The sequence below is a fragment of the Manacus candei genome, unplaced genomic scaffold (genome assembly GCF_025592945.1).
Source record: "Manacus candei isolate 608988 ecotype Guabito, Panama unplaced genomic scaffold, ASM2559294v1 h1tg000008l, whole genome shotgun sequence".
NCBI lineage: Eukaryota > Metazoa > Chordata > Aves > Passeriformes > Pipridae > Manacus > Manacus candei.
Window position 1 is genome coordinate 16485434 of NW_026138056.1, and position 144179 is coordinate 16629612.

The 144179-nt window shown below is 37.7% G+C and overlaps 2 protein-coding genes and 1 long non-coding RNA gene across 5 annotated transcripts; 2 read left to right on the forward strand and 1 right to left on the reverse strand.

Annotated features, from left to right (window-relative positions):
* Positions 1-16850: 16850 nt before the first annotated feature.
* Positions 16851-19649, reverse strand: SNAI2 (snail family transcriptional repressor 2). Its single transcript, XM_051770088.1, has 3 exons — positions 19271-19649; positions 18167-18712; positions 16851-17218 (listed from the first exon to the last, which is right to left on the reverse strand). Exons 1-3 carry the CDS (start codon positions 19347-19349, stop codon positions 17037-17039), a joined length of 807 nt encoding a protein of 268 aa, XP_051626048.1. The 5' UTR covers positions 19350-19649; the 3' UTR covers positions 16851-17036.
* Positions 19650-41026: 21377 nt separating this feature from the next.
* On the forward strand, positions 41027-109118 carry LOC127461990 (uncharacterized). Its single transcript, XR_007900270.1, has 3 exons — positions 41027-41063; positions 46759-46842; positions 109106-109118. It is a non-coding gene; the product is annotated as an uncharacterized LOC127461990 (long non-coding RNA).
* On the forward strand, positions 80432-87175 carry PPDPFL (pancreatic progenitor cell differentiation and proliferation factor like). Of its 3 annotated transcripts, none has more exons than XM_051770146.1 (5): positions 80432-80452; positions 83788-84191; positions 85020-85105; positions 85196-85295; positions 85699-87175. In XM_051770146.1, exons 1-5 carry the CDS (start codon positions 80444-80446, stop codon positions 85742-85744), a joined length of 645 nt encoding a protein of 214 aa, XP_051626106.1. In that variant the 5' UTR covers positions 80432-80443; the 3' UTR covers positions 85745-87175. The 3 variants fall into 3 exon arrangements, with proteins under 3 accessions (XP_051626106.1, XP_051626115.1, XP_051626124.1); XM_051770155.1 differs by having other exon boundaries at positions 85719-87175; XM_051770164.1 differs by lacking the exon at positions 80432-80452 and having other exon boundaries at positions 84029-84191; positions 85016-85105.
* Positions 109119-144179: the final 35061 nt, after the last annotated feature.

The following is a 144179-nucleotide window of genomic DNA, read 5'->3' on the forward strand; positions in this document are numbered from 1 at the left end:
CTTCTTCAGCGATCTGTAATTCTAAGGGGAAAAACAGCAGCAAAGCATTTGCTTTACCAGTAGAACCTGCCACAAGCGATTGGGCAGAGACGGATATGAAATCCAAGCTAGCAGAAATAATGTGTGTGACTGTGTGTGTGAGGGAATTGGGCAGGAGAGTTGTCCAGGATAGGCTGAAATTGTTCCATTAGGCTTAGATGAAATTCATTAAACGACTCACATTTCATTTGGATTGAGGTATGGGAAGAAAGGAAGTGGCATTTCATCCTCTTAATGATAATACTACTGTTATGATCTCAGAAACAGGGGAGGTTATTCTCAGGCTTGAGCTCTGTTTTGTATGTGACATTTCAGGCTTAAAACATCTCAAGTGTATATTTCCTGTCAGAAATATTATGCTGTGAGAGCTATTCAATTTCTGAAGGATTCACTGGAGAGTTAAGATCCATGCTTTAATTTTTTTTGGCTAGTATCATGCCAGCTTGCAGTTTCTGGAAAACATCTCAAGAATCTCAGAACCAAGACATAGATGTATTATTATGATTAATAGTGGTGCAAATTCATCCAGAGCCTGTTCTTGAGAGACAGAAATGATCAGTGGGACTCTAAACTCTGATGTCTTACTCTGAAGAACTGTATCCAATGACCTCTTAAGCTTAATATAAATGTCAGGCTATTTGAATTTGCAGAAGAGATTGAAATGAAGTGGAATGAAACAAAATGTATATAATCAGGGTCTTACTCTTTAATCATTCTACTTTTAGGAGTAATTTTTTCTTCATCAGCAGTAGGAGGTTATAAGAAAACTTTGAATGTGACAAATCCTGCAACTAACTTTTTCAGATCAAGGAGGATCTGAAAAATGCTGATGCATTGCTTTCTTGGGAAGTGATGTCCCAGGGAAATCCAAGGCAGGAAGTTTTTCTCATCCTCTCAATTCCTCCAGCACCATTTATATGACACAAACACTGGAAAAGTCTCACAATGGAAAGTCCTCATGTTATGGCTGTATCTAACCACGTGTTTGGGCATCAAAAGTGGAACAAAGCCCAACTCAATCTATTGTAAATCAGGTACATTTTACGTTGCAGTGATTTGAACACCAGCAGAAAGTTAAACACATACTTGCTTAAGCTGCTTTGCTAAGCTCTGGTCACTGTGAATGTGCACTTGTTACAGATTTTTAGTGAATAGACGGTACACGAGACTTCATCAAAAAAATTAAGAAAATCTTATTAATTAAGATTTTATTAATTATCTTCTTAAGAGCCTGGAAATATTTTTATTTGAAAGTTCAGAATATGAAATAGACCTTAGGGGAAAGGTGAGAATCAGTCTTTTTCAGCTGGGTTCAGCTTCTTGAACTACACACTTGGTTCTCCTGCACAGTTGGCAATTAACCCCTGCATGATATATGCAGAGTCAATAAGTCTATACCATTCAGAGATAGTCCTATGCTAAGCTGCATCTAAAACAATAGGCTGCTGCCTATCTGACAACCTTGGATTACATACCAGGAGAGATGGTAGACAAAGAACAAACTGCGATGAAGAAAGATCTCTGGGAGGAGGAAAACTGTGAGGAAACATATAGTTTCTCCTTCCAGTGCCATTAATAAAATACTGAATAAAAATACAAACTTTTCGTTCTTCAGACTAGTGAAAAAAGTGACATTGATAAGAACAATGTAATTTTGTTGGTTTAATTGAATACACTGTTTCATTAAGTATGTATGGTTAGCATCTCATGTTTTAGAGATGATCATCAGTGACATTACAGAGCTTGTTGTGTTTTGGATGCCCTGAAAAAATAAGGTTTAATTAATTGTAAATAATCAAGTTCATGGCAAATAATTTCCACTTTGGTTGAGGAAGCTGTCTTTATGAGACAAAAGATCTGAAGGAATAAATTATACATATGGCAAATTTGTAAATCAATAAAAGAAGGAACTGGAATTTCTTACTGCTTGGAAACATTTTCTGCTTCTCTGAAACAGGCTTAAATAGATTGTATACCAAATTAAAAGAGAAAACGAATGGTGAATTTGACTAATTTACTGAAATCAGGATAAGAAACATCATTCATCTCTTTTAAAGATTTTTTACCATAAATAAATAAATCATAATCCTAAATTAATAATACGTGGGAATATATTTTTATGATATAAACCTGTATTTCAACATCCTACTTGCTGTATTAAATGCTTCTTTAAATTTGCATGAAAGATTCTCTAAGATTTTATCATTTGCTTCACCAAAATTAAATAGCATCTCTTGTAATTAAATACACTAGGAACAATTCAGTGAATCTTGAAGGTATGTTTCAGAAATATCTGTTCAAAAGTAATTTTTTTTTTTAAATGATCTACTGTACAAATTATTAGGGCAAAATCTGTCACGCAGAAGATATTCCAGTCCCTAGTTATACTCATGAATATGCAGAAATGACCTCGGATGTGGAAAGCCTCAGCAATTTGTTGTAAACCTGTGTCCTTGTGTATGGATCTTCATGTATGCACCAGTATAGATTGATAAAGATCTATTGAACTAAATGCTTCAAGGGAAAACAATTCAGGACTTTTGGAAACTTCAATAAATCTCAGTTGGAAGACTTATTTCTGAGACTTCTTGAAATCATGTTGATAACACAAGGAATTAGTCCATATCCTACACATCTCATACAAATCTGCACCCCCATTAAATGTCACTTTTTAGGGACTTCACCACTATACAATAAAAAGAATAGAAAATCTTGCCTTGCAAATAAAAACCTCTGTGAATAGCTGCCAAAGGAGAAAATACATGATTAGTCATTGCTGAAATGCCTCTTCATGTGAGGGGAAAGCACATGATTTCACATCCCAGTCACACTGCTGCCACACACATCCATCAATTCTGTTGTACCTCAACAGAGTGAAAACAAGGCCAGAATTTAGAAGGGTTCAGTAACTGGCATTAAGACCATAACCGAATTTGCTGTTCCATGGTTAAAAAAATAAATGCGTTTCATCAGTCTTATCCAAAAGAATTTATTTTTTCTCTAGGGATTTTTGTTCACATGAAAATATAAAATCCTCTTATTTTCCTTTTTTTTTTTTTTAATTTTCTTTTAACTATAGAATTGCAGAATTCTTATGATTGGAAGGCATATCTGGAGACTGTCTCATTGAACCCCCTCACTCATGCATGGTCAGCTGAAGTATGTTGCCCGGGATTGTATCCAATGAGGTTTTGAATATCTCCAAAGATGGAGACTCCACAGCCTCTCTGAGCAACCTGTTCCAGTGCCAGTGTTGCTTTTAAATTATATCTTCAGAGCTGCCTGAAATAAAAGGTAAGGAGATGTAAGACAATATTCATAGGAGTTTAGAAAGAAGCCATCCTCTTGCACTGATTCATGCCCTGCTGCAAGTATATGTATCTGGTTAGGGAACTGCCTGGATTAGACATCACCCTATCTGGTAGGATTTGAATCAATTTTCCACCTCCAAGAAGTCCAACCACCAGTTTGCAAGGTATTCAGGTGTAAAAAGGAAAAAGAGGAGGACAGACTATGACTCATAGCACATCAGTCCAGGCACAGTCCACGGACATGGATTCAAGCCTGTATTCTACTTGATAGGGGGGTTTAGAGCTGAATTTAGAACATGACCTTCCTGATGACACTTTCCAAACTTGCTACTCAAGTCAGTATGCACAAGGTTGGATTTTATATAGGCCAGAATTTAAGTGGTTTTTTTCCTGAATGCTCCCGAAACCCTGTCCCTTTTTAAAATAGCAGTACAGGGGTGGAAAACTTTTGCTATTGAGTCACTGGGTGCAATTCTGTTCAGCTCAGCTGTTCTGTGGGTATTCCATGTAAGCTTTGCAGCACAACAGTTACCTGTGGAATAGAGCAGAAGGACAAGCCACAGGGACAGGCACAGGTCTTCTACTGTTCTTTCCTTCACTGAAACACATGCAACATGTTGCAAACTGCACCATTTCCACAGTGCCTTTGGAAAGCACTGTCTTGACAGAAGCATTTTTGACCTTTGGCCTAGAGAAAGTAGATATAACATTAATAAAATCTGGAATACAATGGCTCCAGCCAGATTCTGGAGCACATTCACATATTACAGAGTTGGTTGTCCCCTACCATAGAATAGGAAACCTTCTGAAATGTCTATATGTCTGAGCTTCCCTCTGTAGGAAAGTGAGGTTGCTCACTAATGTTTTGCCCTGACATACAATGAGAATGTAACCAGATGTGCACCTAGAGACTATGACTGTGGGGCATACTGGGAAATGCATCCACCCTATCCTGTGGATAGAGCCATGAGAACCAACTTTCCTGTTAGCCATTACCCCCTGACCTTTCTAGCATTTGTCTGACATGTTCTTCAGGCATTACTTAGTGGGGAGCCAAAAAAGAGAAGACTGTGGCTATTCACTGGAACCTGGTGATTTGAAAACTCCAGCATAAAACTAGCTCTGCGCTTGGGAGCTGAACGCTGATTCTGTGCAGTATGGGGTGAAAGGTTATAATCCACAGCTCCTGGGCTGAAGTGTGGATGAAGGAGAATTGGATTTGTGATGTATACACATTGGATGTATAGGCAGAGCCTTATCTCTCACAGTCATCTCTTAAAAAGGGGACTTCTCTGCTGCACCGCATGGCTCATACAGATTCCCCTTTTTCAGAGCATCTATGTAGAAGTAGGATTGTTATATTGTTCTTGTTTTTCCAGAAGGTTTCTGAATGTATAGAAAATATAAAACTTTGCAGTTTCACGTGACTTCTCGCTTAGGTGCAAATTCAGCAGTTGTGTTTATGGAATAGGTCTGATGTGATGCTGTGAGTGCTCTGCACACTCTATTACTCACAACTGGTAAGGCCAGTGTTTCCTGCACTGGAATGCATCAGATTTCCTGAACACACAGGATGTGTTAACATGCACATGAATGTACCTGGCTCTTTATTTTGCTCTGCTGAGTTTGTTGAACATATAGGAGAAATCCAAACCCAAAGTCTCAGTTGTGTCCCAACCTATTTTCTGCCAGAGAAAAAGGATGATGCAGGTGTGCGGTAAACCTGCACAGGGACATTGCACTCAAGTGCTGCCAATAAAGAGTCAAGGAGAAGTCTGAATTCAAGGACACAAACTGTCTGTATTCCGTAAGCATAAAGAAGATTTCTTGACTAATTTGGGAACTATATGCTAGTGTATTGGCTATTGGGCTCTGTAAGCTTATCTGCAAATTGGTTTATTGTTCCATGCATTTTATGCAGCTCAAAAGCAGGAATTAAATGGAAAGGGAAGGTGGCAACAATAGCAAGTTTCTAGTGTTGAGAATCTCAGAAATCTTCCTAGGAGATGCCACTCCCTGTTTAATTTTTGTGTTTTTTCAAATGTAATCCAATAGGATCCAAAAGGTTGTTGCTGCTTGCAACACCAAAATAAAAGGTCATTCAGCAAATGGCGAAGAGGTTCACTGCGATGTTCTCCCATGCTTTCTTTCCATGCTTTGGTCAGCCACAGAACTGGTTCCTCTGCTAACATTCATTGTCTCCTTGAGGACTGTCCCCACTGAAGCCTTCCTGAGTGAAGCAGTGCCAAGCATATCTCTTTGAGACTTGTCTGCCTTTCCAGTCTGTTGTTGCGCTGCTTAAAGGTGACTACAAGTCTACTGGTTACACTTGATTGCTGTCACACCTCTGTTTTTTCTGGGTAACTATAGACATAAGAAGCTCACTGTAGGGATTTTTTTTTTAATGAAAGTTAAGATTTTAGAATAGAGAAGAAAATGGGAATGTAACACATAATAATAGTACTGCTCAAAAAGAGAAAAGTATCATTAGAGTGTCATTTTACTCTAATTCTATCTCTACTTACCTGCAGAAAATGTTTTCATGTATATATTTGTATATTAATACTCACATTTGTATCCATCCATCCATATATATGTTTAAAAAGACTTGTTTAAATATAAAAAAATGGGAAATGTAACATAGCTGGAACAGATTAAAACAGAATAATTTTATTGGACCAGAAAACATATTGCACTGATAAGGATTTTTTGTTTTTAATTCAGTCGTACCATAAAGTAATTTATTACCAATTGCTTGTTTTTCTAGAAAGGCCAGTGCAGCACCATTTGCTGGCTGATTGACAATGTAACTCTCTTTTTACAACTTGTAATTTAAAACAGGAAAGCTGCCATTCACATCAGTTAAAAAGTCTAAATTTTAGATTACCTGGAAAGGCTCATCTTTGGCATAAGTAAATGGGAGGTTCAAATGGTTAGAACCAAAATGCAGCATTCCTAGCTCAGGATAGTTCATGTATATGTAGTTATCTACAAAATCTTAATCCGAAGGAGTAATTAAAGAATGCATTTCACTTCAACTCTACATTTCCACCAACTTATTAGTTTGCCCCCCAAAGAGCAATGTTCATTCTACATTCCCCAACAGCAACTGCAATGGTTCAGACTCTTCAAGCCTGGCTTGTTAGCTGATCATACATTGAAATCTGCAGCTAATCTGTACTGGTCCAACCAGGAAAGGTAACAGCAAATCTGCTGAACTGTTACCAAGGTATTACAAGTCGTAGACATTATTCATCCTCACTAAAAACAGGCCAGGACAAAATAAAATGAAAGGAAAAGGATTAACTCTAGTATATTTGCTGTAGTACCATCATAAGAAGGACTGTTTCTGGCTCTTCTTCTGCCACCAAGCAAACATTTTCCCACCCTAACTCCCATCACAAGTCACCTCAAAATACTGTCATTTAAGCATTAATGTCTGGCCTATACTTTAGGGTCAATCCTGGGAGCAAGCTGTACTGTCCTGAGTCTCAGATCAGGTCTGTGTCAGGATCTTTTTTCAAGAGTGTAGCACTGATGTTTTTGTGCTTTTTTGTCTCTCCCCTTTTTTTCTTTTCCCAATTCCAACACTTCTGTACTGACCAAAGCTATAGTCTAGTGGTAGCGATATTGGATTGCAAATTGCTCTTGTGCTTGGGCAACCAGGAGAAACACTGCTGGCAAAGCACATCTTGTCAATATGAATTGTGTATATGCCAGTAGTTCGCTGCACAATCACATCAGCAAAATTTCCTGGAGGGAAGGATCATTCTTGGATACCTGAATGAAATCCTGGCCAGCTGCACCAGATCAGAGCGTGATGGCTCCTAGCAGCTCGTTAGGCACTACTACCAGGGCACTAAAGACGGTGAGAACAAGGCAAAAGGACAAGTCATTCACAAGAGTGGCTCTGGCTCAAGGAAGGAAACAGCCCTGCTCCTCAAGAGTTTGACTGGGTCATAACCTGTCAGTAAAGGAGCAATACAAATGCATGGTTTGACTTTGCATGGCACCTCTTCAAAATATTACCTCCTCCTTTCGAAATGAAGCACTGCATGGATACTGAGCTATAGTGTTCATCTATAGGTAATATATGTTGCAATTTTAGCCATGGGCCCCTAAGAAAAGTGCTGTGCCAGATTCTAAGGTCTTTCCCAGACAAAAAACTTTCTTTATATTTAGGAACAAAGTAATGTGAGTAAGAGAAGACTATTTGGACTAAAAGACCTAAAAACTGTTTCCTGTTTAAAGTGGGGGACCAAAATCACACATGTGATGGCAATATATTTTTGTTTTTTTACAAATGCTGCAGAACAGTCTTCCTCTCCCTTAGTGATTGCATCCTAAGATGCAAACAGACATTTATTTTCCTTAAGAACTTCTTCTCAAGTGTCAACACACAGCAGTGAGCATTGTATATGCAGCATTTTCCCTCTCAAACTTATCAACCAAAAGTGCGAAGAGAAGATCCATAATTTCAGGTTGTCTTCAAGAGACTTCTTGTGAAACTTTTACTTTCTGTTCTAAGCAGAGAGATATAAACAAGGTGGAAAGTCATTTACCAAAGTATCATGGTTTATTCCTGGTCAGTACCACACAAGCCATTTTCTCATTGTCCCCCATCGCTGGTGGGATGGGGAAGAGAGTCAGAAAAAGGTAATACCTGTGGGTTAAGAACAGCTTAATGATTAAAACAGAGTAAAAAAAAATGGTGAAAAGGAGAGAGAGAGAGAGAGAAGAGAGAGATAAAACCCAAAAGAAACAAGTGATACACAAAACAATTGCTCACCACCCCCTGAGTGATGTCCGGCAGTCCCTAAGCCATGATCAGCACCTCCCAGCCAACTCCTCCCCTTTATATACTGGGCATGATGTTGTATGGTAAGGAATATACTTTTGGCCAGTTCAGGTTAAGTTGTCCTGGCTGTGCTCCCTCACATCTTGTGTGTCTGCTTGCTGGTAGAGCATGGGAAATGGAAAAATCCTTGATTTAGGTTAAGCACCACTTAGCGACAACAACAGTGTGTTATCAACATTACTCTCATAATAAATGCAAAACAGAACAGTTTACGAACTGCAAAGACGAAAATTAACTCCATCCTATCTGAAACTAGGACACAAAGATGGATAGAAAAAGCTTCTCAAACATATCAGGAGCCTAGATTTAATATCACATCTGCAGTTATCTGGAAAACTATGAATAATTATGTTTTCAAAAAACACTTGTACTTGGCCTAAATAATAAGTCCATATTGAGCATTATTTCCATAAGTGCAAAGCAAAAAAGAAGGAAAAATACGTTAAAAATACTATAAACTTACCACTTAAGCTCAGAATTGCACCCTCATCATCGTTAGCACAGCAGTCTGACATACAAACTGTAGCAGTGCAGGAAAAGGAAAGAGCTCATCACAGATAATTCTGATTCCTCTTCAGCCTGAGCAATTATAGAACAAGAAAAAACAGTTTACTAGAAGAGAGGAGCCGTAGAGCTCCAAATAGGTCAGTGTTTTAGAAAGAACAAGATGCCTGGGCTTACAGACTTCTGGCTATGCTTCCTTAGCTCTATGAACCTAACCAAATACATGAGATATATAACCAAATACATGACACTAAACTGCAGCAAAGGATTGTTAAAAATTGCCTTTTCTGCTAGCATATATCCATATAGATTCAAAACTTTTTGACACGGACAAATGCAAAATTCACTGTGAGAAAATCACAGTATGGGACAATCCCAGGACATCCTCTACATAGAATAACTCTGCCAGAATTCCATACATAGACATAAAAACTGTAGGATCATACTATTGTGATTTTCAAAATAACTGAGTTTTCTTCAGTGCCCTCTGGGTTCTATGTAAGTTTGGTAAAAAGGAAGCATACTCTTTTTTTTTTTTTCTTAAACTGGAAAAGAATGATTTATCTGAGATAAATTATGAATATTCCTGTTTTTAAAAGCTGAAAAACAGTGAAAATGTATTTTTTAGCTAAAAGCTTTAGATTTAAACAAAAATTAATGAACATTGTAGCAGAGCTGTTTCTTAAAATGCTTCCCAACTTTAATTCTGCATTTTTAATTTTACATGATTTTATATATATATATATATATATATATATACATAGTTTATCATGATACTGAATGTTCCTGTTATGGTTTCTGTATGTGTAATTAAGAAAAACCCTACTACCGCCTTTATTCTGGCTATATTTTGTGGCAACAAGAAGAGTAATCAGGCATACCTGTTTTATTAGCTCAGTTGCTTAGAGCATGGCGCAAATAACACCAAGGTTGTGGGTTTGATCCCACTATGGGCCATTCATTTAAGAGCTGGACTCCATGGCCTGCCCTTGTGCGTCCCTTCCAACTCAGAATGTTCTGGGATGTCAGTTTCAGTCTTAACTTCTTAACTGAAGTCAGAATTTCTTCTGACCGAAGTGCTGAACTTCTGAGGTTTTCCTTGTGCAGAAAACTGCCCTGGAAGGTAATTTATAATTGATATTTACTGCCTGTAAATGTCTATTCACTACCATGTCCTCCTATTGAAGAAGGTTGACATTTCAGCAGTCCTCAAGACCTCTCTTTTTTTTATCTCTGTTCCCAGAATCCCTGTTGTCCTGCCAGTGTGACACACTGACACGTTTGTCTTTGGACAGACAAAGCATTTGGGTTCAGATATTCAGAAGCAGCCCTCAGTCATGGCTCTCTGCTGTGACCACCAAACCCAGTGATGATTTTCAAACCTGTGAGAAAAGATTGCTCAGGAACAACAGTATCAGTAATAACAAGTAATTTTTTTCTGTCAATGGTGGGAAAAGTAGGGGTAGAAAAAACTGGTGGAGCAATTTCTCAAAACAACCTAGAAGCCGAAAGCCATTTTCCAAATAAAAAGTGATTTTTCTGTCAGTAAGTGAGGACTGTCAAAAAATCCTGACTGTTTTTGAGTGTTGGCCTTTCCAGTCAGAACTAGTTAGGATCTGGGCTGAGATGCCAAACTGTTTTACAAACACCACGAAAATGTCCATCACAAGTCACAAGATTCTTTTTTTAATTTCCTTGGGACATAGCAACCTGGCCTGGTTTCATGTATTACAGATGAATAATGAATACTTTGCTATAAATCTTGATGAACTGTCTTACAAAATATTTTTATAACATTTAAAAATTAATGAATGAATGCCAAATATGATGCAGCTTTTACTGAGATGGGGAGGATTTTTATTAGTCTTTAATGCATAATATTATTACTTTGAACTGCTGATTGTTTCTCATTCAATTTTTACTGGAGTTACTTATAATTGTCACTTTTCATTCTTCTATCTCTTTATTCATTGTCAGCTGTGGATGATCTGCCAGCCCACATGAGAGGGCAGGTTACATTCAAAGGAATTTACTTTGTTTTCAGGACATGTGCAAAATCTGAGCTAATTGCAGTGCAACTTTAACTGCTTCTTAGCGACTTAGCAGATGTCTGTGTCTTGGTACTCTGATGTGGGAGCCACAGGACTCAGTGAGACATAGGCCCTTCTCTGAGAGGGATGTGTTAGACCGAGCTCCTGCATTCCCGGGTCACGCCTTTGAAAAGATGTGAAAAGGTGATTGTTGGGAGCTGCTGCCATTTGATAGCCCAGCATGTAACATGTAATTGTTGCTCATAGCCACGTCTAGCGCTGCTTAGAGGCCACAGCAATGCCACATCTTTCTAGTATTAAAAGGTCCATGATCCCCTGACTCTGATCAACTGTCAACCACATCTGGAAAAGAGACAATTCCTGTGTAAGGCAGAGAAAGCAGTAACAGAGGTGGTTAAAACACGGGAAGTAAGAAGAATGTAAAGGAGGGATCTCTCTGAGGAATTTTCTGAAGCAGATCCCCCAAATCAGAGTTGCAGTGAAAGGATTTGTCTGTTTGAATGTGCAGGATGGCCAGCTATATGTGTGAAAAAATTGTGTGAATGTCTGCATGTACCTCAGTTGCTCTTCCAAGCTTACAAAGTGAAGACCATTAAGAATGTTGGAAAGCATGTGAATTTGAGCTAGGATTCATGTGATTCTTGTTTTCCATGTCTTCTTTTGACAAAATGAAGTAAGAATATGTTTGTATAACTGAAAGATATAAAAGAGCATTTATTCCTTCTTAGCTAGGGCTGCCAAACTGTGGTCTTCATTCTTGCAGCTATTTTGTGCACACACTGGACAATAGAACAGACAGGAACACAAACAAGAGATGGGAATATTCAATGCCCAAATAAAAGGGAGAGAGGAGACAGATGTAACAGAAACCCTCTGTCCCATAACTTTTGTCTTGAAGAGACATGGGGAAAACAAAAAAGGGCCATGAATGAGTGCATACTTATGTTTTTGTACGCCAAACCATGTGAACCAGAAGAAGGAAAAAACCACGAAAAAGCACTCGTTTTGATGGCATTCTTGAAGTATTGGAAGGATAAGTGTAGATGAACAAGGTGACCAAACTCCCAAACATGTAAAAACAGCACCACTGTGCACTTGTTAATCCTTTTTTTTTTTCAATCTCTCGTATGGTTTGGCTGAGGCACCCTTTATGTTGCACTATGCAACAAGACAGGGCAACTCTTGCTCTCCCAGGAAAACACAGTCCCATACTCCACATCCTTTAAGGTTCTTGATGACTTTGCATATATTTAGAAAGACTGGAAATCTTGGAGAAGGAGGAACAGAGAATGCAAGAATCATTTTTGTTTGTACTCTACTGTTATGGCTGTTTCTACAAAATGTATGAACCCTGTCAGCATCCCATCAGAAACTGAATGGTATTTCCACCTCTACTCAGCACTTGTGAAGCCCATCTGCAGCACTAGCCACAGTTCTGGCCTCAACAGTGCAAGGTTGACACGAGAATATCGAAGTCCAGTGAAGGACCACAAAGATAATTGAGACATTGGACTCTCATATTGGAGTCATTGAGAGAGCTTGAGAAGAAAAAAAATTAAGGAAGATCTTATTAATGTGTATAAATACCTGATGAAATGGAGTAAAGAATACAGTCAGACTCTAAATACCCAGTGACAGGACAAGAGACAGTGTGCAACACCCGGAATACAGAAAATTCCATTTAAATGTAGAAAACCCCACTTTAATACTGTAAGTGTGAACACTGGCACAGGTTGCCCAGAGAGGTCACAAGGGTCTCCATTCCTTGAAATATCAAAACTCCATCTGAACACAGTCTTGGGTAAACTACTCTACTGACCCTGCTTTGAGAAGGAGAGTTGGACTAATCAATCTCCAGGGGTGCCTTCCCACCTCAGCCATTCCTTGACTCTGTGATTTTACTTGCACAGTTTGTTCTTATTTCTCACGGCTATCACTTGATATAATATATGCAGGATGGAGTGGTCTTCTCACCTTCCACTCCTCATACTTCTGTGAACCAGAATTATAATTCATATAATTTAACTGTTAAAACACCTGCTTTAAAGAGACAAAACCAAATGTTTGGGACAGCTAGTAAAATCAACTATTTCTAAAGCAGTAATACTCATAACTGCAAATGTCTTATTCAAAAAGAAAAATATGTTTTCAAATTAAATTTTGATTTATTTTGTGACAGGGCAAATCATCTGTAGCACAAGATATCAGAATTAAATTATCAGATTTCCCATTTTCCTTTTTTTAAAAATTGAAATCATGGGATCTTTACAGTGCTTTGTTTTTATTTGATTTTATGGAGCTTAGTGTAATAGGCCCTGAGTTTGCATAATGACAACAGGAACTATAATAATTCAAATAATAGGGCAAAATATAGAAGCCAGATTTCATGGTGCTTTAATCTGAGAGGCATTTCTTTTAACCCTTTGGTGAGTATATAACATGCTTTTCTGAACTCTGAATTACACGGGAGGATAATTGCAGTGCTTTGAGCCTAGAAGTGTTCTGTCTTCATTTTATGCACATCTTACTTCATTCTGCAGCCTCTGAGGTGAAAAGCACGCTTAAACAGAAGAAGGGAAGAGAGATGTGGAAACCAAAGTGAATCAATTATTGCCTTCAGCCTTGAGAAATTAATGTATTTGACTTGTAACTGCACAAATGCTGAGATGGTTCTGCTCTTCTCCACAAACTGAAAGAACATTCAAAGTAAGTGGACAACACATCCTAAAGGAAAGATGTGGCCCTCATTCTGTGTAATGGACAATCATATAACCAAACAGGTCTGGATTTATAGATTTGGAGTAACCTCTGGGCAAAAATCCCTTCCCTGGATCTTCTGACTTTAAACAACTCATTAGTGAATAGTTAAAAAAACTATGAATCATGTATGTAGTCTGTTGTCATTCAGGTGCCTTTAGAGGAGAAACTGGTCTTATGATAGCTTAACTTCACTTAAAAGAATTATATTTAGCACTGGTGTCAAAAACTAAAAATAAAGAAAGTGACTGATTTCAGAAAAGATCAGTGAAGATATTCAGAGTGTGGGGGCCATATTTTCCTGAGAAAGATTTAAAAAGTTAGCTATTTGGATATAGAATAAAAGATGTTTTGTGAGAAATATTGCAGTGGCTGAACAGATTCAATGGGTAGATTCGGAGGGAGCTTTTCCCTCGTGTTGGGAAAAAGTCATAGGAGTCATTGATCAGCAGCTCAGAACAGAATTCAATTTACATTGATAAACAGCTTGTGAAGGTGCAGAAGGGCATTTCTAAGGTAAAGAGTTAAAACTATTATATTTTGGAGAAATGTCCTGACAGGGAATAAAAAGCAGTCACACAGGAAAAGCAGAGAAATTCAGCTGCCTGGGAAGTTTATGCTGCAAGTGGACGAAGAGCTAGGGTTCTGTGATAGAGTACTCTGTTTCAATTAAAGATATGAGCCAGAAGAGCTTCTAGCCTTTCCCATCTTTGTGTTTTATGAGTACAGGTGTTACAGGCATGCAAAGTAGCATATCTTAATTGTCATCTCCAAATCAGACCAGTTCCACTTGTGTTTGGTTTAGCATACTGTATTTTGATGAAGTTTTCATCTGATTTCCCTTAAGGACAACACTAGCATTTGCACTCATTCAGAAGTTAAGCTCTTATGCTATTTCATTTACTATGCACGTAGAGAATTTAGAGCGCGAATTAAAACAATGAAAAAGTCCTTGTGGCACAACACAGGAGAGAAAACCTAGAACTTTGACAGTGCAAATAGCTGTTGACTGCCAGAGCTTTACTTATACTCCAGTAAACTTTGCTCTGGGAAGAGAAAGCTGCACAAAGAGCTGCTGGAGCCTAAGAACTTCAAAGCGAATGACATGGAAGTGCAAATCAATAGAGTAACCACATGAAACTTTTCAAGGGTATTTGATGCCTTCATGTGTTCATTTTAAAATGTTACCTTGCAAATTCCCACTAACCCTATCTTGCTTGAACTCTCTAGCTATTTCCTGAAGAAAAATCTAGCAGCTCCTAGGGAATCATTGTTATAACCCTGAGATTTTGTCAGAAGATGCTTGGAGAATATGAAAGCTTCATTGGAGCTGATCTTTTTTTCAATATCACACTTTCAGTGGAGAAAAGGTGTAAAACTTTTGTCTATTGCCTATGCTATTCCAGTGCAGTCCTGCTGAAGCCCTACTCTGCAGAACTCAACTGGAGGAGAGAGACGACACAATTTATTGCATTATTTTTCTGAAACATACTCTTTTTCAAGAAATGTGCACCATATCTTTATACATCAGTAGCATTCTTGTTAAATTGCTGGAATTTTATTTTTGCTATTACTTGTTCCTACTGGTACCCTAGTGTAGACATAGAGGTCTTTAGGCTGGATAACAACTGGTGCTTGTCTGTTCTCTAGCTTTGTCTTTTGTTAAAAGTTGAAAATGATGTTGTTTCACACCAGTCAGTAATTATGAGACAGGATTTGTTGATATTGTAATGCTTTATTGTAGTTCAGATCTTGGAGTCCTTGGAATCCTCAGTCAAATCATCTGGAGAAAATGATTTCTACTTTTTATTATGGATTACTTCTTTCCTGTGATATATTAGCTGATGTACAATTGTAATGCATTCACTTGAAAGACCTGATATGTAACATATTTTAGTAAAATATCTTTAATTGTCTTGAAATTACCATAAAAAGTGTTTTATTTCGACTTTACTACTACTTTAAAAGAGCATCATGCAAACATTGTTGAACTCCTATAAGGCTCCACTGACTTTAATAAACTTTGGGTCAGACCCAGAATTCCCATATCAGAGTTTCAGGGAGAGTGTTATAATAATGCTGCTCTACTACTACTCTCCTTTCATTGCTTAAAATGAAAGAAAGAAGTTGCTCTTAAATGTTTTTGATAAATTATATTTCACAATGTTGTCATACTCTTGTAAGAAGCAGGAAAACAAGTGCTTTAGAGCTGCAACTCTAGGAAAATGCACTGTGGGGTTTTAAATCTTCTACAGTGCAATGGATATATTCCTTTCTAATGTTCAGAACTTGTGCATTAAATATTTGCATCTGAAATTCACTTTTGTCTTCATTTGGTCATGTAGAGACATTCACATTTTTCTATGTTTGAAAACAGACAGATGTTTTCTTTAATTAGAACAAACAACAGACATCTTACTTAAAAATGTTTATTGTAAAAAAGTGGCTAGAAAACAACATAAATTTCACTTCACACTTTCTTCAAGTTATCTATAGATGCTGCTATAGGCAACAATTTGCTTTCATTCATAACACATTCAATCATATAAAAATAAAAATATTTACATTATGTCCACATACTTTACAAAATCATCAATAAAAAAAGGCACTTGGAGGGGTAATGCTGAAAATATTGCATTTCCTTTGTGCATTTAAAAAAATAATTGTAAAGCTCCCATGGATCCCCTCTCTTGCACTTATTCCCGTTTTTTTAAAAAAATGAAGTTTAGAGGAACTATTCCATATCAAAAGATGATCAAGCATGCACCAGGAATGTTTGAAGCTACAGTATTACCTTTTCTTGTCCTTTTTTTTCTTTTAAAGGCACATGCGGTTAAATTGTGGTTTTCAATTTTTTCGTACATTCTCTTATACTTTTTTTCTCTCTCTTAATTATGCAGTTTTAAAGCATTTTAGATCATTAATGAAGGCCTTGGCTTCTAATAAAATAAAATAAAAACACAGCAATGAATAATATTAAACATTTACTAAGGTAAACTTGGAATACTTTTTAAGGCACCTGAGAAAAATGGTGTCTAGCAAAATTCACTTGGGTAGTATTTTTATTAAAATTTTTATTTAAAATACTGTGTCTTTGGTTGAAATGACTTGGCAGGAATGTATTGATAATTTTACAGCCTTTTCTAAGCAAGAAAAGACAACGTACATTTGGCTTCATCTATAAGAAAGCTGATAATGCTTCTTCCTTTAGATTACTTGAAATGTCATGCATGGCATATTTCCCCATATTTCAGAATTCACACTTAAGAATGTAAATGTATGGCTGAACAGAAACTACTTAAAGCTCATTTCTACTGACATTCTAAGTTCTTCCACTAGTTTATTTGTTTGCTTGTTTGGTGGTGTTTTGGTTTGTTGGGTTTTTTTCGTTGTTTGGTTTTTTTGGTTTTTTTTTTGGCTGAAGAGTAGATGAGAAAATGCCTTTGGATTTCTACTTATCATTTGGAACAGGAGTGGAGAAATGCATCGAGTCCAGGTAAACATTGACTGCATGACTCAGTGTGCTACACAGCAGCCAGACTCCTCATGTTTGTGCAGAAGAGACATTCTGGAGAAAGTTTTGGAGCAATTTTTACACTGGTATTTCTTCACATCCGAGTGGGTCTGCAGATGAGCCCTCAGATTGGATCTGTCTGCAAAAGCCCTGTTGCAGTGAGGACAGGAAAACGGCTTCTCTCCTGCAAAGGGAACATCAAGAGAAAATAGGATAAATCTTTTTTAGAAAAACACATGTTTAGGACAGGTAAAACCTGCTTTTATCCTAAGAAACAAATGAGAAACAAAATTGACTTGTTATAATAAAAAAATGTGTAATAAAAGGTTAATCAGGCCACAGATACAGCAGCTTTCTGTACTGCTGGCTGTACTTGCAGAACTCTAGTCTACTCAGAATATGCTGCTAAGTGCAGCCTCTGAAGACAAGCTGCTGACACCTTCTGCATCTACAGGTGCAGTACTTTTAGACTGGGTTCCTCCCAACATTTTCAAATATTTTCATAGAACTTTTTCTGCTTAGTGCTGTATGGATTACTAGGGAACAAGGCCTTTGACTGAAAAGCAGCAAACAGCTGTACAGACATTACATTGTACCCAGTGTTACATTCAAAACCCAGTTTTTGCCTCAATAGAAAAAAATCAACCACTTGGCTGATGATGTGTTTCTAATTCTTAAGGACTTAAGACAGTGCATGCAAAACTTGCCAGCTGCTTAAGGAGTCGGAAAGCAGCCCCTCATGCATTGCCATTCTGTTTTTTGCTGCCTGATTTCAGAGTCAGCTGGAACCTTCTTAAAGTTAGTAATTTCCAAAGCCTGAAAGTTAACATAAAATTCTTAAAGCAAAACCTTCAGCTGGTGGAAATGGGCTAAACCATCCTAAAATTGTCAGGACAGCAATGCTGATTTATGCCAGTATCTGGGCCTCAGTTATGAGACCATGCTACACTCCCCTCCCACCCTTCCTCCAAGAGGGAGAAGTTAGCCTTTTAATGAATTAGTTGAAATTCAGTGGATGCATTTCAAGGTTGATTAAGAAACACTGCTGGTTTTACCACCTGTGGAGAAAAACAGGAAAAGGCATCCTGATGTTATAGCGACAAGAAACTACAAATGTAATGCTTGTTCTTACCAGTGTGAGTTCTAATGTGTCCTTGAAGTAGCCAGGGTCTAGAGAAAGCCTTCCCACAGATCTTGCAGACACAAGGTAGTGTGTGGGTCCTGATGTGCATCTTAAGCGCTCCCAGGCTGACATACTCCTTGTCACAGTACTTGCAGCTGAATGATTTCCTAGACTGGGCATCACAGTGCAGTTGCTTATGTTTGGCCAACCCAGAGAAAGTTGAATAGGTCTTGTTGCATAAACTGCACTGAAACTTTTCAGCTTCAATTGCATGAGGGTCTGAAAGCTTTGACTGGATTCTCTCTTCTTCATCGCTAATGGGACTTTCTGAACCGCTGTGATCTTTGGAGGAGGTGTCAGAAGGTGGAGGTGGGCTGACTCTTCCCAAAGATGAGGGGTATCCAGAAAGTGGAGACAGGTCATTGGGTAATGGAGACGGTAGCAGCCCAGTTGTAGTCCACACGGTAATGGGATTGTAAGCTACTGAGCTCAGGATCTCTGGCTGTGGTATGATAGGGACTGGATAGCTTTCGTACAGGTAGGGGGATATAATCACTGGAGAAATAAGAACATTTTAAGGTAAGAGAACTAAAAAGTACTTCAAAAGGCAGCAAAATTAACATTCAGGGGATTAAAAACTGGATAAATTAAACAGGATAATCTGAATATAACAATTAAGAAAATACTCTTTCATACCCATATTCTGATGGGTAGAGACAGTGCCCTTGAAGAGGCAAATTGCAGTTGGAGAGTCTCTCCAAGGCAGCATGCTGCTTCTAAATCCATGCAGCCTGACACAATGAAGCAGTGAAACTTCCTGAAGGATTTGTGTAAAATTTCAATTCCACCACCAGCAGATATAGAACAGGAAAACTCCAAATCCTCTTTAAGTAACTTGAGTTCAACTGGATGGGCAAACTTTCATGATTCATTCTGGTCAGCACTGACATATTTCTCACAGATATTTCTCCTTGTAAGCAGGAGAAAATAGAGCAAGCAGTGAACTAACCCGTCCCCTGCAGGCTGCAAAGCAATCCCACCCCTCCTCAGAACTGCCACGCAACGACCGCAGCCTCAGAAGAGATGCGGTGGAACTAGATTTCGTTTTGTTACCTGTGTGTGTGTCCAGCTCGCTGTAATTCGGCTTCTTGGATGAATTGAAATGTTTCTTGACCAGGAAGGAGCGTGGCATTTTGGACGTGGGGTTTCTGCTTCTTCCAGACTCTCTTTCCGTGCGGGTGGGAGTAGCGGTCCCGGATGGCGCCCAGCACACAGGCACACGCTATATCACTGCGGGCGCATTGGTCCTGGTCCCAGTCCTGGTCCCTACGGCGCTGCCGGCCCCACGCAGCCCATCCACTCCCGGTTGTGCAGTGGCAGTGCCGAGGCGCCTTGAAAAGTGCTGTAAATACTCACGAGTCAGGTGCAGGGGGGAAGGGTTTTCCGCTCCTCCAATCGCTTCGGGATGTTCTCAAGCACTTTTCCAAAGAGGCTGTTTTTCTGGGAGGGCTCTGGGGCTGCTGGCTGAAGGATCCAATCTCACTCGGAGGGTTTGGTTCAGGTTTCAGCTCCTCCCGCTGGAGACAGCTGTGAACGAGGGAGCGAGCTCTAGCAGAGCGCGTTACCCTGCTCCGAAGCGGAGGCATGTGGCTCTGTAGAACTGCAGACTAGAAAAATGTGTTGGTTAAAGTGCTTGAAAATAAAGGTCAGTTTACTGATTCAGCTGAATTCTTTTTTTTTTTCTGTCTGATGGAGACCTGGATAAGTCACAGGCACTAAAACTCTACCCCCTTATTTTTCTCCCCCCCCCCTTTCTTTTTTTCTACCCCCTTTTTTCTTTTCTTTTTCTTTTCTTTTTTCTTTTCTTTTTCTTTCTCCCCCACCTTTCCCCAGCCTTTCTTTTTTTCTCTTTTTTTCTTTTTCTCTCTTTCTTTCTTTCTTTCTCTGTCTTTCCTTTCTTTTTTCCTTTTTATTCTTCTTATTTTTTTCTTTTTTTTTTTTTTTTTAAAACAAGTCTGGTTTCCAGATGTTTGATACAAAAATTACGATGGAACAAACTAATCGTTAGGGGCAGAACAGGGACATACACACACACATACAACACATTACAAGATAACAAGTTGGCTGGCAGAGCTAATGGAAGCCTTTGAACTGACTGGGTGCCTGCTCCATTTGGGAGCTTCCTTTGATGGCTGCACTTAGGAAAGGCTGGAGATGATCAGCCATCCTCCCTAACCTGCACCCTTCCAGGCAGGAGGACCAGACAGATACTGTAAGGGACCAAGCAGAGGGAGAAGCCCTGTAAAGGATTACATTTCAGAGCAGGGTGATAGGTTTTATACAATATGCATACTGCTTCAGACTGTTCATATGAAGAATACTTTCTCTTTTTCTTTAAAAATCTGTAGAATGCAAAACCTCGACCTTTCCTTCCTTGGGAGTAGTTATGTCACTCTTTTGCCTATCCTCTTAGGACATACAAGGAAATTTTCCTAATTATCCAAAGCAGTTAAAAGATGCACAGATAAGCAAACCCCCTAAAATTATAGACTGTGTAATTTAATGTCTCTTAAATGTCCTTCTCCATTAGTATATTTAGGACCTCTTGATTTCCTATGAAGGTGTAATCTGTGTTGTGTATTTCATTTAAGATGAAAGCCTCTTAAATGTGCCACAGAGTTTTCTGGTTATCTAGATTGATTTAGAGGAGATATTTAGTCACAGATAGGTTTTTTAATTTTAAAATATTTGCATTTTGGAAATATGGACAGCTGAATGCTGGTAAATTTCTAACACAAATTACACTCTGATTGACTCTTGGTCTGCCTTCCCCACCCCTTCCCCCCTCCTTGTGTATTAACTACACCTGCCTGGGCACATACTGGTATGCCGTGCTGGTGTGACACTAGGGCTCTCTTCTCTTGGGAGGAGGCAAGGAGGGGTGTTTTACAGAGACCACCCCCGCCCATTTTTGCAGCAGGTGTTGGAATAGATGTGAAGGAAAAAAAAGCCCCGTGGGTCTTTTAAGACATGCAAGAACAAAGTGCTTTGTCAAGCTGCATGACTTCTTAATCTTGAGGAATGCCAAAACAAGTGCAGAGAAAGTTAGCCATTTGCAAGAACTGATTAAAAAAATAATCTGTTCAGCATCTAGCTCTGGTGTCTGTTAATGAAAGGTGTCATATGGATTTCTAAATGGTGAGGAATGTACCCAGGCTATGGGAAGAAAGGGAGAGTGGCAAGGAAAGGGACTTCCCAGGTATCTCCTTTGCAGCTGGGGCAAAAGGAACAGAGGTGGCTTTTCTCAGAAGGGAAAGCAGTCCTTGCAGAGACACAAGCTGTTATTTTCCTTAACTCCACAGAAATGAAGAAATCCACAAAGCATTTTTAGAAGGTTGCATTTGTGGTCCTGCTTCCCTCTCAGCTCTGTTCCATCTGAGAAGTCCCTGTCCTCTGCCAACTCTGGGACAGCATTGCATTTCAGGATGTGAGGCATTAGTCTGTATCTAAATAGTCTGTTACATGAGCTGTGATTCAGACCTTGAGCTGGTTTGTGTGTTGAAATGAATGGAGCCATGCAGATTTTCACTGGCTCAAGATCTGTTCTTTTGTATGTTTTTTAAAAGTAAAGGGTCTGATTCACCAGTGAGGTACTCCCTCTCAGGGTATTTTCACCAGCATTACACTGGAGTGATGCAGTTTAAATTAATTGCACTTATATAAATTACAGGAGTGTAAGCAGTTAGCCCACTGGCTGAGCTGATTGAAGGATGTTAGGAATTGGATAGAAGGCATGTTATTACATGGTCCTGAAAGGATATTAGCAGCACATACTACCTGAGTGAGGTCTGCTGTCAAAAAAAGGGAGAGTCTGCGTGAGGAGTGGGTGAGTCAGAGTAAACAGGTGTTCTGGGTGTTTACAGCAAATGTGGATGAGAGGGCACTTGGAGATGTGTGGCATCAATCCCCATTCAGGGAAAGCAATACAAAGGTCGAACGCAGAAGTCAGGAGGTTTCCCCTCCTTGAAGCAGTCAGAGAGGTGTAGAAGGTGGCAGGTGGCTCTGATAGTCATGCTGCCTGCAATAAAAGCCTTGCACCTACCTCCAAAAAATCAGGTCTAGAGCTTCCCTCTCACATTTTACAAGTAGTTGGTCTTGCAGGGATTCTTTTTGATTTTACTTCGAAAGCTTGTGAGCTTGTGTAAAGCTGTCTTGTTAATGCCATTGCGCTGCTAATTGCCACTCTGCAAAGTGTGTAGGAAATGATAGAAGCAATTCTGCTGCCTGAAACCTTTGCATGTGCTTTGCAGCAACTAAATGATTAGGACCAGAGTTTCAACCATGCAACAGAAATGACTTTTTTTTTTTATTTTTTTATTTTTTTTTAACATCAGACCACTTGTTCATGTGCATAGATAACAAGTTGTGAGCCTCACTTTAATCTTCCCATTTCTGACAGCTCTACCAGATCCCTTTCCTTGTCAGGTTTTTTGAGAAGGGCAGCAACTTCATTACTTGGCCTTCTGGAAATGGCAAGGTGCCAGAACTATGTTTATTATCAAAGAGGGAAGAAGAACCCAAGCTAAGCAATCAGCAGCTTAGTTCTTCTCATGACAACATTTATGTCCTTACCAAGCATCAATAAGCAAGCAAGCGAGTGGATCAGAAAATGTTAAATATCTGGATAAACCACAGCAGAATCAAGAAAAATAGTTTCAGAACAGTAAATGAGTTGTGTTGGATCACTGTTCCCATATTTCTCAGGCAGCACACTTAATCTCATTTTGACTGCTATGGAGTCCACAGAAGGCAGCACAGTGAGGTTTGGAAGAACCCCCAGGAGGCACTGAGCCCAGCGGACCATACCAAAAATAGCACTGGAGGTTTATTGATGAAGGTGACGACTGTATCCTGGAAGAGGTAAAAGCACAAGTAACTCTCACCTACAGTGTAGCTCTTGCAATTCATAAGGCTCCTACATTTCAAAAGAAAGTGTGAAATGGTTAATATGAGAAAAAAAAAAGGTGAGTTTTCAGTAGCCAGTTGAATGTAGAACATATCAACTCAGCTTCAACGTTACCATTATGCTTTCATATTTCCCTCTTAGTGCCACTGATATATCCTGGAAAGTATATACGTAGTGTAGCTTTCAGTAGCGCTAGAAGCTGAGGAGTACCTCAAATGTGATTAGATTGGATGTCAGAGAGAAATAAGCCCAAAATTAAAAGAGTAGAAGGAAACAATTAGGCAATGGTATTAATTTCTATTGCCCCAGTATATATGCCTTAATTAATTTTGAAACACACTTTTAGAATACCTTTTCTTTCGTGTTTTGCTCATCCTTCCAAATGCTCACCTGAATTATCAGCATAAATGGCAGCAAATTTAAAGAAGGACTACTACGAAATCATGTCAAGCTCCAGACTTGCAGGCTCTAAGTTCAATGGGTCATGATGAACGTATACAGTTTGGAAAGTTTTTCCCAGTCAAGCAAGAAATCTCCGCATTTTGAATGTTTTGCACTAATAGAAACATTTTCTTCTAAAATCAGTAATTTTGCAGAGTTTGTACCTCTTTAAGAGACGGTCTTTGAACAGGAAAAGTCTGGTTCAGTCTGAACTTTCCAATAAGTCAAGGCTCTTTGAAGTGGGTCTCTTAGAGATCTAAGCCCATCTCTATTTTATATATATCTATATGAAAATAATTTTTCTTACAAATAAAGTTGCATTTGTTAATAGATGCAAAATGGTTCCTTTTGGATCAAGCAGTTCAAATAGTCCTGGCTTCTGTGTGCTCTCTCTTTCACACCTGTCTAGCTTCACTGACTTAAGAGAGGTCAATTTAGAGTCAAATTAGCCAATAATAAAAGAACCTGGTCACAGTTCAATTTTCCTACGTTGTTTCTACATTAAGATATTTCAACAATGGGCCAAATTCCCCTGTCATTCCCATTTGTAACATCTCCACTGGCTCCAGCTGAGCTATTTCAGATTTACTCAAGCAGAACTGAGATGCAATTCTAGTCCAATAAATACAACTCTGTTTATGTGTGTAGTGCTGTGACAAGTATTCGTTAAACAAAAGTGTGTTACATCCCAGCTCAAGCTATTGCACTCTGGAAAGCAATGCTGATCTTCCAGTATGCCACTGCATTATTTATACGAGGAAGAAAAGATTTGAAAATGCTGACCTTGGGATCCAGGGACTGAAGCGAGGGCTCACACAGCGTTATGCGGTTGGAAAGAGCCACCTGCTGGGCACAGCTGCCGCCGAGAGTGGGATGCTCCGCGGAGCCAGCACCGGGCCGGCCACCCCACCGTGTGGCCAGCCCGGGAAATGGGGAGGCTGCCGGCATCGGGGTGGACCACCGCCACCCTGCTTATTGCGGGGGGCTCTGGGGAAGAGAAAGACGGAGGGGCCAGCACTGGCAACGAAAGGGCTAAATCGCTTTCTGAATTTTGTAACAGGGCTAAGACCTATCGCTTGTGCACATTTTTCATCATTACTTTTCGTTGCCTAGAGCAGTGAGACGTGAAAGCATCATAGGAGATTTCCTCTTCTGGGAAATGCGTATCTACGTGTGTGTGTGTGTGTGTGTACATGCCCAATTGAGATCAAAGAATGGTTTGTGTTGGAAGGGACCTTAAAGATCATCTAGTTCCAACCCCCCTGCCATAGGAGGGACACCTTTCACTAGATCAAGTTGCTCAGAACCCTATCCAGCCTGATCTTGAGCACTTCCAGGGAAGGACCATCCACAACTTCTGGTTCATACTAAGAATTTCTTCCTAACACCTAATCTAAACCTACACTCTTTCAGTTTGAGGCCATCTTCTCCCTTGTCTTATCACTACACGTCCCAGTAAAAACTCCCTGTCTTTCCTATGGGCTCTCTTTAGGCACTGAAAGGCTAAGGTCTGCCCTATATACTTATTTGCCTGATATTGTACAAACCACATTACAGTCTATAACTTCCTCATGTGGGGAAGCAGAGGGGCAGGATTTTATCTCTTCTCTCTAGGGGCTAGCGACAGGCCCAAAGAGAATGGTATAAAACTGTGTTACAGGAGGTTTAGGTTAGATATTATGAAAAAGTTCTTCACCTGGTGGGTAGTTTGGCACTTCAACAGGCTCCTCAGGGAAGTGGTCACAGCCCCAAACCTGCCAGAGTTCAAGAAGGGTTTGGACAATGCTCTTAGGCACATGTTGTGATTCTTGAGGCTGTCCTGTGCAACACAGTTAATATTTCTGTTTCAGTGTAAAGTCGTCATTTTGCTGTGTCCAGAGAAGGTGAGAGCTGCTGGATTTTCTTCAGTGTCATTCCCCTGTTTCATCCTGAGGCCTAAGGACCTTCCCTAATCCTTGGTGCTCAAAATGACAGTAGTGCCACAAGGCTGGTTCACCACCTGTATTGCCTATTCTTCATTCCCTCATTTAATTTTATGTATTACATGTACACCGGATCCCAGGTAAATACTGTACTTGACTTTTCTTATAACTTCATAGATTGACTTCAAGAAGTGGGTCTTTCTCAAGGTCTGTTTGGAAGTTCCCAGAACCCCAGAGATTTCTGATGGTGAAGATCTGTCTTCTCCTGAGAACTAGCTTCTTTGCATTCAGACTAGCACTCTGCTTCTGGCTCTGTTAAGCTTGATAAAGGCATCCTACTGTATCTTCTGCTATCGCTTTAGACAATAACTATTGCCAGCTGCAGGCCTGATGTCTGAAAGTCCTGTTTTGTCTTTATCTGTTATCGCTGGAATAGCTTTGAGGGCAGGCTGATGTCTGGAGCCTTTGTTTTTCCTTCAGCAGTACCTGGCAAAAGGCACAGTGCAGACTGTAAGGGACTGGGTGATTCAGCATGCCAGAATGTATTTTTGACATTGCAACCAGAGATCTTTTTAGTCCCAGACAAATCAAGCAGTATATCTTCAGGATTACCACACAGTGACTCCTTTGCAGGGCTCTGTTCCCTGATGGGAGGTTTCCCAAAAAACCAAGACATTTTTGAGGGCTTTTCACCACTGTAAAAATGCTAAAGGCTGCAAAAATGAAAAGACACAAATGCCAACTCTGGTTTCCATGAGTATGAGGATGTCTGGGCTTTCTGCTTTCCCCACTTCCTTCCTCAGCAACTCCACCAGACCTGAGGGATGTCTGCACTTTGAGTTTCTAACTAGCTTTTATGGGAGCCTTCATCTGACTACAGCATGTGCTGCAGGAGTTGATTTCCTTACAGTACATCTCTGTTAGGCTGCTAGAGAGGGCACTGAGTGACCATAATCTTTTTCTTTCATGATGTGGACAGTCTGACACACTATTTCAACCAAACTGCTGGTTTGCTTTAGTAATGTTCTCTGGCAATCATACGGTGTTTGCATCAACTATTGTACATTTCAAGTAATACTAACTTTGTTTGTTTGTTTGTTCGTTTAATTTCTGTGTTAACATCTGGCTTCAAAACTGTTTTACTGCATACTGCCAGCACTTGGCCACATTTCTTCACCTTCATGTTGTACTGCCTCTCTGTACTGGTGGGAATGCGCTGCATCTGTCTCTGCACGTTGGCTAGAACTGGATACATCATTGATCTCAAAGTCCATTTGTAGCTCTGTTGGTATGGCTGATTTTTGGATCAGCTGAATTTTTGCTGATCTGTCTCTCCAGCATTTTTTTCCATGGTCCTGAACATTTCCTCTGCAATGTCGGTGCTCACGTACTTTTCCTGTTCTTCTTTTTTTAGAAACACTTATGCAGGATTAGTGTTTCTTCAGTAGTCGGCTCTGCAAGGTGGTATGAAGTACACAGTGAATGACTGCCTCTAGGCAGATCATTTGTATGCCTCCAATACTACATGAAGGTGTCTTAATTTTTTGATACAAGTATCTAATTTTTTTCCTTTTGGGGGACATGAAACCTGTGTTTCTCTGTAGTCCTGTTCTGTTTAATACTGCTCATTCTACCAAGGAACTGTGACCTGGAGATGTGGTCTCACCAGCATCTCAGCAGCCTTCCCCACAGAGGCTGCTGAGGATTTACCCTCATCCCTGCTCCAACTGCATTTTAATTTGTGGAGTGTCTGTGCTTGTAGATAGTGTATACCAAGAAGCCTTGTTTCATGTTGTACTGCCTTTTCCTCTAGTTCTTACCAATGCTTTAGTTCTCAGTGAATTGTATCTTTTAACTCCACTGTTATAAGAAACAGAGAGACAGATCTTTTCTGAACTCACCAGTGCCAGTAGGGTTTATGAATAAGATGGATAAGAAGACTGAGAAACTGCATTGCCACAGATAAACTGCATATATATGAATAGATATTAATATATATTCCACATGGAAGAGGTTAGAGACTGCCTTGAGGCTTAGCATCACAGCTGACTTCATGTCTTCAAATGTAAACTGGTCTTTTTTCCCCAAAACCGGGGGGCTACAGCTAAACTGTCTATTAGAAACAGTCTTGTAAAATGATGAATAATGTCTAGCCCTCAGCTGGGAGGACGCTAGTGCTTATTGTCCAAAGCCATGATAGTAAAACGCTAAAAATGAAATAGTGTAGACATTTGTAATCCTGTGCCTTGCCTCTGTTTTATCTGTTAACCCAGACATAGTTCATATTCCTGAAATCATATTGATTCTTCATTGAAGGAAATATTTCCAAGATGTTGAATGCAGTTACTAAAACAGGACAAATCTTCTCTCTAGTGCCTCATATACACATTTCTTTATAAACTTCTCGTCTTCCTAACAAGTTATATGCATTTTACTGTGCATTATGTCCTGACAGGTATCTGTCCAGGGAAAAAAAAAAAAAAAGAAAAAATTGATATATTTTACTCAAATTATGCTGTAATTTTCTTATAAGTAATTTCAAAACTTCTATATGAGCCAGAGTGAATTTCTAAAATTCAGGCTATAGATTTTTCCACCTCTTCCTCTGTTTTTCAAAACTTTGTGTCAGCTTCATCCACTCATTACGAAACATCTATTTCTGCTTATTTTGTATCAGTTTTGTCATAGCCTCTTATCCATTGTTATCCTCCTATCCTCTTATCCATACAGCTATTGAAAAATCTCTAGATACTTGGTAAATGACTTCAAGAAGATATAGATATTCATGATGTCTGGAGAACAACTACCATTGATCCTGAATGTTTCACTGTTCCTCATGGCAGATGTGATAGAGGCAGGTGATAAGATGAAAATGCTGAGTCCCATTTTATAAGCATCATCCGGAAGAAGAAGGAGTAACCAGTATGATCAGCTGACATCTTTAGAAGTGGAAGTAATAAAAACTTGCAAGAGGAGGTGGCCTGTTGCAAAATCACAACTGACAAACGTTCTGTGGCTGGTACTATTTCAATAAAGAAAGCCAACAGTTTGTGCTGACACTATATATGTGATAGCCTACATTTCAAGTGCACAGATGTTTGAACATTGAAAGAGTAATATCCTTAAAACTTTAAAGATTACCCTACATCCTTGTGACAGAAGAGCAGTCCAAACAGCAGGTTTTGAAGATGAAAGGTAACTCTATATTTAAGGCTTGATTCACTTTATCCTGAGAAAAGTTTCATGTTTCATCATCCCCAAAAAAACAGGTCCCAGTTCTTCAGCAGTTTACTACTGTTTGTGTTTTGGTTGCTTTTTCTCATTTCAAAAATGGAACTTAAGACATTTCCCTATCTTCTAAGGAGTTCTCAGGACTACTGCTTTAGAGCACAGACAATACTAATGAGGAAATTAGTGGTGCCTTGGATTGGATTAAAGCCTGGAAGAAAATTCAGATGTGGTAGGGCAAGCAAACAGAGGGAGGAGAAGAGAGATGCAGCTGGAATGTGCACCCTGGAATTCCTTCAAGGTTGCATCATTTCGCACCCCAGAAGCAAGTGGTGGTGCCATATTATTTTATTTTTTTTTAAGCTGCCTTAAGTGTGCTTGTCCTGCCTTCTCCCTTCAGCCACTCTGCTCCTGTACCTTTTGTTCACATGTTCTTATTCCTTGGCAGAGTAACTGTCTGAGGTACCATATTAAGAGATTGTGTGCTGGACAAAAAAAAAATGCCAAGCTGGAGCTGAGGCTTGCCTCCTGGTGAAGGAGAGATATGAATGAATTTCTCCTTCCATGTGTTATTGCATAATTCATGAGTTGAAATAACTGTGAAATGTTTTGCTGAAATTTTACAGATCAGCCAAGAAAATGTGCATTGCAAAATTCATGATTGATAAACACAGAATATAGAAAAGAGAAGCCTTCAGGACTTTTAAGAGGATTGCTTTTCATGTTTTTTTTTTTTTATTGCAATTTTGTTTTCTCATTAATTAGTTTTAATATGCAAGTCAATATTTATGTAGGTGATAACACTGGCTTTACTGGCTGCTAGAAATTGCTCATTTCAGGCAATTACCTGTTTCGAAATTGCTTAATCCCCAGTTTATTAATCTCCATGCAGAATAAATTGCTTTGAAGTTGAAACTTTTTTAGTGACTTGAGCAGATTGCAGAGGCTGATCCTTGAGGAGGTGAAAGGAAATTTTACCTTAAGTTTTGTCTTGATCTCTACCCCCATCAGCGGTGGCTGCAAATTGCCTACATTCCACATGGTGATTTTTCTCATTTGATCACTTTTTCCTTATGGAATTAAATGATGTACCCAAAAATAACCTTGTGGTCTAAGGAAGCTTAAAAAAAACGAAACCCAAACAAAACCCTAGTAAAATGAGCTCAGCATTACTTTTAAGCCATCACTGAAAGAAGGCGATTCCATCAGCAGGCCTTTGGTTTGCATGCACTTGGGAAAGTCCCCAAGTGCAAAGACAGCTGCGATGGGCAGTGACTGAATAGCACATTTTGCTATGATCTGTGTAATCAAGTTATTTCTCCAGTTACATGCAATGCTAACTGATGTGATACCTCACGTCTTGTTAAAATCTAGAGAATTAAGCTACCTGGAGAATCGGAGTAACATTTGAGAAGACATAATAGCACAAAAGATCAAGGGGATTCACTCTTAAGGACTGTCAGGGATGTTAACAAAATTCCAAGTGAAGAAGAAAAAATGAATCAATGATGAATAATCATGTACTATATCAGGTAAGTCAAGCCTTTGTCTCTGCGGTAATTAACTGTTCCAATGATATGGGCTGGCAATGTAATGAGGAAGCATCAGTGAACATGCACTAATTACATTTGCTTTCAAATTCAACAGAAGCTGAACAGCTGTTTGGTGCAGTAGGTAGATTAAGTGCACTAGTCAGATCCAATTTTGAAGTGAATCCTTGATGTCACTCAATGATTAATGTGTAGGCTGAATGTTTAAGGGCATGACTCAGCTAAAAAATACTTTCACTCTGTGTCATTACTTCTTGCTGTCTTGATCACGTCTTCCCTATACAAAAAATCCAGTTGGGTGTATATGTCTGAAGGGGGTAAGAAAGAAGCAGCTGAGGAAAGTGATTTCTGTTCTCCTTGCTGAATTTTCTTGTCAAACATTTGTGGGGAGCAAAAGAAGAAGAACAGAATTTATTCTTTCCTGATGAGAAAGCAGCTATGGAGATAGTTTGCAAGACTTGTAGTTATAGCCTGTACCTGGAGATAAACTAGGGCACTCCTCAGACGAAAGGTCACATTAAAAGACATTTTAAGCAGGAAAGGAAAATTTTAACTATATTGTGTTAACACATGAAGTCCTCATGAATTGACTGAGTGGCTCCATGACCTACACCATTCCATATTCCCAGCTTTTCTTTTACAGAGCCAACACCTCTACTAGGGACTAGGACTCTGGCCTGCAGTAATAAATTGTAATAACAAGAATTTTTCTTACTGTCTCCTGCTATGTCTGAAAAATATATTCCAAATTCTAGTTATCCTGGTTTCAGCTGAGACAGAGTTAATTTCTTCTTAGTAGATGGTACAGTGCTGTGGTTTGGATTCAGTATGGAAATAATGTCAATAACACACTAAAGTTTTAGCTGTTACTAAGTAGTGCTTACTGTAAGCCGAAGACTTTTCAGTTTCTCATTTTCTCATGCTCTGCCAGGGAGCAGGTGCACAAGAAATTGGGAGGGAGCACAGCCAGGACAGCTGACCTGAATGGGCCCCCTGATAGGGATATTCTGTATCACAGAATGTCATACTCAGCTTATAAACTGGGAGGGCTGTGAGGGGCCGATCTCTGCTTGTGGTTAGTGGGAGGTGAGCAAATTGTTCTTATCTCAACCCACAGGTTTTGCATTTTTCCATTTCTCTTCCTCATCCTAAGGGACGGGAGAGAGAGGAGGGAGTGGCAGGGGAGGGATGTGTGAGGAGTGAGGTTGCCCTTTTGGACTGTTGCGGTTCAACCCCAGACAGCAACTGAGTACCATGCAGCTGTGAAATAAAGTGAAATAGAAAACTGCTACTAGTATTAACAATGAAAAGAAGAGAAAGAAAACACTAGAAACACAAGTGATGCACCATGACATTGCTTGGGAAGAGCATTGGAAGCTGTAAAGTCCTCAGCTTAGGGTAAGCACTCCTTAGCAACAGCAAAAGCATCAGTGTTATCAATAATTCTCATACTAAGTAGAAAACAGAGCACTGTACCAGCTGCTAAATAGAATATTCTCTCTATCCCAGCCAAATCAGGACACTGATATTGTGCATTTTTTCTCCCCAGCTTGTAATGAATTTGGAGGGACAGTGGTTTTCCTTAGGAGCTGATATTGCAACTGATGTTGTCTAACATGTCAATATGGACACTGCAATTGAGTGCACCCTCAGCAAGTTTGCCAATGACAGCAATTTGTGTGGTGTGGTTGACATGCTGGAGGGAAGGGATGCCATTCTGAGGGACCTAGATAGGCTTAAGAGATGGGCCTGTGTGAACCTCATGAAGTTCAACAAGTCCAAGTGTAAATTTCTGCACCTGTGTGGGGGTTATCCTAAGCTCAGATACAGGCTGGACAGAGAATGAATTGAGAGCATCCATGAGGAGAAGGACTTGAGGGTGTTGGTAGATGAGAGGCTGGACATGACCTGTCAATGTGTCCTTACTGCTCAGAAAGCCAACCATATCCTGGGTTGCATTAAAAGAAATGTGACCAGCAGGTCAAGGAAGGTGGTTCTGCCCTTCTACTCTGCCTTTGTGAGACTCCACCTGGAGTGCTGTGTCCAACTTTGGACCCTGAACACAACAAAGATGTGTTGAAACGAGTTGAAACCTGTTGAAACGAGTCCAGAGGAGGACCATATATATGATAATATGATCAGAGGGCTGGAATACCTCTCTTATGAAAACAGGTTGAGAGAGTTGAGGCTGTTCAGCCTGTAGAAGACTTCAGGGTGAACTTAGAGTAGCCTTTCAGTACCTAAAGGGGGCGTGCAAGAAAGATGAAAATGGACTTTTCAGAAGGTCATGTAGTAATAGGACAAAGGGGAATGGCCTTAAGCTGAAGGAAGGTAGTTTTACATTAGTTTTTAGGAAGAAACTCTTTACTATAAGGGTGGTGAGGCACCAGAACAGGTTACCCAGAGAGGTTGTGGACTCCCCATCCCTGGAGGTGTTCAAGACCAAGCTGGATGGGGCTCTGAGTAACTTGGTCTAGTGGAAAGTTCCCTGCCCATGGCAGAGTGGTTGGAACTAGACGATCTTTAAGGTCCCTTCCAACACAAACCATTCTATGATTCCATTATTCTATGGTTCTATGATTGATGGTACTTAATCTCTGGTGACTTTTTTCATGCTTCATAAAAAATCCTAGTCTCAGAGTTTGATTTGGAATGGGTTAGCACTGGTCAATAAGAGCTGAACAGCCACCACAGCTGCTGCATCTCTCTGTAAAGGTTGGTAAGACAGTCAGAAATTGGGAGAAAACACAATTACTGTCAACCATGTGCATTGTCAGAGAGAAAAAAACAGGGTTTACTTATTTAACACCTTTTCTTATTTGCATTCATCTTTACATAATGTATGAAAGCTATTTTCCTTCTTCTAATTTTTAAACCCAGAGTAAATCCATAGTAAAACACTAAGTGTAATGAATGGCATAATCTATTATCCTTGTATTAGCAAAGGGATTTTCTGGTTAGTGACATGTGACAAGTCATTGCCTTTTGTCATCTGAAACTCAGGTCTTGGTCTTTCTCCATGCCTTGATTAGCAAGTGCCTTTCCTTTACCAGTTTACTTCAGGCAGTGCCCTGTTGTGTCTGTCACAGTGATAGACTCCTTTTGATCACTTAACTATTATTTTTTAAAGGAAAAAAGACTCTTTCTTATAGGTCAGTGCTGTTTTTGAAAATGAATTAGTCCTGTTCAGAGATTCTTGTCTCAGGGCAGCACAGAGAATATATAAGGAATTACATTCAGCATTCTTGTCTGGATGCTACTTCCCTCAGAGCTCATCTGCAGTTCTGATCCAAAGCATGACTTTGATTTAGGTGCATTTGTTAGCTGCATATAGATGAGAATTAGTTTTAGGATTATTAATGAGTCTACAAAGACAGAATCATGGCAGTGGAAGACAGAAAACTGCCTGTCATCCTCCTTTCAATGAAAGATTGTATGGTTTCCAGAAATGAAGTAACTTGGGTGAGTCATATAATCAGTACTCACAGGGTCAGATGCAAATTTATGGTCCCTAAGTCCTCTCTAAATGCAAATATTCTGACTAGAATCAGTACTTTTCTAAAGAATCAGGTATTGGTGATTTCAGCATGTACTGATATAGGCTTGGTTAAAAGAGCTTTAGTGGAATCAAGCTACATCTTTAAAACTGATCTCCTCGTCATAAAATTTTAGTTTCTCTGTGTAATGCCACAGAATCACAGAAAGCCAGGAGTAAAGAAGTCACTACACTCAAAACTTCTTAGACATCCCTATTCTGGAAGCACAACAAGGGTACAGAAAAAGAAAAGGTTATACAGGCTTGCTCAATAAACCCTATGTTGTAGTCAAGATATGAAAACGTGGTCTGCAAGTCCACACTGAACAAGATCACATCCATCTCAGAAAATAAATTGCAGATGCTTTGCAGAGCTCTTTGAAGGTTAAACTGAAGGTCTACAGAATTGATCACCAAGTACAATCAGAAACAGCAAAAGCCAACAACTACTTCCTCTGTGCTTAAACACAAATACATTGTGGCAAACTGCCTCTAAGAACTGTGTATGTGTAGATATATGTGTGATTGAGCGATCAGAGAGAATTGACCTTGAATTAAGGAGGCTATCTCGACCTATAAGTCATAACCCTGAGGTTGGGATTTCCCTCTGAAAGCCAATCCCTCAGTGAAGAGGAGGAGGAAAATACCTTCAGCTACCTCTGGTTTGGCTAAATTACACCATTTCTGTCACTTGTAATCTGTGACACAGACACACTGGGGACAATATTGGCAAAATAGAGAGCCTAAAGCTAAGAAGAGCGCATGTTGAAGGTGTGGAGGGAGACCATAAGGGAAAAGCATCTTTTTTTAATTCCTTTACAGTTAGATAACTTACTCCATCCTTTTTTTTATTGAATCATCTTTGGAACTGTTACCTTTCAAGTCTGCCTAAAAATATTTGTGTTCTGTGGCTTCTCACTGTTCATTTATCAGTATGTCTCAGTATGTCTCCAAGTGTCGTGAGGAAGACATTTACCTAAATTGGTACACAGCACATGTATTATATCATACATTACTTATCATGCCATTCAACAGTTAGAAAGAATAATGCTAAAAGAAAAGGCTTTACTGACATCTCAAAAATTCTTCCTATAATCCTGCCCTATCAACATTATTTTAAAAGCGGAAACTATTTAATGGAGACTAGGACATAACACCTACAGGCTTGCATTGATGCTCACAGAAAAGACGTAGACCAAGAGAAGAGAAATGGAATTCAAGGACAAGCACGTAGCATCTCTAAGTCAGCGGAAATCCCTATGCTTAACTTCCTTCTCGAGGGCTGGTCTTTTCTTAGGGGTGCTAATACACAGTTTATTTTGTGAAGGGAAATGGCTTTATCATAATGTCAAATAAACAGCTATGCAATAAGTGCTCTTTGCATATACATACATACATACACTCTCTCCTGTTAAAAAGTAGTGACTTGTTTTCATCCATTTGTATAATGTTTACCTTTTGAAATTTACTACTAAACCCAGCAATTTCTAGGGAACATTGTAGATTCTATTAGGTTTGAAATTTACATGAAAGTCTTGATATTTGTCTCCAAATCCAAGGAAAAGAGTAGCTTAATGGCAAAAACCACTTTTTGAAATAGGTAGAATATTCTCCCTTCTCACCAAAAGTGTTAGATAATGAAACTGAAAAAATGAGAATCTGAAAGGAACTGAAAACAGACTCCGAAAAAGATTGAGTAACACAGACATAACAATACAAATGAATGTGGTGGGTAAAATCACACTGGACAGAATAGAAATGAAATTAAAGGAAAACAGAGTTTAACAAGACAGGGGACATGATGTCAAATAAAAAATATGGACAAAACCAGAAAGGAGACAGGGTGGAATAATAAGATGATGATTGCAAAAGATACTGAGTGAAAATGGAGCAATGTAGAAGAATGTAAAAGGAAGCAATGACAAAGTGTAAATGAAAGGGAAGGAGTAGATAAAGAAATTTAAATAGGCCTATGTCCCAAGGCACTAAAATGAATAATTTCCATCATAATGTTAAAATCCATAAAATAAAATAAAAATCTATATATATGGATAAAAATCCATAGATGTACACTACTGAAGAAAAGTAGGAAATGGACATTGCAATAAAATAACTGTGTTCAGAAAGTGGACCTTCTTAGTTTTGTCTTCGGAAAGAGATGGAAAGACAAATGTAAAGACATTAAACACATTTGTAAGTTTCCCTTCCATGGGTATAGCTAAGATATGATAAGCTAACACTGACAATGAGACTTTTCTTAGGAGCTACGATCTGTTAAATTTTGGAAGAAAAGAAAAAAGTATAGCATATCACATTGTTAAGAGTTTGATTTCAGAGAAATTGTGCCTCTCAGCTTTTACATGAAATGAATTTTGCAGTCCCAGGGTACTCAGGCAGGGATGAATACCAAATCATGCAATGTCTGTGGTACTGTGAGAACTCATCACACTTGGGAAATCCATCCTTTTTCAAACCTAAGAGTGTAATAAAAGAAGGGAAAGAGACTATATTTAAGCTGCTGTAGCATAGGAGTATACTGGATAAAGCTTGTAAAATATAGCCAATGTGTCTATGACCGGCAGCTCTTTTGTGATTTCCTTAGTATAAGCCCAGAGAATAAGCAAAATTGTTACCAAATAATTCCAACAAAGACCCACAGGTGTCTATAGTTATGACTAAGAAGAAAAAAAACAGGAAAAGGTTTTTTTGCTGAAAATGGCATCTCATTAGCAATAAGACCATGAAACAGAGAGTATACTGTTACAACTGACCTTTTTCCTGTTTGGAACCCTGCATTTAATGTTATGAAAGCGAGATATGACTGTATCTCTCAACATCTGACTATCTTGTGATTCTGATATCCGACAACCTCTGCCTAGACTTTGGAAAATCACTTAATCTTCAGTATGGTTTGATATGTCTGAAGAGACTTATGACTCATAAAATACTTAATCCATTCGTATTGATATCAGAAGTGATGCATTTTGCTTTTTCATTGACACTGTCATACTTTCCATGTATTCCCTATAGAAGAGTAACTTTCTGTTTGGATGCCTTTCATTCTAGAGCAAAGCCTTCAAGAGATCCAAAACAAATGTTCAGATTTTTAAGAGAGAGCATAGTATTTTCATATCTGCCTGCCACACTGGCCACCTTGAATTCATTGTACTTTTGCTTTTCAAAATTCAGTGGGATCAATTTAAGCTACCTTCCAAAAAGAGATACAAATCAATCACATTGACCAGTTACATATTTATATATAAAACTGAGGCCAAATGTTCTGCTATAAAACTAGTAAAAGAATGATAAAGAAATAAAGCTTTTTAAGCTGCTAAACAATATCTATGTGATTGAAATCCATAATAATCTGTAATTCGCTCACAAAGTTTTGCCATTTTTTACAACATAGAGTGATGACTAAAACTCAGATTTGCTCACTATCTGCCTGCCTGACTTTCTGCTTTGAGAAAAACAAGTGTATATTTTACTAATATAAAGAAACCCCAACAGATATAAAAAGGTAATGTTCATCAGTTTATATTATTGCTTCCAAAATTCAGAAGGAAAAAAAGTTGTAAAATGCACATAGGTATGCTATAGCTGTAGTGTAGGGTAGCTATAGCTTCTCTGCTTTAAGTTGCCAGAAACTGTAATTTAAATCTCAATATCTTTACCTAGCTATTATTTCATATTTCTCCAATTTTTTTCTAAGCTTCCATTGTGATACACTGAAATTTGCGTTTCCTGGCAACCTTCAGTGAAGTCTATCACTATACCTTTGGTTAAGACTGAGGAAATACCATATAATGCTCAAAGGTTTTTTCTGGTTTAAGAATGATTCTCTTCTTCTGTAAGATGGAAGGATGTATGACTCGCAGGAAAAAGCCTTGCCCATTTGTGATTTTGAGCACAGATGCAATTTGTTTTGAGACTCCACTTTCATGGGTAAGAGTGGAAGTGAAATATCACTTGCTGTCTGTTCCTGCTCATGCTTACTCTCAGGAGCTCTAGAAAGGGCATTATCAAAGGGTGAGTTAGGCAGGGTTAAAGTACATATTGCGGTCACATGGTGTGGAGCCTAAAACTTTCCTTCCATACTCATTAGAGTATTCTATGCAATATTTTATACAGTTTTTCCAGTTAAGTCTCCAGGTTGTGTGTAGTGGCATCACAGCTGTACACTCTGTCAGCATAGCAGTGTACGCATTTAATACAGAAGACTGCATTGACCCTCTAGCTGTGATTCTTCAGGACTTTTTGCATTGCAATTCAACGTATTTCCTTCTGGTTGCCTTGTCTTTCAAAAAAAAAAAAAAAAATCCCATAGATTTTATTGGTCTTCAAGCCCAGAGAGCCAAACTGTGTATTTCTGAAATTTTCTTGTTTGAAATGTTAAGGAGCCTCATACAGCTATCTCATGTTGACATCAGTGTTGATATGTTCCTGCCTTTTATAAAGTGTTCTTTGAAAGAAAGCCATCTCACCAATTTTGCTTTTAACAATGAGCTATAGGAACATTAAAGATTGAAACCAAGAAGAACTGCAACAAGCGAAGAAATGTGGGTGCAATTTTTTAAGCCAACCCGGTCAAAAAGAAACTTGAACAGGCCCTCTGGAAGGCTAGTGGCAAAAAGATGATTGTGTTAAAGCTCACATCTGCTTCAGCATGTGACAGGAGCAGCTGCTTACCCGCACCAAAAGGCTACACAACGCAGCACTGTAATAAAAGACTTGAGGTTAAATGTTAGCAGTATAGTCTTTTCTGTAACTCATTTAATGTAATATTGACATTTCAATATGCTTATACAGTAAAATAATTTTTTTGGCAAGGCTTTTTTTAAATACACCGCATTCTTAATTAATTCACTTCTCTGATCCAAAAACTGGCATATGAATGGCCACAGATATGGCAGAACCAAACACATATTCATGAAAATTAATGATATGTAATGTCAGTTGTATTTTAAGGGAATTTGACACTTTTCATCCTGAAGTTTATATATGAAGCCTAAACCCAGAGTAACATTTGAAAGCTATTAGCATATATCAAATGATCACGTTTGTGTTTGGTTTTTTTGTTCATTTTTCAGCAGTTTTTCTCTTTGGAAGTGGTAGAATAACACACTGAGATGATTATAATTTTATTTTTATGTATAATTTAAAATGTATTTAAAAAGCAAACAAAATAAAAATAAAGGAAACTGTAAAGTAACAGAGGTATTTCAATGTCATCAATGGTTTACTATTATAATGCCCTTGTGCAAAAGCAAGCAGCATCATGGAAAGCAGAAATGATGAAGTCTGGTTTTTAGAATTGCTTCCTCTGCTGCTTTTGCTGCTGTCAAATAAGCAGTGAGTTCCAACTACAGCATTTCCGTGGCTGGATATTTCATAACATTCCTCTTCTCAATGGATTTCTGAATGGTTTTTTGAGAGATCAAACTACATGCTCTCAGTGAAGGTACTAAGAAAACCATCCTCGTCCAAATGACTGCCTTTTTTTTTTCTTTAAATTTTAGAAACTCCGCACATTAGAATTTGTTCTCTGTCAAATTTAATAGTGTATACTATAAGCAAAAATTACAGGACGTGCAAACTCACATATGCTATGTATACATAAAAGATGATTACATAAGTCTTGTTTCTTTTTGGATAAAAATGAATTATGGCTTGCCAGAAGCTTGAAAAATAATTTAAGGAGATTAGGAGGAAAAAAAAATAATTTAAACTGCTTTATCCATCCACTTTCTGGTGTTTATGTGCATAGTTCCCTATACAGAGCTAAGAATTATATCTTCAAATTTCAAGATGTTCAAAGTGATCTAGAACCTGTGAGGATATGTAGCATGCAACATAACAGAAAATAATTTTAATGATGCTATGAACTGCTAATGGATAATTTATTAAACAAAATACTTTTGTGTTTTTTACTTAACACTCTGCAGCATGCTCTTGAACAGAAAAACCTATCATGCAAAACGGTAAAAGGTTACAGTGTCTTTGAAACAAGTATATCTGCTCTTTAAAAGCAGACGTTTGGTATTGCAAAGACATAATGATTGCAAGGAAGAATTTTAAGTCTTATCCTTTGGTTTACATTCAGTAATTTGACTAGTGTCTGTAAAAATGAAAATCATCTTAGAGGTTAGTTTTCTGTTTCTTTATTTTTCAAGGCAATTATTCACTAACTGTTCGACAGTCATGCTAAAATTACCTATGCAGTAAGAGAGAGGAAGAATGTCAAGATTATATACAAACTCTGAAATATTTGAAGGGCAATCCAAATTTAGCAAGAAGAGAAAAACATCAGGAAGAAAAAACCAGTTCTTGTCCTTGAATTTTCTCTTTGAAAATTGTATATGAAGCAGGCTTAAATATTGCACTTCATACACTGCATTTTATGTTTCTTTTGAGCTACTATTTTACTCTATTAGTAAAACCAGTGAAAGAAAATTAAATTTTTTTTAAAGCAAAATGCCCAAATCAGTGAGAGATGCTAACAATAACTAAGTGCTCAGCTCACTGGAGTTTTTCTCCTCTTAATTCTGGATTTCCTACATCTCTTCCTTGCCTCTATTTTTTCCTAACTTCTCATGGATAAGGTTGAATCTGGTAAATACAAAATTGTTGTAGCCTAATGGAGAGATTCTTCTTAAGTTATGCTTTTGAAGTTAGAAGATTTACTGATCAAATGAATAATTTAACATCACCACCAGTATTTTGTCTCTTTACATGAATGCCTGTGAGTCAATGAATTTGGAAGATTTTGAGAACTTGAGGCATCATCGCAGAATATGCTGAATTGGAACGGACCCACGAGGATCACTGAGTCCAACTCTTAGTCCTGCACAGGACCATCCCTAAGAGTCACACCATGTGCCTGAGAGGATTGTCCAAACACTTCTTGAACTCTCTCAGGCTTGGTGCTGTGATCGCTTCCTTGGGGAGCCTGTTCCAGTGCCCAACCACCCTCTGCGTGAAGAACTTTTTCCTAACATCCAAACTAAACCTCTCCTGACACAACCTCAGGCCATTCTCTTGGATCTTATCACTGGTTACTACAGAGAAGAGATCAGTGCTTGCCCCTCATCTTCCCCTCAGGAGGAAGCTGTATTATGTACATGTGAAAGATTTTATGGTTTATACTTAATTAGACAGAAGCAAAAATACCACGTTCCTGCAGACTTCAGCATTTTCTTCCTAAGTCTATTACCCCAATGCAGATTAACAGAAAAGGTATTTCCCACCAAGTCATTTGATGTTAGTATGTTCTTGAGCTCAATGGCAGTTTACAGCCCACCTCTCTCTGAGGTGAGACAGTTAATTGGGTAGCTTCCACTTGGTAAAGCGAGTGAAAGGGGAGCACTGTGAAGAGCTTCATGGGGCTGTGAAGTGGATGAGAGTAGACTCTGTAGCAGGATGGACCCCTCTACTGTGCCTTGTTGTGAGTACATGGGTGTCACCAGAGTGTGATTCTGTGGTACCAGTCTGCCTACAGCCCTGCCATGTCTGCCTCACATGCACTCCCATATCCCACCTTATTGCATGAGAAAATGCAGGTCTGGAAACTTTGCTCAGTACACATTTGAAATGGAGGAGCATGGAGGTAGATCTGGGCTGTGCACACACTGGCAGGATGAATAATTTTCCTCAGTTCTATGTACCTTTATTTTTTAACATTGAACTTGTGGTTCTCAAGAAGACTTATTGATATATCTGCAAACTAATAGTCCAGATGATATAACCTGATGTTCAGGAAAGCAGACTTTGGCCTCTTCAGGGGTCTGCTTGATAGAGTACCATGGGATAGAGCCCTGGAGGGAAGAGGAGTCCAAGAGAACTGGCTGATAGTCAAGGATCTCCTCCTCTAAGCTCAGCAGTGATGCATCCCAACAAAAAGGAAGTCAAACAAAACTGCCAGCAGTCCTGTGTGGATGACAAGGAGATCCTGGACAAACTCAAACACAAAAAGGAAGCCTACAGAGGATGGAATCAAGGACAGCTAGCCTGTGAGAAATGCAGATGAATTGTCCTAGCAACCACGGATCAGGTTAAGAAAGCTAAAGACCTGATAGAATTAAATCTGGCCAGTGATGTCATGGGCAACAAGAAAAGCTTCTCTGGGTATGTTTGTGAAAAAAAAAAAGATTGGGAAAAATGTGGTTCCTCTCTGAAAGGAAATGGGACACCTGGCTACCAGGGATATGGAGGAGGCTGAGGTACTCAACGACTTTTTGCCTCAGTCTTCACCAGCATATGCTCCAGCCACACTGCCCAAGACACAGAAGGTAAAGACAGGGACTGAGAGAATGATGAACCATCTACTGCAGGAGAAGATCGTGTTTGAGACCATCTAAGAAGCCTGACGGTGCACAAGCCCATGGGACCTGATGAGATGCATCCATGGATGCTGAGGGAACTGTCAGAAGATGTGGTTAAGCCACTGTTCATGATATCTGAGAGGTTGTAGCACTCCAATGAAGTTCCCACTGACTGGAAAAGGGGAAGCATAACTGCCATTTTTAAAAAGAGAAATAAGGAAGACCCAGGGAACTTCAGGCCAGTAAGTTTCACCTTAATGCCTGTCAAGATCATGGAAAAAATCCCCCTGGAAGCTATGCTAAGGCACATGGAGAATAAGGAGGTGATTGGTGACAGCCAACATGGCTTCACTGAGGGTAAATTGTGCATGAAATATCTAGTGGCCTTCTCTGACAGGGTTACAGCATTGATGGACAAGGGAAGAGCAACCAAAATCATCTACTGGGACTTGTGCAAAGTATTTGAGACTATCCTGCATGACACCCTTGTCTCTAAACTGGAGAGACATGGATTTGACAGATGGACCACTTGGTGCCTAAAGAATTGGCTGGATGGTTGCACTGGAGGGGTTGCAGTCGATGGCTCTACCTCCAAGTGGAGACCAGTGAGAGTGGTTCTGCTTAAGGGCTGATATTGCAGCTGACACTGTTTAACACCTACCCAGCAATATGGACAGTGTGATTGAGTGCACCTCAGCAAGTTTGCCAGTGACACCAATTTGTGTGGTGTGGTTTACATACTGGAGGGAAGGGATGCCCTTGATAGGCTTGAGAGGTGGGCCTGTGTGAACCTCATGAAGTTCAACAAAGCCAAGTGCAAATTTCTGCAGCGGGGTTGGGGCAATCCCAAGCGCAAATACAGGCGGAACAAATAATGGATTGAGAGCAGCCCTGAGGAGAAGGACTTGAGGGTGTTGGTAGATGAGAAGCTGGACATGACCTATCAATGTGTCCTTACAGCCCAGAAAGCCAACCACATCCTGGGCAGCATCAAAAGAAATATAACCAGCAGGTCAAGGAAGGTGGTTCTGCCCTTCTTCTCCGCTTTTGTGAGACCCCACCTAGAGCATTGCATCAAGTTCTAGGGTCCCCAAAATAAAAGGGATGTGAGCCTTCTGGACCAAGTCCAGAGGGGAGCCATGGAGATGATTAGAGGATTGGAACCCCCCTCCTATGAAGACAGGCTAAGAGACCTGGGGCTGTTCAACCTAGAGAAGAAAAGGTTCCAGGGAGACCTTATATCAGCTTTCCAGTACCTAAAACGGGCCTACAAGAAAGATGGCAATGGACTTTATACAAAGACATGTAGTGGCAGGACATGGGATAATGGCTTTAAACTAAAAAAAGAGTAGGTTTAAACTTCTTTACTGTGTGGGTGGTGAGACACTGGAATATGTTTCCCAGATCAGCTGTGGATACCCCATCCCTGGAAGTGTTTAAGGCTAAGTTAGATGGGGCTTTAAGCAACCAGTCCCAACCATTCTGTAATACTGTGAAAACCTATGAATAATAGACTTTAAAAATGCACATTAAAATTAATATCTTTTAAAGTAAAGGTCATGTTAAATTATTCTTTCAATGGCAGGAGCAAACTTCTTCTTTTCTTCACACCATTTTCAAATAGTTAACTATTTGGAGAGTGCTTTTGCTAAATGGACAACCAGGGCAACTTGCCCAGTGAGGGGAAAAAAAAAAAGAGCACGTTTCTCTAAAACATCTGTTTTGGTAGATTTTGACATTTTTAATATTCTGTGACAATATGAGAATGACCACAACAGCCAAAAAGACTAAGGATATTCTTAGGGTAGCAGACTATTGACTTGTAGATGCCGGATCTAGCCACAAGAGAGCATTGTAAATCCAAAGAAGGCCAGTTTCTGTAAATTAAGTTCATGAGACCAGAATGTGTTGTTTTCCCCCACTTCTGTCAGAAAGCTCAAGAAATTTTGACTATGTTTATTGATGTTTGCACCAATCAGATAATTAATTATTTAGGGTTTTCCTGAGAAGTGAAAAGGTCACCTTCATTACACATAACTTTGAAAAATATTGTGCATGATATTGCAGATCATGAAACATTAAAATGCAAACAGTAATTGAGAATTTCAGCTCTCATATATTTGCCTTACATGTCCTTTCAGGTTTGAAATGCTTACATTTATGCATTAATGAATGGTGTGCATTAAGAAAAATGTGATTAACAAACCCTGCGTTGGAAAAGCAAAGGCTGAGTTCTTTTCTGTTGTGTCTGTAAGGAAGATGAGAATTGCTGAAAAGAAAGACTGAGAGAGATTGTACAGTATTACTTTTCAGCTTCAAGAAAGAATAGAAGCCTAGTAAACAAAGGGTCCAGAAAAGACCAGACAAGCAGGAAAAACGAAAATCGGGAAAGAAAAAGGAGAAATTAAGCTCTAGGCAAGAAATATTTAAAGGGTAGGCTAGAAGGCAACATAAGAAACTTGATTTCCAGTTGTACATCCTGCCAGCCTCTGGGCATGCACATGACTGCTCATTGTACATCTCTTTTTTCTCTGAGCTTCTTCAGTAAACAATGACTGTATTCCAACTCTGCTGTTAGCTGCTGTGGTGGTGCATCCCCTCCACCCCCATCCTTCGCCCTGGTCTCAGAAGCTCCTGATAAGCCTTGACCAAACTATCTGAGCTGTGAAGTATCTCTTGACCTTACCAGTTGAGCTGTGAGGCATGCCCAGGAGCTCTTGCATGGTAGAGGTGGGAATTATCAGAAGCATCAGCTGCCCAGTCATGGTAGGAAACAAAGGATAAGCTCCTTTGGAGCCTTGGCAAACCATTTACCTGAATCATAGGCTGAGTGCAGCGGTACCATTGTGAATTTTAGCCTTAGTGGAATGGTACCATTTTTACTGTAGTCTGGGAAAAAAGCCTGTTGGTTACTGATTTGGTTTATGGCCAGGATGAAAACCAAAGTCAATCATCTTGTGACACTCTAAAGAGGAGTCCTAAGTAAGACCCTCTGAGCTCTCCTGGATTGTAGTAAGCTGTGTCAGCACCTCCCTCTGAGTGAGATGCCCCTCAGAGCTTGCAAGTATCAAGCTTGTGATACTTGAAGAACCATTGCTGATAATGAGGCCCAGACATAACTCCCACACACACATCTCCACACTCCTCAAGGTGTAACCCTTGCCTCTTGGGAAACATAAATTTGATGTGAGTGTTTCATTGAGACCAAGGGGAATTTTTGATAGATACCTTTACACACAGAAATAGGTGTATACATCATTTTACCAGTGTGCTTGTCACTTGATTATTGTATAAATGTTACTATCTCAAATCTATAGAAATAGTTCTAGTTGTAATAAACCCTATAGGATCACTTTGTAAATGTTAAAGTACTTAATGATTAAGTGCTGCTAAACGTTTTTGCACTCTTATCTACATCTCTATCCTTTGCACCCTTACCCCCTTTTGCATTACCAACTTCATGTAAATCATTCCAAATTGCTTTAATTTGATCTTCCTTTGTATGCTTTATCCTGTGTAGTAAGTAATAGAGTGAACCTTCAAACTCTGTCAAGTGCTATCAAACCCTGTCAAGTTGCATTTTCACAAAGTCATATTAAACCTTGCTTTTGCCAAGATCTTTCATGGTGTTTCTTTAAGCAACCAAACCAGTCATTTGCAACAGATGTCAGATGAGTTCTAGCAGCTCTCCTTGATTTAGCCTTGGGAAGACCTATATCCTTCTTCCCATGTTCTTGCTAATACTGTGTGGTGAGGCTGCTGAGAGAGTCTCACCTTATTTACTCAGCTTCCTTGGGCGTCATTTCCAGATATGGAGTTATTTCTTGTGTAAGGTTGAAGAAAGAGCAACACCCTTTCTCCACGTTGCCTTGCAATCTCCTTCTCTACTCCCATGACATCACACTGCCATAGAGACCTGTGACCATCCGCAGGATGGGGTTGATTTCTGGGAGACATAATGTCCTGCCTGGGAACATGCAACTGCAAAAATGGAAGAATAGCACAGTGGGACAAGTACCTCTGATCAGTGTTTATGCCAGAGACATTTCGGTAGGGAAAAGTTGGCATAAAGAGTGGGTTGAAATAATGGAAAAGATTTAAAAAATACAAAATATATTTCCCAGGCCAATGAAGTCTATTTAGAAGGGTTAACAGGGAGAAATTTCAATAAATGCATGCCAAACATGCCAGTGGCAGGGTCTTCCATCAGTGATTCTTCTAACATTTAAGTATACAAGCAGCTTGAGAGTTTTATCCAGATACATAGAGTACAAGCTTCTGAAACTCACTGAAAATAAATAATCAGTGTGAATAAAAGGATGGTTCTATGATATAAACAAATTATGTAAATTCTGTAGAGATCATATTTTAGCCGTCAGAGACACCAGACTAAAATACTCTGTAATTTATTTCATACTTTATGTCTGCTCTCTGCTAGATGGCTCTAGCCCTTTGGAAGTACCTTGACAAGGAGAAATAGAAGGTATAGAACTGTAAGACTGGAAATGAAACGGAGAGAAACAACTTTAACAATATGACAAAGATAAGATTCTGCAATAAATTTCTTGATTATTTTTGTGCCTGAACTTATAAGAAACTTGAAATGAAACTAGTAATGAAATTAAATTCACCTTTCAGGGTTGTTTACAGTGAAGCTCAGTGATGTACACTGGGTGCTGAAAATGGAATTTCTTCTACTAAAGCTGAAATATTCTTGCTAAGGTGAGTGTATGACCCACTCTGCATGCAAAGCTACATTTTAATGACCATAATTGCCAGATTTGGTGGTGTCATCCTGGTGCCAGTGGCAGTTTGGAAGAGGTCCTCAGTAGCACTCGTGGTCACTTACTTGAAGGGTTATACCTAGTGACTGGACATATTGTGTATTATGCTAATTCAACTTCTTCCATACAATGGAAGGATAAACAAAGCTTCCATGTTATGGTTACATCTAAAAACCAGTGGAGGCAAAGGGTGCATTTTACAGCTAAAAACTGATCAGGAGGGCACATGCAGTAGTTAAGACTTCTGGCACTTCTGTTTTAGTGCTGGTATATTTTCCCTTCTACATTAGGTTTTGACTGGAATTAAGTGGCTTTGGGAGGGAATTTCATAATAGAAGATGGAAGGACCATCATTCACATCTCAAAAAGGTGGTACCATAAAACAATGTATAATATTTTCAGTATTTACAGAAAAGAAGAAAATCATATACAATGTGCACTTAAAAGTGATGTGAGAAGGACTTGCATGGTTTGACATCTGGTGGGGTAAATGCTTTGAAGTATTCCGACAGAACATTGAAGAGCAGGCTTAGTTGCCAAGTTCATTGGTCCAGACCAGAGGAAACCCTATAGATTTGCAGTGCAAGATGTGAAAATAGTATTTTTTTATACCTTAAATATACCTCTTCTCTTAGATGCTCTCAAAATTTTCTTGATAGCCTTTTTGGTTATAAACTCAGCAAAATACAGACAGCTATTCCACTTTCTTTGCTTGTGATCTTAATATAGCTGCAGGTTTGTTATTTACAAATCCTTTATTAAAAAGTTATGTTTGTCTGTTTTTTTCCTTGTGAATTTTTTTAAATATTACTTGCTAACTGTCCTGTAAGTGAGAATAAAAAATTTGGTAGCTCTCTAGGAAAAGTAAAGAAGAAAGTGGGGAAAATAAGAGACCTTGAGGAGAATATCTGGGGCAGCCGTGAATCTTTGGCTGTGGGTTTTTGTTACTGACCCTGCGCTGCTAAGAAGAGAAGCCCAAGGCAGGGTGTAAGCCTGGTCTGTATGTTCTGCCGAGGACAGGATGGGTACTTGCTGTTCAGACGTGAGGTTTGGCTCGGACAGTGAGAACTTGGCACGGATCACTGGCATCAGTACTTTGATGATGGAAGCCTTAAGACAGTCTCATCACGGAAGACCATGCCAAGAGATATGTCAAAACACATTTTTGTGACAACAAGAAACACCAACTCCTCCCTACTAGTCAGGGAAGTGGCTAGCTCCCTAACTATAACTGTGGTAAGTGAAACTGTCAGATAGTCCTAGATACAATATTTTCTTGCATGAAAATGGGGAACACAGAGCACACTTGGCTTCTTGCAAGTTTATCCAGGAGGGAAGCTCAGGATTATTTGACTTCCATCTTTTTGCTATTGGATTCCAAATCTCAAATAGTGATTCAACTCCCAGAACATCATGCTAATTTGATACTAATCCATGAAAGGTCATTTCTAGCATAACAATATCCTGTAATAGTAGAACAAGAATATTCAGTGGCATTTTACATGTGTTTGCTGCTGTTAAACTAGCATTTAGTGACACTATAGATCTTATACAGTGGTGAATGTTAAAATTCTCCCTCCCCCCCTTAATTTACCCCCTGGTGCAAATACAAATACTGGCTAAGATAAAAACACATTGAGAACACTGAGAGGGCGATATATGCATTGTGAATGTAATGTTAATCTGAATCTGATCTTTGACAAGATGCTATCTGATGAGGCAAAACAGAAGCTCTGGGTCTTGATAACTGAGCCAGGAGGGTCTGTCACAGATGAAAGACTATGAAAGTTGGGATGTCCCCAGAGCTTTAAGAATCTGGAGAAACTACTCGAAGTAGAACTGACAGGGATGTTGATTTCACTGAGGCATTGATTTTACTGCAGGCCGAAGAAGTTCCAGTTTCATGAGAAATGTCAAAAAATGTTGGGTTTAGCCTCATTCAGACCTAGAGCTTCTGCATTTTCATCTTCACCTTCTCACTAGATAGCTGTGTGTTCCCTGACTAGCACATCTTCTAATAGACAGCCAGAAGAAATTGTGAGGACTAAAACCAGTTGCTGTTCTCAAGTTCATTACATGCCCAGCATGAAATACTTTACACGTAACTTATTTTCATAATGCTTGGACCATTATTTGAATAAAAGAGTAAGCCTTTCTTGTATTCATGTTGAAAAAGTGATAGTCATTAAAATGAACAAGTGCCTGTTACCTATGAAGTAAGCCTTGGAGCAAGTTTCTCTCTGATCCAAACATCCAAATGAAGAAGGAGATGAGAACAGGAATCGTAATGAGAAAGTGGATGGAAGTTAATAAGCAGTTGCCTTTGGCATGTTTTTATTAATTTTTGGTTGATACGGGGAAAAGGGAAAGTGTTTAGTGAAGTTTTTGTGCTTCACAAAATTATGATGAAAATAGCAGTTCCAGTAAATAAGTGTTGAAGTAAAAATTGCTCAGGAACTATTTATATGAAGAGTGAAAAATAAGGCAGCAATTTTTTCTTTTTTTTAAACAACTGCTTTATGTAGTTATCCCTATCAAAATAACAATTAATATCCAGAAAAATGTTTTCTGGCTGTTCAATAAAGCTATCAAGAGAGAGGAAAAGCCAGGTCGTTGTTCCTTTCCTAACATTGTGCTGTTGAATGAGAGGAAAAGCCAGCAAGTCTCCTTGCCCCAGACTGTGATTATATTTGTTTTAAACTTTCTTCCAAAATCTTACTTCCAAGAGTTAAACCAAAAGAAAACGTTTTGGTATCGCCAATGTAGGGGAACTTTTTTTTTAAAGGTAAACTCTTTTTATTTTTTAAAGTGAACTTAGTGTGTTAGAGCCTGCTTTGGCTTTTGCCAGTTTTATATTCACAGGTTACAGGTCTCTGTTGTTGCATAGAAGGAAACACATTAATTCTTTTTGTGCTAGGAATCACCTTGGAAACATCCACTGAAAGTTTGATTTTGTACTACCCATTGCGATACCACAAGACTGGAGCTCCTTCAATTCTTTAAGTTTCTAAAACTCTCAGTGAAAATTTCATCAGCAGTAATCTGGTAGTCTGAGCACAAATGCACTTGGGTAACTGGCTACAGAAGGCCTTTCCATTGCATTTTTTTCTTTTTCAGATAAGCAGTTCCGTTGAGCCAGAGCTCCTTTTTCTATCCTCTGTGTGTCACTTGTATGTCTTTTGTTGGTGCTTGGAAACTCTTGTAAAAAAGTTGCCTATTGCAATTCTGGCAAATTTTTTTTCCAAATACAAGACATTGTCTTGGTCTGACTCTGTCAGTGCCTTTGTAGTTAAGGTATTCTTTGGGTAGTGTTGTAGATTCTCTGCTGTGTTCACAGGCAGACATACACTGACAGAGATGAATGATGTGGAAAAATGGAAAGCAAGAACAAAAAGCCAATTGCATACTCAATAAGCCCACAGTTCTCCCAACAGAATAAATTACTTGTTTTGGGAATGTGGAATTTCTTTAGACTCATAAATGCTTTTACATTTTTTTATGCTTATCTGAGTTTTGCATCTGTAATCTGTATAAACTACATCTGTTGCAGAGATGAGATGGACTTGAATTACAACAAAGAACTTTTTTTGCATTACAGGAGAAAAGAAGTACACAGACTTCTAATTAAAATATTCTTTGACACTGTATATTATGAGTAGATTTGATTCATGTTTTGAAGAATTTACAAAGGTAAATTTTACAAAGGAAAGGACCTCAAAAAAGGGACTTCAAAATGAAGAGAATCTTTTCAGCTGGAAAATAATGAGCAGCATAAAGAAATTGTGCATTACATATAGCTTTCATCATGGAAATAGTCTGGTGATATTTTCCTTGACCTTATTTTTTTCACGTAAATTTGGGTGTCTGAAGCTTGGTCTTCCTGTGTGAACTTTTATACATTGAGTAGGTAGACTGAATATACCAGACACATTAGACTTCAGCTGAGCATTTCTGCAACATGAGAGTTCAGTATGGATGCTTTTGGCCAGCTGGATGCTTTGTGCAATTTCACATTTGCACAACAAAGATATATTAACCTGTTATCATATTAACTTAATTTAATTTTAATATTGTTGGAAAAGTTACTTGAGACAAATATGTTTAAAGGCTCTTTACATTTCCTAATCAAATGATTGTCAGATTAGGTCTTGAATAATTTCAGACTCTCCAGAACAGGTGCTATTACATTTCAACACTGCAAAAATTTTTAATACTCTCAAGAAATAGTCAATGAAATAAATGAATAATTATGATAAAATTATTATTTATTTTCTTTGAGATTACCAGGAATACTTTGCTAAGGTTTATGTTTATGATGAGATGTTCAAAATATTTCAGTCAAACACATCCATATAGAATCATAAAATCATTTAGATTTGAAAAGATGCTTCAGATTGAGTCCAAGTCTGCCACTAAACCATGTCCCTAAGTCCCTTGTCCACATGTCTTTTAAATACCTCCAGGGACTGTAACTCAGCCACTCCTTGGGTAGCCTGTTCCAGGACTTGAAAACACATTTGGTGAAGAAATTTTTCCTAATATCCAAACTAAACCTCGCTTGACACAACTTGAGTATGTTTCTTCCTGTCTTATCACTTCCAACCCTATCACACCCACTTGGCTACAGCCTCCTTTTAAGTAGTTGTAGAGAGTGATAAGGTCTCCCCTACGAGCCTCCTTTTCTTCAGGCTACACAAACCCAGCTCCCTCAGCTGCTCCTCGTAAGAGTTGTACTTTATATTTTATATTCATAAAAAAATAACTAATTCTCAAATAAACATATTCATACTGTATGTGAGATTAATGTGGAGTCACAGGACATCAAGTATATTGCATTCAGTGAAGGCACAACAAAATCAATGAGCAATTTAAAGTATGTTGAATATTGTAATTAAAAATATGTATTTTAAAATATCACTAAGCAAGATACTATTGGCTGTTCTAATGACAGATCTTGAATCTGTAATAATGACAGATATGCACGAAGATTGAATACTATTTTACAAACTGATCTGTTAAGGTTTAAGGTGAGAAAGGACAGACTTCAAAAATTTTGATTCATTTCATTTTAGGATAAGTCCTGGAAAATTTGGATGTTATTTCATAAAAAGTTTACTGCAATGTACTGCTGTCCTTTATTATTTCTTTGACATTCTCCTGTCTTGACTTCCGAAATTTCTATCTTCTATCAGTTTTGACCTTTAGACAGTCAGATAATTTGCTGCATCTAAAATTTTTACCTGTTGTGTGAGTCAGCACAAGCAAGCAGCTAGGACAACCACAAGCCCACAGCTAAAAAGCAAAGAGTAAATTTATTTCTGTTATTCCACTAACTGGGGTATCCCTGAAGCAACACCAAGTAAGAAGTACATGCAAGTGGAGATGCATGCACCGTTTAACTCAGTTCATGCTAGAGGAATGCTGGCCTGATGTTCAAACCTGTTTATTGAGGGCTATTTCCAACTACAAAGTCACTTGAGTATATTTACAATCCTCCTTGCCCTTCTTCCACTTTCAAGCTGTTCTTCCCAACATCTGTAGTTTAACGAGATCCTATGAGGAAAGGCTAAGAGGATTAGGATTGTTCAGCCTGGAAAAAGAAGGCTTAGGGGGGACATAATTGTGTCCTTCCAGTTACTGAAGGTAGCCTACAAGAATAATGTGGACAGAGTATTTACAAGAGCATGTAGAAATAGGACAAGATGTTATGGCTTCAGACTGAAGAGAGCAGGTTTAGTTAGGATATTAGGAAGAAACTCTTTACTATGAAGGTGTTGAGACACTGGAACAGGTTGCCTAGAGCTGTGGATGCTCCATCCTTGGAAGTATTCAAGGCCGGGCTGGATGTTGCTCTGAGCAACCTGGTCTACTGAAAGGTGTCCCTACCCACAGCAGGGGTGTTGGAACTAGATGATCTTTGAGGTCTCTTCCAACCCAGGCCATTTCATGACTCTGTGACTCTTCTGATGAAGTATATAGCTTCTGCCAACACAGAGTAAAGATGTTGAAGATTACAAGGGCTATGTCTACACTGGCAAGCAGAGCAGAACAGTAGCACTAATTCAGTAGGCAAAAATAAAAAATAAGGTATTATTTAGATATAAAGGGTCCTCTGGAGGTCACCTGGTTCAGCATCTTGCTCAAAGCAGGTACATCTCAATCAGGTTGCTAAGAAATTTTGCAGTTGTTTCAAGTACCTGTAAAGATGGAGATTTCCCACCAGCTCTCATAGAAAAATAAACACCTAAACTACTAGTATGGTGATATTATATATTATTTTTTTCATATTTTGTAGTTCTTCTAGTCTCATCCCATGACTGAATACCCATAAGCAGCAGGAAATTTTGGGTTTGCTTGAGAAGCAACTCTTTAGGCTTACTTTTAGCTAAAGAAATCCAGTGCATGTAAGAACGGTTTGCCATGGGAACCAAGATAAGACAATCACTTCAGAAGGGCTCTTCTGAGCTCAACTAAAATGTTTATGCTATCGCACAAGGTTTTCTTTTAGGAAGACCATCCTATCATGACCACCTTGTGATTCATTTCAGTTTCTTCATCTTCTCTGTTGACAGCTTTAATGAAAAATATGTCTGATTTTCTGTGTTATGATCTGGTAACAGTGATGACTCCAATTTTGTGGGTGTTGCTAGAAGACATATATAGGCCTTGGAGTTCCCCGAAAAAGCTATAGAAATTTTGATGTCTGCTAGAATAAGGAGATGATACATATTTCTTGCTTGATAATGATATCTGTTGGAATGGTATATCCCTATCTGATTCTCTCTGAAACAGCAGATTAAGGAGAAAATTCTGGGACAGAGTAATATGACAGGTAAATATAAGCTACACCAAACAGAAAAAAATTTTAAATTTAGGCACAAATTAGAGATTTTTTTTTTCTCCAGCAAAAGAAACTTTTTTGAACAACGGAATTTTGATTATATATTCTTATCCCCACAGATAAATGAGAGTCAAGTCAGCTTTTGCTTTATGATGTGAACTGTGCTAGGGATCCAAAGAGTCAAGACATGGAGTTTTTCAGGAAAACAAGTTTTTCTCTGCCTTACTTTGATTCTGAAGAAAGTACTTATCACGCAGTCATTCAAAACAGAGTCCTAACTGAAGTTTAACATTTTGACTGTTAATTGAAATCTGTAAATTATAGCCAATGAAAAAATTATGCTCTTGGTTATGCTGTATAGCCAAGCAGTCACTCAGGGCTGTTATATTTCTCACAGCTGGAGTATACAGTAGCTTTCAATCTAAACTCAATTTAAGGAAAAATAGGCAAGCTGAGAATGAACCTGAAACTTTATGACAATATAACATGAATTTTCTGTAACACAGTATAAAAGTCTCCTTCAGAAATGGCCTTTGCCCCTGCACAAATGGCTTTATGAGGATTTATAGGTATAGCACCAAAGAAAGCTTTACAAATATGTAGCTACATACACTGTGGTTACACTCTGGTAATTTAAACCTCACAGGTGTGTTTGTACACTGATCTTTTTTCCTGAAGTCTTGTAAAAAGTTTCAAAAGTTTTGGTGGCTTTGCAGTATGTTACTTTGATGCTGAGTTCTCTTTCTTCCCATTTGAGTACTCAGCCTCAGGTCTGACTATGAGGTCAGTCTTAATAGATAAAGCTATAATACCCAGAAAATAATACAAAACCCCCTATTTTCTGTTTTGTTGTGATTTTTTTTTCTTAGTCTTTAGGTCCCAGGTCTTGTGATAATTAGCATAAAAAATATAGTGAATACCATGGTAGTATATCAGGTCTGTTATCCTTTCTTAACTGAAAACCAGCTCTACATTCTGTTTAGGTGCTGAGCAAAATGCTATTGATGGTTCCTCCTAGTTACCATGTGTGTGTGACTGATTGTGGCACCTCAGGAGAAATGGCAAGAGTGACATGAACAGAAACAAACACAACAGGATGGATGTACATGAGCAGGAATGGGAAGGAATATTTGAATACTAAATTTCCCACATTATCTAGTGCTGTCTGTGGGACTGTTCCATATTTGCATGAGTTCCTCAAGCACTCTAAGCAGTTTACAAGACTCTCCACAGAGAGATGCTTTGTGATACCTGTTGTACAAATAAATATATCTAACACAAAAATATACAATTTAATAAGATGAACAACGTACAAAATATGAAGGAGAAAAAAATGTAATTCATTAAAATAACAGTGGTGCAACAGGAACTGATATTAGTTTCACTTTTTAAAAATAAAGTCAGTTTTACAAAGGTATGATATGGTCTTTCTTTAGTCTATTTTTCTGCTGACTTCAGTGCAAGATTTATCCATGGGGGATAAATCTGGTTGCAATCCTCAAGCAACAAACAACTTCTCTTCATTAAAAATGAAACATCCCACTTAATAGAAGACATCAATTATTCTATGCTTTGTTTTGAGGGTAAATCAGGGGTAACATAATGAAATCAACAGAGTGGTACTGGAGTTAAACTGTTTGAAGATTTCATTTTGCCAGATCAGATTCTTTCCAGAATTTCCCTATCAACAGATTTTTATGATTTTTCAGTTGAAATTAAACTGACACAGAAACTGAGTAGAGTATATCATGTCCTTTAGTCTCTGTGTAAACAAAGAAAAGGGTATATGGTGTTTCCTAGGTGTCATCCCTCTTGTTTATTTGACTGTGGAGATTATAATTTCCTTTCTACCTTCATTTCAGTAAAGCTGTTTTTGCGTGTTTGTGTGACATTTCACCATGTAAGAAAAGCACTCCGAATTCTTGACAAAACCATAAATATTGCACATAATTAGAACCACAAAATTATTTCCTGCTCTGAAGACATGATGTAAAATGCTGCCATGAGATATCTTATTTCAGGACAGTTCTTAAGGATGTAGGCGTGCCAGAGTCTACACGACCACTTGACTTCTTGGTGTCAAAGGCTATGACTCAACACTAATGCGCTGAGTTATTTTTGCCTTTACTGCTACCTAATGGTAATGTGAATAACAGTGCAGGACTTGAAAATAATTCTGCATTTTATCAAAACTAAAGTGCTACTCAAAAGCTCCAAATTGTTCCTCTCCCAAGCCAGTGCTTAATATATCTGACAATCTGAGGTGCAGGAAAGGATATGCAGGTGAATAGCTTACCTAATTTGTACTCATGAGGGAGGATTTTCATATACAAATGACTTAATCCAGATATAATTTGGCTATATGTTTAGGATCATTTTACAGAAGAAACCAGAACAGGACAGATAAGTTTCCTTACATTCCTTTAATATCATACTCAGTGATACATTTTCTCTGTCAGGCTGAAATGATACCTTATTCAGGCTTCATCTCTAGTGCCCTGATTATTCATTCTAAATTAATGCTATTTTTTCATTTGGGATACTGGAAAAACTAGGTGTGTTTCAGAAGTAGGGATACATAGTATGTGAAGGCAAAATCTATCAGCACTGTCCAAGCATGTCTTTTGTGCAGGGAAAGTCCAAATATGCCTTGTGTGAACCACTACACTAAGATCAAGTCTCACTTTTCCCAAAGCAGCTGTTTTAGCATTTGTTCATTCTCTTTATTTTGTGTTTGGCTAGTTTCCTTCAGTAGCAGCAGAGACTTTTACCCAAGACACCTCAAAAAGCAATCAGAAAAAAACAGTAGAGTGTTTCCTAAAAGTCTGATGCTAAAGGTGGCTGAGCATGTTGCTGCTTCTCAACATAAAAATGTATATAGGGCAGAGTAGGTTCAGCACCAAGAGAAAGCATGATCTGCATGAAAATCCATAACAAGAGGAAGCAGTTATTCCCTTAGCATGGCAAGTTTTGGCCACGACACCTTGGTATCACTGACTGTCCTAAGCTTTCTTGGCATGAGGCCAGCTGTGGTCAGGTGATGATCTCTTTATGCCCTATATCCATCATACACATTGGTTTCAAAGTTGTTTAATAGTGGTGTTATAAACTTTTGTGCTTTGCTCATATAGGAGAATCTGGTTAGGTTTCCTAGATGATAATGAGTACAATAAATATACACCTTGCTATTGTTATGTGTATTCAAAAGCAGTAAATTGCTCATCATTATTCTATTGCAGAAATGAAATTAGAAGACTGCCATTAGCCAAATGATGATGGCTATCATTTTTTAATCAAAATATATAATTTTATGGCTTATGAGTTAACTAATGGTTGTGGAGCCTGATTTGAGGTTGATACATGACCATAACACAGATCTCAGGGGTGATCCTGGTTGATATGACAAAAAAAACCACAAGTTTTTTTTGGTAGTGCCTTGTTTTGCATTAGTAGTAATCTTTTACTATTTCTAGAGGAAAAAACGAAGACAGGTGTATCTAGATTTGTACTGCGATAGTTATTCTCCTTAATATAATCTTTTCTGTCTATAGCCCTCTTTGTAGTAAAGTGGGAGGAAGACTTCAGCTGTCAATGTTTCAAGAATCCACAGTCCACCTCTCACATGTCCTGGTTGCATAGCCTTGACCCAGGCTGCTGAGAAAGTTGCTAAGTTGAGACAAAGTTGTGCCAAAGTCTGCCAAGTCTTTAAGAATTTTTGAGACATAGCTAAAGAGCTGCTCAATAATTTGATGAGAATAATATTGGCCCAACACAGTGCAAAATCTAAAAGGTGATAAGGATTAGTCCAGCTGTCAGTGCTATTGGTGTGTCGGTATTGATGGAACTGGTGGATGAGGGCAGCTGAGCAGCAGTCAGCAGCTCTCTTCCAGCTCCCTGGAAGAAAGTAGCAGACTCTCTTCCCCTGCAGCTGATCCTCACCTCACCAACAAAGTATCTTTAAGTATCTTATTGGGGTGGAGAAGGTGTTAATGCCTAGCCTAGCAGCCTGTGAAATCCTAGCCAGCTTCTATGTGAGTTGACTAATAAATCATTGCTTTGTACTTTTAAGTATGCTGCTTACAGATCACCTTTGCACAGCCCAGGATACCTAAACAAGTTGGGTCCCAAACATTTAAAAAATACTTTTTTTTTCTTTTTAACATAGGTCAGTGCACCCCTTATCAGGAAAAAACACTGAGTTTGCCTAGAAGAATACATAAGAAAACATACGGTTTCATGCCATTCCCTTGGGTCCCATCACTGGTCACCAGGGAGATTAGTGGCTGTCCCTCCTCTTCCTCTCATGAGGAAGTTGTAGACTGCAATGAGGTCTCCACTCAGTCTCATCTTCTCCAGACTGAACAAACTAAGTGACCTCAGCTGCTCCTCGTGCGACTTCTCCTCTAGACCCTTAACCATCTTTGTAGCCTGTCTTTGGATGCTTTCTAGTTGCTTTATATCTTTCTTATAGTGCGACGCCCCAAACTTGGGTAAGGAAAAAATCATGAAAATCTACTTCCTACTTTGGAGGTCCAGATATTATTTGAATAAATGAGATTAGACAAAGTTTCATTTCCTTCACTTGAAAATCAGAAAGAGAAAGCTAAGAAAACAAAGGTTGCCCTTAGTATTCAGAAGTGGAAGCAGGAGTTAGCAGGTTGATCTACACCTTTAAATCAATCTTTTGTTTGTTCTCAAGCTTGGATTATATTTTCTGATTTGGAGTGATTTTTAACTTGTTTGCAAGTTGAGTAATGGTGTAAAAAGGATGAATTGCCTATAGTACAAGATCAATACAGATATTGAATTGAAATAATGGAGAAGATTTTATGCTTTGGAAAATGTCAGAGGAGCTCAAAGAGAGCTTGACTGTAAATACCCAGGACAGGATTGTACCTTGTTTATAGAGGTGTTTGTAGCATAAGCAGTTCAACTGTTCAATGTGATGAATGGAGAAATGGTTTCTACTTTTTTCTACTATCTTTGTTCTTTATTTTCAGAACTTAAAAATTTTTGATTCTGTATATGTATTTTCAAGCAAGTTCTACTGTTACAGGGGTGTACAGTCTCTTCTTCTATTAAAATCTGTTCTTAAAATAGTGTTGTAGCAGTGTTATCTAATGAGAGTGCTGCTTGTCTCTGTCTAGACTTCTTGATGGAGGGTGAGGGGTCCAGGGCACTTGTGCTCTGGAGGACAGTGAGTGGTTGTGAAGCTGGCTAAAAACCCAAATTTTCACTAGGGGGGAAATTCTGACACTCTGTAACAATTTCATCCTAAATAATAAAACTTAAAATTTCTCTCAGGGGATAAATTTTCCAGAGAATTTTGATTTGGAAAGATCAAAATCATCATGTTAAAATGCTTTCTTCTCTGAAGTTATGTCCAAATGTTTAATTTTGATAACGTCTGCTGCAAAAACACTATCTACAAATTCCCATATATGGAATACATTTTAAGATTTCAGACGGAACTGTAGAGAGAAATCAAGACTAAACACTGTGTTTTGAGTTTGAATAAATCTAATAATTTTCCACCAGAAACATACTCCAAATGAACATTTTGGTTTTTGACCAAACACCATTTTTTGTAATAGACAGCTGTGCTGTAAAAATAAACATTTAAACAGTTCTTTTTGTTATTTCTTGGTTTCAGCCTCATATTGCTCAAGTCAGCATTATGAAAAGCTCTACTATTTCAGCATGCAGGGGTTGGTGCTAACTGCTCTCTTTGCTTGATATTGAGCTTTCTTTTTTTTTTTTTTTTTTTTAAGATGGAACTCAACCCTATATATATTTAAAACTCAGTGCCCTTAAAATATTAGAATGATTGCAAACTATTACATCATGTAAGTGATACACACAAACAGAATTGCTCCAGGATAAAGTTCGCTGTAGCTTACATCTGCCATCAAAATGTGTGTATCATGGTTCTTTTCTGCTCCCAAGGCTCACTTATGTTGTAATTTTTTTTTACATTGAGACCGGTTCGTCATAAAAAGAACAACTGCTCTTTGTCACCCTTAATCTTTTCAAGGTGATTTAGATTGTTGTGGGGTTTTTTAAAAACACATGAGAGACAAGTAACTGTCTTAGGTACCGAGGGACCTGAGATTTCTTTTCCATCCCTTCTGTTCCTTAACGGATATTCTCCAAGCAACCCTGACAAGTAATTTCTGCCCTTTCAGAACTGAGCAGGTAAATCAGCCAATTCCCAAAGCTCTGCTAGTGCTTATGACATAGATCGTAACTGCAGAAAATGAAATAAAAACATAGAAGCACACAAAAGCATAAGCGCAAGCTTTATCAGCTTGAAGATGAGTTGGTGATGAGTATTTCAGTAATACTAATAAGAATGCAATTGCATTGGCACATGTTGTGTCTATGCTTTGAAGATTAACAACCTTAATTTCAAAACTGATGACTACAGTAAAAGTCTCAGATTGAAATAACAAAAAATTATTTCATTGGTGAAATTATTTTCTTACTGGAATTAATATTATTATTATATTTGTCAAACATTTTCATAGAAATTGAAAGGGAAAAACGTTTTGGAGAGACAAAATTATTAGATGAGGGTGGAATGTAGTTCAGTTTTTCCTTAATGAAAGGGGAATGTAGTTTGGTCTTTTTCTTACATGTTGAAGTGTGAGAAATCTCAACATTATTGGCAGTATGTAAATAATATCAAACCCAAACTCTTGGCAAATTTCAGCTGCAATTTCTCATGAAAAACAACTGTAAGTTCAGAACTGGTAGTACAATACAAATTGCGAAGATGATTATTATTTTTAAATTTTACTAAGCCGTGCAAATGTGGAGAGCAAATTCTGAAGTCTTACAGAGTGACTTCTAGCATTTGTGCCATGTGTAGGAGCTGACTCCATAACTACTCAATAACACAGGGCAAGGAAACTAGCTCAAGAATCATCACATAATCACAGCATGTTGTCGAATCAAATAAAAAGAAAGTTAATTGTTAGTGTGCTTCCTGGCATGGCTTCAGTTCAGGGCAAATAATCTTTCCCACACAATTCCTGAATGTGGTCTTGGGACTGGCATAGACCAGGATTTCTGTTACAGGTCAGTGTAAGCGAGGCAATCTACTCTGGAAAGCTGAAAGTATACCCACATGGTTAGAAAGTATGCCATGACCTTTCCCAGAAACCAGACCCTGTTCTATTTGTTTTTAAGTATGCAGTCATTGATCTCACCATATTGCCAGCTGACCTTAAACGACACTCCCTCTTTAATGAGTCATGCATATAAAATAGGCTCTCTCTTTTCTCCCACTTGACATCAAGTATTATGAGCCTTTGAGAAGAGGTACTAAGGACCTGATACAATCTTGAACAGGAGAAGGAGCAAGAACAAGCACTAATAAACGTGTTCTGGCTCTAATTTTCTTCAGTCTGTGGTAGGGGAGAGGTGGTAGGTAGGGGAAGATTGTTTCTGACCTCAGCAGCTCCCCTATATATGAAGGACCAGAAAATGAAAAGGTCTCATTACAATCAGATGGGGAAAAAGGTAAAGCACTAGTATTTTGGTATTGACTGAAGCTGAAAACTCAGCTAGTGCTATGAGTTCACACCAATGAGTTCAACCCTGCTCCCTTTCCTGTTATTTTCAACAAGACAAGCATAATAAAAGACTTTTCTAAATTCTAGGCATACATATGCACATGCATATACACCTATTTTAATCATAAATAAAGTGGAGAGATATATTAGATGTTTCATGAACAGTACTTATATTAAGTACTCTTAACGCAATATCCTTAGCATGTTCTTCTATGAAATAGCTCACAGATCATCTGCATCCTTTAAAAGAAAACAGTTGGGCCTGCTTTATGGTGAAGAATAGCTGACTTGGTTATGTCTCTTAATAGAAAGTATGTAAAGATAATTTATGTGCATGGCAGTGACAAGAGATTTTGAGCAGAAAACACTCCACTATAGTGTCATCAATTAATTTGTCAACATATTAGAACTATTTCAATGGGACGGAAGAATCTGCCAGGACATCCTGTTTACAAAATAGCATCTGAGTAGCAAGTAAAATCTGATTCTTACTAACTTTGAAAAAGATGTTTTGAGTGTATAACTGTATAACATAAAGGAGAGTCTATTAAATGTCTAACACAAGTTAATTTGTGAACAACAGAGAAAAGCTGAGACAGGATTATTAAACAGTCAACAGAAACTGAAAATTACCATTAAAAAATCCTGAATGCCTTTGAAGAAGGTAATGAGCTGGATGTGTTGCCTATGGCACTCTGCATTAATACAGAATTTATTTTTGCTCTCAAGATATCTTTGACAACATTAGAAATTACTAAGTTGAAACAGTCTGCCTTTGCCTATCTCACTGTGCAGTCAGGACAAACAATTTAAGACGACCTACTGAATCACTGGGCTTAGTCCTACGCTGTCGTGGATGAGAAAAACAGGGTCATTGCCAAAGACGCTGCAGTCCATCATGTGGCAGTGTTCATCCAGTCAGTACAAAAAGCTGCTTGTGGATTGCTTTATGCTCATTTGGCTGAGCCACACTTTCTTCTTCTATTTCAGCTTGGCTTTAATTGCCAGCTTCAAATAACAACATGTAAATAATCGTCTCAGTACATGATCAGCTCTATCCTTCACCTTTACAGTTTTGACAGATTTGGGCAAAGTCCTAATCCTGGACTCTGGCAGAGCTCTGAACTTCAGATTAAAAGGAAAGCTGAGGGTGACTATGTTCCAGTACTGTAGAGTTATAGATGAATGATAATACTGTATATATAGGATGAAGAAATGTGCATTAAACTGTCATTATGCTTAATGAAATGGAATTGGCTTCAGGAAAAAGATAAATTACAAGACTTAAGGGTTTTTCTATCTGAATACTAAAGAAATACAATATGTAAAAGCATACTTCATATCTAGAGAAGCATCTTAGCATGGAGAATCACAGAAAACTGGTCTGGAAGGGATCCAAACAGGGATCCCCTGTTCCAAGGCAGAATAAGTTATATATAAATCATCCCTGACAGATGGCTGTGTTATGACCTCCTAAAAAAACCCCAGTGAGGCAGACACTACAGCTCCCTGGGCAGTCTACTCCATTACTCAATGATCTTGCCATTAGAGAGTTTATCTCTGGCTGCAGTGTAAGACCCTGCTTCTTTTACTTTTGTTGCTCAAAAGAGGTAAAAAAAAAAAAAAAATGGGTTTATTCCCTTTCTCTTTGCAACAAGTATGTGCTACAGAAGAGCAGAACACTCTCAGGGGAGTGCTCTACATATGGAAACTGTGATATGGGCCATATTGCTTTCCCAATTTTAGCAAAGTCAGCAAGTAGCCTATTCAGCAATTAAAGTCATGTAATGAGTTACCTATCTTTACAAGTTCCTGAACAGAAAGCTAAAGTGTTCATTTAAATCTTGCTGGCAACTCCCTGCCACCTTTCCCTGTGGATACTTTTAGCTCTGACCACATGACAGGTGCACACATGTACTCCGTACTCACGCTGTCCTGGCCGCAGACCAGGTGTTCGTGAGCCATGTGTGATGGATCGTGTTAGCAGGACACGGATATTGAGCCTGCAAGTCTGTGCGTCACCTCATATAGCAACCAGAGCACACTCACACCCTTCTTGAGTTGTCTTTTTTAGTACTAAAGGACTGCCTGTCTAGGGAGGTTAGAGTGAGTCAAGTCAAGCCAGAACATAGACATGGCAGGGCATGAACTGATCCATAAGAAATGTCTGTGTAGGAGGCATGCACAGAACATCAAGTACGAAGGAGTGGCAGGTTGACTAATTAAAATACTTCTCCCTGTTTCCCTGACCCAATTATGAAACTCTGAGTGTTGGGTAGAAGCCAGACTGCCATGTGTCTTGGGTGATCTGGCAAGAGTTCAGCTAAAAAGTGACATGGAAGAGGTACAAGGATGTGCATGGAGACAACCTGGTGCCTAGAGAGGCCTGTTAACTTCAGAGCCTTGCACAGAGGTAAGGCTAATGGCCTTGGCTCCTGAGAAGCTCTAGATCCTGTATATGAAGTGCTGTTTGTTGGTGAGTCAATGCACGAGTGGGTTCATGGGTGAACTGGGCCACTAGGAGCAGGATGTGTAAGGGTCTCAGTGTAGTGAGGGCAATGTCCTCTAATTTCACACACTCCCTTATTTCTCAGAAATGAGATGTCACTCCCATATGTTAGCCCTAGAAGTACTTTTGTGTGATGCAGCTGAGTTGACATTCAGTATAGGGCAAATTATTTCTGTCTTCATGTACATTAAAGAGGAACTGGAACACGACATAACCTAGCACACTGATGTCCCCATGTAGATATGCCCACATATGTAAAAGTAGAATTTAGTTCAAGTAAGTTCACCTGACATTTTATCTTTCCTCTTTTTTGATTTTTTTCACTGTGTTTCTAACTGGCCTCAGTTTCCTCAAAGGAGGGTAATAGTTCAATATCTTTCACATGTGATTGAAATCAGAGTTCACCCTTCTTTAATATTAAAGGTAAACTAGAAAATTAGAAAAGTGCATAAATTTAGGTTTAGTACCTTTTCTAATCTAAGATTAATGTAAATCTTCATCCTTTATAACATATATAAGTTATAAAACTATGTACTGTATAATATGATAAATATAAGAATAAGAAATACTGCTAAGTGGCTGTGTCAACAGTTTTTGTCCCAACAATGAATTTTCTAGCTTTTAAGCTTGTGTCCACATTAAAACAGTAAATACATTATTCTGCCAAAGAATTCCCATTCCCACCAACTGAATAAAATAATAATCATGTAATAAGCTAGGCATAACTTTGAGACATGCACAGGTACACACTTTTTTCTTTCAGAACCTTACAGTATTTTCTTCACTTCTATGCATACATTAATACTGTGAACACATGACATGATAATGAAATAAGACTAATGGTTTGCAGTAGGATTCTAGAGCTTCTTAATGAAATTGAAGAAATTGGTGATAACATTCAATTGTATAGTGTGTTTGAACTATGGATTCTGTTCTGTTCTTGAACAAGTCTGAAAACAACTCTATATTGATAGACATGTAACAGACACTAGAAAAATACCTCCTGCCTTCAGAAGCAGTCCACCTCAGTGCTTTAAACACAACCAGTTGAAGCTTTGCAAATTGTGCTCTTCTATCAGTCAAAGAGTTGATATTTTTTTTTCCTCAGAACATGTATATTTTATGAATGTAGAAGATTGGCATGTCTGTACCTAAGAAAAACTTTCCTGATGAAAGCTTGCCTGAAATCCATCTTTCTTTGACATCTGGGCACAAGGCTGAGGAAGAAGAAGAGTGGGTTTTTTTCACTTTATGGAGAATATTTTGTTTTCCTCTGGCAAATTGCTGATTTCAGTCTTATGATAAATTTTTTAGATGTCACTTGTATTTATGAATAATTAAATTATATATATGTGTGACTTTTCAACATTTAGTTTTAAGGTGGAGTGTATGTGTTAGAATACATAGAGAGTACATTAAGAGAAAATGTTGTTTCTACAATACTGTATTTTAAAAAGAATTAAATGTGCACATAGGGAGAGTTTTTGTACAACAGAAAATAAGTTAAGGACAGAATATCCCCAGTGGTTCTAGCTGCAGAGATGCGTTCTTTCTCAGCTTTAAATCCAATATCAACAGACTTGGTTAAGCCGTTAAAATCCACAGAGATTTCATATTGTTCATGTTGCTAGGAATCCCAGAACATACACATTATTAAAAAAATATGTTTTCGAGAATATCCCACATTGGTTTTCTATGAAAAATACATTAAAACCTAAAATAGAGGAAAAAGTCTAAAATATGGCTTCAAGCCACAGAGACAAAGAACCTTACATGAGGCACAATGTAATTAGGAATTTGCAATACAATAATGTTTAATGCCTTCCCAATCTGCAGGCTAATCAGAATGGTGCAGATCCTTTATTCTATGGCCTGATACAGCCTATAATTATTGCCGTTGCACCCTTGTCCAGTCTGCAATGGCTGCTTTTCTTACTAGTCTTTCAGGACATGGCTGTTGAATCAGGGAATAGTCTTGAATTCTGAAATTGTGACTGTGACCTTGACTGACTGTTTGAGGGTACATACTCCTTTTAGTCAAGACTACAATGACATATTGCATTCTGGGTTTTAATATTTATAAAACCCTTAGACAAAAGGTGCTGCATATCCAAGTTACAGTTATAGGTCTATGCCCTGAAGTCTTTCTTTTCAGTTAACCTGATCAGTGGGATTTTAGTTGAATGTGCCTATTTTCAGGAGGATTTAAGCTGTTCTAAGCTGCATTAAAAAAGGTGAAATCAGAATAATTTATTTTTCTCATAGTTAGGGCGATGTCCTGAAACATGTTAGCTTGATACACATTAAAATTCCTTGCTTATACATTAAACCAAACATAGAGATTTATAGGGAATAAAGAAGAGAATGGATAGAAAATGCTTTAGCTATGACTTGTGATCATGAGTGTTGAGTTCAGAAATCTGAACTTGAGTTTGCCTAAATGTCAGAGGACGTTGCTTGAATGTAGTATTAAACTTTCAATGTTTTCCTCTTGCTGTTTTTGCTGTATTCCATTGGGTTACTTTTGCCCTACAAAAGGCTGTTTATTACTACATAATAAGTAGAGTACGTGATCAGCAAATTAAAAGCAGAGAAACACATCTACAGCACAACAGCCTATTTTAGTACCCAGTGAAACTAGGGTAAAGGTCACAGCTGGTTAGCAAATATTTTGGCAGCACATATAAAGGAGCGAAAAAGGAAATTCAGAGTGCTGAGCTTTGCACTATCAAATGCTTTTCAATCCATATTAATTTTTAAACACCATAAATTGCTTGGCTTGAGCATACAGGCATAAAATAGCATTGACAATGTTTTTTAATATGAAGGCTTGAAAAAAGGAGCTGCTGACACAGATCTTTTGAATACAACTCCACCATTACATATCAATGAAGAAAATTTACTTTTGAACTATTTCATATCAAGACAGTTGAATACCTTGGCTGGAAATATAAAATAGGATCAACCAGTTTATTCCTGTTGCCATGCTCCTCCCAAGTATGGTTCAGCAGAAACAGGAAAATATTCTTTTAGGGCTTGACTTTACTGCACTGGTTAGCTTAAATTACACTACTTGAACAATATCCACAGGGTTTAAATCAAAGGAATGTAAATAAAGAGAGCAGAGAGATGGGCAGAACTGGTTTGGAGTGCAGAATGTAGCAGTTTTTACAGAGGTACCATGTGATTGCTCCCACTCCACATGAACATCAACAGATCTGAGTTGAAAACTGTCCCCTAATCTGATAGCATAAATACCCCCTCGTGTACGACTCAGTTTGAACTGGAAGGCTTTACTGGTATGGATGGGTATTCAAACAGGCACTGAGCTGGCCTTGAACTTTGGGTTGACACTCCTGGGAAGACAGGCCATTAGTCCTGAGTGTGTCTCACAGCATGGGAAGACCTTCACTCCCGCCCACCTTGCAAAGCCAGGCTTGAGGCAGCTCTGAGCCCAGCAGCCCATCTCATGCTCAGTCTATGGGGTGGGGTAATTCACAGCAAGTGAATAATATAAGAATTTACAATAGCCTATGGAAAGTGTATTCATCACTACTTATTTACTTATTACTGGAGACTGTGTTTGAGTCAAGTCAACTTTTCCTTAGAGAGTACTATGTAGAGACTACTCACAGCAGGCTGGGCAGACAGTAAAACTTTGTTTATACCTGAAAAACAGAGAGTTTCAGGGTAAAGTTACTTTGTTTTCCGTTTCTCAGAATATTAGTGAACTTTGACCAGTAGTATGTAACTTGGCATGCTGTGTTTCCAGGTACTCTAGTGCATATTTGCTCTGGTTCTTCCAGCAACCCTCTGTATCTCACTCTCTTGATGCTGGGAAGAGAGACAGGAGAGGTTACATCTGAAAAGTACATGATGTTGTTTTGAACACATTTTTGGGAGATGGAATGATATTCTGAACTTACAAGTTCAGTCTCTCTCCAACTGAATTAACACCAGGGACTAACAGCAGCAGTCCTTGATGCAACAGAACCATTTTTTGGGATTTTGCTTCAAACATAATAAAAGTATTTTCCAAAAGAACCTATAAGCAATTTAAAATGGAATCTTTGGCCTACCATATATGAAGCAGCTTTATATAAACATGATATAATATGTTAGCAGAGGCAACCTTCTGAGATATCCAGTTAGATGAATAGTCAGTTCACCTTCCAAGCAGTTTTTCTTATAATTACATCATCTAATTATAAAATCACATCATGTGATTTTCAGGCATGTTATAAAACATAAGGCAGCGGCAGAAGAGATTGCAGACTCTGAGTAAATAGAATCTATAGGTCAAACTACACAACAGATGTATGCTATTACAAGACTTCCACAACATACTTTTACATACATTCAGTAGGTGTTTTGTACCAAATATATCTTTGAAAGTTACTTCCCTAAAGAGGCTCAGCACAGAGTCTGTACCTAGATTTTATCATCACCATGTTGTTTACCTTGCTTTCCTGACTTGTAAGCACAAACAGTGAAAAAAACTCCCAACAGTACCTCATCATGGTTTCAAGGCAGGGCATGGCCAAAAATGTTTTTTCTCTGAAGACCTATATGCTTGTGGCAGCAGGTCATACTAATTGTTTTGCTCATCCTTTACGTAGTTTTAAATGAATTTAGCAGATCTAGGAGTTCATGGATTTTGGGAGGTGACACTGTGTTCCAGGACTTTCTTCAGAATGAGGTGCACACAGAATAACTAAAAAACCCAAAACATTGGTGCAAAGACATATTTTCCCTCAAATGCACTGGAAAATGCTAGAATTTACTCCTGCATCTGTAACAAAAATAAATACATTTATCAGAAAAATGATGCATCAGTAGTTGAACTGTGTAAATTGAACTGTGTAAGTTGACTGTGTAAGGTACTAGATACCATAGGGTGGACCTAGCAAGGGATTTTGACTTTTGAAGACTACAAGAAAGTCTTACTTTTTAACTCATTGTACTAAAAATGGTACCAGATAAGTACCAAGATCAAAGCATCTTAGTCTTGAAGACTCAAAACCTTTGTAAGGACTGTGTAAGCTTTAAACTTCCCATACAGAGGTGTGGTAGTTTGGCCTAGGCCTTCCTTGGTGACCAGTTTGTAACCAAGGAAGGGCCCAGATTTACCCAGTATTCCCTACAATTTTTACGTAAGCTGGGCTATAAGAAGAAAGGAGGAGAGGTCTTTGCTCGTCTTTCCTTCCGGCAGCTTGGAGGTGCAGGTTCCCTGCTGTTGAATCTGCCGTGTTGGGGAGCGAGGCCTGGTTAGGCCTTGCCGACCTTGGGAGACGGAGGTTGCCAGTGATCGTTCCAGAGCGACTCTCGGTTGTCCCAAGGAGAGTAGTGAGATATTTCTTTGCTAACTCTTTTAGTTGTTAGATATTGGGCTACTAATTGGGAGATAGATATATATATATATATATATATATATATATATTTTATTTTGGTTTGGTTCCTTTTCCCTTCCCCCTTCCCATTCCCTTGTGAAATTGTATATATATTTCAATTGTATATAACTGTAACATAAGTGTAAATATATTTATATATATATTGCTTTAGCTCTCTCTCTCATTTCGGGTTTTCTTGGTTGTTTTTTCTCCCTCTTCTCCCTGAGGTCGGGGGGGGGGGATTTCTTGTGGTAAGGTTTGGAGACTTGGCAGGGAGCCAGCTTCAAACCATATCAAGAGGCTAACTTGGAGTTCCATACAGAGGGGTTGTCACAGAGAAGTGTTGTCTAAGTTCACAGAGATCCTTTCTAAGATGAATTAGATGGCACAAGAGGTGCCCTTCTGAGCATTAGAGTTAGAGAAAAAACATACAACCCAAACTTCTTCCTGTCCCTGTGGAATTCTACATGTCCCAGCAGAGAAGTGAATGTTGCATCCCTTGTTTCCTAGAGTGTAAAGCCTACAGTGATACTGGGCCTACTTACCAAGGAGAGAGGAGCACTCTGGTGGGGTTTATTCAAAAATAGAAAAGGATTCTGGGCCTTTGAAAGTTCTTCTTGAAAGCTGACCATGCCTATTCTGCCATATCAGAACTCAGCCAGAAAATTTTGCTTTCTTAAACTAAAAAGTAAATTCCATTAAAATCAGCTGCTACTCTAGTTGATGGGATTGCTTTAAGAAAGGCTCCTTTCTTGTGCATCACCTTTGTTAGAGCTCTCTATGTGTTTAACAATTAACAGTGGTCAAAAGTAAGGAGAGATATCATTCTGCATGACATTGTCTATAAAAAGGAAAACTGAGATCACAGGAAAATGCAGACAGATTGGCAAAGGAAATGCCAGAGTCTCCCTCTTTTGCTACCTTCAATCATATCTTCCTGGAAGGTATGATTCGAATAGATATGAGACTTTGGGCTCAGCAGAGGCCAAAATCCTGTGGCTGCTGTTGTACAAATGCTTGGATGAGTTTATTTACTATTCCTTAAATTTAATGAAAGTATGAAACACAAGAGAAAGGGCTTCAGCCCAATTGGTATGGGCTGTATGAGCTAAAAGAAAGGCAGCAATGAGGAGAGGAAAGAGATAGAACCTTTCCAGCCGTACAAATCAGAAGTGAATCCCTTGCTGCCAATACTCTTACACTGATGTAACAGTAAAACAAGATGTATATGCAGCTATGTTAAAAAGCCTTGCAAGGAAGGGAAAATATAGTGTTTCTCAAACCTGGGGGTCTCCAGAGGCTTTGAGGGGAAAAAAAAAGTAAAAAAGATGAAATAAGCAGCCATAAAGGATTTTTTACCTTTAGTAGTATATAAACCAACTTAGTGTATTTTTGGATGTGTACAGGTAACAGTATGGCGCTGCTGCATTTCCCCAGTATCACATGATCTGTGAGTAAATTTTTTCCTCCTGCTAGCTTATAAAACATTGATGGTAAGATACGTGAGTAGTGCCGTAAATACTAGAAAAAGGATTGGAGTGCGTATTGCAGAGAAGCAATAAGCAACCAACAATGTATGGGTAAATGTGAAATGACTGGCTGCTCTTCAGCAGCGCTCTAGGAAAATTGTGATTTTCAGTTACGATCTGTTCAGTCAGATTAAAGTCTGATGACTGCCTCAAGATGTTCATTTATCACCCAAAATAAATCAAACCGAGAGAACAGGCAACAATACGTGATTGTATTCAAAGACAACGCATCAGCACCTATGGGTAAAATTTCTAGCAGCAGCCAGATAACAGGGGCTAGAAATAAAAGTACAACAAGAGATCACATCAGGACAGGATATTATAGAATCTCATCTTGGTTCATAAATATAAAATAATGAAGTACACTTTCATGGTCTTACCTGCCAAACTGTATTAAAAACTTGAAAAGATGTTATTGTTGCCTGTTAAAGCTGAAGGTTTGGTCGAAAAAATTAAATAGATTGTACTGAAATGGGTAGACCTGCTTTTTCTATATATGCAGACCTGAAAACAAGATGAAGAAACATAATAGAGTATGTAATGCTCATTTTTAAATTATGATTTTCTCCTTGATTTTTGTTTTTGGATTCAGATTAAAATCTTATGAAACCTTTTGGTGATCTTCAAGTTTGAAAATTGTACTAGCAAACCTGAAAGATTCCCCAGAGCTATGGTCAGTTACCTTGCAAAAGATCAGGAAAAAAAAAATCTGAAAAATTAGGTGAAAGTCTGTGTGGAATTACAATTCTTCCTCCAAGCATTAGTTGGAGAGCATAAAGAGTGTTTGAGCAGAAAGTCTGGCTACCAGATGGAGGATCAAGGTAATTGGAGATAATGCAGATTAACAGATGGAAGCCTAAAAAACAGCTGAAAACAAAACTTTAAGAAAGTAATTTTTTTGTACGAAGCCCTTTTCATTTTTCCTTCTCTTGCAAAATATGCAAGTTGCAAAGCAAATATGTGCCCAAAGTTGACATGGAAGTGCTAGGCTGAGTATTAGAAATGCAAAAAGTACTTCTTTCCCACATGTCCAACAGTTTCTCTGTAAGTTGGTGCAGGCTTGTGGGCTATGCTCCAGCACAGTAACGTGCCCTTCTCAAGCACTGATATGAAGGACTTCTACCTCATTCTATTTGAATCAGCACTGAGCTTCCCAACAGGAGAAGGTCTACACCACTGCTCAGACACCTGTCTATATGTACACAACCTCATTCCTTGCAGGACTCTAGAGTACGAAGCCTAATTTTCCATGTTGTTCAGTCTGTGAAATGTTCCTGAGGGTGGACTGAAAGCAAACTCTAGAAGCACTCCCACACAAAAACTGAGTAGCTTACCAACCGGACCTTCCCTACTTAGACTAGGACCTCTGGATGAGAAATGTTTTTGAAGACTGCTGACAAGAAGGGACAACTTAGTTAGACATGAATGAGAAACTGCTTCCAGGTAAGGCTGCACAATGAGGTAGGATGAACCTGTGTATGTGCTTAGGATTTACAAAAGAACTAGATAAACATTTCTATTTCTGCAGACCCCCTGGCTAGAAGAGAGCTCCCTGTCCTAATTGCACAGTCTCTGAAATACTCATTACATTTCAGAGAATGTGATAGCATTTTCATAGAAATGACATTTTCTAGGAAGGGCATGTCTTGCTCCCTAGCACCTCAATAACTATTCAGATTTATCTATGTATCTGGAGTCCCCATAGACACAGGAGTCAGCTGTCTGAAGAGGACATGACTATCTGAACCACGTGTGTAGGCACCTACGCATCACAAATACCAATTTCACTGGGATGAGTGTGTTCCCTCTTTTGGACAAGAAAATGCAGTAATTCTGAAACCTGTAGTAGATGTGTGCATGGCTCAGTCTTGAGTGTATGAATTGCCTGTGGCTTCTCAGCTTATGAGGCTGTATTAAGCACAGGCCTTAAAAGGGGAAAAATGTGGGGTAAAATGTCACCACGATATCCTACCCAGAACAGATGAGTCTTCTATCCCATCTGAATACAGCAAAGATGTCCAGGGCAGTGTAGACTTTCACCAGACAGCAAAGTAGCAACTGGTGTGGCTTGCAGGCTTGCATTGCATTCACAGCCTCAACAGATTTGCTAACACCAGATTGCTGTGTCATGGATCTACAGGAGTCTGGCAGAAACAGATTTCAAAAAGAAATGACCATACATTTCTAGATTTGGAAAGGGGAAACAGAAAGAGGTGTGATACCTATCCAGCAATGAGCAATTTTTGAGATAGACCCATGAAGGTAATCTTTTGTGTCCAGAAATTAGCAATACATGAACGTAAATCATCAGGAGAGGCTCACGATGCATATCCAGAACTATTAAGACTTGGAAAAACTGCGTTTGTGGTTTTCTGATGCTCTAAAAGCATGACAGATGTCACCATTGGAGTTTCAGTTGGTGCTGACACAACTTATGAAGCGTGCAGTCTACGAGATCCAGTAGCCAAATGGCCTCTAGAAACCATACGGGGGTATAGGTTTTACTGTCCTTGAATCTGAAGATACTTGGAACTTTTTGCCACCTCTGTTGTCCTTTGTTAGTCTCACAAACTGTAGCTTGCTGTAATACAGTGATCACAGTGCAGATGCTGTAAGATAGCAGCAGGCAGTGGTCCTACAGGCCCTGTAGTCTGTGCAAGAGCAAAAGACATCTTCCAAGGGAGATATAAGAGTTTGCATGATTGCAATCATGGCCTTGAGGACTTTGTCCTTGCCAAAGCAGGAACATACCTGTGACAAACTGAGGGAATAACTGCAGACATAGACAAGGCAATGCAGCCTAGGGCCTCTTTACTATAATCATGGGAATGGTGCCAACAGGGGTTAATTCTGCCTGCTTGCCTTGCAGCACTACAGGTCTGTGAAAGAAATAGCTGAACAGGAAAATATCTATGTGTCAGATTTCCATGCAGTTCAGATATGTACATATATAGAAAAGACTAGTGCTAATGATGCATTTCTAAGGTTCATTACAGATTTCTTAAGGTTCAAATACTTGCTTCCAGATCTTCAACTCTATTAAAAAAAAGGTGAGGTTTTTTAGGTGCCTATTAAGGTTGTGGTTTTTTCCTCCTACAAGCCTAAAATGACAAAAATTACTATAACGATCCTTTTGGCAAGATGCAAATTTGCAGAAGATGGAATTTGGAGCCATAAGGCAGCCAAGAGACGTTTCCGTCCAAGCTGAGTTTGCTGCCAGTTCAGAGAACAGGGTGAGCCAAATTTCGTTTAGTACCTGGAAGAGCACAGCAGGGAAACAACAGGGAGAGGAGTTTGCTCACTGATAACACAGATGCTTCATAGACACTCTTGTGCTTCTGAGGTGCTCCCAGGGCCACCTTGGTCATTCTTGTTAGCCCTCCTCCTTTGGCAGATGCCTGCACTTGTTCAACCTCCTGTTTTTGAGCTCCAATATTTGTAGTGAGGGGTTGACAGGACTAAATTACACAATTAGCTCCTAATTTCTAAGTTTCCTTAAGTAAAACAAAAATGAAAGGTTTGACATGGACTAAGTTCTTGAGTTTAAAGAATTAATTTGAGAAACCCTAAATAAATGAGTCAAGAGAAAGGAGACAGTGCTTTTAAAATTCTCAAAATGCTATCAATTTCAGAACTATTAAAGTTCCTATCAATTTCAAAGCCATAAAATCACTTACATTTTGATACAAATCACTGTTAGAACAATATTTTGCAACTATATTTTGTGATAAAACTAGAAAGTTCTCCAGTAAGATTTTTTGATCTTACTTTTGCTCATTTTTTGTACTTCTGGTAAATTAAAGAAGTCATTATGGTGTAATAGAAAAGGAGATAATTTTGGACTGGGTTACAATTGAAATTAATTAGGTTAGTGAACTGTATCTGAATCATTGCTTTCATACTCAGAAATGCTGTTTGGCTCAGATCATATTTTATGTCTCTATTATAAGTACTACACTTTCAGACAAATCAAAACCTGTAAAACTGTATCTGTGATACACGGACAAAATCACAGTATTATGTGCAAAATTTAAGTGTCTGAGCACAGGATTTGTTCATACTTGTTGGCTTTTAATTTATCTCTGACTAGCTGTTCCTGCTCTACATGCCTCTTGTGACTGATGTCCAACTATCTTGTCTGCATTTGCCTCAAATTCTGCAGATTGCAAATTGTGCGTAAAAGAATATGCTTAAAGATGTAAACAACTGAATTTGAACTGCACTTATTTGTGAATATTTTCTTTAATGAGCTAATTAGGAAACAGCATTTTATTAAAAAGTTACAGGTTTTAGGAAATAAAATACAAAAGTGGGTTTTTGAGAATGAGTGTCTCCAATAATATTCATAAAAGAAGCTCTAACATCAGGCGTTTGGGTTACCCCAATGAGATTACGGAGCTAGAGCTCTGTTGTTAAACCAAAAAATACCTGTACCCAGATCCTCAGAAGTATTTAGAAATACTCCTCTTGTATTCTGTTCAGGCACTGGTCCTTCCAAAGGCTGACAGCACCAAGCGGGTGAGTTATGGAGCAGATGTGTGAGAGCTGAAGCCAATGGTGATTAAATGACTTTGTTCTGGCAGCTTGCTTAATTTCAACCTTGCTGTGCATGACCCAGCTCCAATACCAAAGCTCTTTCAGACACACAGAACTACTTTTTCCCGAAGGTGACCTGTAAGAAAACTGTAGCTATAATGGCAAGCTGCCATTAACAATTATTTTCCAAACTGCAGGCCAGTACCTTTCTGGCTGTCCTGAAAGGGTTTAAAGTGGATTGGTCAAATATCATGTGGCAGCAGTTCTTTCTCAGATTGGCAGTAGCTGTTGCAGTAACAAGTGATGACTCATGGCTGCAGGATTGATAACAACCCTAAACTGCTGACAGCAGTTCATTTTCTCCAAAGTGAAGGAGTGAATATGAATACTTTTAGCCAATTATAAGATATGGGCTGATATGGACTGATAGGAAGGATCTTAGCTGCTGGAAAATCTAGTGGAGGCAAGTGAACCAAGCGGAGGAGAATTTTTCAGAGTTGCATAACCCTGTTCTAGATATTGTTAGATTCCCTTGCTGTGTTCAAATAATCTATTATCTGCATTTGTTCTGACAATGATACGTAAAATTTATCCAGCACTTCTACCAGCTTCTTTTGCTCCCACTTTTCTCTGGTTATACAAGCAAGTGAAGCACTACAAAAGCAGAAGCAAAGTTTGTGACAAAATGAGAAAAAAAACATAACCCATAATGATGCAGACATGAAGCCTCAATCATTTGAGCTTGATACTTTATATTGACTGAGAATTTACAGAATTTGTCAGGAATGAAGACAATGAAGGATTTGATCACATAGTTTTTCTGTCCTGAAGTGAGCCTGCCTTCTGGAAGCAGAGTAGGTCAAGACGCTGCATGGCTCATTTGTGGATAATAATGAGATCTTCAAGCATTTAATGGGACTTGTAGATAATTGCAGGTATCAAAAAAAGGCAAATGTTTGAAAAGTGTATATCTATTTCCACATAAAAGTCTCTGATGGCCTTCTTTTTATAGACAGAGTATCACAGAATATTCCGAGTTGAAAGGGACCCACAAGGATCATCAAGTCCAACTGTTAAGCAAATGGCCCATACAGGGATTGAACCCACAACCTTGGCATTATTAGCACCACATTGGATGCTGTCAGAGCAAATCTCCTGTTTTACGTGGTATTCTTATTACTCTTATTCTAAAACAATTAGGATTAGATGTGAAATGATAGCATCTCCTCATTTCTTCGGTCATTTGCTCAGGCTGTCAAAATGGATCCAGGCAATATCAGTTGCATAGGGGAATTTTATCTGTGTTACCATATCAATTTCACATGGAAAGAACTTGTGACAGTTACTCATGTCAACAAATAATCACTCAATCATAACTGTTATCATCATTGTAAATGGTAACTTTTAATCAAAAGCAAAAAATCTATTGCTTCTCTTGAGCTGACAATCTGCAGACAACAATTTTCATTCTATTATCAACTACAGTAGTGGTACTGTGTTATTAAATAGACAGTATTATGTTTTCGGTGACTGAAAGAATTAAACGTATGTATAAAACATCATAGAATCATAGAATTGTTTAGGTTAGAATGGGCCTTAAAGATCATCAAGTTCCAACTCCCTGCCATGGGCAGGGACACTTTCCACTATACCAGGTTGCTCAGATCAACATCCAGCTTGACCTTGGACAGTTTCAGGGATGGGGTATCCACAACTTTTCTGGGCAGCCTGTTCCAGTGTCTCACCACCTTCACAGTAAAGAATTTCTTCCTAATATCTAATCTAAAGCTACTCTCAGTTTGAAGCCATTCTCCCTTGTCCTGTCACTACATGCTCTTGTGAAAAGTCCCTCTCCATCTTTCTTGTAGACTCCGTTCAGGTACCAGAAGGCAACAATTAGGTCACCCCTAAGTTTCCAGGTGTCTCTGGACGGCATCCTGTCATTCAAGTGTGTCAACCACACCACTCAGCTTGGTGTCACCTGCAAATTTGCCGAGGTGCACTTGATTCCTTTGCCTATGCCATTAATGAAGATATTAAATAGCTGGTTAAAACACAGACCCCTAAGTGACACCACTTGTCACTGGTGTCGATTGGGACTCAGTCATTTACCACTACCCTCTGAATGTGAGCTAAGGCTTACTGTTATCCCTGATTTCCTCCTGTTTGCTGCCTGTGTTGTAGAGGATAAACATCTATAGCAAAGCGTCTGAGAAGTCTGTATCACAAGATTTGTGAATTGTTAATGCTGAGCAGTGCACAATTATGAAAGGCTTATTATACAGTTTCAATTGCAGCATTGTATTTTTTTGGGACATGTATGATCTATTAAGTTTTGGAGAAACTCTGGATTAATGGATCCCTTGCCATCTTTCATTTCCTCTTCTGTGTTTCTAGGACTGTAAACCTGTACTTATACAGTTTTGAGCTTTATCTGTAAGGGTTTAGCAGTAGTGAATATGACCTTAGGTTCTCAATTGCATGTAAACAGTATATCCTGACACAGACAAACCAATTACATCCGCATTATGGCCCCAATTTGGTGGGATGTTTGAGGGTTTTCATTGCAGAATTTGTAGTATATTTGTTTATTTAAATCTGTCTGCCACATTCACATCCTGAAACTATGAAGCACATTCAAAAGAAGAGGCCCTGTTCTCTATGGTTACTCTGGATTTGCTGAAAAGAAAGATAAAATCTTCAATTAGGAGTCTTCCCTCATGGCTATCTGTGCCCCCAGCCTATTCTGTGATTCTGTGAAATATAATGTTTTTCCTGTCTTGAATGGAAAGAAAGTAATTTTCTGCTAGTCTGACCAAAGGTTGTGACTTTCAGATCTTGAGTTCTGGCATACTTGAACAAGATACCTCTAACTGTTAAAACTAAGTTTCCAGTTAAAAAATGCAGTCTCTATCTGGGCTATATTTCCTTCTCCTTTTCTGAAAGCCTTTCTCATCCTTTTGGAGTTCCTCACTCTGTTCTTTATGCTGTCTTCTATTTTGGGACCCTGAATTTCACGAGAGATTGTTGTGCTGCCTTGTAGGAGCTGGTCATGCAAGGAGACGAAGCCTTAGGAGACCTAGAATTACTTTGAAAGACAAGATGGATCAGTAGACCCTTAACAGTTCAAACACTTTTATCCAAACAGGATAAGGGAAAGCTAGGTCAAAGACCAATTACAAACTTAGGAAAGCAAAACAAGATAGGAAAACAAGAGCATGCAGATAAGATGCACAGTACATCACATAACAAACAAATCATGTCAACAAGAGCTTCCAGAGATAAACATGAGGATGTGTAGACAAGGGGATGTGAAGAAGTCCCTCGTTATCTTTCCTCAGCTCCAGGAAATGCTGCCAACTATGCCTTCATTGCCAGTCAGATGAGTTTGTAGTTAGAGTAAATTCTGCTGGGATGCTGGGCACTTTTATCTTGTGAAGTGCTCAGCTTGGCTACCTTTCCTTTCTCATGAAGTCAGCTTGAAGTGTAGTATCAGTATGTCATGCTTAGAGGCTCAGCACTGGTGTCAGTTCGAACTGAGACTGGGAAGAGTGGTTTCCAAAAGAAGTGGCTTTTATGGTTCTTTTCTCTCTCTCTCTCTCTTTTTTTTTTTTCCTAAATTGTCACAGAAGCAGAGATTGGCAGTACCTGTTCTCTGTTTTTTATTGTTAACATGTTGCGTATTTAAGGCAGAAAACACTCCCGGTTATCTGAATGGGACTGTGCTCCAGCTCTTGCTGGACTAAGACTCGGCACTGTAGCAGCCTGAGCAAAAGACTTTCTACCAGCAGAATTTGTGGAGAAGGAAACTGTATCAGATTAAGATCTAAGGAAATACAATAACTGGACCCTAATTAGCCATCTACACAGAAATGTCCAACATGGTATGTTTGCAGATGGATGCCCAGAAGAGACTCATTTGTTTGCCCGCTTATCGGGCTCTGGATCTCTTACACTAGGCAGCAGTGACATCACATCAAATTAACTAACCCTAGAATTAATGCCAGGGTACCTTGTCAGGGAACAGAACATGATTGTCCATGCTATTAAAATATTGAAAAGGTCCTGGAATGGCTTAGGGTTTTCTCTGGCTTCTTCCCAAAAAAGTCCCAGGCAGCATGGGATTTAACACAAGCAAGAGACAATTCTTCACAAACATTTTGGATGCAAACATATTACTTTGCAGTATAAAACAATGTGGCTAGAGACCATTCTATACCAGTTGTCTTCAGGGCCAAAGAATTGTACCAAGCGTATTTAAACTACTAGTTCAGACAAATTCTAAGCGTGTGGAACTCTAGAAAAAATGGCGGAGTCTCTGGGTCAGTCCTGATGGTGTTTGCACTTCTGAGGCCAACTGGTTAAATTGTGGGAGAAGAAGGAAATAACAAGTATGATGAACTGAAGATCTGACCTGATGTTGTGTGATAAGTCCTACACAGCCAGCGTTCCTCCTCTGCATGCTGATGTGATTTGCGAGTGGATTAACACCTGCATGTTCTTCAGATGTCCCAGTAGAAAATGGAGCAGGTATCTGAGACATATGAATGACTTGCTGGATGTGTTTAATGCAATAAAGAAGATGGAGATATACAAGGACATACCGTGTGTGTTTATAGTGGCTTTGGAGGAGACAAAAGGAGAACAAGATGTTACGAGAATGAGCCCTCTATGCCAGGCTGTTTGGTCCTTCTGATAACATGGCTTTCATTAAATCAGCAGACATTTGTGACATATATAGGGCTAAGATAACTGTCATTTTCTTGTTCTTAGGTGTGAGTTCCCATTCACTGCAGCAGAGTAAACTCCTAAAGTAACAACGAATGCAAGTGCCAGAACTCCCAGTAAGGAACTACTTTCACTACCAGGAGTGGTCATTACTACAAAGTTGATGATTTGCTGTGGTGCCACACACTGCAGTGGTGAAGAAAAAGGCCTTTTTTGTTCCTTCTATGCTCAGATTCTCCCAAACAGCTTTATGGTTCTGTGTCTCTTTTGCAGACTGCGTGCAACATAAATTTCCATTCCCCTCCCAACTCTTACTCTACCATTTAATTCTTCATCAATACCTCAAATTCTCTTGGTTTTGATAGATGAGCCCTGCATTCCTGCTGAGCTGTTTGACTTGGAGGAATATTTGAAGAGTAAAACAAATGAATGAAAATGGTAAGTGATGGCACTGGTCCTTGGAAGTAGCTAACAAACCTAGCAGGTTTCAATAATAATTTTTGCATAGCAAAGTTTTGTTACTTTATATAGTGGAAGTACTTAATTTCTTTAACGCAAGCCTCTTTTACAGATTCCTTCCAAAATTTCACAGAACAGGTATGCATAATAATTTGTTGAGATAGCAAATAATTAGAGTCACTGAAAGATCCATGAAGAAAACATTTCTGAAAATTCTCTAAAAATGTTAATACACTCTTTATGAAATACTACCCAGGAAAGTTCAGTCTTCTCATGGAGAGTCATTTTACGACACAATTCCCTTAAAATAAGAATGATTAATAATGATTAATAATTTCTTTTAAAAATTTGATTGAAATACTAATTGCAGATGGGTAATAAGACTTATTAATAAAAAGATGCAAAATCTGCTCTTCCAGAAGCTGGTTGTGTGGGAATACTCCATCCTCATGTTCCAAAACTGTATATTTCTGCATATCCATGTGGAAAGATACCTTCATTCAAATTATTCACATCTCTCAAAACATTATTAGAGTACCCGTACAATCATGCAAAGAACACCGTAATGAAGCAGCACTCTACGGTTTCTGATGCCACACTACTTTTACAGAAGTTTAAGTAACAAGGAAAAGTAAAAAATTTTCACAAAAGTTCATGAAAAGAAAACACCCAAAACAAGTCCCCAGAAAGATGGGCATCATGCTTACGGATATTCCAGGAAGTAAAAGAGTAGGCAAGTTTATTAGAAAAATCTTGTCTAGTGAATAATTAACAGGTCAGCTTTAAGGTCAAGCTTAATATAAACTGTTTGTTTGGTTTTGTTGTTGTGACTGTGATGGTTTACTTTTAATGTCTAATAAAGGGTTATACCAGGTAATCCTGGCAGAATTATGTGGGAGACTTATTTATTTAATGGGTCATATTGATTTAATTTTAAAATTTAAGTTACTGTTTTGATAAGTGTCCGTGTTTCATGGGATCACATATAATTCAGTGTTGTGCCCATTTTATAGTTAAGCATACACGAATGTTAAATGAACACCATTGTTAAGGTCACAATATTAGTCGGGCAAAAGGCTGGAAATGCATATGTTCTGTAAATGCATTTTTATAAAATTGCAGATTATGTATTATTTATTTCATAGGGCCCTTGCCTGTTTTTGCATAAAGCCAGGATATGAACTGAGTTTGTAATGTTAAAGAGATTATGGTAGGCATTTAGTAGGATTTCATCCATATTTGTGACAGAATTTGAGTAGTGATGCAACAAAGGCTTCCAGGGAGAAAAGAACACGTCAGTGGGCAAGGCAATTGAATGCTGTCTTGAAAGCTAAATTGTAACCTTGCCCCTGAGTTTGTCATTGATGCTATGTGAGTTACTTACATTTATCATAGGTAGCCACTAACCATTTTTTACAATGTCTGATGAGAATCTGATTTATCAACACACTGAGTACTTAAATCTGGATCTGAAGTGAATGACAGTTATAAGTGGGTAAATGAAGTATGGCAAAGTGTTAAATAGTTATAAAAAAATAAAGGCCTAGGCAGCTCTCATATGAGACACCTAAGATTTCTGGATTCTTTTATCTTATCTCCTTTGGATCTCGGAATTCCCATGTGTTAACTGAAGATAATAGCATGCCTTGGTTTTGTAGCAGTGCTTTAAAATAAATGTGCCAGTGTTTTAGAAGCACTCTGCCAAAATGACCCTGTAAGAAAAAACCCTGGTGAAATTTGTAGTTCTACATTCAGAAAATTCTGCATTCTTACTTGAAGAAAATCTAAGAGATAGAACATAAAGCCAGATCGAGTGAGAGAAGTGATGGAAAATTTCTCATTAAATAAGTGTTTTGTGTTCCAGTGCAATGCATGAAAGAGGTCTCCAGAACAAAACTGGCAAATGGCCATGTATGTTAAATGATATAGTAAAATGATATGCATGCAGCAGGGAAGCAATTAAAAATTTCACAGACCTGGTGTTCCCCAGCTCTTGAGTGTTTTGGCATGGCTCCAAAATATTGTGGTGTTTGGAAGAGTACTATTTAAGTCAGTGTTCCTGCCAAATACAGTGCCTAGACCATGGGTATGTTAAAGCCTAAACAGCTTTTCTAATGGTGTCCTTGACAAACGTATGAGTAGATTTAAACAGGATTTCAGAGCTGAAAGAGAATGACAGATGCTATTCTTGATAATGTTACTAGCTCTGTCTAGAACACAGCGTTATCACTACAAACGCCCACTACCATGGTCCGAGAGGAGCACTTCCTATGGCTCTTGGGGGAGAAGCTTCTCTTCTTTGATGGAATGGATCTGACAGTTATACAGAGTGCTCAGTGTGAGGGCATTTATGGTGGTGCAAATGTTTATTGCCCACAAATAGAACAGGAAATGCTGACCATTTCAAAATGGAAATTCACTATTAAGACAGGAAAAGAGGTGATTGCTATATGACAAGCTAATAGATCAGTTACATTTAGGTGTCCATTACCAAGTAGTAGGGATGTAATTTTTACTCTTACAGTGCTTTTTAACATAACAAGATAAACATATGAGGTAACTGGTGCTAGTGCTTGGTACCAAGCCAAAGTATTTTCTGTGTCAATCTTGCAGATTTCACAAAGATGAGCCTTCAGGCTTTGCTTGGGAAAGACAACAACGTTGTCATGACAGAAGGTCAATAAAAAGGCCTAGGAAAATACACAATGCTTATCTGTTACAACTGCTGTAATGAGTATTGTTCTACGGGAAGTTTCCCTGTGGTATAGTTTATACCCTTACAAATATGCTAAGAGCTATTATGGACCATGTCCTTATCATTTGAGATAGAACACAGTATTTAAGCAGATACGTGGCAGTGACATGGTATCTCACACCACATATGGCTGTGTTCTTACCCACAGCTCCTGCTAGGAAAAAAAAAGAGAACAAACATTTTGTTGAGGAGCAGGAGAAAGTCAAATACCCAAAGCTGTTTGTTACTTTTTCTGTTGATCATTATGCAAGATAAGGACACACACTGTGGGACAAGTTTTGCCAAGATATGGGATTGCAACAGTGTAAAGGAGCTGTGCATTTATCTGTGGGAAAGTAAAAGTTATTTTGTTATCTATCTTGGATTACTAAGTTTTTTACCAAGACTGTGTGCTCGTGGGTTTTGCTCATTACCGTGAGAGTGGACATCATTCCTCTGGCCTCACTTTCTTTAGTGTATATGCACAGTCATGTTCTAAACAGCCATGTTTTGGCATAGCCAAAAATCTCTACCGAAACGGGTGCCTGTCTGCTCACTCCTCTCTTCCCATTCCCCACAGAGAATAACTAAAGCTGCAGCTCTTAGTCCCCGCCTGTGGCACTCCAGAGAAGTGCTCAAAGATGACAGGCAGGAAGAGAGACCGAGGGGATCGGGGAGGGGACGCGGGGCTCTCCGCGGCTCTCCGGGACGACCCGAGCAAGGGCTAGGCGACAGCAGCCAGGGGCTCTCCTCCTCCCTCCCTCTCTCCTTTCCTTCCCTCGCTCTCTTCCGTCCCGTCCCACCGCCCCCTGGGCGGGCCGCCCGCCGTGGCCCATATAGGGGCGGCTCGGGTTGCCGGCGGCACAGCGCATCCTTCCACCCGCGGGCTTCTCTCGGAAAAGAGGCGGATTCCCAATTGCGCCGCTGGCATGGCCTCAGTACCCTCCGCCGGCTGCCTCCTGGCCAAGAACCAGTACTACAGAAGTGAGTGTTCAGGGGGGCTGGGAGCTGCCTGTCATCCCCAAACACACCCTCCGTTCTTCTCCCCCTCTTCCATTCTCTCGTACTAAGGGAGGCTGAGCTCACCGAGCCTCTCCCGAGGAGATCCCCGGGTTGTTTGCACTCGGGAAAGGTCAGAAAGTGTTTCAGATGATGTCTGGATGAGCTAAAGGCATGTCTCTGTGCAGTAGTTTTTAATTTCTTGGAGAGGTTTTCATACCAAGGAACTTAGTGTTAATGAGCATTTGCTTCTGGTTATTCACCTATTCACAGCTTCTACCTGTGCTTTGTGTTTACTTTGCAAGCTTAAACACAACACAAAATCAATTCACATTTTGTTTCTAAATATGTGAAATAATCACCATTTTGAGAGTACATGTGGTGTATTAGGATTCCATTGTACAGGATGGATACTGTTGTGTGAGCGTAGTATATGGTTGTATTACAATGGAAACTATAGCAATTAGGTTGTTTTGGACTTGAAGTCTATACTTCAAGTATAGACTTTCTTGTTTTGATAGCAATGTGGAGGATCATAAGCTTTTCCAGTAATTTTGGTGAAAGTTGTCCGAATAGATCTCAGTATGCTTTTAAGTGAAGCAAAGTAGACTGAGAGAGCAACTGATAAAAAAGTTTTTATAAAAACAACTGTAGTAGAATGGTGTATATAATATAGAAGTTATACTCTGTAGCTCAGTAAACTTGATTCCTTCAATATAGCAGCAGGTCTGAAAAACTTTTGACATAGAAATAGTGCAGGCTTTCAAAGCACTTTTTAAATTATGTGTGTCTCTGTTTTCCATGAACAGCAAGACTGAACTCTGAATCCAGTGTTTCTTCCAGCTCCTCCTGCTGTTCAGATGCCACGAACATTACAGACCAGGAAAAAATATTTCATGGTATTCTTCCCTTCTTTGAAACAGTCTTCAGTTTTGCCTGTTTGTTATTCAGACAGTATCTAATAATGTGGTCTTTTCCTCCTTTGGCAGGGTTACCTGACTTAATTGATAAATATTGGTGGATAAAAAGCTTCTTCCATAGTGAACCATCTCCACCACCTGTTGGCAGAAAAACACTATCAGCAAGCAGGTGAGTTCTGTTTTTACAACGGTGGGGATAACTTGCTGCATTTTCCTTTTGCTCAAAGTGTTACTAAACAAGTCATAATCCACTAAAACCCTCTGGAGGGTGCAATGCTATTTTCATGACTTACACTTGGAGTATCTTTTGTTCAGGGCTATGGAAGCTTCCCGTGTTTTCATTTTAATAAATGGAATCATATGCTACTGCACATTATGAATGTGTTACAGTCTGTTACTGTTTCATATTTATGGTGCTATTTATTTAATCTTCTACCCATAGAACTTGCACACCCATTTATACAGTTTACCCGTTTTACTTTATGTTAAAAAGATGATATGAATGCATTTGAAAATACTTAAACAGATAAATATCTTTGAGGAAAATACAATGAAAATTCTACTCATAACAGTTTTATATGTATTTCTGCAGTACCAATAGTTGAAAGAACAGTGTGATGGCCTTACTGACTGAGATGCTATATACAGACCTGTTTTTCCAAGAGGCTTGGGATCTTCCTAACATCTGGGTTCAGCTGCAAGAAGAAAACAAAACCTTTAGGAAAGTGGAAAAGTGTATTTTCAAAATATTTGTCAGTAGCTTAAATGGTATTGCTTAATGGATGTGTCCATGGCCCACCGTGTTCTTTACAGAATTGTATAATTTGAGATGTCTCTCTAATGGAAGTAACTAGGATTAAATATCCAGATGAACTGAATAATTAGAGAAAAAATTACAATAAAGGTAAGATTGTAGGTTTAGGAGAAGAATCTGTATTGGATGACTTTGCAATGGGTTAAGTTACCTTTAAGATATCAGCTCTACAGGCAGTCACAGTGATACAAAGATTGAGATCTATAGTCCGGAGTAGGACTGCTATATGGTACATGTCTTCCATCAAGTATTTGTGTACCAGTTACAGAGAGTAAGTTTACAAGAATGATTGTCAATTGCTTTGATTTTAGAAAGCCCAGTTACATGAAGAAACAGTAATCTGTTTCGTCTCTTTGGTCAAGCAGGGTGCATAGATCCTAACCTCAAATACCCAGGTACAACTTTCATTCATATCTATGCGTGTTGGTTTCTGAGGACAGAATATAGGAGATGGACAAGGAACCAGTAATCCTAGTGGACACTGACATTTTCCAAGGACAAAAGCAACCTTAATCAGAGTTCATACTCCCAGCTCTGTTTTAGATTTCTCTCACTCACTTTGTTGTGGCTTGAAGAGCTACTTGTTCTTAGGTGACTAATTCTATCAATATTCTGCTCTCTGTCAGCTTAGTTATGTGCTAGATCTGGCAAAATGTTCCACTCAAGGTAATGACACTGTTATTATCCAAGTCAACCTTTGCTGTGATTCATGCTCTTGAAAGACACTGTAATATTGCAATGCTGAAGACCAAATGAAGCTAATTAGTACATCAGATTACTTATTCTACTGGGTATGACTGAAATGCATCAGAGAATATGGCAAATAACATATTTGACTGGATGATAAAATTTATATCAATTATCTATGCAACTCTTTGATGTATTATCAGTAAACCTGCCTGATGTTTGTCCATCACTGGATGAACTAACAGTAGCAAATATTAATGTAACCAACATGTTTTTACTATGGGTTAATGGTTGTCATGGCTGTGCATAACTTCAAAGTGTATCAAGTGGCTTCTTCAGGAGGCTTACAGTCTCCGTGAAGACAATAAATGCATGGCAGGTGACAACAGACAAGAACACAATTCTGAAAGCATAATTTCAAGGGTCCTTAAATTGACTTGTTATGTGTCTTACTTTACTGCTATTGTATAGTTTCATCTTTGTCCTTTAAGTGTACAGAATGAGCTTTTTTATGCTAAGATTTTTTATTAATAAATATTTAATCAGTAGTTGGTCTGGTTTATCTTTGGCTTTCAATAACAACCTGGTGTTCCATGTTCTTTGTGGTGCAGTTAGTGGGTGGTCTGGGGGTTTTTGGAAAGTGTATTTTTTTTTTTAACATGAAAAATTTTTAAAATTTAAAATTCCCTCAGAGGTCTGTGTTGTGTGTGTCACGTTCTTCCTTTAGTCACTTCAAAGTCTGATGCGAGGTGAAAAAGGAACACAGGCTAGGAAAAAGACCCTAACAACTTTTTATATAAGATCATGTTGTAAAGGAAGAGAAAAAGACAACTTATGTGTTGCAAGAAGGTGATTGTGTCTCTCTTTGAAGATGCTTGAAATCACAGAAGAAATAGACGCTGTAGCCCTATTATTACACATGAGATATACTCATTTCAGAATTGACAAGCTTCCCTACTACTTGTTGAGCTTAAGGTGTTTCTGTTCTTATATAGTCAAAAAATGGAGTGCAGAAGAGGCTTAAAGAGCTGATAAGCTGTTAAGACCCACAAAAAAATCAAAGCACTTTTGTTGTTGTTGAGGCAGCAAGGCTGGTAGTAGGCTCTATGAGCTACTTTTTTTTGTAATGGCATCATGGTGATAGAAACCTCCACGCTAGAGAGGTGTCCTCCTGCCATCCACATCACCTTTTACTGTGATCAGCTCAGCATTGGAGTGGCACCACTGACAACTCATAGTGATTTCTGCCAGTTCTTCAAAGTATGCAATGAATCAACTCAATTAAATAACCTCCAGTGTTGTTATAACAAACTCCTGAGAGTATATGGGTTAATGGGACATGAAAGTGCTTGCTATCAAAGGGCTGCATCTTGTTACTTGATGGTGATAGGGAAATGTTAATTTTCTTGATTTAAATGCCAATACAATGTAACTTTGGGAGGAGGGGAAAGCCAAAATTTAAAAGATTTAAAGAGAAGCTGTGATAAATACAAAAGGGAAGCTATATTGTATAGTTTAAATACAACTTAGAATAAGAAAAATAGGAAAATAATATGATTTCATATACCTATCTGGGCAAGACAGGTACAAATGTTTAATTACAGTACAAAAAAATGCTTTTTCCTGTTAGAAGGTCTATAGGTAGAGATTTATTTTGATGAAGTTAATTTGTGTATTGCTATCCACTTGGAAAAAATAAGTATCAGAAACAGGACTTGTGCCAGTATGGAAGTACTAAGTTAGATCCAATTATCAAAACCAAATTAGAAATGGAGAGCTGGACTTGAGAAAGACTTCTTTTTTTTTTCTCAAACATGCATATAGCAGTGATATTTAATAATGGGCTTCCATTTCTTTCCCAAGAGAAAACTGAAGTCATATTCTCATGATCCTAGTAATGCTCTATTTTAGGAGTCAAAATAAAAGAAAAATCTTATATAATTTGTTTTGGTTCAAGAAGGATGAAATCTTTTTATTGACCACATTTAGAGACAGAAATTCATTATGATGAAGTATTTTTCCTCCCATTTGTCGTGGTTTGGAAGAAAAGCCATAAAGTTACATTTCTTTCCAAAGGCTTTTTTGCCTGCATGTGAGGTAAGCAATACTGCATATTGTGGATGGACAATAGTGAGGATTAACTCTAAAGACTATAGCTATTGCAGTCTAATGGGATTTTTTTGGCATAATTGCTTTTTCTGCAGAAGCAAGAATGATAAATAAACCCAAGTGAATAAAACTGGTTTTCAAATAAGAATGAAGAGCAAATCAAACAGCAAGTCAAACTCATTTTGAGTTGTTAGGAGTAAGTAATATCTCTGTAATTTATTTGTTAGGGTCATTTGTCTTTATGATATTACAACGTTCTGATATTTTAAAATAATTGCAAATCCCTCTTTAGTTTTTTTATTATCTTAACTAATCATGTATTATTTCTTCTTGAAAGCAGACTCTCTATAATTGTCACTTCTCAACTCTTCCATGAAGGAAAACCCAAGCAGGGTTTTTCAGCCGTTTCTACCAGGATTAATGCTGTTTGCAAAACATTTCTCGAACTATTGCACTTACAACTGGTGGCTGAAAATTTTGACCATGACCATGCTCGGTGCCCTGGCTGACTCTTCAGTGATGGAGGGATTTCTGTCATCTCTCTTTCGTCGTGCACTCTGTCATATGCCATTTTAAGCCATTCTGGCAGTACCAGATGTGAAATATACTGCATGCAATCACTGGAAGATAGGTCTTTGTAATAGAGGCTATCACTAATGGGGAAGAGAATCATATCAATGTATTGGGAGGAAGCTGTGGAAAAGCATATTTTTTCCTTTTTTCCCCATTCCATCTCTCTCAGAAACTCTGAAGAAAGAGATCATTTTCCCAAACCTACACCAAAAGAGTGTACTCTTTCCCAGCTGCAGTACTCAGTGGTATGTTCAGAGGCACTCGATTGGCTTTTTCTCAAAAAGGGAATTCTAAAAGTGCTTGTAGTCACAATGGCAGGGCGTGATCTGGACAGAGATATACTGCTAGAGTAACTCATAACAGGAAAAAAAGGATTCGTGCAGTCAAACAGTTTCTTTTCTCAGCTATATTAGCCACTGCATTTCTTTTAGACTTGAATCATCTTTGGCTTCAACAAAATTAATTGTCATTTATACCCGTAAAGCAGAACCTATAATCTCCCTTTACATGTTTCTTTGAGGTAGCCCTACTGGATGCAAGATAAAACCATTTTGTCAGTTTGTAGAGGAGCACCAATCATCCTGCAGGGATCATCTCCTGGGCATACTGAAGCCAAGATGTCTAGGAGAAATGCATCAATACTGGAAATAGTTTTTTAAAAAGACATTATTCAGATTTTGTTTTCCTTTTGTTTTGTTTTCTGTTGGTTTTTTTTGTTTTATTGTCAAAAAACAACTTATCCTGACTTTGAAGTAGTCAGTGATGGAGAGTTCTGTAAAACACCCTAGTAAAATTTTTAGGGGTTGATCACCCTCACCTTTAAAGATCTTCCCCACTGGTACCAACTTGAATTTCTCTATGAACAGCAGTTCAGGGGTTATGCAGGAATGCATGACCCAAATAACAAGTAAAGTTTTAAAGTGCTGATTCCACCTCCTCTTTGAGGATCTTGACACTGATTTCCAAACAAGTTGCATCATTTTGTTTAATATCCAGCTACACTGTCTTCAAGAAGTATTTCAGCACAATAAGAGTGGATCAATAGGTGGAAGCAGCTGGAGATGTGCTTTTTTGCTTCTGTGATTCAAAGCTAAAAGCCAGGCTCCTTGGGTATGTTTCAGACTCTGTAGTTTACAAACTAAGGGAGCCAAATGAGAAGGAAAAATGTGATGGTGTAGTTTTGATATGGCATCAAAATGTTGGTCAGTTTGAAATCTTGGACCCTGAAGCACCACTCAATTCACTTGTAAATGGAATTTAATGAATACATTTCTTAATATCACAAATAATAATATGTTTGAAGAATTCTACTCATTGCAACTAACTACTTGTAAGAAATAGGACAGAAATTAATTTTTTTAAAATTTAATTTTAAAAAAAAAATCAATCCTCTCTTTGATGACACGTATCGCACTTTTTTGTTTTTAATTCCATTATTACGTTGTATATAGAGTCGCTTCTTCATCTTGAAAATAAACATTCTACCTTTTAAATATATTTGGATATACATTTCTAAGAACCTACACATTTCACATTTCGCTATCTCATAATAGTGCAGTAGTGAAAAGATAATACTAGGGGTAAAATACACAATGAAATAAGTTCCTTTGAATAGATATTTTCCCATTGTATTGTACCCAGGTTAATTTAATGCTGTCATGACTCCAGCTCAGACTTACCATATATTTAAGTTCAGACGAAACCTAGAATTGCTATAGAATCAAAGTGACAGGATGTGTAAGTGGCTACATGATTTCTCCATGGCAGTAGTAGATTGAGTGAAGTCTTGAATATAAAAGGCAAGGTAAATGTATGTTGTATGTAGTAATCATTTCACATTCTGCCACAATAAAATGCCCACCTGCAAAAACCACAATAACTTTAGGAAAAAACAACATAACCCTCCACCTAAAAATTCTCTTTCTTTTCATTTTGTGCATTCCAGAAACATATGTTTCTAATCAAGCATTAGTTGCTTTATAATTATTTCTAATGTTGTTGCAAAAGACTGGCAAGCTGAAATGCATTACACAAACAGATTGTTACTTTCACTAGTAGTTTTAATTGATGTTAAAATTATTGTCCTACATTAATCTTATGCCATTATTGTTTAATGTATTTAGTGGGGGAGTTGTTCTCTGTTTATCTGTCAGCATACTGCGAATATAGCTGGTTTGTCGTCTGGAGGGGGCAGCTTTGTGGTATAAACACTTTTTAAACACCTACACGCCACTAAAATAGAGCTCCAGTTACTAAGCGGGTCAGCTCAGACCTTCCGAGGTAAATGTGCATAGGCTGTAACTGTCTCGTGTAAGGACTGATTTTTATTCTGCATTTTTACAACACAGTATTAAACATTAATCTTGAAAGGCATCAACAGCTAGGCATTATGAAGTTATATGAGGCCTTTATGACTAATTCTGAAAATGGATGTCCCTTCTCTTCTCTTTGGACATTAAACACCCACAACATTTATTATATATTTTAAAGAAAGACTTGCCAAGAGTAAAGACTAAAATTTATTGGCTAAAAAAATTCTTCAGTAGCCCTTTTTCTGTACAATAACAGTCAAAAACTGATATCCTCTGTATATTTATCTTGCTCGCACTGACACCATTTAGTTCCACCCCCAAACAGGAAAGTCTCTTGAGATTTTTTTAAACTGGAGGCATTTCTTCTTCAATGTCACTTAATATTGAAATACACTGAAATCAAAAGTGCTTTGCATAATAAATAAATGTAAATTCATTGATGGTGGATTTGAAGTAAAAAAACCCAAAAACATCACAAGGTGAATGGTGTTGATAGTCATTTACAGTTATGTGAAATCCTAATTATATGTAGGGAGCACTATGGCTCAGGGACTCACGGAGATTAAGTTGATCTCAATGCTCATTCAATCTTTCTCCTCTCCCCCAGTTGTTCTCTGAACTAATTAAAAAAATCAACACAGAAACAAGCACCATTTTAGCACTTACGAAGAAATAATAGAGAAATGAGATAGAAAGGATATCCAGGAAAAACAGCAGTTCTTTTAATCCTGGAATGGATCAGCCTGTCTCCAGGACATACATCTTTCTGTCTCTGGTTAAGAAAAAAAAATGCCAACAAAACCCCAGAAGTATTTTGCTGTGGCCAAGAAATAATCTAGATCATATCAGAAGCTCAGAAAGATCAGGTACTCATATCATTTATACTGAGCCAACTCTAAAGAAGGAAAATGGACTGAAAGAATCCACAGTGTGGCTGTAAAACAGGGGGCAGGATTGAAGCACAATCTTTTGCTTCAATAAAACCTTGACTTTTAGGCTGAAAAATAGCATTCCTGAAACATGCTGACAGGATATGTTCCTGCGATGTCTAGTGGGAATTTTGTTTAAGAGCTCTTTTATGGGCTAGTCGTCTCAGAAATTGCTTCTCTTGTTGGCGTGTTGTCCCATGTCTCCCTCAACCCTGTCCCCCCATGTTTTATGCACATGTTACATTAAAGTGGATGAAGTCTTTATGGGCACATGGTGATAGGCTGCAGGCAAGTAAAACGTCCTTGAGACATACCCCAAGTGTGTATCTAATTCAAAATGTTGTGAATTTCAGAGCAAACATAATTCTAAAAAAATATGTAGTATTTCAGTGAAAGAACACAAAAATATATGTCAAAACATTTTGGCTGCTCATAACAATGACTGGTACAAGATTCAGTGTGAGGAATAAACTGAATTTAACATTGACCTGCAACATCAGAGAGAGCAAAAATTTTACTAATCTCTGATAAAACAACCCTAAAAGCAACAGTAAATTGCATATGAGGGCTTTATTCTCTCTTCCTTTCAATAAACAGCACTAGCAGTGATGTCTCTACTTAGACCAGAGCCATCAAAGGGGTAGGCTGAGAGCAGGTGAGGAGGATGAAAAAATCAAGCTCTAATTGACAGCTGCAGATTATCAGAAGGAAAATCTGCAGGTTCAGCTAGGGCCCGGACTTAACATGATGGATTTCTCATCACAGAATTACTGAAGGTTGTTCACTCTTTTACAGTAAGAGTTGGACCTTTTTTTAATTTATTTATTAAACCTGATGAACACTTTAGCTATAGGGACTGGAATCTCTACTGAAATGAAAATTCTCAGCCAAATGGATGCTGAGAAAGTGATGTTGATAGCTCTGAGTTCCTGAGAATTTATGCCTGAAACACAGCTATATATATTAAATATCATTTTGATGTGCATTAGTTTAAAATAATCAAATTCATTAATTGAATTTATTTTTTAATTTACTAATTTGCAATTTGAAGGATGACTATGCAGGGTATGACAGAATATATGTAAGGACATATTTTTAGAAGGATTTCTTCTATTTTGGTATCCATTTTGTTGATGAGAGGAAAGAACTTTCAGGGTGAAAAAATAAAGGATATTTTCAGGATTGAATAGACTGTACAGATGAATGTAAATTTCAGTTAGTAAACCTCACTTTCATTTCTCTAATGTGAAGGAATGACCCTGGAAGAGTACTGCTTATATTTGGCTGCTGAAATAGTGTACTACAAATACAAGACAAGCAGTTCATCTCACATAGCTCCTTATTTCCAAGAAATCCAAGTACCAAGTACTAGTATATACATAAATCATCCTGGACACTACAGCTGAAGTTACTGTGCTGAGGCTTGCTTAACACTGTTCTATAATTAGTTAGAAAGTCAATTCAACATTTATTTCAAGTGTATAAGGGAGAAGCAGGTTCATGAATAGATAATAGACAAGGCATAAATTGTCTGAACATGTTAGTTTAAAAAAGTGTCTGTAAAATACTGTTTTATTGAAAGCGTGCATTTGAAGATCTGAGGTTATTCCATTTGCAAGTCAACACATTATGTGCATTACACTTATATTAAATTATTATGCCTCAGCTAAATAAAGGCCCTCATTCCTGCTGCTTCACTTTTATGAGCCTCCTACATTAATGTGTGTAAAGGAACATGGGAGAGGAGGAGAGAAAGAATCTTTGTACTTTCAGTGTTTATTGAACTACAGTTTTTGGGTCATCTCAAAGAGTAGGCACAATTCGAGCAGTAAAAACATAAGCAAGATCTCCCTTTTGAGAATTCTCTTTTGTGACTTGCCAAGATTTCCTTTAGTATTGTGTAATTATTCCTGCTTTCTGACAAAGCATGAAATGAAGATACAAAGTTTTCAACTTGTGGGGCAGCGTGGGGCTGTTTCATGAGTTGTACATTAAAAAAATTGACAGAATGCAACACTTACAGTCAGTATTTAAAGATATGCAAAACTAGAAATGTTTGAGAAGGGAGAAACAGGAGCAGAGAAGGTGGAATATAAACTCTCTGCCTTTAGTTGTCTTCTTTTACAGTTCTCTGAAAATCCTGAAGTTTGTTATTGATTTTTTCCACATTATAACTGTTCTACTCCTGTCAGTGAAGACTCTGGCTGGACAGGAATAGGAATACTTAACATGAGTGATTTCTAGCATATGGGTTCTAAAGGTTGGAATTAAAACCTAATATCAGTAGGTACAAGCTTTTTCTTATTGGGTAAATGTTATTGAAAAACCTATATTAATATAAAGTAAAGCAACAATGTTATGTCTTACCAAACGCAAAAGCCAATATTTCTGGAACTGATTTAGAAATTTGATATGCATGCATACTTTATAATGCTCATTAAAGAGTATAATATGTATTTATTGAACTACAGCCCCTCTCCCTAAAATTAGCAACACACTGTTTAGCACTTCCATAGAAACTCTTACTAGCATATAACAACTTTTTTGGATGCGTAATCTTCAAAATGTATTAGCGTCTTTTCTTTCATATAAAATATATAATGCTACATGTATTTCGCAGAGCAATCTATTTAATTTGCCAGTTCCTCCTCTTCAGTCTCATACCAAACCACCAAAGCACTGCTAATGATGCCTTTGCCTAATTAGTAGGGCCTGTACTAGAAGAGTTTATGATCAAGGACGTTATGTAATGGTGTCTGCATTTCTGCAGGGAAAACTGTTTCTGAACATATTATTAGGCAGCAGTTTTCTTTTTCCTCGCAGATTGCTACATTTCTGTAAAAAGACACACTTTCATACAAGTTTTTGTGTGTACGTATAAACATATATAGGAATGGCTATATATTGTATATTTAAAAATTGCTTTTATTTTTAAAATTTAACAGTAATAATATTAAATCCAGTAATTTTTATACTCATTATAATGCTTATGCAAGCATTAGAATATTATTTAATTCGAGCTGAGCTTCAGACTGAAATAAAACTTTACATTGTACAATTTTCCATGTGAATTATCTTTTAGGCACCATAGTTAATGATAACTTTCTTAATAACTTTTACTGAGCCAGCTGAAAATATACAAAATTTATCTTCTGTTATACTGATGAGGTGGTATATTAAAATAATTGTGTGGATGAAGTTTCCTGGCCTGTATTATGGTCCTCACAGACCCACTGGATTCAGAATCAAGAATCTGGACTCAGTTTTGCCTGCTCTTCTACCAAAGGCATGTTGCTTTATTTTTTCATGATTGATTAAGCAGGCTGATGCATATGTCATCCTCCTTTCATATCTACCTCAGATCCCCCTGGGGCTGAGAATCCATCAACGAATTAAATGACCCCTCAGTAAATCAAGTTAATCAGCAAGTCCAGAGATGTTCCCAGTTTTATGCACGATTGCTAAGACATGCACTGAATACTGTAGTAAAAGCTGCAGTGCTATCTGCAGTAGTAATGATCTTTAGTCATAAGTTCCTAATTGGAAAAACTGGTATCTGTGTCAGAATACCGAACATCAGCTTTGCTGGCCCAAGATGTTCTCTACTTCTCTTACCTGATAGTCATAGCCAGTGTCTAACTCGTCTGTGCTTTGCTCAAGATTTAATCTTATTTCCACTAAAATAATAATTATTATCCTAGTAATAACAAACAACAATAATAGAGCCCTCACCTCTAGCCTATTTGAAGAGGCTGGCCCCATAATAAAGCAGGAAAGAAAAGTCATCTTGGTGCAATTATGCATTAAAGCAGGTTTTGAACTTTACATTTTCTTTTCCTGAAAGATACATCTATTCTTGAGCATAGAATTTGCCCTTACATTTACCAGGGTCAGGTATGCCCTTCCTTCTCATACAGTTATCATATTTAGGACAGTTAATCAAAAATGAAAATCAAAGAGGTTATAAAGGTGCTGAATTTTGCTAGAAGTCTCTCTAATGGGAGTTGCTTTTACTGGTGGACCTAGGACTCAAGAGTTTCACCTGCTGGGTCTAAATGGTGTTCCATAACAGGAAAAGGATCAACAGGTAAAACGACTGAGTAGAACAGTAGTCCCTGAGATTTACTATTTGACTTAGTGTGCTGGTGTATATTTATTTTTAGTGGCATAATATGTCATTACTCTTATCTTTTTATATATGTCTTATCCTTTTCCTTGTAGAATTCATGCAGTGTGGAAGTAGGCATTTTGTTTATTGAGCCCTTGTAATCCCATACATGGATTTCTGAGCATGTGTGCTTACAAATGCTGCAGGGATGACCGATTTTTATGAAAATAGATCGCTGAGGAGCCAACATGCCAATTTCAAATAGTACAGGTGTTATAAATGGAAGTGAGAACAGCAGCTAATTTAAATAGCTTCCCACTGCCAAGCCATCTCCCACTCGAAGAGGATTCTGAAGTACATTTTGCCCTAGAATGAATGATGTTGTTTGCTATTTTTCTATGCAGCTGAATTACAAATTACTTCTTCAGCATAGACCAGAGGGGAGAAAAACAGTCATGTGGGATACTGATATCCAAACAAGATTTTGGTAAATAGCCAAATAAAAAAATATTCTATCAGTGGTTGATTATGGCCACTCATTTTTTACTATACACTAGGTACCAATTATGTGCTCAGAGCTATATAAAATACATACTGCCTACTCTTTAAGGCTAGGAGTCAGACAGTACAGATACAAAGAAGGACAGGTGTTTGTGAAATTTCTAGAGTAAAAATAATTGGAATTATTTTATTTTAATAGCAGATTTCTGTATTATTTCAGTGGAAAATGCCACATAGCCTTTTAAAGACAGAAAGTGTTTTGTAAACTTTTCAGAAGATATCACTTCTAGTAATGTCATGACCTCACTTGTCTTGATGAGCTAAATAATGTGAGTTTCAGACAGCCACCTAAATCTGTCCAGATGAGATGGTAGCTGTCCAATTAACTCAAGTTTCCACTCAGTACGTGGTTTATAAATCACAGTTTCTTATTGCCATTTAATGGATCAAAAGTATATACACAAATGTCTAACTAAGTACAATAATTTCCTAATTGTTTTTGTAGTCATGCTTTTACATGAGTGCAATTTGCATGAAAAACTTCTGAATTACAGCCTGAAAGAGCACTGAACCCATCCAAGGTTCATGACACAGGAATCATGGCTAAATAAGCAATGTGACCAATGTCCATGGTTCTGGTTTGAGGCATTCTTTTTGGTTTTTTCTAGAATTTCTATGATTTGTTTCCTGGGATCTTTATGCCAACTTTGAATCAGGATTTATGTCAGTTAATTTTTGCATCTACCACTTTCTTAAGCTATGTGGAGATATGGGAGTGAAATCTGGTCTCATTGAAATCTCAGCCAAGAGTCCATGAACAATTTTTCTTCAGAGTTTAGGTGAGAACTCTTTATGCAAATCAAATGGCTTTTGAGACAGCAAAGTCTTCCTACTTTGATGGGAGATAATTTTTTTCCCAGGTTTTTTCAGCGTAGTAACCAGACTAAAAATTAACATGCAATGTCTTAGTTGTCTTTAAGAATTTAAGTCAGTTTTGTAAAAGTCATTTATTAGAGTATAAAATTAAAGCCAAACAACAATAAAAAAATCACACTTCTGAAAAATGTGAAGTAAAACATTATATTAGTGAAGGCACATCTGAAGGAGAAAGCCATATTCATGAATTATTAGTACAAGAAAAGAAAAATGCTCAACTTTTTATTAAAAGTCAGTTCAGCTCACATGATCACAAAGTTTCTCCCATATTTCTTTAATTTTGACAATTCCAAACCAGGTGCAACACGACTGAGACCTCTGAGGGGTGTTTTATTTTTATCATAATTTCTCCATCACTTTACTCAATAGTAATCCACATATGAAAAGAAAAATACTTTAAAACTCAGACTGAAGGACTTTGTTCAAAAAATTACATTTTGCCAAACACTGACTTGAAACGTGACTACCTTTGATGTCCTGTCTGTCACTGTTTATTGTACAGAGAACCTAAGGAGATCAGTGTTATAACTGAAGGCACTGAGATAGGTGTCCAAGGTATAAGTAGGAACAGACTACTTGTACACAACAGCGACAGGGCAATCAGAAGGATTCTCAAAAGGAGACAAAGTAACCATTTTATATTTAGTTTATATCTGACTTCCAGCTTCAGTTGCTTCTAAGTAGTTAGCTTAAATATCTTATAACTCAACGTCATTGTAGAACTCTCTAGAAGTGATTCCATGTGGTTTATTTCCATTGTATTTATATATAGGCAGAGGGGATGTGATACCCTTATTGTTGGTTCTACTATGTGTTGCTGAAAATTATGCTTTTAAAATGGCGGGACACAGGTCTCTCCTGAGAGGTTTAGTGGAGCGAACTAGTGGTGGAGATAAAACAGGAGAAGTTTGGAAATGAAGCTTTTTTAACATAAAGCATTTTTAGGGAACTGTATTTTTACCAGACTCACATCAGTGGTGGTGTGTCAAGCCATAGCTTCATGTGAAACAAAAAAGGTATGTTTTAAGGGACATTGATTGCAACAGACTTCTCTGGACCTCAGTGGTTGTGAGTGAATACCAGATGACAATAAAGAAACTAAACAGTTGGTAGAAGAATCATTTAAATTAAGCTGAAATGCTATGGCAGTGTAACAAAATAAGTGGAGAAGGATTAAGCAATCTCTATTAACATATTAGCAAGAAAGAGTTGTCATAAAAAATTAGAAAATCATAGGCAGCCTTTCCAGAATACCCTTTGAAGTTGTTGTGGACTTCATAGCTACCCAGAGTAGAGGATAGTAATCTTGATAATGTAATACATACCTGTGAGACCTCATTAAATAAGAGACATAAAAGGGACAATGTTTGATAATACTCCAGAGAAAATGTCCGTCTTTTGGTTAAAAATGGGACACATCATCAAGAGTACCTGGAGCAACAGTGAGCCAAATCCTCCGAGAAATCATTTGAGATTTTTTCCCAAGGATAAGGAAACCCTGAACACAAAGCATATATATATGAAGGCTTTTACTTTCAGTCATTTTCCCTGGAAGCATTTCCCCCTTTCTAATTAAGAGCTGAAAGAGGAGTAAGCAGATTTCTTGCCATCTATGTTGCTTACCAAAGAAAAATATGATTCTCATTGGTCATTGAACAAAGTAAACCCGATGAATTAGCTGACCAAAAGAGGACTGAAATGGGCAGGTTACCAAAACTCCAGCACTTAAATTTAAGAAGTAATAACTCAGTGCTGCTGATGTGAAATGTTGGGAAAGAAGAGCCACAGAGTAGTTTGGAAGCTGCAGAGACAGGTTGAAAACAGTAAAGAGCAGTGTTCATATTAACATTCTAAAGAGGTGATGGTCCAGCCTGAGCTCAAGAGAGAAAGAGGAATGGTGCAGCAGTGACATTAAGACATGACATAGGAGCAGGTACTTCATCAGCCTATCCAAGAGAGAAAGCTAATCATTGTGAGAAATCTATGCCTATTTCTGAGGTCCACATTTATTTAAATTTATGAGGGAAGAGTTTGCTCTTCTACAGGGCAATGTGTGGAGCAACTGCATTTGCAGCAATTCTGTACTGTCCTGACACACTAAAACCAAGAGTTCACTCTGTGTTTCTATTGCTCATGAGAATCAACTCATGCTGTATTCTGAGAATCAACTGTGTTAGTCTTAGGAGTCTAATGAAAAACCTTCTGAAGCAAAAATCCATCGTAAAACAGTTAAGAATGAATATAATTGCTGCAGAGCTATTTCCATACCACATGCATTACCTGCTGCAACCTGAAAAGATCTTCCATGAAGCTTCATCTGCAAGAGGAATCAAAAGGTATTACTGGAAAATGGGAGAAACATGCCTCCTGCCATTAGGAAGCAACAGAACTGGAAAAAAGACCTGGGAAAAGTAGGAAATACAATTTTATTTATTTCTATACCATATTGTCATCCAAATCTGACCTTGTTGCACAGATATTTGGATAAAATCTTTGTTAAAAGGAAAAATAATAATTTACTGGAATCTTGGTGTAGGGTAACACTTGCATGGAGAATCAGATCTCTAAAGCAGAACTACTAATGTCTGACCAGTGGTGAGGGGAGGTTTAATTGCAAGGATCCTCCCAGTGGAGCATTCAGCTGAATCAGGAGAGACTCCCTAAATTACCATTTTGTTCTGTTCTTACAGTTCAGCTGACCACAATGTTATGTTACCACCCTGGTGCATATAGAACTCATTGTCATTGATACATCACAACTACACACAAAGCACCTCTTAAGGACTGCATTAAGAAGACTAAACTTGTGACCATTTTTGCAGGAAGAGTTTCTGTTGACTTTTACAAGTGTCTTATCTATTCACAACCTGACACTTCTGCAGAAGTGACACTGTGGGACACTCCAGCATGGATGTTAATAAGCACATCTAGGCATACAAATTGGGCTAGACACAGAGGGAGTTGCTATGGGGCAATTTCTTCAACCATTCAAAACCACCTACTGGAGGGCTGCTGTAACCATCAGTCAAATAGTTAAAGGTGAATGGTGAGTAAGTTTTCAGGTTAGTCCATTGTCTCAAGCTGATCTATTATCTCAGCTATGCACCTGACTGACTGGGGAGTTCCTTAACCACTCAAGGATTTAAGCTTGCACTGTCATGCATAAGGGTGTAGCACCAGAACCCAGCCACACCACAATTATAACATGAGCTAAGTTTATTTTTGTACTTTGAAGTCACTTTCAGCTAAAGTCACATAGTCACAGTTTGAGAGAGATCATATTACCAAAATTAATGATAAATATTCAGCATACAGGTGTTGTTTGTCAAGGCCGAGCCCTAGCGAGCATTTCTCAGGTCACAGTGAGGCCGGGGGGGGGGGGGGATTGTGGTGAAATTGTTCTTTGCATTGGTTTTAGATATATTTCTACAAGTTTGACAAAGAGAGATAAAAGGACAGCATCTCTTGAAAGATTTGATAGGTGAAAAGGCTGTTAATTGAAAAAGACAAATATTTATGGAATGATAGTTCCTGTTTCAATAAAAAAAAAAGAGAAGACAGCAATATTGATGTATTTGGAAGATTTCAAGAGTAGGAAAATAAAAAGAGAAGTTAGCTCTATAAAAAAATGTGCAACAACAGAAAATAATGAATTTTTTTGATGGGACAAAAGAATTACAAACCTTTTTACTAATTAACAGTTTGCTGCTGCTCTTAAACTGTGTAGCAGTTCCTCAGGGCTACATCAGCTTTTACTCAAGAATTAAAGAGTTACAAACATGGCAGAAGTAGAATAGCTGGCTTTCAGGATGTGGCTTGATGTTAGTGTAGGCATGGACCATATATGAACTAGACCCAAGATACAAAACATATTAACTTGTTTATCTAGGCTAGACTATTGTTGTCGCCTCCTGGTCCCATCTCTTTAGGCAGTAAAAAGCTGCACTGTTTTATTTGAAATAATTATAGTAGTTTGGAAAATGACAGTGTTTTATTAGGATACTGTCATTTTCAGAATGTGTAGTTCTATCATGCCTCCTAAGATGAAATTCCTGACTGATCATCTCAAAATAATCATTTACCTCAAAAATTCTGATCTGACTTGACAAAACTTCCAGGGATTAAAAATCTGACTAATAGTAGCCCATGGTAACTTGCTTTAGATCTGAAGCTACTTTCACCTCTGAAAAAGAGAGTGAAGCTGTACCAAAAACCTCTGAAGATGCATAGACCTGTGCTGTGTCTGTGAAAAATAACATTTTCAGCCTTTGCCCTCATGTGTGACTGAAGAGACTGAAGTGCATTAAACATGCTTTAGATCCAACTCCAAATACTTGGGATCAGAGTATTTTTAAACTGTCTGCAGATGCTAAGAACAATTCTAGTTAAGCCCAGGTTATTATATCTGCTGTAAAACTGATCATTTCTATTATTAATAATAGTATTATTTTTTTAGGCTAGTCTTTTTTGGACTCCTTGAAAACTGTATGAGAGCTTTCATGTAAAAAACCACAAGAAGTAATATGGAATCCAGGCCATTTCTAAATGTCCAAAAGGTGCTAAAACATTTTTTTTTTATTTTAGTAAAATTTTGGACAAAACAATTATCTTTTTTTCTTTTTTTTGAAAATTCATTCTCATCAAGTTTTCAGTGGTCAGGATTCTCAGCTCTAATATTAACACTTTCTATCTTTACCTACCCTGTCTTGTTCTGGCTAGAAATGATATTTTAGACCAGATAAATTTAACTTGACTTCTCTTTCATCCTTTCTCCAATTTCCTTTTCAGTTGACTACTCAAATATGTCCAAAAACTATAATCACTTCAATAAGAGAAGTTAACTTTGTTCCAGCCGTCCTTCTCTTCCTTTCTTTCATTTTCTGTTTTTGGAAACTTTTCCAAAGGTATTTTGTTGTTCCTAACAAGAAACAAATGCATTTCTGAAATGTCTCTTCCTCTCACCAATTCTACAAAGATCTGGTTCAGGAAGAAAGCAAATGGATCCGTCTTTGATGGTTGGCTTTCTTGTGTTCTGGATGTGAAGCCAGAAACAGCTCATTTTATGGGAACTTGAAAATCTGATGATGTCTAAAACTAAACTTTTCTAAAAAAAAGATATGATGCACTTCGGCTCCAGGAAATAGGTTTCAATTTTTTTCTCTCATATTTCAAGAAGCCCACTCCCACAATTTCTTAGGACATGACTAATCCTGACAACTTTATGAGAACAAGACATGCAGGATCAGACCTTATGATTTATTCATGAGTTGCTATTGTGTTGAGTTTTCTCTCTAAAGGTCATTGGAATTACTGTTCTTACTGATAGCAAAAGAAAAAAAAAACTAATTTATTTTAGGCTAGCTTCAAACTAGGTTTTTAATTAAATGACTGCTTTTTTCTCACCAGGTAAGAAGCTGTGGGTACCCAGATTAGAGACAATGAAGTATATTTTTGAAACAGATCTGACTATCATTTAAATTTTGCTTTAGACTCCTATTCCAGACTCCAGGCTTCAGTATTCTGTATAACCCCAAGTGAAATCTCTAAATCTGAAAGTCTCTACCATCTATTCTTTGTCAGAGGCTACCAGCACCAGCTAAGCTAAAAGTAATTATTATACATAAATGAACTGAAAGAATTTGATTTACCACAGACTTCAATATCACAATATTTATCAGAAGTATCAAAAAAAATTCTTGTAGAGCATTTAAAAATTTTAAAAAAGCTAACAGAAAATCATATTCTCAGATCCAGCCAAAGCTTTGTTATTCATGCAGAACCTAAAATTACATAAACATATATTAGAAATATGTAATAGAAGTTAACTGACTCTTTTAAGTCTTGAAGACCATCTCCTATGAAGCATTTAGGGCTGTTCTATTGTAGTGGCTTTAAAGTCCCTCCTCCTCTCAGTGAACTCATTAATTAGGGCAACAAGCAAGTATTTAAAAAATTTGTTATCAGCTGTGCATGCTTGATATTATTTATTGCCTTCAGAAACTTCTGAAACAATAATTATCACTTCATTAAAATAGAATTTTGCTCTATCATACCCTGTATATACATAATCACTGTGCAATATTCACTAAGCTTTCTGAAAAAAAAACATCTCATTGGCACACACAAGTAAAAGCTTGTGAGGATTAAATAAAACAGAACTGTTGGCTTAATTTAACTCAGTGGGACCATTACTGAGCTACGAAATTACTGAATTAAAGGAAATTTAAATATAATGGGTTGCCTGAGCATGTCTTTATTTGGCTAACCAATGAGGAGCCATTATTAGGAATCTTCTCTCCAGAAGAAGCAATCACTATTATTGGGTTTATATACATCACAATTCCCTGGATGAATCAGCCACAGGAAAATGCGTGCTAGAGTGGGTATGTGTGAACATTTAGGCTGTGGTATAGGAAGAAACAAGAAGGGGATAAGGAAAAGAAACTGCAATTGGGAGCACACTCAAAGCTGATGAAGACAGATGTTTCATGTGGACCCTGGGGCAATGTTATTTCCTGCAACCCCAAATGCCACTGGAAGTTGCTGGACTGAGATTAACTTTAGAGCAACCTGCAAGGTCTCACTGGCTATGAGGGATATATGTGTTCCCAAAGCATTTTATTTTATCTGCGAATTGATCGGAAACTTACTGTGCTTAGCAGCTTTTTCTATCATGTTCCTTTTGACATGTTCTTCTTAAGAAAAATAGCAGATAGATTCCTCTCAAGGCTTTGGCTGAATTTAGGTCCTGTCACAAAGTATTTCACTTTTTTCCCCAGAATATTATTTTCCCTAATTTCAGGTATATGCCTTCTTAGAGCCATAAATCATAGGGCCACATTTGCAGTCCTAAATACTTAAAACCATACATCTTAAAATACATCCTGGTCATGGATTTGCCAAATTAGAGGTCTACTTAAAATTTCTAGTGTTCTGTTCCTTCTCTCTTTCAGTCTATCTTTGCAACTGAAAAGCACAATCGCAGTACTACTGAAGGTTAAATAAAAGTAATGTCAATACCATCTCCTTCTATAAATGAGTGAGAAATTGTTTCTGCTGAGTGCTCAGGCACTGCAATGAACTGTAGGGAAGAAATACTTAGCTCTTTAAACAAGCTTTGGGAACACTGAAGTATTAGCTATTAGGAACTGAATTTACCTTAAACTTATCTTAACCCGTCCATGTAGATTCATATCATGAAAGCTAAAAACTCTAGACCTTAAGGTGGGAAATGAACACTTATCCTTCTCATTATCTGCCTGCATCTCTCTTTTCACAGGCAGACAGAACTGTTGTGAGACTCATGAGGGCCAGGGTATAGAGCAGTAAGAGTTGAAATTCCTCATCTTTCATTTAGCTGCTAAATGACAGACATTGTCATCTAACTCAGGGGAACAACTGCTACACCACCTCTCAGCAACTGCCAGAGCTACAGGAAGCTCTAACATTTTAAAGCTAGACTATTAGAGGGAACTGTGGTTACTCCGTGCCCTTTGGAGGAGTATATTTAAATTTGAAATTCTTTTGACTTTTTATTATAGAGACTGCAGTTACCTGTCCTGGATAGATGCTACATGGGAAGCACTCCTGTGCTTTTCTACTTCTGTACCCATGTAGAAAAAGACAGAATTTAGCACTGGACACTTTAACATTCAGTTTTGGTCTGTAGTGAGACCTATATAGGAGTTGCACAGCACACAGGCAAAACTGTGCTCCATCTGCCTAATGTCAAGGAAACTAAGTTTATTATTATTATTAATAATAATAATAATAATAAAGTTACCATTAATATTATTAACTTTCTTTTGCCTCTAGTAAGTCCTGAGTGTTTTAAAACTAAATCTTTAAGAACAGGCATAGGCATAGGCATCTGACTATGCCTATAGTCAGATTGGGTTGATTGGTTGTGGGATGCAGCAAGTTGAAGCGCTTTTGGCTTTAATACGTACTTTCATATGCTCATGTTCTGTTGTAGTGTTTGATAAGAAAACTCCTGAACTTAATAATTTAGTTATTTTCTTTGTATTCCACAACTAGCCTTGGTAGCAGCAATATTCTTAAATCTATAATCAACAAAAGCAGGGAAGATATTTCATTTTTTCCCTTATGAGAGCTGGAAAGATAGATATGGTCATAAAATAAAGTGTTCTGAAAGAGAAATTTTTACTAAGAGAAAAAAAAGGAAGAATTCAGTAACAGTTAGCTCTAAACAATCATTTCATGATCAGACTCCAAGGACCTAAATTTAGCTTTTCCTACATTGACCTGGACTTGTGAAAGGCTGCTGTACTCCTTGAGGGGTCAGGGCATTTAAAGAAATAAACACACTGAACCAAGTTTTGTTTATTACCAAGCTGATATTATCAAATATTCTGATCTTAAGCACTCTGCTTTTCTACTGTTTAAACAATAGAAAGTAATGATACAGATATTACAGGTTACAGATGCTCCTGTAAGTCTTATTAAATTAAAACTCAATAAATTATTGGTTTTACATGTGTCCATTTCGTATGGTACCTTCTTGAAGCAGTTATTGTATGACATCTTTTTGAAGCAGTTATTGGAATAGAGTTTTTCTGAGTAATCTAATTTTCAAGTTATTTTGCAAGGCTATTAAATACAGCTCGCAATACAAACACAAAACCTCCCCTCTGATTTTAAAAGAAATTATAATTGAACTGAACCTTACACACGTTTATGCAGGTGCTCGAACTGTTTGGTATATTCCTGAGAATCAGCTTGATCTTTTATTCACTATTTGAACATCAGCTGAGAGTATTTACTTCTCCTCTTGTTGAAAGCATCTGCTGCTGCTGTTGCTACTACTGCAACAGGCAAAATTTAAACTTACCGTTGTTGTAACCAAATATATTTTAATGTGCTAATTTTATTGTTGTACGTGGGCACTCTAAAAATGTCTTTATTACTGTGTCTCTAAACAGAATTTGATTTATGCTAACAGTAATACTTTCATAAAGAAATTTAATGTTTCAGTGCTCTGTAGGATGTCTTAGTACAGAATTTCAACACTTGTTAGCCATTAGACAACCAGAACCTTTTATCTGACATTATGCCCTGCAAGAAAAAAAGGTGATAACTTGGTTCTGTAATACTTCTGAACGAGCCAAATAAAGATTTTTGTCTTGAATGCACATAATTATAATAAAAGATTTTTGTCTTGAATGCACATAATTATAATACATAGATATCATTGCAAAAGAGAAGTTTTAGTCCATCAGAATTTGAAACTAGTACTTTTAATTTTTTGCTTTATGACAGCAAAAGAATATGTACCAAAAAATAAACTGTCATAGATATATATTTTTTTATTTTGAAATGAGCTTCAGATTCTCATTTCAGAATACACAGGGACCCAAAAGAGAAATGCTTTGAAAATACCAGTAACATAACAACCTTGTATTTTATTGCAATTAAAAAGCTGAAACAGAATTGATAGCACAGTTGCTGTTTCAGTGCATCTGCCCTGTTCAGCTTTACCTTCTGTTGTATATAGTGAAGTCCCATTGAAAAGCTGGTCCACAGTAAACATTTTTTTAAATTGCCTGTGATGCTGAGCTTTAATAAAGCATTATGTTTTCTCTAGAATTAGCAGGGAGCTACATTCCACCCTATGCAATACAGATCAAATCTCAGTAGTATTTGCATAAATTTGCTTCTTCTCAGTTTGATTATGAGACAGTTCAGATGAATATGAAAGATAAAGCCTTGAAAAAAATGGAACTAGAGCGTGATATGTAAGTAACTCTGTGAAGAAGATGATTGCAGACTTTTTCTCTGCTCTATTCTTACAATGCCTCATAAAGCTTCTAAAGGACAAATGGATCCCCACAGGTGGTAAGGAAAACTTCTGGCCTTTTCTTGCTTTGTTCTGGGAGCAAAATACTATTATTTACTGAAATTTTTAAAGCATAGTGTATCACGAGGTAGTAAGACAAAACCTGCTCTTACATGAAACAGGAAACCACAAGGAGTGGCTCTGCAAAACTGCTCCTTAAAGTAACGGTTAGTTATATGATTATGAGTAGCTGAAATAAATATTCTGCAGCTGAAGTGCAAGCAAAGATGCAATCTTGTGTCCTGAATCTGGAGAACTTCTAATGTCAGCTAGAGACTAAACCAAAATACACTGCTTGTGCTTTCCATTTTAGTATTGAATGGACCTCGTCCAGTAAGTACTCAGGTATTCACAAAAAATATGCACATGAAAGCACTTTACACATACACAGATATCACTCTTGGAGGAAATGCTTTGCATCCAGAAAAACAGCTGAATTAGCATATCCACATGACAGGGAAAAGTGACATATTGCTTTCTATAAAGCAATTATACAACTCACATTGGCAACTGTTTGGTATGCTACAGCACTATTGATCCAGGAGCCACGTCACAATCAATCAGACTCTCAGAGGACCGTGAAAGAATTGCAAATGCTTAAGTTAACTAAGCACACAGTAAAAAGTTTTATTGAAATAAAAAGTGACTGTTTTCAGCTGCAGATACCTACCCACTTATTTTTTACCTTAGCTTGCTTGAAAAAAATAATTATGTGAGCTTAACAACTCTTTCAAAATTCTGAGATCACAAACCAGCTCACTAGGGGTGCTGTTCTCTAACAGGAATGTCAAATCACATCAGAGTAACAAAATGTGCCAAAACAAATCTCATAAACCATTATTTAATTCTAAGCTTTATTCAAAATAATAACACTCTTCTTCACCATTTTTATGCTGAAAATCAGGGTGCAAGACCATTGGCTACTAATGCAGATCAGCAATATATATGCATAAGTGCCTAGTCCCTTATCTGTATATTACTATTTGTTCTGTAGGCACCACCTTTACTAGTAATGGGACTTTCTTTACATGAAGAACCCCTTGTTGAGGTTGCTGTAACTTAATTAGAAATGGCTGACATTATCTGTGACTCTGCCTGGTGCCACAATGTAGACTTACTCTCTCTTCTCTCCACCTCTGCTTGTTTTACTACAGCAAGAGCAAACTTGGGCACCTCATAATGCCACGAAACATCCTGGCTCCACATGGTAACCTGACTAGGACTTGTCAGTATTTTGTAAGTGCACATAAGTATTTCTCTATTTTTCCTCCATATTAGGTCTGATTTTTGTGAAGTGTGTGTGAGCTGTGGATCATAGGAAGATATTTTGCTATTAATCCTTCCACACCTGTCTATCCACATGTGCCTTCTCTATTAGAACTTGTAATGTCACTTTTAGTGAAAATTGGATATTTTTGTTTAATACCTTTAATCGAAGTCTTACATTTCAGATGTAAATTTATAAGAAAACAAAGCTCTGCTCTAGGTGATATATATTCCAGATTGTAAGGAACTAAAATTCCAACTGCTGTTCCTAGAAGTTCTATATCTTGTCTATGGGCTGCCCCTCTAAAAAGGTTATGCAAAATCCTTTCTTGGATGTTTTTAAAACTAGACACTGCCTAATATGTTGTTGTAAACTACTTTCAAAAATCCTCTAGAAGAAAGCAACCTAAGATTTGATTCCCCCTAATAGGTTTGTACCGTCATCTAAGGTTTCCCCGTACTTCCTCTCAAGAGCGAGTCTGCAGGTCAAGGCCTCCCCCAATAGTATAAAATTATTTCAAAGACTTAACAGAAATATTGTGAACTAAAATTCAAAGCTTCAGAAACTGCTGTGTGCAGTAAACTTTCATTAAATGTACATTAATAGAACAGATTCTGTTAAGTATGACAGCATATTTCCCATAAGATGGTGTAAACTGAATAAAAGCAAAATGCTGTTAATGTGTGAGTGCTTAAAAGGATTCATTGTTCAAAATAGTCATGACAGAATTACACTTGCTTCTGAATATATGATTGAATATAATCTAATGTGTGAGAATTGTTTGTTAAAATACTTGTCTAAATTGTTAAGTGTTGCATAGAGAGATATATACACAAGAACTACGTGCAATTTCCCTTTGAGGTCTTAATTTAACTCTGGTTTAAATAACCACAACACTTTACTCTCTGAAAAGTAACATAGAGGAGATGCAGAACACATTTTAAGAAGCTGGAAATTTCAGAACCTGAGGGCTAGATGGTGACTCAGAGAATAAGAAATCAAAGCTTCCTTCATGCCTCTAAGGTATCAAACTCAAATTTAGGTTTAGGTATGTGATTCCCAGGAGCTTTGGGCATATCCCCAGCATTCACTGGTCAAAGTACCTGTGAAAGCATCCTTATCCCAGTAAGAGTGGTCCTTTGTTGTTACTTTAATAAAGCAAAACTGTTAATGCTTAAAACAAGACCAAGGAGGTCTGCTGTGTAATTCAGTATGTGCAATAAATTTCAGCTGATTCTACTAGGGTGACAGAGCTGTTATAAAACAGAAAAATGTACATTAACTGCATAGCCCAGGAAGAAACAAACTATGTACTAGCCCACTACCTGGAAAGCTTCTGGAGTAGCTTTTGTAGCCACAGAACAGCTAGTCAGAAACTAGATAGAATCACTTAGACATGTGGTAAAGAGACATTATCATAGTGATATGAAAATAGCATTTTTTTTTGAGCCAGTATCAGCTTCCAGCCTATCAGGTAATTTGACCTTCTCTAAAGACTTGAGGTATAGTATGACACATTAAGTTCCTTGAATGGAAATAACCCCAAACACATAACAGAAACCCCACACACTTTATTGGCTGAAAACATGATGGGGGAGGGGGGAGAGTGGTGTTGGGGTAGAGTGTGATGTGATCACAGCTGAATCCCTGGGGCCTTCAGTGAGGTAAGTTGTCTTCCTTAGATAATTGTAACTAGGTCACATGGAAAAGAATAATAGGAAATCCCTAGAAAAAAATAAAAGGACCACCTGGCAATCTCAGGACTTTGAAGCAGTATTACCGATTAAAAAAAAAACCAACAACTAAAAACAAATCTGAAAAAAAGAATGTAAATGTACATACTGAGAGTGAAACTGCAATGGGGTACAAAGGATCAATCTTTTGGATGGTACGGGGATATGACATAGCATGTCACAACATCTGTTTCTCATTCACCTAGAAAATCCTCCTATGTTTTCACTTACAAGTGTAGTTTTTCATGTTTGAAATGCAGAATTGGTGCTCAAAATCACAGGAATATTGTTTGACCCACCAGACAAACTAAGAATAGTGCAGTGAACCTTGTGTTAAAGGAATTTTAAAATGGGGATCAAGCTGTAACACTTTTGTCTTCTACCGTATGTCTTATTTATTAAAGATGATAATGTAACTGTTTAAGATCAGCTCCCCTCTGATCCTGCTAACGTGTAACAGAAAGATTAAGGATAAAGCTTAAGAAGTTCAAAGCTTGGTCATTACCTTTCCCTGAGAAAACAGAAATGCTCAGCTTCAACTCTTATTGTGTGATTTTCCCCTGTGTCAGCCAACAGAGCCATTTCCTCAAACAACTCTCCTCCATGGGGCTTATTCCCATTTCGAAGATCTCATATTTTCTGTTTTAAAAATACAGTTTTGCCTGCAAATGTCTGTGACTAACATCTTTACTACAGGACAGAACAAAAAAAAAAAAAGAGAGAGAGAAAAACCCTATTGAACAAACAAGTTTGTACTAAGTCTTATCAACCTTGCCCTCAGGGCCACTTCACACATTTACAGTGTGCCTGCAACAGAGGAAACTGCTCTTGGCAATGACCTTTCTGAATCTGTGGCGTATCTGAAATCTACAGCAGAGCATAACATTTCTCACCAGTAACCTTTTTTCCTAATTGCAAATGGTTCCTTTCATTGTTTTAATCCTTGTGGATTTACTACACACTTTCTCTCTCTTGAGCACTCACACACACACACACACACACACACACACACACTTTCTCATTCATTCTCCATAGCCTCATGCCCTGACAGGTTCTCTGTGTCCCTCCATGCAGGCATCCCTTCAAAACATGGTACATCTTTCTTTTATTTTCCTCACATCTCTTTGTGTACAGTACCCTAACCACAGTAACCAGCTGTCTGTCTGAATTTCCATATCTTGGCATTAATAAGGAAAGGATGAGACATAGATGTTAGCTGTCACCTATTCTTTAAGCAAAACAGAATTACTCTGACTACATATACCCCTAATAAATTAGCATTTCTTTAAATCTGACAAGTGGGAAATAACAAATACATCCTATTCATGTATCTGGCCAGAGACTTAATTTCCAAGAGGTTTTTAACCAACAATTGGATTACTAAGCATTTAGCAGACAAAGTCTTGAATTTCAGACTCCACTTTCTATGAAAGCAGTTTAGTCTGTGTTTGGCAGTATTTGTTTACGGAAGTTTTAATTCCATAGAAGACTTTTCATTCCTCATCATCCGAGTTGCAATGCCATAAAGAGGATTGACTTGTATGAAATCCAGCTCTTATGTTTAACAGAATCAGTAAGAGTCATATACCAAATAGCACAGAGATATCAAAACCATGCAGATGATATCATCACTTCAGCTGAGCCCAACTTCTTGATCCCTCACACCACTGCCAACCTGCTGTCTGGCAGCTAAGCTCTAGGTTTGAGAGGGCCAGCTGACTAACAAGATTAGGAAAACAACCAGGACAGCTCATATTCAAGTTTTGTCCCTACTGACTGTATGGCTGCAAGTGACTCTGTACACTTAGCTCTATGACCTTGAGTCTGAAAAAAGGTAGTTACCACAGAAGGTCCAGATGTAGCATATCCACGTAGTAGGAGAAAAGGGATCACTTTACCAATGAATTTCTTACGTGAATGTGTACACCACTTGGTTTGTGCCAATCTCTAATACATCATTGATAAGCAGCTCTTACTTTTACCAGCACGAGAATGTCAGACACTGCCAGGAGTGTCAATGCTTGCCAGTGTAAATTTTCCAACAGATCAAAATTTAATTTTACCTCTGTGTGTTGCTTTTTGTCAACGCCCATGAAGCTGTCAGATCTACGAGGGAGGGAGGCAGATCAAATACACACCAACAGCAGCGCTAAGTGTGATTGCATCTACGACCTAATAATATAGCAAACTGATAAAAAGAAGCAGTCTGTTGCAACAAATGATTGATGAGTTTGGAGTGTAACACAGGCTTCAAATACAAAATACACTAATCAAGAGTTCTACAGCATCAAATGGAATATTAAAGCTGAAATTTAGGAACCGATGCAAACTGCTTCAAATAAAACATGAAATACCTACTCACATACTCTGATTTTATCTTGCTAGGCAAATACAATTAACTTGTCTCTAGAAATTATGTATTAATCTTACAGAAAAACTCTAGATAGGTTGGAGGCTGATTCTAATGATACTATGGGCTCATCAGAGCTTAGACAATCACAATAACCAGTTTCTATTAAAGGAGTGGGGAGAAAAGCCACAGACAAATGATTTTTTAATTATTCTTTATGAGCGGAGAGCTTGTGTTTAAAAAAGGTTGAAAAAAACCATTTAAAAATAAATAAATAAATTTGGAATAAATAAAGTTGGAAATAATCCAATGTAGATTGAAGACAGACTAAAAATGGATAAAATGTAGCATGTTGTACTGTCAGAGAGGAAGAAACACTGTAAATAACATTAATGATTTCTTAAAATGAACTGGAAATTAGGCATTTATTCAACACAATGTTCTGAGGCTTTGGTGTCTGCAGAGGACTGGAAGAACCATGGCTTGAGAGAGCAGTCATAGCTTCTTACCTAAAACATCTTGAAAGTTCAGTGTGGGTGGGTTAGAGAAAAAAACAACATGAAAAAGCAAAAAGTTAAATCCCAGTTCCTCAAATCTTTGTAACATAAGGATCTGAGATACAACAGCATGTGGTCTGACTTTGGCCAAGAGCTGAGCACAGTGCAAACTGGCTGACTCTGGTGAACCATGCCATGGATCAGCACTGGACAGGAGAGCAAAGCAGAAACTGCTGGGAATGTACACCATCATATCACTTGGGGCTGCTCTCAGTGGTGTCTGACACTGACAACTGGATGTGAAAATCCTTGGCTGATGGTGCATGTGTGTGTGCATACGTATGTGTTTTTCCTGACTGCTGATCCCTTGCTTGGACCACTTTAGAAATTGAGCTTTGTGGTGTCAGCTTGTTTCACGATCCTTTCCTTCCATCCTTGGTATACAGACTAATCTCCTGACATTGTGTACTCTGGTCACTGCTTTCATAAATAATAAGACATTTTATCAGCATCGCCATGAAGCCAGGGTTTAATCTCTGATATCTAAGTAGGCAGAGCTTTGCAGTCTGGCCATTCTGGTAATATAATTATAGGGAAAAAAGAGGTAAGTCTGGTGGCTATGTGTTTTGGATTAACAGTTTAAAATTGAATCCCATATGCAAAGATGTAGAAAATACACTGATATAGAAATATCAGCTACTGCTTTTGGAAATTGGTATTTTGATTAAGAGTTGACAGTATTTTTGTGGAGGTAAAGATGCACTGAAAGGTAGCATTGTTTTGACACAGCATAGCACAATTTAAGAGTCTCTATTATGCCTCTAAGAAATACAATTTGCAATTAGTCTATTCTGTTGAATAACTACAAATCAATAAAATTGTGTAAAACATTAAATAACTGTAAATTCCACTTATCATTTCCATAGAAAAATCCTGGATTGCATCCCTTTCTTCTGTTATGTCAACTGCACCTCTCAGCTTGGTGTCATCTGCAAATTTACTGAGGAATTTTCACATTTAAAAGTATCTGAAAATTTATTTATGACTCAGTAGCATACATCTAGCATACACAAAATGAGTGCAGAAGCAAACTCCTTTCCAATAGAAGTATATGCTAACCTCAGCATTGCTTAACATTGATATTAACCACGTGGAGTCCCCCTTGCTCTCACCACCCACCTCCTGCAAGAGTCCACCTGCAGGGCTGCTTTAGTGACCCACTTCATCGGGGAAATGGGAGGAATTTGTGCATGACCCCTCTGCCTTGGTGCTGCTGTGACTTTGATGCTGAGTTTGGTCAGATCTAGGAAGCAGAAGATGTGATTTCATAGTTTCTTTGCAATCCTGCTGCCTCCTGGATGATGTTAGATGCTTTCATATCTGGTTTGACCTCAAGTTTTCTGGTCCTGCGAGGTAAGAAACCTCCACTCATGCAGCAAGTTTCCACTTGTCTCTGGTCACTCATGCTCCCCATTTCAGGGCAACAGTAAACAGACAGATTCTCTGTGAGTGTAAGCTTGTGCTTCTTTTTCCTTAGTTATTTTGATATAGTTTGAACACACAGAAATTAGAATAGGCCCACATGTAGATATTTGCAATCATAAATGGCAGTTCCATATTTGATTTATTTTGCCATCTGTAACAGAAATGCTACAGGGGTAATTCCCAGTACATGGTAATTAAAAAAAATATATATTAAAAAAGATATCATGGTATCTTATACCAGAACTCTCTGTTTTTCTTTTCACCACTGCCTGTCATCATTCTACACAAACACACACAAACGCAAAAGCTGGAAAACTGGAAAGAAATTCTATTTCAATATGATGATGAAGCTAATATGTTGGTGTGCTTTTTCTCTAAAGCAAACCCTATTATTCTGTTAGAATGTAGAAATTTTCACATTTATAAAAATAAATATTTTTCTGTTGGCTTGGCTTCATTAGAAGAGATGTAATGCAGAGGAACAATAGTTTTACTCATTTAAAGGAAAAATATAAACGTAAGCCTGGAAACTTGTTATATAATAAAACATTATTAACTATGCAAAAGGTTAATTAGGTATTTTGCTGTTATATCTGAATAGTGGCAACAGTTGAGAATAAAAATAAGTAAGAGAAGGAAAGAAATATAGCCATATGGGAATATTAAGCAATATACTTAAGTGCCCTTATATTTCCAAACGTAAAACTTCATGAGGATCTCCATGAAGGAATTTTATTTGTGTGTTTTTTTACAAGTATGGAAAAAGAGACAGAGAATCAGAACTTGTGGTGACTGCTCAGTCCCTATAAACAAAATTTATCACAGTGTAGTTTAATTTCCTGTGTATCTGAGCCCTGATGGAGGAATTTATCCTTGTTCAGAATGTTACTTAAATATATGCCCATCCTCCTGCTGATTTCAGTCCACCCTAATTATTTGTCTTAAGAGATAGATGCAAGTATAGGATTAAATTTTTCCTGAATCAGGGCTAGAACCACAGAAACAGAGTTTATGTTGGTACTCCAGAGTTCATCTAGTTGAATTCCTTGCTCAAAACAGATCTCATTAATTTGAGACCATCCCACACTTATGGTAAAACCACACAAGCAAACAAACCACCTAATATTTGATTAGAATTTCCCATACTCTAGCTTGTGTCAATTGTCCTATTCCCATGTACTTCTAAGAATAGTCTAACTTCTTCTCCCCTGATCAAAAAAATATTTAATAAAGAAATAGGTCTCAAATTAGTCCTTATTCTCCAGCCTAATTAGGAAGTATGCATTCCTTAATCATGGCCATCTTGACCAATGTGACATCCAGTTCCTGTTGCACTGGGTCTGACTGGGTTGGGGTTGACTTTCTTCACAACAACGAAGAACCGTTTCCCTACTCTGATGTGGTTTTGGATTTGTGGCTAAAACAGTGTTGATAGCACACCAACTATTTTGGCTGCTGCTGAACAGTGCTTGCACACCATCAAGGCTCTTCTTCTTACTATTCTCCCTCCACCCCCCCCCCCCCAAGAGTCAGCTGGAGGTAGAGAAGAGTTTGGGAAGTGACAGAGCCAGGAGAGTTGACCTGAATTGTCCAATAGATATTCTATACTATATAATGTCATGCTCAGCAATAAAAACTGGGGGAGAGGAAGAAGCTTCTTCCCCCTCCACCAAAGCAGCTATTGTTTGAAGACTGACTGGGTATCAGTCTGCCTAACAGTGGTGCTGAGAGATTATAATTTCTTTACCTTGCTTGCTTTTTGTTTTCCTACCCCTATTAAATTGTCTTTATCTAGACCCATGAGTTTTCGAACTTCCAGTCTTCCTACTTTCTTTCCTGCCCTGCTGTGGGATAGGAAGGGGGAGGTGAGCAAGCAGCTGTGTAGATGCTTGGCTTCTGGCTTAGGTCTACCCATCACATCCATCTCAGGTGCAACTTACTCTTGTTGAACTTCACAAGGAAGTTCATGAGGCCCATTTCTACCAAGGTCTCTCTGAGTCACAGCCCTGTCCAGCAGCTGAAGGGCTCTGAACCTTGTCAACTAATTCTAGAACTAAGATAGATTTGTGTGGTCAAACTTGTTATTAAAAACTTTTTGCAAATAAACTGTTCAGAAGGATCAATAAGCTCACTGAGAGGCATATAAAATGTGTCCAGTAAAAGAAAAACATGGAAGCATCTGAAATAATTGTTGAACAGGTGGGATAGATAGTTTAAAAAAGAATGAGAATATTACTTTTCAGGTAATGAGCAAATCAATTTTCTCAAGACTATAAATTCTTGACATTAACTACTTAAGCCAATACCTACAGATGTTGCCTGAAATCAGATTAAATAGAAAATAAACCTATACATATAATTATTTTATAATTGGTTTTTAAGTGATTCCCCTTTTATTTGTAAGGTTTTAAGAGCATTACTCTGTATTTAAACAGTGTTTTGTAATATGATATCCATAGTAATGTGACTTCCATGGATGCTTTCCATCCTATATTTGTGGGTGAGAAAACAAAGCCTCTAAAATTAGAAAGAATTAAAAATTCTTTTTTGCTTCGAGCAGTTAATTGCCTGTGGTAGAAGGAAATACACAAGAAGGTCATTCCTCAAAATTCTCATCTCTAGCAAGTGACATGGTGGTTTGAAGAACATTCTCACCTAACAAGCTGAAACATGCTGCAGCTTGTGACCAGTTTTGATAAAAAATTCTTCCTCTAGTTTTACCATTAATATAATTACTGCTTGCCATTAACTATTCTCTAACGAATTAAAGTCTTAATGGTTTCACAAAAACTAATTGCAAAATAGCCCACACAACAATGGGAAATCTAAGGCTTACATTTAAAAGAATTTTTACTTTTGTAGGTAATATAAAAAAAAGTTCATGCACTAAACACATCTTCAGGATCAGAAATGCTGTTCTTCTGCAGGTACGGTTTACCAGCTTCCAACAGGAACGTTTGAAAGGAAAAAAGGATTGCAGTGTATGAAAAATTAAGCTGATGATTATTCCAGGACTGTGCTAGAGGTAGTTTTGGCTGCCTGGTTTAGAGATTATTAAAAATCTAGTGGTTCCTGGCTACTAAACCAGCTGCTAAATGTGACCTGTCAAGCTGTACTGCCTGCTGCCACTCTCACAGAAGGTGTCACACTGCTCATGTTCATGATTCTCCTTCTCCACCCAGTGTTTTTGCCTCACAACTGGAAGAGAATGTTGCTGTAGAAACCAGTCCAGCATGCTGCACATAGAGTTGATGGCTGAAATTTTATTTGTACCTGACACCAAAGCAGGACATGATAAAGTTGGCTGGAATACAGATAAATCTGCTCTGGTCATGTGTTCTACTGCCATGTAGATGTACCCTGTAGATATGAATTTTTCAGAGCAGTACTCTAACTTACAAGTTAATTACAATTACCAATTATTTTGTGTTTACTTGTACATGACAGTAACTGTCACCACAGGCTAAAAAGTTCTGTGACTGGTGCAATTACTAACAAAATACTGTTTTACTATAAATATTATCCACAGCTTCCTGATCCAAAAAAGGCAATGCAAGCACAATCACCTATTCCTACAGATGAATGTGAGCCCTGCTCTAGAATCATGTACTGAAAACACAAACACTTTTTCACCTCACTCTTCCCAGAGAAATTTAAGGTTTGAAGGCTCAGTCATCAGTGTATCAGTGAAGTGTTTGAATAATGGGTGTATAATTGTGATGCAGACACCAAGTGGCCTTCAACACACTGCACAAACTGCAACCCATGAGAAACTGTGCGTTCATCGACCTATTTTGATCTGTTTAGGACTTAGACTGATGAAGTCCCTTACTGTCTGTATATACATTGCTTATACAGTGCTTATACAGTGGTTGCAACAAGGCACCTTAAATGTGCACACGCACATTTACACACATTTCAAACTTGGAACAAACTAAATTTTGTTAAATATAAGTGCAGGGTTGACTGGATTCCTTTATGTTATCTATGTCATACTTACAAAACTGAGATGATTCTGAAGTCCTGCAGAAGCATATCTGTTCAAAGATTATTGCTTATACACAATGAGGAAGGCAAAGTGAAAGTCAAAGTATTTTACCCTTTTCTTGTTTTACTGAAATGGGATTATTTATTTATGTTTCTATTTACTTTGCTGGCTGTTAAGGTTTTGAGAGAGCCTATTATATATTTAGATTCCTTGTATAAAATCTTAGCAGTGTATTTTAAGGATTTTCCTATGAACATGGGGTATTGCCTTATGATTCTACAAAAACCAGAAATGTTCAGTTAGAAAATAATAGAGTGATCATGAAATACAGTTATTTCTTTTTACATTGAAGAAACTCTCAATTTAAAGACTCCTAAAACAATTTTTTAGATTTGCAAGGTAGCATAAAGCATTAACCATTACCAGTCCTAATTAAATGTCAGGAGAATTCCATGACAATTTCTACAAGAGAAGAATCTTCTTCTCTTTTCATTTTGGATCTTTGTTTGGCACTTTTATTTGGATGAACTTTATAAGACAGAAGTCTGCTGTTAGCTTTATTCCTCCTTCATACAAACTGCAGTGTAAGCTTCAAAGAATTCTCAATCTTCCTACACATTGAAGGTATTTCTTTTGTCTCTTTCCTCTACACTTGTATATACCATCTCCTTTATGAAATATATTTCATTATGCTCAGCACTGAAAGCCATAAAGTCTGTCAATTGATTTCAGTTTTCGTCTCTATTCAAGCATAAAAATGCTAATAATTTTTCCCTTTATTGCAGTCTTAGAGACTTCCTAGACCATTTGACTATTTACCTTTCCTTCCAAAGTATATCATAAAACATCAAATGAAGTAATTCTTAATGATCTTCATTATACCAGAATCTTCACTTTCTTGTGTTTTCCAGGAGTAGGTCAACACTTCACAGTCACTTTAATTAGTACTTGATCTAACTGTGTAATTAACTCACTAACTATATATTCTCCTCGGATCAATGTTATAGAATATATTCATAGATAGATGGTCTTGGAAGATAATGATTGGACTTTGTGGAATGCACTAGGTAAAGAGAGATTATAACATCTCAAAAGATCAGTGTTTTGTGCTGTTATCTATTCTTCTGTGCCTCTAAAAAGAGTCCTTGAAGAATTATTTGAACCGTTCATTCAAGATGACAGTATATATTGCAGGTGAAGGCTGGGATATTCATGTAAAGAAAGCTACAGAGCTGCATATTGATTAGATGAAGGTATATTTGTTATCTGGTACTGCAGCATGCATAGTGGGCCTGCTAATTAAAACATTTCACCCATCCTGGCTTTTCTGTTCAAAATGAAGCTAAGATGGAAATTAGTGTAGCAAGTCCACTTAGTTTTAAATGAGAAAAGTATAATGACTTGTTTTGCATAACTCTCAGTAGGTTACCACTGTTATTGTGGACTTGATTACTTTCCAGTACAGGCAGAGGCAGTTAGAGGTTAGAATAGAGAGGAAATGTACAAAATCTTGGCCATGTCACTTCCATACATTCTTCCACCCGAGGATATGTATGCAGCATGGACTCTGTAGGAGGGAGCAGTTTGAAGAAGATTAGAACTATCTCATGTACAGAGCAGCAGATGCCACTAAAAAGTGCTGTGTGTCAGTAACAGTAATTTCAACGCTGAGAAGAAACAAACCCATGAGATTCTGCAGACTGCTGCACGGCTCCACTGGATAAGAAGAATAGCAGTAGAACACTTCAGACATGAGAAAAAAGAAACTCTGTTGACGCAGTGTGGACATCCACAAGGTAGACTACGCGATCCCCTGAACAGCCACTGTGAGGACAAGGATACTTCAAATCTGAAGTTCATATCATGCTATTGCAGATGACAGGGGTCAGAGGAACTTTACTTTAGGTTTGGCAATTTTTCTCAATGAGCTATAGAAGTTACTCAGATGACTATCATCTCAGATAAATAAGACTACACTGCAGGTATCTAAAGTCAGAAAAAACAAATTCCACTTAGACTGAATGAAAAACGGATTATGATGGAGTTCTATGGGATTTTCATGGCTACAAAAATATTCATAGTTTCTGTAGAGGGTAGTAGAAAATACGCATCTGGCAAAACGAGATTTGGATTTCTTTGTGGCAACTACTGGGTGTAGTTGACATACTAAGATAATGCTGAAAATCCTTGTTAAGTGTTGCTTCATTAAATCTGGCAAGTAATTCCTAAGTCACAGAAAATAAAACACCTAATGAGAACTTACAGTATGAGTTTGCTCTAGAACAAACTGAAGAAAAAGAAAAAAGAAAACAAACAAACTGAATTTTCATATGTATGGAATTTTTCATATTCCTCAGAAGTGCAGAGGATGACCCAGGAGCAAAATATTTCAATATGAGAGTAGTTTATTCAGACACTAGTGGGACAAAATAGAAATTGAAAAAGAAGCTGGCATTGTAGGCTTTATTTTTTTAAAGAAGCAGAAACTTTAAAAGTCAAAGTATGTGTGTAACTATGTCAACTGATAAAGGAAAATGAACTATCAAAGCAGAATACTCTAACATTACAAAATATAAACTTGCTCATGAATTTGCAAAAAAAAGATTAAATACCAAAATGAGAAAAATCTTGTATTAGAGAAATAAAAGGCAGTATAATGCAAAAGGAAAAAAATATAAAACAAAGAAACCTGCCTCTTTGAGATACTTCTCAGTTCTCTGATTGTCCTGGATGCTCAGCAGATGCTTAGCATTTTGTTAATGCATAAGACAGAGTGAAGCTCCACCTACCATGAAATATCCTATTGTTCTCTCGATATCATGTGCTTTGGTGATTCCAGACTAAGAAAACAATTACATTTAAATTGATTAGCATAATATACCAGCCTGAGGTTATAATAGAGAAGGGATAATACAGGGGAGAAGAAAGTAATGAAGCTAATTATATTTCGTATTAGTGTAGCCAGAAAATAGCTGGAGAGTGGATATTAACAGTAAAAATCTAGAATCACACTTTCCTGTTGGGTAGGACTCGTAGCAACAAAGTCAGTAGCCTGTTTTTATGCTGATGAGACAGAGATTGTGGTACAGGATTCAGAGGTGAGTTCAACACTGGGTTTCCATGGCCAGATTTTTGTAGTGGGGGCTACAAGGGATGGCTTCTGTGAGAAGCTGCCAGAAGGTTCCCCCATGTCCGACAGGGTCAATACCAGCCAGCTTGAAGATGGACCTGCCTCTGGCCAAGGACAAGCCTATCAGTGACAGTTGTAGTGCCTCTGGGATAACAGATTTAAGAAGGGGAATAAACCTGCAAAACCACAGTGAGAGAGAGGAGTGAAAATATCTGAGAGAAACAGTTCTACAGGCACCAAGGTTAGTAAAGGGGGAGGGGGAGGAGGTGCTTCAGGTGCCAGAGCTGAGGTTCCCCTGCAGTCTGTGGTGAAGACCATGGAGAGGCAGGCTGCTCCCTCCAGTCCCTGGAAATCCATGGGGGACTTCCTCCACCTGCAGTCCATGGAGGAGCCCACACTGAAGCAGGTGGATGTCTGAAGGAGGCTGTGACCCCATGGGAGGTGTACAGTGGAGTGTACAGCACTGGCAGCACCTGTGGACCCATGAAGAGAACTCACATGGGAGCAGGCTTGCTGGGAGGACTTGTGACCCCACAGGGGACCCACACTGGAGTAGTTTGTTCCTGAAGGACTGCATCACATGGAAAGGACCCACACTGAAGCAGTTCATGAAGAACTGCAGCCCATGGGAAGGACTCACGCTGGAAAAGTTCATGGAGAACTGCCTCCTGTGGGAGGGACCCCATGCTGGAGAAAGGGAAGAGTGTGAGGAGTTCTCCGCTGGAGGAGGAAGGAGCAGTAGAAATAACATGTAATTAACTGACCTCAGCCTCCATTCCTCAACCCCCTATGCCCCCAGCAGGGAGGAGGTAGAGAAAATCAGGAGTGAAGTCAAGCCTAGGAGGAAGGGAGAGGTGGGGGGGAACGTGTTTTAAGGTTAGGACATCCTATTGTAATTTGATTGGCAATAGATCAAACTAATTTCTGCATGTTGAGTCTGTTTTGCCCATGATGGTAATTGGTGAGTGACCCCTTCCTACCCTTATCTTGACCCACGACCCTTCTGTTCTATTTTCTGTCCCATCCAGCTGAGGAGGGGAGAGATAGAGCAGCTTTTGTGGGCACCTGGTGTTTAGCCAGGGTCAAACCACCACACCTGGATTTAGACAAAGCATAAAATCAGGATGGCTTTACAGAAAGTACTACAATTCATGCACTGAAAATTGCACATTTCTTGCCCTGTGCTCACTAACTGTAAGAATCCCATCATTCCCTCTGAAAGGAAAAAAAAACGTAGTTTTTCATAACTGTGGAAGAACTGCAGATATTTTCAGATACTTCTGAAAATCGTCACTACCAAAAGTTCCCTCCAGATTAATTCTTATTTCAGTTTAAATCTCTTCTGCTGTTATCTGACCATTAGGTATAGGAATACCAATTCAACCAATTGTCTCTGAGAACAAAAAAAATCCTTATTTCCAAATTTTAATTACATGTATTTGATTCAGGTCTAATAACATTACATTTTCGTAGAAATTTTAAGCATTTACATGATTCCAAGATAAAACTGAATGTACAATTGAAATTACATCAGTTTAAAAATTCTACTTGTTGAACTTCTTGAATCATTTATAACTATTATAGTCAAGGGAGAACTGTTTTCTAGAGTCTGACCTAGCTAGTGTGAATAGCTGTAATTTCTTTTAAAATGAGTAATGTGTCAAACTCACCTTCGTCAGTGTGACAGGAAATGGAGGTGGACATTTCTATTAGCAAAAACCTATTAGATTGTCCAGATTGAAAAATGCAACTCTTAATCAATGGCTGTAAATAAATTCATCAAAACTAATGAAAAAGAAAGCCTAGCCAGGTCAAATAAGAAGTCTGGTTGTCTTTCAGTTAAGTTTTCCCAAGGACATAATGAGAAATAAATCCACTCCCTTGCATTAATGAAGCCTCAATGAGAAGCAGCAGCAGAATATCAGCCTCTCATGTCAGGAGGAAAATATCCCCTATGAGATGAATAATGTTTCTGGCAGGGAAGTATGTATTTACTGAATTAGCTTCAATAAAACAACATTTACATAAAATCATATTAATTTCAGCAGGGTGTTTAACATTTCTGCTGGATCCATCTGACAAAACAAAAACGGTGTGTAACAAAAATGTGTGTTGAAATTGTTATTCCCTCTTGGAATCAGAGTAGTATTAACTAAGTTTAACTCAAATGTTTCAGTTTATACATAGCTCTTTCACCAAATTACAGTCTTGCTATGAACTGTTAAGGGCACATTATTCCATATTTTTAATTGAAACTGCCCAAAATTTATAGTTTGTCAGCATAAGAAAAATTAAACTTTTCTAATGCCTGCAGAGAGCTATATTTCACTAGCTGTCCTACTCCCTGGGTACTGCTGTTGTCAATTATAGGCATTTCTGAAGTGCAAAACAAACACAGGAACACTTTGTTCCTCAGTACTCTCTGTTTCACTGTCTGAGTAATTCCCAGATGACTCCATTACACTCTAAGGGGACACATTGGATTGGTTTTGGAACTGGAGAACAGCTATTTGACTGTGATTGAAACCAAAAAAGTTTCATTTCCATCAGTGTAGTCCTGCCTGTGTATCTCTGATGTTGTGCTATAAGATTTCTAGAGATGCTTTCAAATTTTTTTTGTGGCAACTTCTTTAGTTCCTCTGAACATTAGTTTCATTTATTAGAAAATTCTTGCTAGAACATAATCATTTTTAGGTAGAGTTATTTGCAGAAGCACACAAAAACTGCAACAGAGGCAATAGAGATGAATTTCGTATAATTCCTATGTAGTTCTGATAGTACAGAAGGAATAAACAATGCATAAGTGTACAAAAATAACCCCAAACCTCTCCAAATGGACTCCTTCCTGCCCTCATCCATTTTCTCACGTTTACAAAGCGTTAGTCAAATCTTCAGTCACAATCGAGAAATTGATCTGTGATATACAGGTGATAAACAGATGCCTGAAAGTACCCCACATAAGAGTTTTTCCTGATTCAAATCAGAGCTGTTTAATAATCCTCTATTAATCACCACTTGGAAAAGCTCACAACTATAGCTGTATTTTAGAAAGGTTCTGGATATACTTTATTTGATCAGTCCTGGCTCCTAAACTGGTAGTTGACAGAAGTGCGCATCAAAACTGTGGGGCAGGGAAGTTTTGTGGTATTCCCTGCACTTCTGGTTCCATTCCTTTGTTCATGATAGGAGACCTGTCAGAGGGCACTTGCTGCTGCATACTTATGTTTTTATCTAAAAAAAAGATAGGGCGTTCGAAAAACACAGGAGAAAGGTGGAGAAACACAGGAAAAAGGTGGAAAAACACAGGAGAAAGGTGAACAAACCTCAAAGGAAGGATGGTGCACTCCTTGGTCTCATCCCAACATTTAATCAGGATGCATCTGATGTTTATTTCCAGAATTGGAGGCTGGTGAATGTTTCCAAGTTTATTGGTTACCTACTGCATCAAAGTTTTGTCTGTTCCTTTCTAAGCTACCAGATAATTCTTCTTCTTTTACATATTATAACAATGGGTGCCTGAGATGCAATGGAGGTACCCAGCACCAGCATCTGTCCTTGCTTCTCCAGGGCAGAAACAGATAATAAATCAAAGACAAATATCCAAGGCAATTGCTAACCATGTTCTAAGCAGAGCCTCATTTCTATAGGGACTGTTTACTGAATACTCAGGAAGCAAAAATTCCTCAGCAGACAGACTCTATCTCTCTTATCTGTCTTCTGTTTTGAACTCTGAATCCTGCTTTCCACCTCAGTGATAACCCAGAATTTCAAGTGCTATTCAGAAATATATTCCCTTTAATGACAAAATACTACAAATAACCAGTCTGCTAAAGAGACAGAATACATCCAGTTCCATAGACCCGAAGAAACTATTTCTATGTTTCAGCAAAGTACTTACATGTTTTTAATTCTTTCTGCAATCAAAAATCTTCCACTAGCAATCCCAAAGTAATGTGCAGATGGACATTCTCATGAGTTTAGCAGTATTATTAGCGTTAACACACTAAAACTTCTGCATGTGGTGTAACCTATGAAGTGAAAGATGTTACTATACACTATTTCCCAATATGTCAATGAAAACGGAGACTTCATGGGTGGTAAAGAAAAAGGGACAGGCATAAATGGCCCTCTAAGATTCAAACGCCTTGCTTATTAAGGGAAACATCTTGTAAAGTTTATAATAACTTAGGGGTTTTTTTAAATTAAGATGGTAACAATAAATAATTTAATATGAAATTGATGACTTTCTTATAAAATTCAATGAATTTAAATATCTATATTCGAAATGAAGGCATCACAACTGAAATAGCAATTCTATATGTTCAAGGGTGAAATCTTGCTTAGTGCACTATTCTGTATGTAACTATGCATGAATATAAAAGTACTACTAATGCAATTTTAACAATACATAGGCCCATGCAAGTATAAAGAAATGGTAGTAACGAGATCAAGCTACACAAGGGGCATGAGTTCCTATTTCCTTTTATGATTTTGATGGGTTTTATATATTCATCAACACAAACATCACCATCTACCATGAAATACAAAGAATTTGCAAAAAATCAAGAGATATAATTGTTACATTTCCCTTTGCAAAGGCAGATTATTATGGTTTTATGTCTCAGGATGCTTCCTTGACACAAAATACTAATACAAAATTTTGAATCATTTTAGTGTTTAAGTAGTAGATGTCGTTCAAAATGCTGGTGGTTTGGGAAGTATCAATCCTCGTGCACCTTTAATTACCTTTGTGGTGCATCTTTAGCTTTCTTTTTTTCAGACATATCCAGGAGAGTTGCAAAGGCAGTAGTTAAAATCTACAAGAAGCTCCTGCAGGAAGCGAAGAACTGGCAAAAATCTATTCAAACAGTACTGTCACCTACTTAAGTTCCTAGATTTATAATGGAGGATTACTAACCAGTGGATAAATTATCACCTTTTCAATAAAGTGTGATTTGCACAGTTTCTTTTTTCCATTATCCTTCTTGATTCTTCTGTATAAACATTTAGCCGATATCATAAAGTACTACCATTTGTGAAAACTATTTTCTTCCTCTTGTAAAGCAGTTTTAAACACCATACAGATATTATAATTCAAATAACTCAATATGTAGGACGCCAAGAATAGAAATTCAAAGACTAAATAGCTTTATAGATCACTTTCCTCCTGACATGTGCCTAAAGCCCTCTAAAGTTCAGTTTTCCATAGGCTTCCTTTGTGATCATTCTCAAACTTCATCCACAAAAGAAACATTCAGTTCTCTGGAAAACACTAAAAAAATTTAAATGTTGACAGTTCGATCATTGTCGCAAGCTGAGACTTTTATTGAGGAAACCCAATTATTAGCCTATCTATGACGGGCAATCCATAGAAATCATACATTATATACCTATACATATCTTCATACACTTGTACAGAAAACTGTCTGTGGATTCAAATCATAAAGCTGAGTAATGTGCAAAGCAAAAGGTAGACTTTAACATAACAGCTCATTAGTGCACAGCAGTACAATGTTCCTGAGCAAGGTTACTGCAGGTTTTTTATTGATATTTGCTTGTTTTTTGCAGTTATAATATAATGTTTCATGTTACAGGGGGAAAAAAAAGTGAAGTGTATTTAAAATCATAGAATGGTTTGGGTTGGAAAGGACCTTACAGATCATCTAGTTCCAACTTCCTTGCCCTGGGCAGCGGCATTATCCACTAGACCAGGTTAATCAAAACCCCATCCAATCTGGGTTTGAACAGTTCCAGGGATGTGTCATCCACAACCTCTCTGGGCAACCTGTTCCAGTGCCTCACCGCCCCCACAGTAAAGAATGTCTTCCTAATATCTAATCTAAGACTGCCCTCTTTCTGTTTAAAGCCATTGCCTCTTGTCCAATCTAGTAAATGTAGCAGGACATTGTCTTTTCAGGAAGGATCAGGTTAAAAATACTGTTCCTATTTTTTAGTGATTTTTATAAAGTTATTTTAAAATTATCATAATTGAATATTGGAGACAATAGAGTGAATATATACTTGTTATAACTGACCATTATCTAGAAACTTTTCCCTGTCTCTTCTTTACATAGGTGTGACTCCTTTAAATTACTCCGTAATACTTGAAGAATTAACTCTTCTTAGTATCTCGGGATATGTTTTTTAAAACCAGTCATAAATCACCCTGTACCTTCAGTGACACAAGACCCATGGTCCAACACTCCAATATTAATCCTTTTATAAAGAGTGAATTGACAGATATTTTAAGTATAGTCATTTTAGAACAGGTTGAGAAGACACAAAATCTTCTTGGATAAGTGTAATGTGAATTAGAAGACAAATGAAAGTTACCATCTCTTAACTACAAGTGTCTGTTGTCAAGTAAGAGAAGGTAACTTAAATTTATTTGTAGATGCTTCCTTATGAAAGGAAGAGAATAGAATGAAGACAACAAAGAGAAAAAAAGGAAGACTAGAGGGCAGAGATGAAAGAAGAGTCTTAGAGAAATAGCTTTTTTCACAAATTAAACATTTGCACTGGTATGGAGCAGACTGTAGAACAGAAAATGCTGAAATTATGATGATCAAGGAACCATCATATACATCAAGTAGTTGCATCACACATTATGACATTTAAAAAATTAAATCCATTGACTCCCAAAGACAGATGTCACTAACAGATGAATACCATACTTTCCTTAAGATGGAAATAGAAGAAAAATGCAGATGAGAAGACTTTGTTGAAGTAATGCCACTGATTTTAATAAAGTTACTGAGGTTATAAATGTAAGCCCTGGAGATCAATAGGTCATACCTGAAAAAGAGTTCAGTATCTCTAAAAATAAATTAGGTACTTTGAAAGTGAGGGCTGACTAAGGAGATACCAGTAGTTGTTGAACATTTTAAAACAAGAGAGACAGAAAAAAAAATCCAAACAATAAAGCCTCATATGAAAGGTGATATTAGGAGAGAAATTGGGAGGTAGTATTTTGCTGCTGTAACTCTGACATGAAGTTTTATACTTGCACTGATCTTCTTTCTAAACTATTTCGCGAAAAGATTCTCCATCCAGGCCAATCAACAGCAAATCTTCAATTTCTAAAAAATCCACTTTTTTTTTTTTTTTCTGTAGCTTTTCTAAGTGGCCTGCAGCTAGAAAGCTGCTCCTCTTTTTTTGGTGCCTGAGACATTTCCTGTAAGCCGAGATGCAGTCAACAGTATTGGGTACCCCCTGAGGCCACCCTGTTTCCTTCTATGGGATCCGCAGTGCCCTGTATGCTGGTGAGGTGCATGGCAGCAGGAAAGGCACCTTCCTCCCTGCTCCTGGGTGCCCACAGCCAGCATGAGAAGGCATCTGTGGGTGGCTATGCTGCCTGGATGGGCTGGAGGGTGTTTAGACAGGCTGGTGGCCCGGGGAGAAGGCCCGAAGTTGTGAATGAGAACTCTGAAGAATTAGAGAGAAAAGCCTACCAGCGCTGGACTGCAGTATTGAAAGAGGTTGCAGAAGAAGAGGATTGGATCTAGAAACAATGGACTTGCTTAACTGAGATTGTTTAATGGAGAGAAATCACAAATTCATGTTTGTTTTAATGTTTTAATAGTGGTTTATTCCTGCCCCTGATTTCACAATGGTTTGTTCCCACAAGAGTTCCACTCCCTTCTTATGCATATTCTATTGTAATCTCTCTCCTCATGTTCTACACCCAATCGTTGTTCCTCTTTCCCAAAACTCCTCCCCTTGTTTACCATACTCTGGAAAGTTCTCCCAGCTCCCCTATAAAAGGGGAGCCATTTCAATAAAGAGGCTCCTTGCTTTCCAACTTATAACCTGTGTTGAACCCTGAGTGAACTTCCCTGTGTCCCTAGCTGGGCTGTGTTACCTAGTGATGCAGGAAGCCTTGCCCAGGTGTGGTGGACACGTGTATAGCTGAGTTTTGTGGCAGTTTGTAGGTCTGACCTAAGAGAAGGGCTCTAGGAGTGTGTTTGGACAGGAATATGCATTGCAGCTCAGTATTGTTCTTGACGCCTGTATGCATAAAGGAGCTTACTGGAATGGATGTTTTTGTAAAGATTTGTGACGGGATTTGCATCTCTTTTACTGGCTTTTCTAAACTTGTGTTTTGGGGCTTTTTAGGCATCCAGATCTGTGAAGCCCATGGGAAGGTGGGGACTGCTCTTTCATTTAGCCCTGTGCTCAGAGGAGAAAATGACAGATGGAAAGGTAAGAGAGGCAAGAGTCGCCACACTGAGCTGGGAGTCCGCAGCTCATGCTTAAATAAATAGTGCAGTGAGGAGCAGAGAGCCAGCTTTCAGCAGTGACTTGCATCTTCCCAGGGGCTAAAGTAGATTGTACTTCACTGCAACTCAAAAAATTGCTGAGATGCCTGGAAGCAAGAACTCACCTTTGAGCATATAGTGAGGAAAAGAGTTGAGTCCAAGAACTTGTAATTCTACCCTGTCTTACCTATTTTTTCCTGAGCCAGCTTTCTTTGAGAGTTTAATTTTCAACCTCTTTTTTTTTTTTTTTTGACTGTTTAAGAACTTTTGTGGAGAGATCACAGAGAGGAAGAAGTCTAGCTACAATCACTCTAAAACTGAGGTTGTTTCAGGGTCTGGCTCCAAAAAGATCAGGTGTCCATTGAGAGAAAGGGCTCTGCAGTTTGAAAGCAGGTTAGTACTGTTACATTCAGAAAAATGAATCAAAATTACTGTTAGCTCCAGTAGAAGAGATAATGGGAACTTGTTGAGGCTTTCCACCCTACAGAAACTGTGATTTGTAAGGCAGGAGCTCATAGTATTGTCATTTTCTAAGTTGTTTGGGTTTCCAAGTTTCATATGCTGTATATTTATCAGTCAACTCTAATATCACTTACAACTTTGAAGAGGAAATGCTTTTTTATTCGTAGTAATGAGGGATAGTGATGATGAAAAAAGTAAGAATATTCCTTTTCAGTAGAATTATTTTGGTCTCTGGGTCTCTGTTATCATGTCAGCAGGAATGTTAAGGAGAACTGAAATCTCTGTTTTATGCAAGACACTTCTATAATTTTTCTGTATCAAATTTAATTTTAGGAACCCGACATTTTTATGATTAAGCAATTTGTCAAGCTTGCTATCTAAAGATTTGTAAGCTTATTCCATACAGATTCAAATTATTTCACACCATTTCCATATTGGGATACTGATGAGTACAATCATTTTGTCCTGAGTTTTTATTATTTATTCTCAAACAGTAGTAATTGTACATCATAGAAACTCCAATAAAATTAATTCATAAGAGTTGCATCATGGACTCAAAGTTATGCTATTTGGTGTCAAAAAAATAAAATAATAACACTTTTTTGGAAAATTTTAATCACAAGAGCAGCTAGTGAATTGCAAATTAGCTTTAATTTAAAGACAATTTAACGAAGGGCATTTTTTGTGATGCAGAGATCATTTGAAGTTGTTATTGATAAACTTTGCTCTTTTCTGGACTTACTGTAAGTATTGAAGGACACTTGAAGTAGCCAGAAATATCTTTCCTAATACTGCTGTTTCTCCTTCCTCCCATGCGGTTGATTGGTAGACCTTTCAGTGATAAACTGAAATGCAGGCTTCTTTATGCTTCTGACAGTTTCCCTCTTATTTCTACTTGGATCTCTATCATTTTTTGTAGAGCTGAGTCATATAGCTCTATTAATATGATAATGATTTCTGCATTAGTATGCAAATAAAAAGGTGGGTTAGAAAACCCAGCTAAACAAATTATATTTGGGTTATTTTCTTTTTTTCCTAGAAAGAAAACTAAATTTCTATTTGCTGTGCATACTGTTTCCTGTGGTGGGACTAAATTTTTTTTTTTAATGCTCAGTAGAAACTTTCTTCTTATGAGAATGTAAGTGGACACATTCCTCTTCATGAAATAAAGGGGGGAGGGAAAGGAGGGGGGAAAAATTTTTAAGAACCATAGAACATGATTTGATTTCAAATAAACACTTCTGTGAAACCACATTTCCTTTTTTCTTGAATGAAAGCAAGAGAAGCTATTTTTGAAAATTACAATGAAGAAATCAAGCGCTACAAAACAGGTGAAGTGTTTCAGCTAAAATTAGTGCCACTCACTAGTTCACTATAATATGTCTACATAGGCAGATTAATCTATTCATGAGCTCCAAATAAAGAATCCTCATGTTGCATATCTTCCTGGGAATCCTAAATTATATCATAGTCCATGAAAATCTTGCAGATTTTCATTAAGTTTATATTTCTTTTACTTAATATTTTTCCTGTTTATTATTTTATTAAATATTTTCGTGGGTTTGATCTCATCAATTTGTAAAAAGGTGTCCACTAAGTTGTATTAGCAATTAATTCTGAGATAGAGGAGAACAGAGATGGCAAATGCGTTCTTAACACAAGAACATCACGAGATGTCTGGACAAAGAAACAGTACAATGTAACATCTTGACACAGATTTTTCTTGTACCGTGTCACTCCTCAACTGAATGAAGATGTATGAGTGAAGATGTAGTCAGTGTTATCACTTTTCTAGCCCAAAGCAAACACCAAAGTTTATCTTCAAGTATTTGTTGTATCCCCTGGTTTTTTGTTGTGAAAGAGTACTCTTTGTCATGTTTCTAGGCTTATTAGAAAAATACCTGCTTTTGCTGTCTTAACTCTGTTGATAAAATGATCCACAAAAGTGTAATACAGTTAATGTTTCTACACTAACAGTCTCTTTTTTTATCCCCTGTGAAATGGCAAAGCATAATTATATATAAAGAAGAAAACACTTTCATACTTGGTAGTCTCTCTTCTCCTTTCCTCTGCCCCTGCAAACATGTAGATAGAAAATATGAGAAGTCAGTTCAGCATCATTTTTCCTCTGGTGTCACTATTTGCACTTTCTCACCATAAGTGGTAAATGTGTTTAAAGGACTGCTATTCTTATTTACAAGCTTCAGATTGTTTACACATAATAAAAAGCAAAAGAAAGGAAATACTTGGAATTAAAAAGTTATCTTGCTGCAGTAGTATAATGTAACATTTCTTTTGCAAATAAAAAAGAAATTTGATGTGAACATGAAGTTCCCTCCTCTAGTGAATTATTAAATATCAACCTAGAAGTATTTGATGTTTACTAGGATTTATTAAACACTTAAGTATTTAATACTTAAGTATATATCTTTCTCAACCATATTCTCTAGATCCATTATGGGGTTTTGAGAGAATGAGAAAGTATTTTCAGTATTTTGAAATTCAGTATTAAATTCAGTATTTATGCATAAGAAATCTGGGATCAAAGACTAAAGAACTCTCTCTTTCTACCACTATAACTCTAGCATATTTGTGCTTTTTGATTCTTACAGGAATATTCCTATGTAATATGTTTAATCTTACAACCCTTGATTTTTATTTTAAAATTAATTTTGGTAGTTTAATGCAAATGTTATAGCAAGGCAGGTTTTCTCAAGGCAGTAGTGGTTCACATATTGCTATGTCCACCTACAATATCTGTGCCTGGTCTTTGCTGATGTCTTTTTTGTTATTTTGTGGTTTTTATTTGGTGGTTTGGGTTTTTTCTTTTTTTTTTTTTTTTGATTAGTGCTAGAGCTTGTGCTGTAGATACTTTGTCTCCGTAATTGACAATCTCTCTGTTGAAACAAACCTTCTGGTAGTGTCCCTGAGGGAGATTGTTTTGGAAAGGTACTGGAGCTAGGGACAGTTTTTGTTCGATAGACTAAATTCTATCATGTCAAAAGAATACGTACAGAAGAACTGAGGCATAGCTTACCTTTTTCTTACTTGTTTTCCTAGCGAATGTTGGGAACTGGAGTTAGGAAACATTCAGGGATAGGCTGTATAGGAAAGAGTTGTCTGGAAAGAGGCAGAGGTAAGTTATTTCTTCACACAAGCAAATCTTAGTACTTTGCGGGAGAAATTTGTTCCATTTGTGCCTTTTTGTCGTGGAAAAAATAGGAGCAGAGGTTAAAAATGCTAATTTTGATTAAAGAAGGCAGACCTTCCTAGATTTATAGTCTCAGTGGAAAAGTTGCTTTTTAAAGTCTAAGCAAAGCAGTTGGCACTCAGACCCTTAGAACCGTCTAGGAAGAAGTTGAACTCTTCCTGCAGACTGTGTCCCAAAGATCCCTCCACAAGATAAAGACAGCCTATATGAGTATCCCTTTGAATGTTTAGTTATATGTTGTTCCTCTCATAGAGCACTGGAGATCATAAAACAAGCTTCAGTCTGGAGTGGAGACAATAATAATTCTGAAGCTGTGATGGTTAGCATGCCTGCCATTCCTGATAAACTTTGACTGTGCTAGCTATGGCAGTTAATGATGTCAATACTCACGTCCTCCTCAGTTACAAGCAGCTGCTCAGGTGGATGTATACTTGAATGGATTGTCTGTTTACTTGGATATAGGTCTGAGTTTAAGCCAGGGAAAAAGATGTTAGAGAGGACTATCTTCCACTGAAGTATTTGACTGGGTGGGAGAACAAAACACTCTGGAAGTTCCGGTATGAAAACTTGTTGTTATCTGCTGAATAAAATAAGAAAAACCAGCAAAAACTCCAGTGAAGTTTTGGGATATTTTCTTTGATTTTGTTTCTCAAAGTAGGAAGCAATTAATTTTTAAAATATATTTCAAATGAAAGCTAATGTAACCAAATACATGATTCTAATTTGGTAAATGATAATATTTCTCAAGCATAACAAAGTAGTGAAAAAACTAATCTCAAATTTGTTTTGAGTTTTACAAAGTGAATAAGTGGTTGTGTAATGAAACAAGATTAGCTGAATATGCAGTTCAAGAAAGTAATTTTTGTTGTTTGACTTATCTCCTCAAATTAAAATCTTCCTTGGTTCTTGTAACATTTCTACTGCTCTGGTAAACAGAGCATCTTAATGCTTCACAGCTACAGTGATAAAATGGTCACATCAAACATGACCACCTGCATTGTATGAGATCTGATAGAGAATAAATTTCAGTGTCTCAATTGTTTCGCAGACAAGTGCTTATGAAATTAAAGTCACTATGCAGATTAACTGTGTACAGTAAGGAAAAGTATCTTTCTTTGTTTTAAACTGTATCAATATTTTTTGTTGTTTTTTTAATGACTCTATTATGAACGATGGAAAACAACTATTCATTATTGAATTTCTCTATGCCACACAAAGTTACTCTATAATATCCCGCCCTTCTCTGTCTCTTAGCTGACACATCCTGCTTTGTTTCATTGTTACTATTATGGTAGGTATTTCATACATATAATAATTTCTGTTGTTAATCCTGATAGTTTACAATTCTTTCTGGGAATGAGTGGCATCAGAAAAACAGAACCTGTTTGAAATATTGTTATGCATTGATTTATTTGTGTTGTTCTCAGAAGGAAATAATAGAATCATTGAATGGGTTGGAAGGGACCTTGAAAATCTCCTTGTTCCAACCCCCCTGACATGGGCAGGGACCCCTTCTACTAGACCACATTGTTTAGAGCAACACTGAGCCTGGGCTTGAACACTTCTAGGGATGGGTCATTTACGGTGTCTCTGGGCAACCTCTCCCCTTAAAAAACCCCAAACTTACCTGCTCAACCAAAACAATCAGAGGTATTCACACAGAGAACTTCTGGTCATCTTTAGGTGTATCACTGGTTCTTTTCCAGGCCATTAGTATCTCATATCAGCCTGTCATACATGACCTATCTACTTTGCTGAATGTTGGTGAAAGACTCTTGGCTGGAAGTGGCCAGGAGTAGTGACTTCTCCTCTCAACTCAAGGTTAATTTATCAGGATATGAACTCTTCCTAGGCCTGTATTTTCTTTTAATCTACTTACGCCTTCTCTTCAATTTTCTTAAAGTTTCTTTAATGTGTTAAAAGTAGTACCTTCTAAGAAATCAGCATGTGTTCCTCCAAACAGTGCACACCTTTTCACACAAACCTTCAAAAGGATGAATTATGTTTTGCATTTAAGCTTTAAAAAAATCATCCTTGACAATCTTAGTATTGTCAAAAGTCACTTACTTGGTTATAAAATGCCAGGATCATGCCATTTTCTATATAACTGAACAGTAAAATGAAGGAAGGCTGAGTATTCTAAACGCATTTTTCTTGCAACTTGTAGGTAGGTATCTGATTTTAGAGAAACCTAAGACTATAATAATAATTTTTGGGTTGTATGTAGCAATCCCTGATTTAAATATAATGTGCATAATTCCTTTTTTGGCAAGTTAGAAGGTAAGCATATAAGTGTATATATAAACATAATGACAATTTATCCAGATTTTTTCTAATGTAAAACTCAGGCAAATTTATCATTTGGAGAAGGGGGATAGCAGCAGAGGGGAGAGGTTTTTCATAGGACAGCCCGAAGGACTTTGGCTTCAGGACAGTGGATTCAGTTAAGCTGTTGTTTAAAGACCATCTTCAGTATAAAATGCTGTTCTATATGTGGATACAGACCTTTTGCTACGTCAGTGTTCTTGTCAACTCTTAAATGACTATAATTTCCTTAAATTATTATCTCTTCTCAGTACAGGAAAGGATAAAATTCCCTGTGAGTACAATTGTCCTGTCTTAGGCAATGTGAAGAGGCTAGTCCTCATGAAAGAAACAAATAAGTGTTCCTAATGAATCCCACATGGTATAGTACACGATTCTTATTAGAGAAAGGATTGGGTAGAGACAGCTGTCTAAAGCAGCTCTTTGAAGACAAGACCAATATATAGTTCTTGTAAATGCTATGATGTAAATAGTTGTCTGATAAACTTTTAACTTGCTGTTTGCCTCACTGATTTACCATTAATCTTTCTTAAAAACTGAGGTGTGTTAATTTACCTTGTGATTAAAATACTGTGGTGGTTTTTATTTTCATAACTTTTTTGTAGAATTAGTAAAATAATAGACAGTTGTTTTATTTAAACTTTATATAATTACAGCTGGTACGATGTATTGTTTAACAAGTACCTAGGTGCCATGTTGGTAAGAATAGTTAATAACTGCATAAGCACCTAACTCAGATTGAATCTTCCAAAGCTTTTGGATATATACTAGGCTTGCCAAGTTTCAAAATAGTTTAAGAATGCTCAAGCTTTTATTAAAAGCACACAACTTTATTTCTACTGCAATCCAGTGCCATAAATTTAATGCCTCTTTTTATTTGTGAAGGTGACTCTACCATGATTCGTAGACCTGCAAGGCAATATGAAACGCACACAATAAAGATGACACTGTACTTTACCTTCTTCCATTTACTGGAACAGTAGGGTGATGTTTTTATAGCTCAAAGAAAAAAAGATATTTGGAACCGTATAGGCAGGATCATTCTTATGTTTGATATAAATGACTAAGAGCTGAACCAACAGTGTGGGTCTTGTTACACTCACCCTCTTCAAGAGAAGTTGTCTCCAAACCACAAACCAGTCTTCACCTCCCCTATTTTTTGTAAATGTACTGACTTGATTGACCAGAATGACTGTGTGGGATTCAGGTGTTGTTCTAAGGTGCCTGCCCTCTTGCTGGTCTCCAACTGGCTTTAGAAATAGCACTGGAATTTGTCCAAGATGATGAAAAGTAAATCTACACAAATAAAGCTGTCTTCTCACCACTATAAGTCCCAGAGCCAAGAATAAGGTCTATGGCTGTTCAGCTTCAACTTCACAGCCTCTAGGATGGTTTAAGGCAGAAGTCTGACATTTATGAAGTCTTTATAATTTTTGAAGACTGCTGAAACAGTAAAAGATAAAAGTAGTGCTTCTGAAGCCATAATTTTTTGCTGAATCCCCAGGGCTTGTTTCTCTCTCTTGAACAGTGTACGACTTTCCTCAGTGCTGGTGTTTTTCATGTAGAAGAAAAGGCAATTTTGAAGTATGCTTTGTGCTGAAATACATAATACAACAAAGTGCCCTTTAGGTGGAGAAGAAAAACCCCAGAGACTGTGATCCTAACACATGTATGTATTTTTTTACCTATTCCTCTTTTGAGAATGTTTTAGACTAGACTATAGAAAATGTTCTGCTTAAAAATTGAGAGATTTGCAAAGATTCTGTAAAGGTGAACAAAGAATTGTGAATTCTTTGTTAGTGACTAGACATCAGAGTTTTCTATATGTGAGGGTGGCATCTCATGAATTATATTTGCATTGCTGTACTAAGGATGCCATATTATAAAATGTGAAATTAGTCAAATTGAACTAATTTTTCTTCTTTAGATATATGGTTGTTAAAAACAATAGTGAATAAAAATGGTTATTTAGGTGTATAGTAATAATCACACTCTTGCAGTCATTGGATACAATTTAGTAGTTTGGTGAAACCACTAACATGAAAAGTTCAAATGCTGAAAAAGTGTTGAAAAATTTAAGACCCTGTGTACTGTAAGAGTGGGAGTTGGACTTTATGGGACAGAGTTCTGGAAACATAATGGAGACATTGAAGAATTCAATTGCAGATGTCTTTAGAGGAGGAAGGCTGATTTGACATTGTGAAACCTGAAACCTATTAACCTGTACTTCTCGTTGTGATTTTAACTTTTTTGTTGCTTTATTGCTCTCACAGTCACAGTTGCAAATAACATACCTCACTTGTAAACAATACATTATACATTTCCTCTGCTTGTTTCTGTTAAAAAACAAAACAAAACACAAACAAACAAAAAAGTTGAGTGCTTCCGTAGTTGTCTGTCAGTATATATAGTTATTTCTTCTAATAATGTAGAAATATTGCAGACTAAAAAAGGTCAGTTCCATACACTAAAACTTCTAAAAGACTTTTGAGGTTAGAATGGCCTATTACTAGTTGTTTTTCTATTCTTACCATTTTTACTATAATGCCCACTCTTTACAAATTTTTAGTACTGTCTTTAAAAAAAACAACAAACACACCAAAATTTAATTTTGAAAATTAAATCCATTTTCCAGGATGACACAGAGGAAGCAAAGAAACAATAAAGGACTTCAGTTTTCCTGTGAATAACAGTTTATGACTTGGAACAAGCACTCGTTAATTCAGGAAGGTAGAATGAAATGTTAACATTTAAGTATATTGGTGTAAGAAATACTATAAATGTCCAGAAAAGTAAAACGTGTTGCTATATTATTTCCCTATAAAGCTTAATCAGTCATGTTCAAATTCAGGAGACAATTCAGTAACTACATTATCCAGCACAGTAACTTGGAAAGCCCCATTCAGCTTTATGGATTTAGTACATTGTTCAAAATGGAATCTTGAAAGTCATTCAATTTGAAGTAAGAAAAAAATTGGGTTTGTTTCATACTTTAAATTGATCATCTACAAAATTAACTCAACATTTTATGCTGAGTTTTATTTTCCATTTCTTATGGCCTGCAAAGAGTCCCTGAACTTTTAGTGAACTCATTACAAGCCATTTGCAACCACATTAGACAGTTGTAGTTATTAAAGTGTAGCTTGACATATATGTTGGAAATGTGCATAAATGAAGAAATGAAGGTTGGAAAAGACACCAATAAGGAATAAACCACATGTATTTGCACATGGCCACAGCCCACATGTATATATATTTACACATGTATGTGGGCATTCTGGCACACATGTGCCTACATGCATATTTATGTGTTCATGCACATGTATGTTTATCTGCATGCATATCTGTACACTTACACATCTCTACACACACATCCATGTTTATGTGTGTGCACATATATGTGTACACCCACGCCCATTTGTGCACAGATATATGTTTGCATACACGTGTGCATATTTGCCTCCACATGTGTGGATATTTCGGTAATACTGCAGCCAAATAGTATCTTCGAAGATGTAAGTAGAATAATGAAGTACGTTGGTAAGGTCTTCCTGTCCATAAAAAAAAAATAGGGAAGGAAGAATAAAGATAATTGTTGGGTAACATGACACATGAACAAGGCCTTTGAACACAGAAGAACTGTTGGAAGCAAAGATTAAAATTTGGTGACAAATATGAGAGGAAGAAGTGTCATCAATCACTAAGGAAATCCTAGACTTTAAGCCACCTGGAAAGGGAATCAAGACAATCTACTTGACACATGAAGAAGTTAGCTGTTAGAACAATTTTTAAAAGCTATGCTGGGACATGATTACTTTTGCCAAGAGGAAGTGATGATTCAAGAAATGGAATAAAATAGAATGAAGATTTAAGCACCTGCTTTGACTGATTAAGGGTATAGAAAAGGTTGTATTTAGCAATCTTGTGCAAAAAAAAGAAAACTCGGAAAGATTTAGACATATCCTGCAGCTGAGGATTTATCAGGGTCAAAAAAAGATGCCTAAAATTATATGCCTGGCAGGCAATATAGCAGTTAATGGGATCTATGGTCTTACAGTGTTACATTGATGGATAGGAGAGCTGGCTCAGAGGGGTAAGGAAGGAATTAAGAGCTTTGTTTGGTCGAATTGTGCATGAGCTAATAGCTAGCCATCTAGGAGAAAGTATTGGAAAAAGAAGCCAGAATTTTGGTTAGCTTATTATTTCTGCACTGAAGTTGAACTCCAACTATAGAATATTCACAGACATTGGTAATTATGAAAGAAATTTTTTATATCTTGTTATACCAGAGGGAAAATACATGAAAAGAAGAATAAACCACCTCTTTGATGTAAGGAGAAGCAGAAAAGATTAAGAGAAAGGGAAAACCAAGAAGAGAAATGAAATAGAAAAACAATGAATTTATAAGAACAGAGGGGATATAAAATAAGTGAACTATGAAAATGTCAAATGAGTAATTCAATCAGCATTTTTCAGTGGCATATTAGTAACACTGGTCTCATTCTGGAGAGAAATACTGAGGTAAAATAAAGCTTGAGGACTTGATGGGCTTTGTGTAGCATGCCAATGGTGCAGTGAAAAACTGATTTTAGATCTTATGTCTCCCTATGCTGCAATCTGCCCAAAAAGCGGTACCGTGGGAAAAAACCTATGAAATATAGCAAGCATAAATATGTGCAAAAAAGGTATTTTTTAAGTAAAGATAGGCAGAATGGGTATAAGAGATTGACAAATTGAAGAGAAATAGTGAACGTAAGAAAAGGTGTAATTGCAGTAGTGCCAAGAGAAACCTATATGATGGTGTGTTTGTCGTCAAACACTGAAGTATTAGGTTTTTGACATATCATGATCTATATTAATCTTACAACTTAAGTGTCTTCCAGAAATTTGTTCAGTGTACATGCAATGGTAAAAAAGGCAGGAAATGAAAAAAATATATTGATGGACATATACATCTGTGAAGCTTTTAGCAGATGTGAGCTTGGGGAAGAAAGGGAAGGGTGGGTGAAGGCAACAGTGTTGTGGAAGCAGATAGACAGTTAAGTGTGGATGGAAGTAGAAGGTAGGCAGAGCTATGACAGGCGAGAGAAAAATAGGCAAAGGCTAGTAATAGAAATCTCAGCGGAATAAGTAATGGTGAAAACTGGAAGTAGGATGTTTAACAAATAAATGTAAGTAATAACAAACCCAGAAAGAGGCACTGATATCTTATATCTTAGTGCTGCTTACAGAATACTGAAGAACTGTGTAGATGGGGCCATAAGTAGAAGCAAAGAAAAAAAATGAGGGCAAAAAAAGCCTGTTTGCAGAACTGAACAGTTTTGCAACTGTTTTTCTGTGATTTACTCGTGCTTTACTAGAAACTTGAAATTATAATTTTATAATTTTAAAATTAATTACTATGTCTTACATGCGTTGTCTGTCTTTGAAAGTAATGTCCCTTAGTATGAGAAAAAATTCCAAAATTCCCTTGATTAAAGACTTCTGGAGGAGCCAGAGTAAATTTTCAGAGAGCAGCTATGAACTAAACTCTCAGTTTTCAAGTGTGTTGTGTTATGTGGTTGGAAAATTTTTCCATAGGGAGGAAGCACATAGTTGTAGCTTTCATGATTATCTAATGATTTTGCCTTTATTTTCTTTCAAGAAAGTGACAGTCATATGTTTGAGTAACTTTAAAAAAGTGTTTTACAATTTTCTTATAAAGATTCTATATGTGTAAGATACATAATGTTAATATCAATAGGTTCTATGGAATCATATAGGGCAGCACCCCTTTCTCCAAATGGGACTTACAAATTCAAATTTTACTGATATTAATATTTGATGGAAGCAGCCTGTGAGATTTTTATATCTGTCAGTCTACCTGCTTCACATGTATGAGTTGAATAAATGACAGCTTCTGAAAATGCACTTAGGCGTTTGTGCTTAGCCTTGTAGCATTTTATACAAACAACCTAATGGTAAGTAAAACTGGAACAAGATGTGGGAGTACTAGAAGGGAACAGTACTCTGTAACTTCTGCTCTTTGGTCAAAGCATTGTGGCTCTGCCTGGGGTTTTCTGTTATTATTGTCATTTATTCTTGTGATGGAACTCTTCCAAATCCCATCCGTAACTAAGCCGTATTTAATATGCAGCCTAATGAACCATGGTTTTGTTTTTTCTTTTTTTAAAAACATTTTTTGTCTATCTTATCTATCTATGTATCTGTCTATATCAATATCAAGGTATGAACAGCCAGTTTGGTAGGAGGAGCCACTGTTACGTCATGTAAATGAGACTGTTTATGGACTATCCAGGTATTAATCTTGTCTGCGTCTGCTCAGATAGAGGCTTACATATTTCAAAGGCACCAAGGACTATCACCATAACAAACAGCATCTCATTACCAAGAAAGCTGCTTAAGAGAGGTAGCCAAAGCAGCACTTGTATTTAATAGTATTTTGGTGAATATGTAAAGGAAATAAATTCTAGAGGTTTCCAGGCTTTCAGAAATTTGAGAAGACAATCCCTAAGTGAAGATGCACAAAACTATTCTCTCATCTGCTTCGATTTCTCTGCCAGCTGAATGACTTACAAAGAATATTCTTTAACTAAGGATAAAAGTACTAAGTATTAAGAAATATTGTTTCTAGTTATGTGCCTTCAAATGTAATGACTTGGCTAATGAATTTGGTTAGAATACAGTAACGGTTTTTACTCATTAGAATTGTGTTGAGTGATTTCCAGACTAAATAATCTAGATATTTGACTTGTTCTTATGGTGCCTCTACCTCAGAGTATTAGCTGAGACAAGGGGTGCACAGTTGCAGGGAATCTTTTAGTCATCTTAACTTTTTACATGAGACTGAGGCAGTCTTGGAGCACACAACTGGATTTCTTTTCAGATGGATGCCATATGTGGTTTAGTATACCTGGAATTATTAGTGGATATTCAACTTCCCAAGCTGGCTGAGAAATCTACAGGAAAAATTGCTGGAGATGTGTATAATGTGGATATTAGGTTATAGTTAACAACCACTTCACTGTATAAATTTAATTACAGTATGTGTGTGAGTGACAACTTTGTGAAGAGAAACCTCCATTAGCTGCCGTGTGCTGTAGTGTGCCTTAGCATCCAATAGATAAATGTGGGATTCAGTTCTCCTAGTGTAGCTGGGAGGATCGGTCCCATCAGTGTGATAGCAGACTGATCTTGTTGATCTGTTACTGCAGCTGGGGAAAAGACTGCATTCCCATCAGCTCTCCACCCTCTGCTGCTTTGGATACCAACCTTCCTGCTGGCTCAAGCCTACAGCTGGGATTTAGCTTTACTTGGGACTTGGACCATTTCCAAGTGATTTCTAGAGAAGTTTTACTATATTTACTTTCATGAATTACCTAATGGGACTGAAAATAATGTTCAATCCTGTTGTAACAGAAGTCTGCTGGACATCTCCACTAGAAAAGAGTGAATTGGGACAGACATTTTTTTCATTTAAGCTTTGAATGAGCTGTTGGAGCCTTGAATGAAATGCACTGCA

Excerpts from the sequence above, each read along its gene's own strand:
- SNAI2 (XM_051770088.1), bottom strand. The coding sequence starts at position 19,349 with ATGCCACGCTCCTTCCTGGTCAAGAAACATTTCAATTCATCCAAGAAG. Across the intron at positions 18,713-19,270 it reads CGAGCTGGACACACACACAG|TGATTATATCCCCCTACCTG; the intron begins GTAACAAAACGA and ends TTATTTCTCCAG. Across the intron at positions 17,219-18,166 it reads ACACATTAGAACTCACACTG|GAGAGAAGCCGTTTTCCTGT; the intron begins GTAAGAACAAGC and ends TTCCCTTTGCAG.
- PPDPFL (XM_051770146.1), top strand. Across the intron at positions 84,192-85,019 it reads CAAGAACCAGTACTACAGAA|ACTGAACTCTGAATCCAGTG; the intron begins GTGAGTGTTCAG and ends ATGAACAGCAAG. Across the intron at positions 85,296-85,698 it reads AAAACACTATCAGCAAGCAG|TTTTATATGTATTTCTGCAG; the intron begins GTGAGTTCTGTT and ends TACTCATAACAG.